This window comes from Lynx rufus, unplaced genomic scaffold (genome assembly GCF_022079265.1).
Source record: "Lynx rufus isolate CCGP_SWC_20201006 ecotype Redwood Valley unplaced genomic scaffold, mLynRuf1.p SCAF_6, whole genome shotgun sequence".
Lineage (NCBI taxonomy): Eukaryota > Metazoa > Chordata > Mammalia > Carnivora > Felidae > Lynx > Lynx rufus.
Window position 1 is genome coordinate 56999000 of NW_025814878.1, and position 121896 is coordinate 57120895.

General features: G+C 38.6%; 1 protein-coding gene across 3 annotated transcripts; it reads left to right on the forward strand.

Annotated features, from left to right (window-relative positions):
• Nucleotides 1–37115: 37115 nt before the first annotated feature.
• FBXL4 (F-box and leucine rich repeat protein 4) lies at nucleotides 37116–120481 on the forward strand. 3 transcript variants are annotated; one of them, XM_047101211.1, is made up of 9 exons: nucleotides 37116–37221; nucleotides 54610–54727; nucleotides 55381–55964; nucleotides 65104–65449; nucleotides 73470–73714; nucleotides 81294–81507; nucleotides 102311–102382; nucleotides 106406–106718; nucleotides 119931–120481. In XM_047101211.1, exons 3-9 carry the CDS (start codon nucleotides 55453–55455, stop codon nucleotides 120092–120094), a joined length of 1866 nt encoding a protein of 621 aa, XP_046957167.1. In that variant the 5' UTR covers nucleotides 37116–37221; nucleotides 54610–54727; nucleotides 55381–55452; the 3' UTR covers nucleotides 120095–120481. The 3 variants fall into 3 exon arrangements, with proteins under 3 accessions (XP_046957167.1, XP_046957169.1, XP_046957168.1); XM_047101213.1 differs by lacking the exon at nucleotides 119931–120481 and adding an exon at nucleotides 109008–109596; XM_047101212.1 differs by lacking the exon at nucleotides 119931–120481 and adding an exon at nucleotides 109012–109596.
• Nucleotides 120482–121896: the final 1415 nt, after the last annotated feature.

Genomic DNA, 121896 nt, shown 5'->3' on the forward strand with positions numbered 1-121896 from the left:
ATGAACTGATTTAACTATAGATATTATAACTGCAAATAAAACACATTTACAAAAAGCTGTTGTCTTTAGAATTGTAAATCTGGCAAGGTTTTTAGCAGTAGAGACTCAGATAAATAAAAAGTTGCATCTTTTTAAGCGGCGGGTGTTAATTGGGCTTTTCTTATCATCAAGAGGAGTAAAAGCAGATGTTGATCTGAAACAACCACTTATCATGTGTAGTGGTCCTAAGAGATGCCATTTTCTTTGATGCCCTTATTTGTTCTGATTTATTATCAGCCAGATTTACCTGCTGGTCACATACTTACTCTGACTTGGAAATACCGTCCCACGATAAGTAATTCAGGAGATAGCTATTACTAGAAAGGAAGTATCCAACAAGAATGTCACAAACGTGTTTTGTCAGTGGACTGTAGCTGTGTCAAGGTGAGATAAACTAATCGTTTCACCTTGACGTGCTAAATTAAGTAGTGTGAAGAAATCAGAAGACAATGGCGAATAAAATGAGCTGAGTGAATAACTTGCTATTTCCTTGCATAAATAAATTTTTTGTGATGATTAAAGCTTAGTGAATAAGTTCAGGGGTGGGGGTGGGAAAGGCAATTATTCCACGTAACAGGAGAAAGCATCTATAATTATTTCATGATAACTATTTAGAGTCAAATGGGAAAAGTTACTGGAACGGTTGTGGTGGTACATTTATCTAGTAAGTTAGGAAGGACAGAATCTGTCATTCCAACTCTGAAAACTTGGATTCATCCCTTTCAAAATGAAAAAAAATATGTATATATATATATTCAACATGGTCATTTAAGAGAGGTTCAAGTCAAAAAGAGTGAATAAATGCAAACACTGGAGGCTTTTGGGTTTGAGGGAAGTAGTTGGGGAAGGAGCCAGAATAAGAAAGCTTCCTCTCTTGATTTTACTCTTTCTTTCTCTCTCACTCAGTTCATTCCACTTCAAGAACAATATTTATTGGGGACCTTGAGTTCCATGTCCTGTGCCCATGGGCACTGAGGGTGCCATGGAGACAGTCCCTGCTCTCAGGGAGCTTCAGGGTAGGGAGCTAGTTGCAGTAGGTGAATTTCTTGATTTAGTTAAGTGCCACCCAATCAGAAGACTTTCCACATCAGATCAGATATGAAAAGCTGTCTCAAAGCAGCTAACAAGTGTTGAACAGGAAAAATACACCTTATTCGGGACAGCGTTAATGAGTGACAGCGCCCTTCTGGGACTGTCCAGTTTACTTCTGCCTTAAATGCATGGGCGCGTGTATGTGTGCAGGTGTGTAGGTGGGAGCATGTGAGTGTGCATATGTGTGTATGTAGTAGACCAGCAGTCAGCACGGTGTGGCATTTTGCAAGTCTGAGGGCCTAAGTCCAGGACTTTAACAATCCCACTTTTACACCACTATTTATTCTAATTCTCAAGTTGGTAATTTTCCATTGCATATGCGTTCTAACAACAGAACTTCACCACATTTCTCTCTAACTTATATTGTTCCCACTTACGGGGTGACAGATGTCTTGCTTTACAAAACCCTTTGGTTGCAACTTTTCTTGCCCACCCTAACTCTTTTTGCTTTATACTTTTTTGACCAGTCTTAAGAAAATGTTTCACCAAAGCTGGTAGAGGGCACATGTACCTGGAACTTTCTTGCTTTCCTTACAGAGATGCAAGTCAACCATGCCACTAAGATTTGTAACATAATGCACTTTTTCATTAAAATTGAGCAAGGGAAGGTCCTTGGCTGTTACTTACAAGAGTTAACTCAGGTTTACTGCTTAGGGCCAGGTGACAAGTGTTGGGATAGCTACTGAGCCCAAAGGAGGAGCACTGGACCAGGGCAGCACAGTGAAGGAAGTCTTCCTGGAGGAGGCGTCACCTAAGCCAAGGACTGAAGGATGAGTAAGGGTTTGGCAGGCAGAAGATGGGGAGGAAATTCGGCTCAGGTGGAGTGCTCCATAAGGGCTATTTTAGAGATAAGAGAAAGTTATACATTCAAAGAGCTGGTGTTCATTTGTTAGAGCTGCCATACCAAAATATCAAAGACCTGGTGGCTTAAACAACAGAAGCCTATCTTCTCACAGTTCTGGAGGCTGGTAGTCCAAGATCAAGGTGCTGGCAGGGCTGGTTCCCTCTGAAGCCTCTCTGTTTGACTTGCAGACGGCTGTTGCTCCCTCTTCGAGTGGTCTTTTCTCTGTGTGAGTGCACCTCTGGTCTATTTTCATGTCCAAATTTCCTCTTCTTATAAAGACACCCATCAGATTAGATTAGGGTCCATCCTAACCACCTCATTTTAACTTAATCACCTCTTTAAAGACCCTGTGTCCAAATACGATCATATTCTGAGATACTGGGTATTAGCTTCAATGTATGCATTTTGGGGGGGACACAATTCAGCCTGTAACAGAGCTTAGAGGAAAAGTTAATATTATCAGTGCATTGATGAAGGAGAGAACACTTGCATAAATTCTACAACCAAACCACAATGTCAAGTACATCAGTAATTTGGGACAATCCAAGAGACTGCATTAATTGTTTCAAAAGGAATCATGGGGACTTCTCTTCTCCCCTCCAAACGGAGCTGAAAACAGTACTCTTCCCATGTGAGTTGAAGATCTGGGCTCAAATATCTCAAAGACGTGATAGCAGCAGCCCCTGGAATATTTTCTTAAACAAACAAGCAAACAAAAATCCCTGCCTTTAAAAAGAACAGACATAGTCCCTTACTCTAATGGCACAATACCAGACAACTTTCTTTCAGATCACTGGGGAAGAAATGACAAACATCACCACAAATGATTCTTGTCCCCGCGACTAGAGCAACATCATCACGAAAAGACACCTTGACCAAGAGTAGCACTATGTGGAATCGTTTTTATTAACATGAAAGAAACCTCATGTATGTATAAGGCATGTGACTGTGTCAGCTTGTAATGAGAGAGGTCCTCACAAGTAAGGTTTGAGCCTCAGGGACTTATCACTATGGCCTAACTCCGAGAATGACCTCCGCCTTCGCTGTCAAGAGACCTGGATTCAAGTACAAGTTCTGCAGTTTACTGTGATCTTGATGTCGCTCCTGGCGCTAACGTTCTGTGAGTCTATATCCCTCGTATATCAAGTCATGCCTCATATATCATGTCATGTCACAGCTAACGAGTTAACGCTGCACTTCTTTGTTGCCCACATCTCCAATCACAAACAATGAGTCGATGTCAGAGAGCTGTCCTCACATGCCCTCAGCCCTAAGATCATGAGGATGGCACTATTAATGGTAGGATGCCCGCTTTTCTTTTCTGGGCCTCTGGGCACCAGGCAGTTGAAACCACGTAAAACTTGGAAGGCTCTTGCCTGCATGATTTATGGCTATAGCCGGTTCTTTATTCCCTCACTTTCATAAGCACCAAATTCCGTTAGAAAACTTAGGGGAAAATCTGCCAATCCTGGGCTATTTTGGGGTTTCTTCATCATCTCTTGACCTTTGATTTGACAAGCCAAATAACAAAATGAAAAATGGGCCCCGTGGTCTTGACCGTGATTACCAACTAGGGCAGGCAGCAAGAGGAATGGGAAACAAAAAAGCCACACCATTCCGCGTCGAAGGTTCTGAGCTAGCGGCAAAGGAGAAACTTGAGGATTTGGACACAAAGTCCCGATAAAGTAAAGTAAATTATTTTAAGTATGACAAATTATGTTTCTAGTTTGCATCTATCTTTGTGGGATAGAAATGGAAGCTTAAGGAATTGTATGCCATTTTAAGTGGCCGCCTATATCAAGCACATCTTCAGGGGTAATTTTGATATCTTTGACTTCTAGGAGATAGTGGCTTATAGAGTCCATAAAATCTACTTGGTATTATTAATATCCTTAAGCTATTCCTCAAAGTTAACACTTAAAAATTTTGCGTACCAACGATCACGATCTTCTTGCATCGTGTTGTAATTTTGTAGGAACATCAAGGTATTTCAGTATTGTTGACGGTTTTCCATTCTTGCTATATATAACATGTCTAAATTTGAAAGTGAAAGCAAAGTAATGAGGAAATTTGCAAAGCACAGAAATATATTCCATTCGTTCCCTCCCTGCATTTTTTCCTTGCAGGTAAGGAAGAAGGTGCAATGTGCAAGTTAATCTATTTAAATGAAACCATAGCTTTTTAAGCTTTGAGGGAAAATATTTTTCAGACATTTACATGCATAAACAATTGCACTATGAAAGCTAAACTTAGTCATACAATCTACCTAGATCTTTAGAACATGCGCATACATTAAACCAGCTCAAAATTAATAAAACTCTCTAAATTATGCATGGCGCAGAGGGTGAAAAAAGTTGATAACAGGAACTGTTGCCTGGCCTGGTGCTATGAATTTGGTAATGCAACCCTATGGCTATGCACTAGAGAAGATCGTAATAAGGTATAATTGTTGCTTGCTCATTTGTTTGAACTCCAAAACTATATCAAATAACACTTAATTATACACATAGAATACCATTACAGCGAAGAACTCGCACTTGAATAGCTTAGTATAAGTGAGGACATTTAATATTATTTGGCTCCAATAGGTGCAAAAAGATACAGAGTAGCAGCTGCTAATTAATCTGGAGTTCTAGGTTTGCAACCTCAAAAGAAAATCTAAAGAATATTTCCTGGAGTTTGAATATGTAAAGTTTTAACAGCTCCATCTGGTACATGCCCTCTGATTACCCAGAATGTTGGCTGGCAGTTTGAGGGACGCATTTGATAGCTCGCCAAGTTTAAAGGTCTATTGGAGGTAAAACAATGCCCACCCTTTAACAAGAGAGCCATTGTTCCTTAACAATGAAGCTCTCTGGCTTATTTGAATGTCAACAATTCAGAAAAGTTGATGTTTGGAGCCATCAAATAAAATGTTTTTGTGAAACAGTTTATTATTTCAGTGGTAATTATTTGAATCATTCATGGTAAAGGATGTTTGCTAATGAGAGCTTGGCTGCTGTAAATTCCAGAGAGACTGAATGCTCTTTGTGCTGACAAAAAGACCCAAATCACTGGAGAGCGACTGACTGGACAAATCATTCATCTATGCAAATGCCAGCCGAAATGGTCAGATGCATTTATTACCCTCCTCATTATAGTAAACAAGGCAGGAATCGTGACTGGCAGTTATCAACTTGCCCCGAAGTCTGATTTGGTCTCCTACCACTATTTAAATGAGAGGAAAAAAGGCATGCCGCTAGGGACTTTGTTGGTTTATAAAAGAGTAAATGTCACATAGCCCGGTGCTTAAAGACTTTTGATTGACAAATGTTTTATTTGACATATCAAACAATGATGGTTTTCATATCAAATAGTCCCTATTTGTTAGCAAAAATCTTAACCCCTTGAAGTTTGGCCAATGCTTTTAGCTCACTTCTGCCAATGCTGAGAAACTAGAACACAGATGGCAAGTTACATTAAAGGCAATACCAAATATCTCTACACATAATGTGCAAAGACCTAAAAATACTCTGCATTGGGTGACAGAAATGACACAGTGTTTTATCACAACACATATAGTGTAAAATGTTCTTCTGAACTGATAATGCAAATTAAAGTGATGTTGACCTACTTGCACTTACTAAGTATTCTTCTGCTGTTTAGTGCAAGATAAGCTAAACATTAAAGAATTTATACAGCATATGTCACAGTGAAATCTAAATTGTCTGGTGTAACTCTTCTTAAATGTCACAACAGTGTCACAACACGCTCAGGGTTTCAGGGCTCACAGTTAAAGCCACAGTACCCTCATATAACCTCTTGTTCTCATGTGCTCAAAACTTTTCCAGTCTTACTTCCTGGAGCTTAAGTTTTGTAGACTTCGTTTCTGCCAGATTGCCATCTACAAGTGTACCTCCAAATACAGAAGTGTGCCAGGCAGATACGTGAGCTTATGGAATTTGTAATCAAGGTATGACTTGCTAAATGCCACACAACAACTTGCCTTGGAGACGCTTAGGATGATGGGTTCCCACACGTGCTTGCCTTTTCCTATATTTTGGGCTGTCGGCATTGCTGCACTTTCAAGCCTCTTCTTTCTTAGGACCAAGGTGGAACTGGTCGTTGGGAAAAACTGGAAAAGTAATCGCTGGAAAAGGTTCTAAACAAACCCAAAGCTGTGGTATGTTTTCCTAGCACGGAATACAATGTGGAATTTTCATAACCCTCAACTAAGGGTTATCAGTCAATTGTGTTTCGTTCAGTTCAGCTGTCATACTTTTAGGCATGTATACTGTTACCCTCAACATAAAAATAAATGTAGTCAGGGCTGCTGGGTGGCTCAGTCGGTTAAGCATCTGACTCTTGGTCGGGGCTCAGGTCATGAGCTCACGGTTCATGAGATCGAGCCTTTCATCGGGCTCTGCACTGACAGCACGGAGCCTGCTTGGGATTCTCTCTCTCTCCTTCTCTCTGCTCCTTCCCTGCTCGTGCTCTCTCAAAATAGATAAATAAACTTAAAAAAAATAAATGTAGTCATTTTTTTTTATAGAATTTGAGCATCTGGAAGAGTGTTTTTTTTTTTTTTTCAACGTTTATTTATTTTTGGGACAGAGAGAGACAGAGCATGAACGGGGGAGGGGCAGAGAGAGAGGGAGACACAGAATCGGAAACAGGCTCCAGGCTCTGAGCCATCAGCCCAGAGCCTGACGCGGGGCTCGAACTCATGGACCGCGAGATCGTGACCTGGCTGAAGTCGGACGCTTAACCGACTGCGCCACCCAGGCGCCCCAAGAGTGTTTTTATCAGAAGAAATAGTAGTATTCCTCCTTTAAGTGCATGATTATGAAAGTGGTGGTTCTCAAGTAAAATCATATCATCTTGGATCTCAGCTTTCTCCACAGAAACATTTTCGTTTTCACAAGCTGCAGTCACTGGAGAGAATGTGAGATTAGAGAACACTGATGCCAGTACTGCTGTTTCATTCTATGTGGAGGGTCATCCGTTAGGGAGCTCTTAGCCTCTGTCACTCAGTGGCTTCTTTGGCTGGTGCACTTGAGAAAAGGCTGAGCCCTTTCCTCTGCCTGTCACTTAGAGATGTGTCTTCCTGACTGCCTGGAGTAAGTGTGGGCTCAGATCTGTCCCTGGAGTGGGAAGGTTAGATCTCCGCCCCCCCCCCCCCCCCCCCGAGACTGAATGAGTAAATCTGCCTAACTCTGGGTACAGCATTAGAGAGCCTGTTGTTGTTACACACGAATGTCATAGTATGATAGGAGAAGATAGGATTCAGTAAGCAGAGAGGGAAAGATTAGGGCCTGAGATCTCCTGGGTGGGGAAAACACCTCATTTTGCATCCACCTATTCATCCTTCAAAGCGGCAAGAACATGAATCCCGGATATTGCAGTAAAAAATCCTGCAATGATAGTCTTCATAGTTTTTTCAGAAGTTTGATCACTTTCCTCTTGACTCCTTTATTTGTCAGTTGGTTCAAAACTTGGGTGAGCAGGAGAAGTATATTAATATTAACATACAGTGAAATTTGTTTCATTGATAAGATTTTGGGAATACATTTCTTCTGAACAAAATAGCACAAACACGTTAAGAAAGCCTGGACTCTGACCTCAGCCATTCTTACTTGACACATCCCCAAAGGCAAGGGAATTAAAAGCAAAAATGAACTATTGGGACCTCATGAAGATAAAAAGCTTCTGCCCGGCAAAGGAAACAATCAACAAAACTAAAAGGCAACCGACGGAATGGGAAAAGATATTTGCAAATGACATATCAGACAAAGGGCTAGTATCCAAAATCTATAAAGAACTCACCAAACTTCTCTAAAGACACTTCTCCAAAGACACTTCTCTAAAGAAGGCATCCAGATGGCCAACAGGCACATGAAAAGATACTCAACGTCGCTCCTTATCAGGGAAATACAAATCAAAACCACACTCAGATGTCACCTCACGCCAGTCAGAGTGGCCAAAATGAACAAATCAGGAGACTATAGATGCTGGAGAGGATGTGGAGAAACGGGAACCCTCTTGCACTGTTGGTGGGAATGCAAATTGGTGCAGCCACTCTGGAAAACAGTGTGGAGGTTCCTCAGAAAATTAAAAATAGACCTACCCTATGACCCAGCAATAGCACTGCTAGGAATTTACCCAAGGGATACAGGAGTGCTGATGCATAGGGGCACTTGTACCCCAATGTTTATAGCAGCACTCTCAACAATAGCCAAATTATGGAAAGAGCCTAAATGTCCATCAACTGATGAATGGATAAAGAAATTGTGGTTTATATACACAATGGAGTACTAGGTGGCAATGAGAAAGAATGAAATATGGCCTTTTGTAGCCACGTGGATGGAACTGGAGAGTGTTATGCTAAGTGAAATAAGTCATAGAGAGAAAGACAGATACCATATGTTTTCACTCTTATGTGGATCCTGAGAAACTTAACGGAAGACCATGGGGGAGGGGAAGGGGAAAGAAAAGTTACAGAGAGGGAAGGAAGCAAACCATAAGAGACTCTTAAAAACTGAGAATAAACTAAGGGTTGATCGGGGGTGGGAGGGAGGGGAAAGTGGGTGATGGGCATTGAGGAGGGCACCTGTTGGGAGGAGCACTGGGTGTTGTATGGAAACCAATTTGACAATAAATTTATATTAAAAGAAAAAAAAAAGAAAAAGGAAAGCCTGGACTCGGGGGAAAAAAAGCAAAATTTAAAGAGGTGCCTGGGTCGTGCAGTTGGTCAAGTGCAGCGCCCGACTTTGGCTCAGGTCATGATCTCACTGTTAGTGGGTTCAAGCCACATGTCAAGGTCTGTGCTGACAGCTCGGAGCTTGGAGCCTGCTTCGGATTCTGTGTCTCCCTCTCTCCCCGCCCCTCCCCCGCTCACGCTCTGTCTGTCTCTCAAAAATAAATAAATGTTAAAAAAATAAAAAAAAAAAAAAAAAAGAAAGCCTGGACTGAGCTGGCCCTGGTAAGTACAGAGATGCCAAGGTTTAACAAAGCAGAGACAGGACCACAGTAACATACAACAAGCTTTACTGGGGAGTGCTTGGATAGGGCTGCGGGATAGGGTAAGCCCTTCCCAGCAACAGACCTTCCAGAAACAGCAGCAGGAGGCCACCACCCAGGAGGGGAATAGGGCAGATGAAATCCTAGAGAAATAGGGGGAAATCAGAGTGAGGGCGATGTGCTTAGGTGACGTGGCTCAGCAGTAAGGTGGGGAGTTTCTGGGTCAGAGAGCTCTGAAGGGCAACAGGGGTTTGGCTTCGTTTATAGCTACAGGCTTTGTCTTATCTATGGTGAGCAGATATTGGGTGGCTTTCACGGGGTATGTAAAGTAGTTAGGCTCCAAATAGGCTAAAAATATGTTTATTTGGAGTCTATTTAAAGCAATTGGATGTGTGAAAATTTGAGTTTGGTGCTGACAGGCTTTGGGCTAAAGGTCTTAGCCTGCTGTGAAGAAGTAAATAGCATGGGGGCCATTTTAGGCTACCAGGGGCTGTCTCTGGCTCATTTACATAACTCTAGCTCTGTTGAATTTTGTTTCTTTTAGATGTAAAAAATGTCTCTTTAGGACTAATGCACCAAGGTTTGTTCTCTTCCAGCACAGAAAAGTCTCTGGGAGTAGAAGTTTTGCCTTGAGGAGTATGGCCTATAAAAGGCCTGCAGTGAAGGCACTTTTCTGATCAAATGAAGAGTTCGTTCTGAAATCACTCTAAGCACATGGCTGCTCATTTCACTTCCCACAGGGGCTCTAAAGCCCCTTTTTTGATGGAAAGCTTCCTGAGGGCAGAGAAGCCTTAGGGACGTCTGGAACGGGTCTTTCCCCTTCAAAGCAACGACTTTTGCCTCGGCTTCAGCTTGTGGCATGGCAGTTTTTCTTTGGCGCTGAGATTATATGTGTGAATTTGTCTAGTCAAACCTGGGGTGGACCAGCCGTGTTTCTAACGCTGTCTGTGGCCAAACCCTACCTGTTGGTCTGCGGCCATAGCTGCTCCTTGCAAGAAATATCCGTCTTTGTCCCGGGGCTTTTGCTGAAAAAATTGTTCCTTCTTGCATGACAATTGCAGTCTACTACTGACAATAAATATATGTTGCTGTTGCAGGATTTTTTACCTCAATACCCGGGGTTCGTTGTCTCGCTGCTTTGAAGAATGAAGAGGTGGACACAAAATGAGCAGCAGGCAAAAGTTTATTAACGTATAAGATGGGAAAGGAAGAATAGTATGAAAGCTCTCTTTACAGAGAGGGGACATTAGAAAGTGAATGCCCTCACTATAGGCAAAGGGCTTTGTTTTATAAGGTTCTGCTCTTCCCTTCTCCCCCAGTTCCTTCTTGGGTCCTACCCTTAAAGGCTTGATAGCTCTAGGTGCTGGGTGGTCCATTCCTGATTGGCTTGCTTCCATTGTATGAGGGGTAGCCTATGGCCATGTCATTCCTTGTGAGTCATACCTTTTATGATCCAATACTTACCTTTAGTCAGTCTTTTGTCAAATTCCTGAGGGAAACCTGAGGGGGAGTGGGTGGTGTCTGTTACATTCTTAAGAGGAACCTTACACTTGAGGGGCTTTGCTGTGGTCAGACACTGCCAGCATTGTTCCAAAATATGTGTCCCCCCCCCCCCCCCGCCCCAGGTCATGAGATCAAGACCTGAGCCTAAGTCAGACACTTAATGGACTGAGCCACCCAGGCACCCTTAGGGTTACTTACTTCTTTAGCTTGTTTATGTTATCTTTTTGCTCTCCTTGTTTATTTTAAAATTAGGAAAAGATTATAAAGTTATAATTAGGAAAATAGATTCAAACAGTATCATCAGTTGCTCTCTGGTTTCTCTCTCTTTACTGCTTTGGGGTAATAGAAATAGATATATTGGTCTCTGCTTCTGGTTCCTGACACAGAGCCCTTAAAACTCTTATAAATTCCTAAGTGATAAGAGCACTAAGAACATCTTTTCTCCTATTGAGATCACTGTGGGTGGGCTTCTGGATGAGGACAGGTTACTGGAAAGACAAAACCTTGATTAGAAGTTGGGAAAAGTAGTGATTTTCATCCTTGCTCCTCATTCCCTAGAGAGAAGAGAGAGTCAATGATTGATCATACCCACATGAGAAGCATCCACAAATCCCAGTGGTAGTGGGTTCGAGAACTTCCAGGCTGGCAAATACACTCATATCAGAGAAGGTGATTCACCCCCATCTCCACAGGGATAGAAGCTCCTGTACTCAGGAGCCTCCCAGACCTGACCTCACTCCATGTATATCTCCATCTGGCTGTTTATTTGTATCCTCTATCATTATCTTTCAATAAACTGGTAGATGTAAGTAAGTGCTTCGCTGAGATTTGTGAACTGCTCTAGCAAATTAATTGCCCCCAAGGAGAGGGTTGTTGGAATCTGCAATCTGTTACCAGTTGGTCAGAAGCACAGGTGACATATGGACTTGCAATCAGTGTGTGAAGTTGGGGCAGGGAGGGAAGAGACTACAGTGTTGTGGGACTAAACTTTAACCTGTGGGATCTGGGATCTGATACTATCTCCAGGTAGATAGTGTTAGCACCGAGTAAAATTGTAGGATACCTGCTGGTGTCACGGAGAATTCCTTGCTGTTGTGGGGAAAAACCTCTGCACCTTTGATGACCAGAAGTGTCAGACGTGTTCTGAGTAGAAAAGGAGACTCACTAGGGAAGAAACTAGTAGTAGGGAGGAAGTAGATTTTTCCCCTACTTAAGGAGATGGAAACTGAGTTTTTCCTGTGCACTGCTGGACTGTGCTTTTTAACTCTGTTGATCTTATTCTTAGACTTGAACTCTTCTTGTGGTTGTGAGATGGCTGCCATTTGTCCTTGGGAAATAGCCTTCGTGGCTTATGCCCACCAGGGAAGCATGAGAATATTTTTTTCCAGTATTCTCATGAAAAGTCCTGACATTTAGTCTGATTGGACCAGGTGAAGTCATGAGCCCATCTTGGAACCAATCACTACAGTCATGAAATTTAACATATTGATTAGTGTAGGTCTGGGTTTACCCCCTTGGGCTAGCAGAGGTCTCATCTGACCTCTGATAATGAGAACTACTAGCGGAGGAGAGATGCATCACTAATCAAAAATTATCCAAGCAGTGTACAAATGTCTACTCTTTCTGGCTATCTTCATTTGAAATGACCAAGAGAATATACACCAAAGCCACAATGTTGATAGTCTTATGACTCTTGCGACATATGCCTGAATTACCTTTCCTGTGTTGGCCACAATTTTTGCCATGGAGAGTTTAAAATGTGATTTTATTTTCTAGAAATTTCATATTGCTTAGTGTGCAGCATCTCGAGTCCCAGTTGTAGTGTTTTTTTCTTATTTTTTTTCCTAAAAGCCTGTGAAGAGTATGAATATGTGTATGGTCAATCTAACTTTTTTTGGAGGGCTAATTAACAATGGTAATCAATGATGATAATAAACTCTTTACAATACAACTCATTACTTTTCTATCCTACATATGTCTTCTAATAAATCATGATGGAAATTTGGTCACATCTAGAATATTTAGATAAAAATTTTGACAAAAGAAGAAAATGACCAAATTATTAATATATCAAATTTAATGAGGTTAATGCTTAGGAAAGTTAGCACATGTCCTCTAGATGCTTCTAGAACTGCGTTTTAAAAAACAGCCACTCAGGGTACCTAGGTGACTCAGTCAGTTAAGCATCTGACTCTTGGTTTCAATTCAGGTCATGATCTCATGGTTCATGAGATGGAGCTCTGCGTCAGGCTCTGCACTGACAGCACAGAGCCTGCTTGGGATTCTCTCTCTCCTTCTCTCTGTTCCTCCACTGCTCTCACGCATGCTCTCTCTCTCTCTATACACATTAAAAAATATAAACAATCAAAAACAGCAATTCATTAAAGTGCACATAGAGTCCTGTAAAACATACAGGTCTGCTAACTCAACTTTCGATAGATCTACAGTGAGGGACTGAATGTGCAAACAGACAATGGCCAAGCCATAGATAAAAATAGAACTCTGATATGAATGCTAGAACGCTAGAAAATAGAACGCTAGAACTGGATATGCTCATAACTTTATATCTCCACTCAGGTATAAGCTTTATGAGTGAAACATCTTAGTTTTATTCACTGATGTATCCCAAATACCTGCGTATGTAGCGATCAGCCCAGGAAACAATACATTACCTACAGTAACTAGTCTAGGAAACCAAACTGCTATAAGTCAGACTTGTGGAAAGTCCAATCACTATCTCTAGCAACTAATCCCAGAAGCCAAACAATAACATCTGTAACAAAATGGTCAGGACTTGATTGATAACTGACAGCTTCCCTAATTCTTGTCTCTGCTCCCAACTAAGGACCAACCAGAGAAAACCAAATATACACCCTTAACCCCTCACTTAGGATGCCCCACTTCTCGCTAGTCTGTTGACAGCTTCCCCATGCCAACAGCCTCCAATCAGAGCACCCCTAAAAGGTCTCCTTTTTCTACTATAAAAATTTCCCACTCCTCTGCTTGCCTTTGGTCTCTGCTACAATGCAAGTGATGGTGGCTGACTCCCTTGCTACAGCAAGTTCTGAATAAATAGCCTCTGTTTGTTCTCATTTAGACTGTCTGCATTTTTTTCCACAACAGTTACTTGAGAAGTCACCTAATTGTCTAGTGCATGTATTCTCTGATGTTTTCTATGCATGCAATGAAGACTGCAATTTTGTTCACTTAGCTGGTATTTTCAGTTGCATAATATCAGATGTTCTTAAAATATTAATTAACTCTGCCAGGGTCCTCATGTTGGTATCTCCATTTTATAAATGGAGCGACCTGAAACCACTAAATTGAATAACCTGTAATAAATGAAAGGCAGAGTTAGAATTCAAACTTGACATTTTCGTTTCACAACTGATCTTTAAACAAACATATAATAGGAATTGTAAGAGAAAAATATAGCTAGAACTGGATTTCATGTTTTCTTTAAATCAAAGTCTGAGGAGAGACAAGATTGAAGTTTATAAAATAAAGAAAAGTATGTTTACCATGGGCATCCTCTGATATTTGAAAGGCAACATAAGGGCAAATGAAAGAAATCACTATTTTATTTGACTGATTTAAAACATATTTCTTAGTTGCTGTGTTCTTTGGACTGGTAAACGATAATAGGCAAGTGGAAAAGTTGTGTAGTTAAATGAAAATCAAAGGCCTAAATCCTGCCCCAGGACTGATCATACCTACCTGAGTAACCATGGTCAAGAAGCTCCACCTCTCTGGAGCTCAGTTTCCTCATCTTCTAAAGTGAAGTTTATAACCTCTATCTGCCGGACTCTTGTAGGAATTAAGCGAAATAACGTGTAGCATCTAGTACATATTGGTTCTTCTTTTCTTTCTGTTTAGAGTGCTGTCATTCTCAGAATCCTAGCTGTGTATCCATCCTGGAGTATCACTGTTATTGATTTGCCAGTCATTTTCTCTCCAGGTTGAACTCCTCCAGGATAGGGAGAGAGTCTTATTTATCTCTGTATAACCAGTTATATTTAACTGTGAAGGCTAGTTAAATATAGATGAAGCAATTTCGGACTTTAGGAAGCATAAACTCTATAAGAAAAGAATTACATGTGTGATGTAATAAAGGAATGATACAAGACAGCAAATATTTGAGGGATAAAATGTGTGGCACTGAGTGAATGAAAAAAAAATGGGTCAATACATTTAAGGAAAACATCACCAAGGATGGATGAACCATGAGGTAGACCTTAGCAAAGGAGAAGATTTTGCTACCAAGATAAAGGTACAAAATATGGTGCCATGAGGAATGTACAAAGGCATAGAGGTAGAAGTAGACGTGAATGGCTTGGAAGGGTGGTGAATACATGAGCTTAACAAGCAGAAAATGTGTTTGGGGAATGGAAGAATGAAGAAAAGGTTGCATAGTTATGGACAGATAAAAAGCCAGTTATGGCCTTGAGGTTGTCAACAGGCATGTCAGAGCACCTGTCCATGCTTATGCTTATGTCTATGCCATGCCTATGTCCTCTGTGACACCCCCCTCCACCCCCTGCCAAACCTCCCTACTTGCTGCTTCTGGAACATTCTATCTTTCTACTTCTATCTCACCTCCTCCACAAGGTCTACCTTGATCTCTATATTTAATATAGCAGTTTCTCCACCCCACCTCCTCTCCTAATTCCTCCCTAGCCTACTCTACAGTTTTCCTGTTCTCAGAGAACTAATCACCTCCTCATATACCACAGATAAACTTATTTATTATGCTCATAACTTTATATCTCCACTCAAGTATAAGCTTTATGAGTGAAACATCTTAGTTTTATTCACTGATGTATCCCAAATACCTGGTACACAGTATGCCTAAAAAGGAGTTATTGAATGAATAAATGGAAAAGAGGAAAATATTTGAAAACGAGACTGAGGTCTCAAATTTAAGTAAACCCTCTGCCAGCCAGTATTAGGATTATTGACATTTAAGACTCTGACCATTTTGGCAATACCTGCTAAAACCTAAACACAATCTGGACTTGTATTTATTCACCTGAAAGTCAGTTGAACTTTATAGAGGTCAGAGGAAAAAAGAGAAAGTAATGGATAAAGAGCGACAGATTTCACACTGACATTGGGTGAGGCTTAGGAGACAAATGGAGAACAGAAAGCTCTCAATCAATGAGTTTAGTTTCAAATGTGTATTAAGAAAGCCTGAAGTCTTAATTCCTTTTCTCAGAAATGTAGAAAGGTCAGGAACCTTTGTGACAGAACTGTGTGATCTCCCAGCTGAAGTTTCCAAATGTTTTGCAGATATTTAAATGTGGATAAAAGGTCAAACATCTCCAACCAGAAGTTACAATCAGGCTTTAAAATTTGGTGCATTAAATGGTTACACAAACTAAATCTCCATTCATCAGGGAGCAAGGGTAACTTAGAAACAAAAGCAAATGGCACTTAAACATCATCAGCACAAACAGGAATTTGGCAATCAGCTTAATTCTGGGCAAGAAAACTTCTTTCCCAATGGGGATAATGGTTGTAAATATAATGAGACTTTTGTGCCAAATGGAGAGAAATAATTTAGCCATACAGTCAAATTCAGATTGAAGTTTCTTATTAGAATGAATTAATATTTATCCATGGGACTCCAGTCATGTGACTTTGGTACTTAGCCAGGAATTAAAAGTTGGAAGTTTGACTCATTTTTCCCCCCTTCATACATTGTATTCTATTAATCAATCATCAGAATCTATGGACTTTCCTTTTGAAAGTTCACGAGTGCTTAGGCCTTCCCTATTCTGTCACATCCTACTTAGAGTACGTTGGGTTTTGGTTTCCCCTCTATCCAGGGCCTGTGACTTATTGCTTCCAGAATAATTTTCCTAAAATTCCTCCTCCAACATTCAACTTAATAAAGATTTATTAACCCCTCCTATGTGTAGTCTACCATGCATGCACGTGTTAGGTCTTCCTATGCATTCCCTACTGGAAACCCGGGACTGATGCATTCTCTGCCTTTCTCTCATCTAACCCAGAATGTGGCCATCATGCCAGATCCTTTCCAGCATGTCAGTTTTACTCTCTGAATATCTCTTATCCAAATTCCTCTCCACTCCTACGGTTACTGTCTTTGTTCAGTAGTTAGTTTTTGCCTTAATTAATGCAGCAACCTCCCAAATTGGCATCCATTCTTGTTTCCCTCAGTCCTCATTGTGTTCAGAGCAATATTTTAAAAATATAAACCTTAGTCTGCAGTGGCCCATGTAAATTCCTTCAATAACTTCTCATTAACTCCAGGATAAATCCAACTTCTTTAAAATGGCATGCACTATTTTTCTTGGTCTGGCCTTGCCTAACCTGAAATGTTGAGAGTGGGCCTTTTGGTGTCATTAAGATTGGCATCATTTTCATCTCCACCCTTCATGTCCCCAGACCAAAAATTCTGGTTATGAGGGAGATAGGGCATTGTCAATCCAGCGTATATGCTTTGTTTTGTAGGGTCAAAGCCCAGGCTTGCAAAAGATTGTGTCTAAAGTAGTCTAGTTAAAGGGGCACCTGGGTGGCTCAGTCTGTCCAGTGTCTGAGTCTTTTTTTTTTTTAATTTTTTTTAACGTTTATTTATTTTCGAGACAGGGATAGACAGCATGAACGGGGGAGGGTCAGAGAGAGAGGGAGACACAGAATCTGAAACAGGCTCCAGGCTCTGAGCCGTCAGCACAGAGCCTGACGCGGGTCTCGAACTCACAGACCACGAGATCGTGACCTGAGCCGAAGTTGGACGCTTAACCGACTGAGCCACCCAGGCGCCCCCCAGTGTCTGAGTCTTGATCTCAGCTCAGGACATGATCTCAAGGGTCGTGGGATGAAGCCCTGTGTTGGGCTCTGTGCTGCCAGCTCAACGGGATTCTCTCTCTCCCTCTCTGCTCCTTCCCTTTGCACTCTTTCTCTCTCTCTCTTTCACTCTATCTCTCAAAATAAATTAATAAACTAAAAAATACTACAGTAGTCTAGTTAAAGATTAATTTCTGCTTAGTGCCAAAGAAGAAGTTGAAAGCAGTTTCTTTTTTTCTAACCAAATGGATCTTTTCATGAGAAATCCAACTCACCAATTCCAAACCAAACCCAGGCAAGCTTCTTTCTAGCTTCCCCAGGCCCTGTGAATGAGGAGGAGGGGCTGCGTTTCTAGCCCGGAGCACAGTAGAGGGCTTCACTTCTTATCTTTTTAGGCAGGCTACTTTGCGAGCTAGAAGTAATGGTGACAAGAGGGAGTCAGAATGGCGTCACCCCAGGAATGATGAAAATACCTAATCTGAGCAGAGAAGGGTCAGCCACTGGGTGTTTCCTGTTACTTCAGACTTCCTGGGAGAAAGTCATGGTGCTCTTCCTCTTCTCATACTAATTGGGTGCAGACCAGGTACTTACTGATTGCAACTGGGTTCTCAAGACTTGGGCTATAGGGGCAGAAAAGGGTTAACTCAGCAGACCGCCGTAGCTCCAACTCAGTACATTTCGAAGACTTGTCTTCAGCCTGGCCCTTAGCTAACTGCTAGGAGAGAACTTCTGAAGCCTTGGAATATTCTGCCTAATCAGTGTTTTTGTGTGCCTCAAGCCTCGGGCCATGCCACACCTGTTTGACCAAGTAAGCTTGCTCTAAAGGTGTGATTTATAGGTGGAGGTACAGGAACTCTCATTCATTGCTGGTGGGAATACAAAATAAAACAGCCATTTTGGAAGACAGGCAGTTTCTTATAAAACTAAACATATTCTTACTGTGTTCTTACCAGCAACTGGGCTCCTTGGTATTTACGCAAAGGAGTGAAACATATTTCCACAGAAAAACCTATATGTGGCTGTTTATAACTGCTTTATTCATTATTGACAAAACTTTGATAGTTTTTTTAATGTTTATTTATTTGGGGGTGGGGAGGGGCAGAGAGAGGGAGAGAGAGAATCCGAAGCAGGCTCTGTGCTGTCAGCACAGAGCCCAATGTGGGGCTTGAACTCATAAACCGTGAGATCATGACCTAAGCTGAAACCAAGAGTCGGATGCTTAACTGACTGAGCCACCCTGGCGCCCCTATTGACAAAACTTTAAATTCACCAAAGTGTCCTTCCGTAAGTGAATGGATAAAATACTGTGGTAATCCAGACAATGGAATACTATTCAGTGCTAAAAGAGAAATGAACAAGCCATGAAAAGGTATAAAGGAAAGTTAAATGCCTATTACCAAGTGAAAGAAACCTATCTGGAAAGGATACATCCAAATGATTCCAACTATATGACATTCTGAAAAAGGCAGAACTATGGAGATGGTATAAAGATCAATGATTTCCAGGGGTTAGAGAGACAAAGGGATGAATAGGCTGGGCACAGAAAGTATTTAAGGCAATGAAATTATTCTGTATGATGCTATAATGGTGAACACTTGTTATTACAAATTTGTTCAAACCCATAGAATGTACAACACCAAGAATGCACCCTGATGTAAACTATGGACTTCTGGTGATAATGATGTGTCGACGTAGATTCATCAGTTGTAACAAATGTACCACTCTGGTAGGGGATATTGTGAATGTGTGGGGCAGGAAGTAGATGGGAAATATTTGTACCTTCTATTCAGTATTTCTGTGATTCTAAAATAGCTAAAAAAAAAAAAAGCCTATTTAAAAAAAAATGTGATTTGGAATACCTGGTTTTAGTCTGGGCAGGCAGTGGATACTGAGTAGCTGTGATCGTGCAGCCGTGCACGTCTACATGACTGACCTCCAGTAAAAATCCCTGGACACCAAAACTCGGTTGAGCTGTTTATTTGGGAACACTTTATATGTGCTGTCAAACATTGGTGCTGGGAGGAGTGCCTGGGTGGCTCAGTCCGTTAAGCATCCGACTTTGGCTTAGGTTGTGAGCTCACAGTTTGTGGGCTTGAGCCCCACGTTGGGCTCTGTGCTGACAGCTCAGAGCCTGGAGCCTGCTTCAGGTTCTGTGTCTCCCTCTCTCTCTCTCTCTGCCCCTCCCCTGATTGTGCTGTCTCTCTCTCTCTCTCTCAAAAATAAATAATAAACACTTAAAAAGTTAAACAAAACAAAACAAAACATTGTTGCTGAGAGTATGAAGTGCGTCCCTGTGCAGTCCCACTGGAAGGGGAGACTGGAAGCTTGTGCCTGGTATTTCTTGAACTTCACCCTGCATACCTTTACCCTTTGCTAATCTTCATCTATATCTTCTCACTACAATAAATCACTACAATAAGTTCTGTGGGTCCTTTCAACAAATCATTCAGCTTGACAGTGGTCTTGGGACTCTTGAAACAGCTGTCTGTACACGTAAACCACCCAAGTATATTTTTATGCTTAGATTTCAAACGTCATGTTTTCACTTAAATTTAAATTTTTTTAAGTTTATTTATTTCTTTTGGCGGGGGAGGGGCAGAGAGAGGCAAGAGAATCCCAAGCAGGCTCCGCACTGCCAGCGCAGAGCCTGATTTGGGGCTCGAACCTACGAATTGTGAGATCACGACCTGAGCCCAAATCCAGAGTCAGCCTCTTAACTGACGGAGCCACCTAGGCGCCCCTTAAATGTAAATTTATCGCATCATAAACAATTGTCATCATCTACTATTAGTTTAATGCCTACAGGCTCCACTATAAGGCTGCCGTCGCTTCACATACCAATCTCTTCCCCAGTCAGGAGTGGCTAGAGCGGCCCGTGGTTTTCACCTGAAGCTGGGGACACATCTCATCCCAGCTTTTGAAGAAAGAAAAAACAAAACCAAAGAAAGCAGTTCAGAAGACTCCCCTTAGAAAGTGGCAGGCCCTTAAGTCTTCATGGTGTTGTGCCACATGATCAGTATCTCCCTCTCTCTCTACCTTACACCTTGTATGATGAACTTAATTATAAATAAATATCAAAAACTATAGCACATACCCAGGATGGTTCCAGGTGTAGCTAAGGTAATGGTTTTTGTCCTGCCCTTGTTTGGATGCTTTTCTTGTATTGAGCTGGATCACTGGGTTTTTTCCGTTGCCCACTGTTTGGGTCCTCTATCACCTAAGTTAAAGCATCACCAGAGCTGTAGGGTCAGTTCCAGACAACGAACAGTGTTTGCAACGGCATTCGTTCCGTTAGTGGTATTTCTCCCTGACAACATGCTCATTACAATGCCTGCCATGGCTTTCTGCTTTCCTAGGCATGGGGTTTTTATCCGTGGGTCACGTTCTCTGCTCCCTGCATTGTCTCCCTGACTCTATGCCCACTCTGCCCAGGGCAGTGATATGGGTGGTGCTTTGCATTTCAGTCTCCATTTCTGGGAGGAGGGAGAGATAGAATTGGGTTGAAGCAGGCTGGTCCACTTTCAGAGTATCTGGAGTTTATGATACCTTGTGACATCTTGGGGTGTACTAACTATTTCATACCCATTTTAAATTTTTTTTTCAACGTTTTTTTTTATTTATTTTTGGGACAGAGAGAGACAGAGCATGAACGGGGGAGGGGCAGAGAGAGAGGGAGACACAGAATCGGAAACAGGCTCCAGGCTCTGAGCCATCAGCCCAGAGCCCGACGCGGGGCTCGAACTCACGGACCGCGAGATCGTGACCTGGCTGAAGTCGGACGCTTAACCGACTGCGCCACCCAGGCGCCCCTCATACCCATTTTAAGAGCAAGTTATAGTTATGCCAACCATGGAGTGTTTGTGCATCTTCCTAGTTCAAGTTTGTAAACATAAAGGCCTTTGGGGGCACCTGGGTGGCTCAGTCAGTTAAGCATCCAACTTTGGCTCAGGTCATGATCTCAGGGTTCATGGGTTTGAGCCCCATGTCTGTCCTGACAACCCAGAGTCTGGAGCCTGCTTCTGATTCTATGTCTTTCTCTCTCTCTCCCCCTCTCCTGCTTGCACTTGGTTTCTCTCTCTCTCAAAAATAAATAAACATTAAAAAATTTTAAAAAATGAAGGCCCTTTTTTTTCTTTGCAGGACAGGATAATAATACAATTTCCCTTTTTATCTCTTAATACATTTTACACTATTGAACTATCCTTGCATTTTTGAAATTACCTTTGCTGGGTCATTCTTTAACATTTAAAAGTATGCAAAGTAAATGGGTTGATCTTTTCCTTGGGAGTTTTGTGTCAGTTCTTTCAAGGGTGATTGGTCTGAAGTTTGCACTCTTCTTGTTAAATGGATGCTAACTTCGTATAAGGAAGAGAAACAGTTTCTTTCTTTATCTGTGTTCTGGACCAGTTTATATAACATAGAAACAATTTGTTCCTGGAAAGTTTGAAATAATTCATCTGTAAAACCATCTGGGTCCTGCACATTTTTAAGTAGTAGTTCTGTGACAACTTTATTTTTTCCATGAAAATTGATTTATTTAGATTTACTACCTCTTCAAGGGCCAATTTTGGAAATTTATATTTTCTTAGACTACTGTTCATTTCTTTAGATTTTATTATTATAGAGCTGTGCAAAGTATTTTCTTGGTGTTCTTTTAATATCCTCTTTGTTCTCTTTTTCATTTCTAACTTTGTGTATAGGGCACTTCTGACAGCATAATTGGTTCTTAAAGGATTGTTAGAAGTCGAGTCATTCTTAGACAAATTCTTTTCATCTTATAGATATAGTGTTATAAATCAGAGTTCTGGTCCTATTCATATTATAAAAATAGTAATGTTAATCATTGAAGTAAATGCCAGGAAAATACAAAATATTATTGTTAACTAGAAGCAAATATTTATAAATTTATGAAACAAATATTTAGAATAAAATATAGATTGCAAACACCTTTTTTGAGGATCCCCCCGCCCCCCCGGGAATTATACTAGATAAGCTTTCTTAAAAAGAATTCAGAAAGTTTTGATTGGGATAGTCTTTTTCTATTCCTTGAAGACGATAGAAATGGTCTTCGTTGATCACTTAAAATCTTCTGCCTTAAAAATTCCATTGTGCCAAGTTTTCGAATGGAAAGTTCTGCAAGGTGGGATTCTTTTTCATGATAAATCCATATGGCTGATCAGAGGGTCCAAGGGGTAGAGATGAATCTGGAGAAAGAAGTAGAGAGGCGATTACAATATGTCTCGTATGCTATGTACCATCTGTAGAATTTTGGGCTAGGTCCTATAGACCATGAAGAGCCACTGAAGATTCTTAACTATTCGTGCAGTAAATATAACTCTGGTAGCAATGGGTCAGAAGGGAGAAAGCATGAAGGCAGAGATACCAGTTATAAAGGCAGGGAAATGAGTTAGGAGGCAGGAGGACTGATTAAAATAATATTTACAGAGTAAAAATTCCTAGAAACCAATTAAATGTAAGGGGTAAGGTAAAGGGAGACATTTAGATTGCTTTCCAGATTACCCATGGCCTGAATGATTGGGTACATGATGATATCATTAGTTAAGGCAATTTGGAAAAGGAACAGGTGACAGTGGGAAGATGACAAATTGCTTGGCACACATTGAGTGTTCAATGAACGTTCTGTGGAACACTCAAGCTGTATCTGGGATCCAGCTGTGTGTCCTGAAGTTCAGCAGAGAGGTTTGAGCTGGATTATGAATTTCGGCACGATTAGAAAATGCTAACCTAAGCCATGAGATGAGTTTACACAGAGAGAATGTTTGGGGGAAGAAATGTAGAGGCCCCAGGACCAAATCCTGGTAAGTACCAACATTTCAAAACAATTATATTTAAATAAAGCATTTTAATTATTCCCTTCCCAAATTGAATACTTTCTTCTGACTTTTTTTTTCAAGTACTCAGGCTCAAAGTTGGGAGTTGGAGTCCTTGCTCTCCTTTTGTGTGCAATTTTCAGGTACCACGGAGTCTCCTTCTATCATGTCTCCCACTGCCCCTTACTTTCCATTCCCCCTGCCTCGCCGTAGAACCCTAGCATCACCCACCTGGCAAGAGCCCTCCAGACAGTGAAGAAGCTCTTGTCTCTGGTAATTGGGACCAATGGCTTGTCAGTGTTGTTTACAAGTATGTTTCAGCAAGGGATTATAAAAACAATACCTTGTGAACATATGAATGTTTCTTCACGCCCTTACGTTTTAGTGTAGCCATAGCTTCTTCCCTTTATTGGTGTTCTGCATTGTCCTTCTTTTAAAAGCCATATCTACAGTGCATAATAATGATTAATAATAATAATAGTAATAATAGCCTTCTTTAATACTGTCTAGCAGTACTCTTTTATGCACTTTATTAACTTTAACTCTATTAATCCTCACACAAACTGTGAGGTAGGCACTGTTAGTAACTTTTTTATAAATAAGGAAACTGAGGCACATAAAGGTTAAGTAAATTACCCCAAGTCACATAGATAGCAAATGGTAGAATTGGAACTAGTTTCATTAAATTTAGCTCTATGGGCTCTTAACCACTGTGCAACACCATAATGTCTATTCTGAAAGTGCAAAACAAAAATCTTTCCAGATTTTCATTCCCCCGCCCCCACTCCAATCTTTTACTTTTGCTCCACTCACCCTTAATCCTCCAGCAATTATTAAACCCCTTTTCAGTCTTTCCCAAGACAGGTAGTTTGATTTTCACAGAAACAACAACCCTCTTTCCTTTTACATCATCATTACTTTTGTCTTGAAATATTTAATTAAATTATGTAGTTGCCACTATGGCTCATAAACAGATTTGGGAACAAACATCCTGACTCTCCGTGAGCAAGCAACTCGTCTGGAAGGAATAGGAATACAAGGGAGTATTAGGGTGCACCTCACTGGTCTCAACATCCAGGGTGTCCGGCACATCAGTCCATGAATTTTGGAGACAACATTGAGAGCTGGGATTAATGAGGCATTTCTGTTCAAAGAATTTCTAGTGTAGTCCCCACAGTTTAATTTTGCTTTTGTTTCCCTTGCCAGAGGAGATATATCTAGAAAAGCGTTTCTATGGCCAATGTCAAACAAATAATTGCTTATGGTTTCTTCTAGGAGTTTCATGGTTTCAGGCCTCACATTTAGGTCTTTAGTCCATTTTGAGGTATTTTTTGTGTATGGTGTGAGAAAGTGGTCCAATTTCATTCTTCTGCATGTAGCTGTCCAATTTTTCTAATGAAGACATACAGATATCCAAAGACACGTGAAAAGATGCTCAATATCACTCATCATCAGGGAAATGCAAATCAAAACTGCAATGAAATATCACTTCACATCTCTCAGAATGGCTAAAATCAAATGCACAAGAAACAACAGGTGTTGGCAAGGAGAAAAAGGAACCCTCACACACTGTTGGTAGGAATGCAAACTGGTGCAGCCACTGTGGAACAGTATGGACTTTCCTCAAAAAGTTAAAAATAGGATTACCATATGTTCTAGTAATTCTACTGCTGGGTATTTATCCAAAGGAAATGAAACACTAATTTGAAAAGATCTATGCACCCCACCCACCCTGTGTTTACCACATTATTTACAATAGTCAAGATATGGAAGCAAACCAGTGTCCATCCATAGATGAAGGGATAAAAAAGATTTGGTGTGTGTAAAATGCAATATTGTCCAGCCATGAAAAAGAATGAAATCTTATCATTTGCAACAACGTGGATGGATCTAGAGAGCATAATACTAAGGGAAATAAGACAGAGAAAGACAACACTGAAAGATTTCATTCATATGTGGAATTTAAGAAATAAAATAAAGAAAAAAAGAGACAAACAAAACACCAGACTCTTAAGTATAAAGAACAAACTACTGTTTGTCAGAGGGGAGGTGGGTGGAGGGATTAGTGAAATTGGTGAAGGGGATTAAGAGTACACTTATGATGAACACTGAGTAATGTAGAGAATTGTTGAATCACTACCTTGTACACCTGAAATGAATATAGCATTAATTATATTAACACATTAGTACATTAATTATACTTGAATTAAAAAGGAGAGAACTTCTGTTTTCTCTCAGTTACCAATTTCTTGCCATCTGGCCCAGGGCTTTAGGAACGTGTCATTTTCTGGGGTGCCTCCACAGCTCAGTTGGTTGAACATCCAACTCTGGTTCAGGCCATGATCTCACCATTCATGAGTTCGAGTCCTGCATCAGGCTCATGGCTGTCAGCATCGAGCTCCACTTCGGACCCTCTGTCTTCCTCTCTCTCTGCTCCTCCCCTGCTTCTGCTCTCTCTCTCTCTCAATAATAAATAAAACATTAAAAAAAAATGTGTCACTTTCCAAAATGATTATGTCAGTCACCTGATTAAAACTGTGCAGCCATTTGTCCATTGCCACAAAACAAAGTCCCAAGTCCAGCATAAAACCTAAATTCTCAGCATGGCATTTAAAGTCCTCAATGATTTATCCCATGCTACCTCTTCAAATACTTTTATCCTTCCCACGCTCTAGGAATATGAATCTATACTGAGTTTGAATTTTGAAAACCCATAATAAGCTTTATTAATAATTCCCCTAAGCAGAGTCCAGGCTTCTTGTTAATCCTCTGTCTCTCTCTTCATTTAAGAAACCACAACAGTTACAAAAGGTACAGGAGAGGGAGGGAGAGGGGCAGTAAGAGTTTGTTCTACGAACTCTTTCGGGCCCTCTGGCAGACCTTATTTTCCAAATATGGTTATAGCAGTAATTCTGGTTCAGCCTGCCCTTCAGAACCTTGCCAATCCTCCTCCCAAGTGGTGGTGTCTCTGTTTTCTCACCTTCAATTTGGGCAGGAGCTTTAACCCCTTCCGCAGGCAATATATGACAGAACTGATGCCGTCTGACTTCTAAAGCTAGGGCACAGAAAGGACATGTGGCCACATGCGGCTCTATCCCTTTGCACTCCACCGCCATATTGTGATGAGGTCAGACAAGCTTTTTTTGCAGAGACATCACATGGAGAGGCCCAGGTGGAGAGGAACTCTGCAGCCAACAGCCAGGGTTAACTACAAGATACGTGAGAGAATGAACCTTCAGATGATCCAGTCCCCACTTTCAAGTCTTCAGGTGAGGCCCAGGCAGCCTAGAACAGACACCAGCTGATGCCACTGTGACGTCAAAAACTTGGCCCACAGAATCTATGAGTGTGATAGTTATTTTTCTCGATGAGGTTGGAGAATAATTTGTTAGGCAGTCACAGAAAATGGAACAGGCCCTTTGGGCAAATGAGTAAATAAATGGTATATCTGGGGGGTTCCCTTCCCAGAATTTTGAGTTAGAAATGGTGGAAGAAACCCGTCCATTTCAGGATTACTCGCTCGATCCATCCCAAACTCCCAGTGTCCTTCGCCATGGGGTTGTAACTGTAATACGAAATGATACTTGGTGCCCGGACTCACAGCCTCAGCTGACAGACTCTCACCCCTGGGCCTCTTAGGCTTTGCCGGCCATCTTCTCTGTGCACTGGGCCTAATCAGATGATTTTTTTTTCCCCCTTTGGGTACTTCCTAGCCCTCCGTGAGTGTTCACGGTGTTAGTTAATACCATCCTCAGTTGTCTTTGGCAGTTCACAGCAGTGAAATTATGGTGTAGGCTCTCCTTAGGAAATCACTCTCTGCTTTAGAATTTCTTCACATATCAATCTGTATTCAAAAACAATTTTTCACAGCACTGATGAGAAGGAGGTAAGATTATCACAAAGTGCTGAGGGTAGGAAAGAAGTAGGACATACTTTGCCAATCTTTGCAACTCTCTCTCATTACCGATCCCAAAACACTTTCTGCCTCTTTTTCCACCCCCCTGCAGGCTTTTTATCATGTTGTTGCCTTTGCCTGGAAATCCCTGAAATTGTTATCGTTTCAGCTCAGTTAAACATGCCAACTCCTTTAAGCGGCCATGCTTAGTGACGAGTTTGTCTAACTTTATGCTCACGCAGAATTTTGTTGAGAATGCTTTTAAACCCTCCTCTTGTGATTAAGATATTTGTACACATGGATATTTGTAGGCCTAGATGGTGAAGTCCTTGTTAGACCTTATTTCCTCTGCAACATTTAGCAGAGTGCCTTTCACACAACAGATCCTCAATATAAGATTGTGGAGTTAAATTTCTAAATGAAAGGGATGGTGAAATATTAGAATAAAGTTATATTATAATAAGGCATATATGTAGTGAAATGCTTTAGAAACTTAAAATTGATTAAAGGCCTCAACTTGAGTCAGGGGTGTGTGTGTGTGTACATTTATACATAAGTCTATATATATATGATGGAAATTGTGATATAAACTGGTATCTCATTTCCTTCAGCATTTCTATAAATTATTGTTGCCGCTATGGGCTTACCTTTGTATATAAACCCAGAAAAGGCTCTGAGAGACCTACCTGAAGGAAAACAGTTATGGCAAGTTATCACACATACCTAGTATTTTATCTGTATAGTTAGTGAAAATCCAGTTCTGATTAAGAGTTAATAAACCCTACAGTGACTATGAACATTTAGAGATTGAAATTAACAGAAAATATAAGAAAGGAACAAGGAAGAAATTTCAATGTTTCAACATAGCTTTTACTTTAAGTTAAAAATGTGTTAGCGTATTTCCATTTCAAAATATTTCCTAAATACATTGAATAGCTTGTACTTTAGAAGTAAGATAAACCACATAAAATAATTGTTTAGAACAAGTACACATGAATGGATTATTTCTTACTAACAATATGATATACATCTTCCATTCAAAGGTATTAATATCAATCCTTTCATTATGCAAGACTTTTTTCCAGCTGCAGCATTCCAATTAACATACCCATCTATTTCCATATGAACAGGGATCTGCGCTAATTTTACACTAATTCCTAAGATGAATAATTGAGATATTGGACGCAACACCTCAAAAAACAAAGTCTTGTTTGGTATTTGAAGTGACAAGTCTTGAGCCATGAGTTAATCAAGAAACCTATACATAGGTCTTCATTAACATACTAAGAATCAGCCTACCAATAAAGAAATCACTGAACATGCACATTTAACGGTGTAAAATTCAATCGCACTTAACTCAGCCTGAAAATATCAGTATCTTAATAATTCTTTGTATTTATGTAGACCAGAACCTTTCCTGTGGAGAGAGCAAAGTTCTTTTGCATATCTTCTTTGATTAAGCACATTTAAGAGGAGATGCCATTATCCACACTTGACAAACTATCAAAAAGGTGAAGTAGCTCAGCCAAGGTCACACTGCCAGAGAGAAATCTAACTCAGCTCTAGACGTCTTGGTTGCAATTAGCACTCTCCTGAATCCAGAAATAAACAGGACAAGATCTATTTCTATACTTGGACACTTCCAAGATATTATAAGATCTCAAATACTCTCACCAACCTCTGCCTGCCTCCCAGTGCTGGATGCAATGCATGAGGAAGTGTGAAGAGAGATAAAGGAAGCACCTGACAGCAGTTACTGATTCTGGAAAAGGAATTAAATGGAAACCAGAGATGTATCGATGTGTCCAACTGTTGTGAGCTGTGGCTTGGTTATAAACATTTTATAGTGTGGTTCAAGGGTTACTGTAATATGACCATACAGGCACAAAGCACTCACAGTAATATGGACCCCTGTGGAAATGCTAGAGCACAAAGGCCGTCATGGAAGTGGTTCTGGGGAGCCCCAGGTGCCGGTCAGTGATGGAATAAGTAGGAGAAGTTTGAAGGGGAGGTTAAATGGATAGGGTTGTCCTACGCTCTTGGTATGACCCTAATCCTTCCTGAGATGTAATTTTGAGGTCAGGTTGGTACTTGTATTTAGCTGGGGAGTTGTATTTTAGGTGGAGAGAAGAAAGAAAGATAGAAAAGAAAAAGGAAACAAAGAACAAGAGAAGGAAAGCATGGACTAGAAGTTAGGTTTGATACTAGACCTGGATTAGAAAATGAAAGGTACATCTGCCCTCATCCCTCCATCCTGTGGCACTAGAAATGAAATTCATTTGTCATCCTGGACAAGATGCTCTTTAGAAATGCTTCTAGTTATATCATTATCTTACCCTGCTTAAGTAAAGAGCTTTTACAAATTATAGACCAATACAATTTATTCCCCATATGCCCTCCCTGCATGCACCGAAGTGTGTTTTTTTTTTCCTTAAGAGATAGCTTAAGGCAAGTAAAGTACTACAAAGTCATCTCAACAGCAACAGGTAAAAGGGCAAGATGTCCTCTATTTAGATATGTCAACAGCAAAGCTCACAGAGAACGTGAACTGACTGATTCAACACGTTTCCAGAAGATGAAGGTATATTAGAATCCCGAAGAAAACAAGGCTAAGAAAACTTTGCCCATAAATCAGCAATTACTGGTAGTTAGTCAATATCACAGGTTTGATAAAGTGCCAGAGCCCACTAATGGTATGAGAACATTAAGTCTTTGGTCACAAAGTCACAGCAAGACCTTGCTCAGATTTACTTTGGAGCTGTCTGGGCCTGGAGCTGTTGCTGTGAATAACAAACCTGATGTTTTTCTTATGCCCTCGTTTCCTTGCTGCACTTCCGCTGGGTGAAAACAAAGGCGGGATGCAGCAGAACGGCGGCTGGAGATGTGACATTACTGGTGGATAACTTTGACATATAGAAAGTTAAATTGGTCAAGCCCATGCGGTGTTGGCATAGGCCAGAATTTTACCCCCAGACTGTTCTAATATTGGCTGCCGGCTCTCTCGATTACCTTGCAAGATGGGCCTGCCACAGTCTTCTGAGACTGAAGCGATGACCATTTGTGCCATCGCTTGACAGATTTTTCTCTTGTGCCTGCTTTTTCAGTAAAACAGAAAGAGACTATGGATTACCCGTCCCTATTCCCAAGGAAATCTAAAACTATTGAAAGGAGTCAATACAAATGTTTGACAAGACTCTATGCATTTACTTTATTCAAGTCTCCACTTGAAGTTGAGGTGTTGCTTTGTAATATTAGTACCTGTTCACTGTAAGTCTTCACAATTCAGACATAATACTCTGCTGGTGAAATGGCCTAAAGCTTTCCACTGAAAGTGTAGTTCAGAGGTCAGTAGCACCTGGATCATCTGGGAGCTTGTTATAAGTTCAGAACTCAGGCTTTACCCACAATCAGAATCGTATTTTAACATGATTCCCAGGAGGTTCATATACACATTAAAGGTTGTTTTTTTTTTAATTGGATAAATTGGATATGTGACATTGTGTGAGTTTAAAGTGCACAATGTATTGCCTTGACACATTCATATATTGTTTTTTAAAAAATGCTTATTTATTTATTGTGAGAGAAAGAGAGAGAAAGTGTGAGTGGGGAAGGGACAGAGAGAGAGAGAGAGAGAGAGAGAGAGAATCCTATGCAGGCTCCATGCTGTTGGTGTAGAGTATGATGCGAGCTTGATCTCGTGAACTGTGAGATTATGACCTGAGCCAAAATCAAGTCGGACACTTGGCTGATTGAGCACCCAGGTGTCCCCTTTTTGGGGACACATATATATATATTACATATAACATAATATTACATATTGTAATATGATTGCCAATGTAGCAATATTTATCACATTACATAATTATGCTACAACATTATCAATCTGTACTCATGATACTGTGCATTAGATCTCTATGGTTTATTTACTACTTGTTATAAGTTTGTACCCTTAAACACCAGCATTTTAATCCTTCCCGCCCAAACCCCTAGTAACCATCATTTTATTCTTTTTTTTTTTTTATAGTTTTAACTTTTTAAAATTCCACATAAGTGAGGTCTGCCTTATCTTACTTAGCATAATGTGCCCAGGGTCCTTTCATGTTGTCATAAATGAAAGAATATCTTCCTTTCTCACGACTGAATAACATTCCATTGCACATTGAAGTTTTAGAAGTATTGGCCTATAGGACTTTTACTATTTTTACCTAAATTGTATCCATCAATCATTCCATGTAAAAGAATACCTGCTTGGATTCTTGTCTGTAGTTGGAAGCACAGACAAAATTGGAATAGAAAAGACATCAAACACAATTTGTATGTGAACTCTTTTAGTCTAAATGAACATGAATTATTATTAGTGGAAGAATAAAATACTAATATTGTCCCTTAGAAATATTATGGTGGCTCCTCCTATCCTCAATATGACCTTCAAAGAAAGTAGCTCAAAGACCCACTCTTCTGAATTTCAAATACTTGCATTGCTTCTCTAAAGAGGTACTTTTGACTGATTGCATTAAGCTTGTTTTCCAGCTGCACTAAAGGCTATGGAAAAATATTCATTATTAGGGAAATAGGACATACAAATATGAAATTAGCCCAAGACATCTTATCCTATGAAATAGTCCAACACTATATGAATAGCAATCTACTTAGTAAATAGTAAAGAAAGTGCCCGGTTCCATAACAGATCGATCCCAAGTGCCCATCGTTAAATCTTGTCTGGCCCGTCTCCAAGTTGTTTGTGCCGTCCTGGCAGCCACAGGCGTTCTCAGAGGGCAGGGGGCCAGGAGGCGGGCGGAAGGGGGAACACAGCCAGCAGGCCATCCTGGCTTCTCACCCTCTTCTCTTACTGACTTGCTTTATGAGTCATTTGATTTGGAGGAAAAGACCCCTACTCGAAAGCACTCAAATCTCTCACCATTAAAGGCTGAAATGATACACAAAACAAAAGAATAGCTATAGAACAGTATATAATAGGGAGCTTTGTCTTCAATAATGTTCTGAGGAACCTATTAAAGAAAAGCCAATTTCTCCTCAAAATTCTGGAACTTCTACCAATTTAAAACCAGGAGGGAAGAAAAGCAAGCCTATTTGTAAATTTGTTTTCTGTCTTTTCTTTTTAAATGACTTTGAAATAGAGGGATTTTTCCCAATAAGGCATTGAGGAATCTAACCAAGAAACTCCAAACAGTTGGAGCATCTCAAAGATTGATATTTAAAAATGCACTTTTAGGGAGCTTTTGGTCAGATTACCACTGTCCTTTCACACACTATCGACGAGAGAGGCAGGGCTGCTGGATGAAAGAAACGCACTGGCAAAGAGTACTGGGTTTGAGGGAAGATTTATAATAAGGGTTCAACAATTGTGTTAAAGATTTCATTTTAAATTATGCTTAATAAATTATTCTTGAGTCATTTGTATTTACTATATACATTTTATTACTCATATTAACCAGATGGGGAAAATATTTATGGCTCAATAACACAAATAGGATACACTCGTTTATTTTCCAAAGGATTTAGGTTACCCAGAAAGTCATATTTTCAATTTTTTTTTAATAATTTAAATTTTAAATTTTTTTTAACGTTTTTTATTTATTTTTGAGACAGAGAGAGACAGAGCATGAACGGGGGAGGGGCAGAGAGAGAGGGAGACACAGAAGCAGAAGCAGGCTCCAGGCTCTGAGCCATCAGCCCAGAGCCCGACGCGGGGCTGGAACCCACGGACGGCGAGATGGTGACCTGAGCTGAAGTCGGATGCTTAACCGACTGAGCCACCCAGGTGCCCCTCAATTTTTTTGTTTTAAATACACAGATTATATTACAGTGGGGAAGGGACAGTCACAGTTGTGCAAGGGCACAAATAAATAGGTGAGTGATGAGTGTTTATCTGGGTAATCCAGTCCTCTCGAATCTTCCATTGAGGACAAAATAATACTGAGGGATTGCAGACTGAATTATGTGGAACATTAATATTGAAGCCCTCACGTATTTATTTTACCTGTATGGACAGAAAAACTTTGCTTTTTTCTATTGATTACCATATCACTCTATGAATAGACCACAGGGATCTTCCTCATGCAAACACACAGGAACTCTTTCAAAAACATATTCACTTAAAAAAAGAAAAAGGAGGAATAAGAGGGATTGTAGCCTCACTTGGCCTTAGCTGATGCCCTGGCCATGAACATCAGTTTCATGGCTGTGTTTTCCGTCCTCACAGAACCCTCGGCAGGAAGTTACCTCAGGAAGAGATCCACTTCCAGTGTTTTGTCCACTGTTTCCAGGTGGTTATTTCTCCTACATTATTCTCAACCATTGACAATGTTTTATTAATGTTAAGTTTTTAAGTAAATGATCCAAGCTATAGGAAAAGGAATAATACGAGTCAAAACAGCACAAATAGTATGAGTTAGATACATTTTTATTTTTTAAATATATTTTTTAAATACTTGTAAAAGCATTTCAAAATATCCCTTCTAAACTTGTATAAATTCAGTTTAAAGTTTAATCAGATTTGGGGCACCTGGATGGCTCATTCAGTTGAGTGTCATGATCTCGCAGTTTGTGAGTTTGAGCCTTGCATCCGGCTTGCTGCTGTCCGCACAGAGCCCGCTTCAGATCCCCTGTCCTCCTCTCTCTTTGCCCCTCCCCTGCTTGCACACACACACACACACACACACACACACACACAGTCTCTCTCTCTCTCTCTCTCTCTCTCAAAAATAAACATTTAAAGTTTTATCAGATCATTTTAAACCATCTTACTGGTTTGTAGTTAGTGTTCACTTATCAAACATATTAGAAGTTCATTGAAGTTGCAAGTTAGGAGACTTAATTCAAGTCCTGGCTTGCCAGCAACTTGCTATAAGTCTTTGGATAATTTATCCTGTCTTTTGAGGCTTTTCTCTCCTCTGGTGACAATTCAAAGGATTAGAGGAGAATGAACATGAAGGTTCTATTCTGACATTTTGTGCTGGAAAGATTCAACTTCTTATCTTCAACATGTTTTAATAAATATTAATAATATTCATACATTTGCATACTACTTCATAGCTTGCAAAGTGCTTTCACATATATGATCTCTTTAAATCTTTCCAGTGTGTGTGAGTTAGGCACATTTCATAGAAGTGAGAGCAAGCTCAGAGAAGTTGTAACTTATCCAAGATCACAGAGTTCTTATACAGCAGAACTGGATAGACAGGTCTTCCTACTCCCAAGGTCAATTTTCTTCTACTGTATGCAGGGTACTTGAAGGTGATGGTAATATGGATAGTTAAGTTTCTGTTTAATCATAAAGTAATGTGGTATTATTTTACAGAGGGTATTCTACCCTCTGGATGTAGAGTCAGAGAACTAGGTTTCTTTGACAGACAGTATGATTTGGGGAAGTCAACCTCTCTGAGCTTCAGTTTCCTCATTTGTAATAAAGGGATTTGGACTACGTGACTTTTGGGCTTACTTCTTGCTTAAAATTCTTTTTTCTTAAGGCTGTCACTATGCCTAGATTAAAATTGTGGTAGACTAACATTAAAATAAAACTTTTTATAGACTATAAGAGGTTGAAAAAAGTTCACCACAAGATCATTCCTACTGGCTATTATTCATGCTCTCTGGCCATTGGCCTATTAAAAACCTTGGACTGACTGATATTACTGACCAAATAATAGTTTTCAGTAGACTAGTTAACTGAAGATTTCATAAAGAGGTAAATTTTTCTGCCTGAGTTACATACTCCAATGCATGGAGTTGCATTTTCAGAGAGATCTTGACTCGACAGAAGACCTTACTTGGTAACCAGAGACAGAAAACCTCAGGGAGCACACTGTGAAGACATTTTTGGCCCTCCCTACAGTGTGCTGAATATATGCTATCTCTGCCTCTCTGATATAGTGTCTTGTTGTCATGCATATGCCTCACCCTGAAAGGTTACAGTTGGTAGGCATTTCGTTTTAAGATACAGACGAATCACTTGAAAACAGTCGAGGGTATGATGGTGTTTTAAGAGTTAGAGACAAAGAAGAGTTTTGAACCTGCTGCTTCTTTGCCCGCCTCCCCATCTGAGTCGAACATTGTAACTTTTGAAGCGAACATAGAATGGATCATAACTAGCTTGCTGAGCTGGTTCTTTATGCACAATTAAGCTTTGTTGGGACTTTCTTTATTTGTAATAGCGCTGTTACGGCGTGGGATGCTATTCAGCTCCAAACAACATTCCATTTAATAACTAGGCATTAGTTCACCCATTAAATCAGCGCCATCACTAACTGATAAGTATCGCCCTTTTCCTTGGCCCCACTTGGCTCTTCCGCTTAGAGAATGAAGCATGGCAATGTTATGGCACTTGAGAGGAGAAGGTTGGAGGGAGGACAGACTGAGCCATGATGACCCAAATTCCTCTAGTCACAGAAATGGGACTTTGCCCCAGTCTTTCCCTTTCCTTAAACATAAACTTATATACTTCCCAAGCAGCACTCTAAGTGCCTTTAAAAACAAAACTAAACCAAAGCACTAAGCAAAACAAATAATAGCACCAACTACTATATCTCTTATACACCAAAGAGACAAAACTGTATTGGGGGGTGTGCAAAAGATTTGCAACAAAAGATGTGAATAAAAATGTTCATAACAGCATCGTTTGAACATTGTTTGTCAAACCCAAAAAATAGCTCAATGTCCATTATGGTATATTTATACAGTGGAAACTCAAGAAACTACCACTATACTCAACATACTCAAAAACATGAATAGATCTCACAAACCTAATGTTGAGAGAAAGAAGCCACACTGAAAAGAGTATATAATGTATGAATCCAACTACATAAAGGCAAGAACCACTCTGGTATTAGAAGTCAGGAAAATGGCTACCTTTGGGGAGGAGTGAAGGATAGAGATTTAAGAAAACAAGGGGGTCTTCCCACTAACATCCTTTGCATGTTCTAGGATCCCATTCAAAATACCATGTTATGTGTAGTCAACCATAACGGTGCAAGTGTCCATCTGGTCTGTGACAACTTCTCAGTTTTTCCTTGTTATGTTTTTTTCCTATTAACTTGACAGTTTGTTCAGGTGTTTTGTAGGTTTTCCTGGTTTTTCTGATGTTTCAAGGTCAGACTGGGTTTATGACTTTTGAGGAAGAATATCATGGAGATGAAGTACCCCTTTCTCATCACAGCATATCAGGGTGCATGCTATAACTTGATTTATCACTGATGCTAATTTTCATCTGGCCAAGATAGTGTTTACCACGTTTCTCCACAATAAAGCTTTTTTCTCCCTTCCATATTCTTTGGAAGCAAGTCACTAAGCTGCCCACACTCAAAAGAGACTGAAAATTAAACTTCAATTCTTTTTTAAAATGTCCAGTTTTGCATACAAGTTTTACCACATATATCAGCTCAGTTCATATACTTTATAAATAAATATCTTTATTTTTCCTCTTTAGGAGCAATTAAATAGTAACGAGTAAGCATCTCTTCATTATTCAAGGTTTTTCCATCTTAATAAAACCTTGTAACGAGATCAATGTAATGCAAACTTTAAAATAGTGGTATTGTATCTACTGAAAATAAAAGTAACCGAGTAAGGGAGATGTGAGAGCCTCTCGTAATGGTCACAGTTTCCAAATGTTGTGAGGGAAATGAGTTTGCAGGACGGATTTGTATCTCGGGCAGAAGAGGTTTGCAGATTTGGTGAATTATGCCTCTAGAGCGCCTGTAATTTATTTTCCGCTTTTGCTCTGAGGACCTTACCACCCCTAGGCATCACCTGACCCACCAACTCTGGACTGCAAAAGCCCTAGCAGGAGTACACTACAGATGGCAGGCTGGCGCGAGGAAGGGATTACTCCTGCAGCGAATTTAAACCACTGCCTGCTGGGGAGTAACTGGACGATTTATAGGGCAAGACTGAGTCTGGGAAGTCTGTAGGAAGCTCCTCCCCTCAGCCTAGGACAGGGCGGTCCAGACTCAGCGCAGCGTCTCAGGCCAGAGCGGCGCCCCACCTCTCCCCTAGCTCCGCCCCTTCCCCGTCTCGGCCCCGCCCCTCCTCGTGGCCTTCGCGTCTTCCTTCCGGGTCGCGCTGGGCCGCGCTCGCCGCCGCCGCGCCGCAGCGCGGGACTCTGGGAGCCGCCCCCGCGCCGGCGTCTCCCGGTGCCGCCTGGGTCGCTGGTGAAGCCCACGGCGCGTACCTCTCCCGGACCCTACAGGGTACGGCCCTTCCTTTACTTCTTCCTCCTGCGGGTCTCCGTCTTCCTCCTTCGGCGCTGGGGCGGGGCCGGGCCAGGGCGGAGCGCCGCGCTTCGGGGAGCCTGGGCGCAGGGCAGAGGTCCCCACCGATCGCCCCTCCCCCGAAGCCCGCGTCGCGCTGCGGAGCTTGCTGGGCACCTGTGAATGGCTTACGTGCCTTGGGTGCTGCTTCTCTGTCCCGCTCTGTCTGCAAGGCGTGAGGCGTGCCGGCGTTCACCCTGCCTAGGGTTGTTTACACCGCGGTGTCCCTGGGCCGTGCTGACCCAGCAGCCACCCCGTCGGCCACCTGCCCGGCTGTGTACTTGTTGCTCTTGTGCGTGTTGCCTTGATTTCCCTCTGGCATCGATGGTTTTTGACTAATCAGGCCCATGTCTTCAGGGCTGCCACCAGATACCGGCAGTTTCTATGTTTAGGGGTGTCCTTAGAGTGTCGTGTTGACTTTAACCACCCACTGGGCTTCCTTGTCAACCTGTTTACAATGGGAGTGATTTTGGATTGCCTTGATGGTTCCCAAATGCTTATTGTCACATAGCCTCAAGAGGCCATCACTGATTGAAATATATACGGATAAATAGAAAGTTAAGGTGATATAAACCTGTGGTCAGGTAGTGGCGTTGACAGGATACCGTGTTTGGCGTTATGCCGTGGAGGACTGACTCTACGCCAGGGGCTGTGATCTTGCTTGTTCCAATTTGGTTGAGGACACAAGCTGCCTTTACTGCTGCCTGGCCTGTACTCCTCGGTATCAGGCACATTTTATCCTTAAAAAGCTCACCTAATGGGTCTGTAGATCTATACTGCATATTGTAGCTGTTGGTTAAGTAAAGGGACATTTTCCTAATACATCGTCAACTATCCTATAGTCCTTTATTAGATACTAAGTTATTGGGAGAAAGAGACGGTGTACTGGTCTTCCTAGTGGCAGTGTGCATCACCCTATGGTAGGAACTCTCTAATTTCTCATTGAATTGGATTCTTCTTTTCATGCTTTTCTGAGTACCAACTTCTTACACTGTCTCAAATTTTGGCTTTTCTGAACCTTCAATTTCCTGCGCTTCTCTTCTGTTACTGACTTGAAAAGCAGAGAGGTCAACTCAATGTAAAATGGTTAATTTCTTCTCTATAATGCTGTGATCTAGTGATGCAGTTATAGTACTCTGTACGTGGCATCTTAAAATATTGCTAACTGCTTATCTTTTACTTTGAACATGGTCAGTTATCAAAAACTGCCCCTTTGTTCTTTGCTTTCTTAGTCTCTGCCTTAATTTTCCTAGGATCAACATTCTGTCTTAACTTAAGGAGTTAACTTTGCTGTCCTCTTAGACCTTTTGCCACATGAGGTGTGTGTGTATGTATGTATGTATTCACCTCTGTTTTTTTTCTAGTACTTTTTTAATGTTTGTTTATTTTTGAGAGAGCACCTACAGGTTCTTGTGTAGGAGGGATAGAGAGAGGGAGAGAGAGAATCCCAAGCAGGCTCCTGTGTTATCGGCGCAGAGCCAAAGGCCAGGCTTTATCTTACAAATTGTGAGATCACATCCTGAGCTGAAATGAAGAGCAGGCGCTTGACTGAGCCAAGCAGGTGCCCCTCTTTAAGTACCTTTAATGATCTTATTCTTCCCATCTATAAATCTTTAACCTACCTCAAGAATATTTTCACGTGAGAAAGGAAGTAGGGCGCTTCCCCCCACCCAAAATTGTTAGGCAGTGATCCCATCTTTATTTGTTGGATTCTGTTTTTTCCTACTGATAACAAATACTCCATTTATCCAAGGCCTTAATTCTTGTGTATTCTTAGGATGTTTTCTGAACTGTTGTTCAGTGATCTCTGGCTTCTTGTGCTGATACCGTGCTGCTTTTCTTATTCTAGCTTTATAATGTGTTTAATATCTAGTGATTAAAATAGTGTCTGGTATGTTGTAGGCCACTAAATATTTTTGGAATGATGACACTTGGTAGGGGTAACTTGATTTCCTTGTTACTCCTCCCCGCCCCCCCCCCCTTAAAGTCTCTTGTCTATTCTTGAAATTATTTTTTAACTAGACTTTTTCATGGTGAGTTGAATCATTAGCCATTGTTAGATAATAAATCCCTTTTCTTCGTACCTCAGAACTCGCCATGTAGAGTTGCTCCTCAGAGTTGTAGGTAGAAAAGCAGCTGTTCAAAATCCTCCTGTCTCTAGACTTTGCATTATGTTATTTACCAGTAAGTGTAGTGTGTCTCGTCAGCTATGACTCAGGACTTTCTCTACCTGGTTTCAGCAGCTCTGAGGGATAAGTGCCGATAAAAGTGATACCCAGGACAGCCCCATGTCCATTTGTATTTTACCATCCCAACTGGACATCTTAAATGTAATGAATTTTCAAGTGCTGCTGTAATAGATCCTTAGAAACTTTATTAGATTATAAAATAAATATATACACTGTTCAAAAAAAGTCAAGTAATACAGAAGTAGCCAGAGGAGAAAGTGAAAGTGTTGTGTGCCCACCTACCCCATAACTCCATTTCCCAGAGATCATCATTATTTAATCATTTGTTCTCTCTCCTTCCAGACGTTAAAAATACATATGTATAAGTCTACATTTATTTCATAAATGACACTGTACTATATATATATATATATATATATATAATTTTCTATAATTTCCAGCTAGTAATAATTGATGAGCATCTTTCTATGTCACTGCATTTAACATTATCTTTTTAAAGTCTTTTTGGTATTTCAGTGTAGGAATAACCTAAAATTTATTTAACTGATCCCCCTCTTGATATTTAAGCTATTGCAAATTTATTTCTATCAGAGACAAACTGCAGGGATCGTTTTTTGTATGTATATATTTATTTGCACTTTTGTTTATTTCCTTCATGTAAATGCTTAGATAAGCAACTGCTGGGTCAAAGGCTGTATACATTTTAAATTATGATTGATTGTCATATTGCTCTTCAAAAGGTATTGGAAGAGTAAATTTATATACTTTATAAGAATGCTGCTGCTACCATATCATTGCCAAGATTTGTCACAGATCTGAGATTTTACCCTACTTGCAAGCCAACAGTTTCATGGATACTGGCAGAAGACATGAGACTCCTGGGCCAGAGACAAAGCACAGCAACAGCAGTAACCAGAGTATCACCGTTTTCTTGTGCTTCTTCCTTGAACCCCAGTTTCTGTGGGGTGATGTGATAAGGACTAGGTGACTCTAGCACACACAATAGATTGCATTATAGGACAGGAAGCCTGAGTGTAGGAAACCTGAATCTTTCATTATGGGTTGCAGGTAAACTTGCTTAACCTTTGCCCTACAGAGAGGCATTATATTTATTTTGCTGGTTAATAAACAAACCTGCCCTCTGCTCCAAAGGGAAACCTCTCTTTACCATGGACGTTTGCTAGGTAGACATCCTTGAAAAAATAATCTGGAACAGAGGCCATCAGTGCCTCTGCTTATAAGACCTACAGAAACATGAGAGACCTGTGAAGAATTGTCTCAAAACATAGCTGCTAAGATGATACTATCATTTTTACTTTTTTTTTACATTTTAGTAATTTTATGGATGAAAAATGCTATTTTTTTTACTCTCAATTTTTATATTTCTTTGCTTATTGGTGGAGTTAAATATCTATAAATGTTTACTGGTCATTTGTATTCTTTTGTAACTTACATGTTCTTCCTCTTTGCTTAGTTTTCTGTTGAAGTATTTCTGTTTTTCTTAGTGGTTTGTAATAGTTCTTTACATGTTGTGGCTCTTAGTGACTTGGTATACCATTTGATAATATTTTTTTTTCATAGTCTATATTCTTTTAATGTTTCTGGGAACTTTTGTTATATATACATTTTTATAGTATTTATGTTGTCAGTTCTATTATTCTCTTTATGACCTCTGAATTTCTACCCCAAGATTATTAAGATACTTTGTACATATTCTCTTAATTGGATATTTTGTATCATAAATTTAGATTAAGAAATAGTTGCTATGTTAATATCCTAAAGTTACTTTTCTAAATATCTGGATATTTTTCTAAAACATTTATTTTCATAAGCCATCCTTTCCCTGTTGTTTTCATTTGACACATTTATTATGCTATATTATTTTTTCTTCAAAATTGACAAATTAGTAAGTAAAATATGTTGGTTTCCTACTGTGACTACGAATGTGGTTGAATTCGTCCTATGTGTAATCGCTTGGATTTTAATCTTACAAAATACAAAATACCCTTTTTTCCTTGTTTAATGATTTTTTTTGCCTTGAAGTCTATACTGTCTGATATTACTGTTGGCATCTCTGTCAGTTTTGTGTGTGCCAGATCTATATTGCCCATGTTTAATTTTAATCAGCCTACATCATTTTGCTTTACTTGCCTCTCTTGTAAACCTCAGACATCATATAGCTGGACGTTTCTTTCTCCAGTCTTTCCCCTGTCTTAAACTGAAAGTCTGTAAGAGAATAATTATAGATTCACATGCAATGATAAGAAACAATATAGAGAAATGCCTATGTACACTTCACCTAGTTTCCTTCTGTGGTGCATCTTGCATAACTAAAGTATAATATTACACCTAGGAAATTGACATTGGTACAATCTACAGACCTCATCTAGATTTCATAACTTTCACGTGCTCTCTTGGGTGTGTTTGCATTTAATTCTCTGTAGTTTCATATAGATCTTGTGACCACCACCATAGTCAAAATACAGAACAGTTCCATTACAGAGATTCCTTGTGCAAAAGGCTTTATCTTTTCATAGGAAAATTTAACCTATTCATATTTATCTTTTTTCTTCTCCCTTGCAAGTTTGGAAATTATAAAACCATCTATATAATTGTTTCCCTTATACTTCCTTTTAATAATATGAGACTGTACTCCTTGCCTTCCCTACATTCTTAGTTTTATTGACTTGATTTCTTTTTTATATTACTTGTTTTTCCCCAACCATCCTTTTCACCTTCACCAGTACTGTGTCTGTAATGATTCAAATTTGACTATAAAGTCACTAGTGACTTGAATATTATGTCTTTCCCTTTTAAAAATATTTATTTTGGGGCGCCTGGGTGGCTCAGTCGGTTAAGCGTCCGACTTCGGCTCAGGTCATGATCTCACAGTTTGTGAGTTTGAGCCCCGCGTCGGGCTCTGTGCTGACAGCTCAGAGCCTGGAGCCTGCTTCACATTCTGTGTCTCCCTCTCTCTCTGCCCCTTCCCTGCTCATGCTGTGTCTCTCTCTGTCTCAAAAATAAATAAACATTAAAAAAATAATAAAAAAAAATAAAAATATTTATTTTAACTCTTGTTTTTTGATTGGAATACTTTTTAAAGACTGTTTTTAAGGAGAGTTATGGGAAGTATGTTTGCATGTCAAGAAATATTTTTCATTTTGTTGTTTGTTTTTCTGTGAATAAGAGTTTAAGTGCATTTTTTCTTCTGTAGAATTTCTGAAATATTACATTATATTCTAGCATGTACTTGAATTTTCATCAGCTTCAGTCTCTTGAATCCATTTTATATAGGCATTAGGTTTCTTGCATTTGTATTCCAAGTCACTTATCATTTTTTCATTTAAATTTTTAACTTTAGCCACCATGTTTTTAATTTCAAAGACCTTAACATTTTTAAAAAATTAGTTCTACTTGTTTTATGAATCCCATACTCTATTAATCCACACGAAAGATAACAACTGTTATTTGACAGTGCTCTTCTATCATTTAACTTTTACTGGAGATCATTTGTTCTAACTGCCCAACTTGTTTCCTGGTCTTTAAGATGGCTAATTCTGCTCATATCTATAAATGCAGATCTATGTTGACTGATTTGTACCTGGTTGGGAATCTCTGTGGTCATGAAGGTCACTGTTCACTCTTCTAGACAGGTAGTTTCCTAAAGCCAGGTGAGTGGTAGGGCTCTGTGATGCCGCTTTGTGCTAGACATGAATGGGCAGGACATGCCAACTAATAGGTATCTTTCAGGGTATGCTGGTCAAGAAGAGGCCAATAAAGTAGGGCTCCCATAAACAAGCCGGTATGGGGATATTAAATCTCCAGTTTGACTTTGTTTTGGTCCAAAACAAAGACTGAAATCGAAAGCACACAGAACAGTTCCATTACCCTACGAATTCCTTTGTGAGGGCCGTTTGTAATCATTGGAGTCAACCCCTGTCTTTTCCCCTAACTCTCTGGCAACCACTGACCTGTTTGTCTTCCCTATGGTTTTGCTTTTTCCTAGAGTCTTATAAATGAGGTTATACAATATGTAGCCTTTCAGTGTGGCTTCTTTCACTTACAAAATCATTTTAAGATTCATCTGTGCTATTGGCTGAATCAATGGTTCATTCCTTTTTATTACTGAGTAATATTTCATTGTATGGATAGTTGCTTAATCTTTCATCTGTTGAGCGATATCTTGGAGTGATTATGAATAAATATATAAACATTTGTGTATAGATTTTTGTCTGAAAATAGGTTTTAATACACTTGAATAAATAAAGTAGGAGTGAGGTTGCTAGATGTTTTGGTGAGGGTATGTTGAACTGTATTATAAACTGCCAAAGTTTTCCAAAGTGGCTATACCACTTTGCATTCCCGCCGGCAATGTTTGCAGCATCCAATTTGGTATCATCTTAAAATTTCATTAATCTATAATTAACTGTTCCCAGGTTTAAGATATTAAATACTATCTGTCCCAGGGTTTACCTTTTTGAAATTATGCTTGACATTGCTCTTAAGTAAAATGTTTGCTAGGATACACAAAAATATGCAATAAAAGAAGAAAATGATAAATTGGACTTAATAAAAATGGAAAACTTTTCTCTTTAAAAGATATTATCAAATAGATGAAAAGCCAGGCACAGACTGGGAGAAAGTGTTTGCAAAACATATCTGATAAAAAAACTTGTATCTAGAATGTATAAAGAACTCTTACAACTCAATAATGTGAAACCAAGAAAACCTGATTTTAAAAATGGACAAATTAGACATCTCACTAAAGAAGATACAAATGGCAAATAAAGATATAAAAAAATGTTCCACGTCATTAAAACAAGATGTTTCCACCCACCCACTGGAATGGCTACAGACTGACAGCAGTAACTACTGATGAAGGTGTGGAACAACTAGAATTGTCACACACTGCTGGTGGAAATGTAAACTGCTGCAGCCATTTTAGAAACATTTTGGCACAACAAAACGAAATGTTTATCAGCAGGTGACAGGATATGTCCACATAATGGGTATGATTCAGCAATAAAAGGGAACAAACTGCTGATACACATAATAACAGGGATAAATCTTAAAGATAGGCTGTGCGAGATAAACTAAACAGAATACAGATATATTATTTCACTTATGTAATTCTAGAATAAAGGACAATCTGACTTACAGTGATAGGAAGCAGATTATTTTTTATCTGGTGCAGGAAGTGGATGGGACGGGACACCTGAGTGGCTCACTCAGTTAAGCATCTGACTCTTGATTTTGGCTCAGGTCATGATCTCGCGATTTGTTAGTTCAAGCCCTGCATCGGGCTCTGTGCTGACAGTGCACAACCTGCTTGGGATTCTCTCTCCCTCTCTCTCTGCCCCTCTCCTACTCGTGTGCGTGTACATGTACTTGCACCCTTTCGCACTCTCTCTCAAAATAAATAAGTAAACTTAAAAAAAAAAAAAGGAAGTGGATGGATGATTGGAAGGGGGCACCAAGGAAACTTTTGTGCTGAATGGAAACATTCTATATTTCAGTTCTGGAAATGATTACATTGGTATGTGTCTTTGTCAAAACTCATTAAACTATACTCTGAGCCTGGGTGGCTCAGTTGGTTAAGCGTCCGACTTCGGCTCAGGTCATTTTCTCAAAGTTCGTGAGTTTGAGCCCTGCATTGGGCTCTGTGCTGACAGCTCAGAACCTGGAGCCTGCTTGGGATTCTGGGTCTCCCTCTCTCTCTTCCCCTCCCCCATTCGTGCTCTGTCTCTGTGTCTCTCTCTCTCCCTCTCTCAAAAATAAATAAACATTAAAAAAATTAAAAACAAAAACTATACACTTAAAGTGGAGTACTTTTTTTGGAATGTAAATTGCACACCAAAGTTAATTTAACAGTACTATATACCATTTTAGTTAGTTGCTCTTTTTGCAAGAATGGCTAGAAGTGACATATCTATGATCTTGTAGTTGGATTTTTGTTAGGGAGGCTAAGTATAAATGTAATATATTTCTGTTAGGTAAAATGCTCTTTGTTTTACTGTACAAAAATGTACAGTTAGTATTTGGCTAAAGTAAATTCAATATAATGTATGGTTTTAAGAGCTAGAAAGATTTTTTCTGGCTTCAGTGAGTCTATTAAAATTGCCCTTAACCAGATATTCCTAATATTTTAGACTTTAGTTAAATGTACATTGTGTATCTGCCAAAGGTTTAGGGTTATTTTCCCACTCAGATGGCTTATTCTTACCCATTATTAACAATGAAGAAAACGGTAAAATATAGATAATATAACATGGTGGTATCTGTACCTAAGGTACTTTATATATTGTATCTGTGTTTTTAGGAACATGTCCTTCCTTGTCACTTTTTTTTTTTTTAACTTTAACTCAGTTTATTGACACAGTAACACAGCACACTTGCCTCCCTGACACCCCCACTCCCCTCACCCAATCTAGAGCTTTCCCCCTTCCTTCCCTGTTAGAATGAACTGTTCAGTGAAGACAGAAAAGGGCAGGCCACTTCTACACCCCCAGTCCCACCTTTAAGCTCTACGGGGCAGGGTCTCAGGCACTACTTACTCAGAATCTGTTGAGAGAGAGGAGGGGCAGTCAGCACCATGCAGGGCCGGGCAGAGGCATCCAGCGCCTAAGAGCAGATTCCCACACAACCCCCAGGTTCCTCTTCCTCTCTGCTCTTTGTGACCCTAGGAAGGGGACATGTTGGGGCCTGGGCCTGCAGCCGGGAGCAAGAACTCCTGACTCTGATTTGCAAATTGGGAGTTTGGCTAATGTTTTAAGGCCTAGGGCCCTGGCACCCTAAAGAAAGCCCTGGTGGTGGGAGTGAACTTCAGTGCCCCTGTTTAAAATGTATTGATAACATTAAACAGATTAAGCCGGCTTAACCAAATGCCAGAATAACCCTAAACTGTGAAGAAGGAGGGGATCAGACCTGGTTTCTCCAGGCCAGACACAAAACTTTTGTTTCCTTTTTTTTTTTTTTTTAAACAAAACAAAACATTGACTCCTTAATTCCTTTCTCTTGCTACTAAAGAATGGTCATGAAGTATTTCATAAATTGAGATTTGGTTGTTAAAGTATAGGAAAGAAAGAGAGAGAAAACATTCTGCAAAACTAACCATGATCAATTTCTAGTTTAAATTGATTCTAAATCTTATCCCTTGTTTTCTGCAAGTTTATTTGTAATTTGACTTCCTCTGTACTTCTTGCTTAGTCCTCACCGATCATTCATCACCTCAGCAGAAGTTTTGAAATGCTACTTTTTGTAGTTTTGAGTGCTACTTTGATTCCCAGAAGAGAAAGAAGTACTGTTTGTCTTTGGTTTTCAGGATTTTTCCTCCACCTTTAGATTTTTCTTTCTCAGTGGTTCCCCTGCCTTCTTTTGCTCTAGATTTTCAAGAATCTTTGAAGCTGGATAGGAGGCTCTATTTTCCCAGTTCCTACGCTTGGTTCAGTTAAGAACTCTACACATTTATTCTATATTGGGGCCTTGTTGGATAAAAACTAATCAGAGTAAAAGTGTTTTAACTGGAGGAAGATTTACTTAGAGGAAGAGAGAGGCACATCAAGTAGTAATATTCCGTCTCTGGTAGTCTCCTTACTGACAGTGTTACATTATTTTAATATAGTACATTGTAATGTAAATAATTATGGTGAAGTCAGAGGGCTGCTTTGCCTAGGTCTGTGCTCCTTCGTAGCTCATCTAATACCAGAACTGTATCAACTTGTCTTTTTACCCTTGCTCTTTTTTATTATTGCCTTTCTCAGCTTGTCTGTGCCCTCTTGCTCCTAGGTTATCACTTTTTCTAAGAATTTACTTTTCATTCATAGTTTTTCCAGTTCTTAATCATCCTCCAGTCTTTAACATAGATTTGGAGTGCTAAAAAAAAAAAAAAAAAAACTTCATTGTATTTGAGAAAATAGTTTCCTTTTACCTTTCCAATCATCTCTTTCATGAATCTTTCTTTAATTTCAATCAGTTTCTTTGTAGCCAAGGTCAAGTCTCTTTTATGGGTTCTGGGGCTGCTTTTGTACTAACAGAGGTTACTACTTTTTTACATTCTCTTTGAAAAGTAAAATTTCAATATGTATACTATTCCTTATTGGATGGCTTCAAAGAAGGTCCTACATTTGATTCTTACCTATTGTGTTTCGGTTTTTATTATCCATTTTTTCCCCTCTTTTGCTCTGTATCAAGGTATGGAGCTCCTTTTGCTTCATTTTTCCATCTACGTGTTCTTACCTTGAAGAGTCTCTGGCTTTATTTCTGTGTTTATTTTAATTCTGTCCAGCCATGTCCTCTGCCGGTCTTCAAAAAACAGAACGAGTGCTTCTTGAGCATGTTTTGGCATGTGCTAGGCCCTAACAGTGTAGTTACCATTCAGTGACATCTCAGAACTTGAGGAATTCATTGTCTGGGAGGGCAGAAAAAATGTCTCACCATGTAAGGAATGACCCAGAAAATGTAAGAGCAGAGAAACAGTGAGTGAGCTGACGGACCCTAACAGATGAATAAGGGGGTGCCAAGTGGGGGAAGAACAGGGGCATTCCAGAGCAGCCCAGCCTCAGTGGAAGACTTGAAGACGCTGAGGTGTGCAAGCCCACGTGTGGTGAGGGCCAGGCGGATGTTCTACGGCAAGAGTGGTGAGTGTGTAGAAGCGGAAGGGAGGGGGAGAAGACTGGTGCCCAGGTAGGTGGAGCATTCTGGAGTATTTTATCAGAAAGTCAGCCTTCGTTCAGTGGTACCTCTGTGTATTTGAGGATGAAGAGGAAGAAGCCCCAGGGAGAAGTGCTCCAACAAGAGGAGGAGATATAAGAGCACGTGATGGCAGAGAAGCCTGGAGGGGGCAGGCCAGGAAAGAGGGCTGCTTCGGAGGGGCAGCTGCTGCCCTGAATTCAAATCTGATTCCATCCACTCTTCTTGACCGATGTGTTCCTGCATGATTGCAAGACACCTCTCCTCAAAAGCGTGTCTCTTGGTCCGTTTCAGCAGGATTCAGAAATGATACCATTTCACGTTTGGCCTTTCTTCTTGATACCTTACCGCATTATGCACTCTTACATTTTGGTATGATGCTGCGGAGCGGCCCCGACCCTCCTTTTCCCCCAGCTCTTCTCGGGCGCGTCTCCGCGGGCCGCTCTGCGGAGGTACCGTGATGGGAATTGCCTTCAGTGTCTGGCCGTGCCTTGTTGCCCGTCCTCTTTCCTTTTCCCGGATCTTTTCACTTGACGCGGAGAATCCTCCTTGAGTTTTCAACTTGTCTCTAGCTTCTTGCCTCCCACTGTGAACCTAGCCTTGGCGTGGTCCTGGCTGCGGTTCCTTCTGATTGCCTCCTTTTGTTTATTGTATGAAAAGCCCTTTCCATCCCTCCTCTTCCCCGTGCCGGAGCTCTAGCCGCCTTCTCTGCAGCGCCTGCCATCCTGCTTCTCTCCGCCTCATCGACTCCCCATCTCACTTCAAATCTCAGTAGAAAACATATGTTCTCCCTTGTCTACACCTCTTAATTTCTCTTCTCCACTGTTACTGCTTTCTCTGCAATTGTATTATTTAACTTTGTTAAGCATTTTAGAATATGAAAGATGTAGTTGAAAATAAAGTTGTATTATAATAAAATCATGTCGTGTAAAGCACGTTGTTTCCCAAGGAGTCTGAGAGTCTCAGGATAGAAGTTCAAATGGCTGTCGTTCTGTATTCCTTGATTGTGCTAGTAGAAAAGTTCCATGTGTTGTGGAGAATTTCTCACCTCCTAGCCATTGTTGGCGAGTAATTGGATTAAATGACTAACAAGATAACAATCACCCTATTTCTAATTCTGACTTGTTAAGTGGAAAATAATATTTGTATATGTTGTAAGAGTTTTCAAAATTAAAGGTGCATTTTGAATGAACCAGAAAAGAAAATGCCTCTCCAAAGGTATATTTTATAATCATCCTTTTGGACCAGTTTAGTGTAACAGACTAATATTTATTTATTTGAACCAGGTGGGAAAAGTCATTTTGCCTTTGAATCCCATTCTCCCCATAAAATAGAGTTATTGTATCTTTTACATTTGGTTCATTGCCCATTGGGATATTCATTGGTTATCACAAATTGCCTCCATGCCTTGGCTAAAGTCCAGACAGTACGTAGACGATTTGGACTTAAGCATTGGCCATTGCCGCCCACATGAGTCCTGAGACTATGGCTCCAATCCCCTTTTCAGCTTCATTTGCCAGGGAAAAGTAGAGTGAGCTAGCCTTTCTTCTCCATATGTTCTTCCCCAGCCGCCCCAAACATTTTGATGTGTCATCTGAGTGATTGGAAAGGAGTTTAGAATCAATGAAGGGTGTTAACAATGGGTTTGCACATTTCCTTTTTTATTTCTATGCCTTGTTTATTTTCAAAACGCAGGTTTTAACTTTATTACATTTTTCTGAATAGTACTGCTGGAAAAGAATAAATATATTTGCTTTTTCCGTGTACTATACACTGCTTTTCCTTCTTTCAAAAATTTCTTTTGTCATTTTTAGCTTTATCTTAAAAAATAACAATTATTGTTATTCGTGGTTGGAAAAAATAAAGCATCCATTTACATTTCTCTTCTACTCTGCAGAAGTTTGAATACATAATACATATATTTACAGTTTATAACTCACTTTTACATATGTTGCTTCAATGTAAAATTTTACTGTAACACAGCTTTAAAATGATATTGCTCATATGGCACTCTTGCTGCTTTTGATATTATCCCATATTCTGTAGTAGTAAAAGCTAGCTGGGAAACAAAGTTTGTGGCTTAGTATGTCAAATAGAATTTGGCTATCCCAATTTGTCTCCATCTTTTTGCCCAGAATGATTGTGAAAGTTCACATGAATGATGATATCTTATTTTGCAGATGTATCTTTGGTTTTATGAAATTTTTACTTTCTGATAAATGCAGTTTTACAAAGAAAGTGAAAGAAGCTTATTCGAAGCAGTTTACAGACTGTGGAGTGAGAAGTGATGTCCAAAGATTATAAAGCCAGACCCATCCGTCCACCTTGCAGGTGGCCTACCTGTCACGCTCATGAAGATTTCCAGGAGTAAAACTTGCAGTCTTCCAGTTGTCTGTCACTTGAGTTGGATACTTATAAGTTGTTCTTTATTTCCTAAATTTCATTTTGCAGTTTATTTTATTCTTTTCCTTTTAAGAGACAGAAGGACCAAATAAATTCTTTGGGAAATTACCCCTGTTGATTTACCTGGGAGCCTATTTTGGAATGAAGTGTGTATGATCAAAGAGCTGTATCATTTTAAATTTTGGCATTAAATATTTGAGATTTGTGCATTTGTAAATTTTTTCTTTGCAACAGATTTATACTTGTGGTAGGTGAAATATTTGAATAAAGAGGTGCGTACTAACTAGATAATTATTTTTTCCCACACTGATAACATGACCTATACTTTAGCACTTGGTGTTACATTTTCTGAGGTGAATCCAAATTGTCAATTCCTGGTACATCAACTCTAGGAACATGTGCTGCAGACCCACCTTATTTATTTTAATACGTGTTTTGTTACTCTTCTCCAGAAATTGTCTTGTTCAGATTGTTCTATTATTTCTTGTTCTTGGAGTGCAAGTTCCTCCACTTAGTGAGTCTGCCTACTGACTGTCCTTCATCATGGTTCATTTTCTCTTGTAGTCTGTGAGTTTTTACTGTGCCGTATCTTTTGTAAGGGTTTAGTCTGTCCTGTGTCGTGGAAGCATCCCCGCAGAGAGGTTTCCCATCTACCCCTATCAGCTTCTAAAGTTTTACCAGCTCAGGACTACTTTTTTGGGGTTTTTTGGGGGGGCTTAGGGATGGGGTAGCGTGAATTTAGGCCCATGCTTTTTGGCTTACGGATGATGGTAGTGTGAATTTAGGCCCATGCTCTTTATGAGGCATGATATATGCCTAATAGGGTCTGATTTCCCTCTAGCAACTTTTCTCCATTGCCTAAATTGGTGTCCTATCTTCTTAGGCTTCTTGGCCATTGAGCTAAGTTTTTATATCCCTGGTTTCACAGATAGGATGATCTTTCCTAATGTTTGGCTTTATGAAGATCTTCCAGAGGTCACCTCTGGCTTGAAATAACCTTTCTGCATGGGTGTTAGAAGGTCCCCTAATAGCCCTTAAGGCCTGTAACTGGTTCCGAGAGTTGTATCAGCTTCAGCTCCTGCTCTGTGCTGTTTGTTTCTCACAGCTGTGGATTTTCCTCACTTGTTTCAAGCTCAGTTCTTTCATTACTATTTTACTGGTTATATTTCAGTGTGTTTGCATCTGGCTGGGATTAAGAGGCACAAGAATTCTGTTACATAATTTTAAATTATTTTAGACTTTTATAGTGTTTTTTGTTTGCCCATCACCTTTCTGTCAACATGACAATATTTTGTACCTACCATGTTCTTCGTACTTTGAGAAATGAAGATCTTTGGCTGGATTCCCTCCTTCAAGAAACTTAGTTTTAGTGTAAACCCTTGTGGAGCTAAGGTATATATCTGATACCAAGGTGGTGTCAGAGACTAAACATAGTGAGTAAAGTGGCTAGAAAAGGAATGATAGAGGCAGACAGACCTAGAGTAATACAGTGTTTAGAGGTTGACTGAGTTTACTGGGTTAGACAAATAGATGTGGGTCTAGCTTGAGGAGAACCTTGGAAGGTCAAACTAAAGAACTTAGATTATGTCTTATAGGTAAGAAAAAAATTATTGAAGGCTATTGAGTGGCAGGGACATTTAAGGTATTAGTCTTAGTGTTAAAGTTTTGAAAGGCTCACCCATCACTCTACTAAAGAAAAGTTATATTTTCTTAGGAGAAGTTAAACTTCTGTTAAACTTCTAAACCTTAGGCACAGGCATGAGTATATTTGAATTCCTTGTTTGTGTAGACCAGAGGTACCTACTCAACATGGACAGAGGTTAAGCCTGTGTTACAAACTAATGAAGTTGGCTGGGAATAATGGCAGCTGCCTGGAGAGTATAGAGCTCTTCTAACAGGGGGTCCTCTTGATTTTTTAAGGGTTGCAACCTAGTCAGACTTTTAAAAAGTACTATTTGAGTATGGTATTGGCACAAATATAGACATATAGATCAATGGAAACAGAAAAGAGATCCCAGAATAGACAGCCCATGCTTATATGATCAATTAATCTATGACAAAAGAGACAAGACTCTACAATGGGGAGTAAACAGTCTCTTCAATAAATGCTGCTGGGAAAACTGGACATCTACATGTAAAGGAATGAAACTGGACCACTTTCTAACAGCATACACAAAATGGATTAAAGACCTAAATGTGAGACCTGAAACCATAAAAATCCTAGAAGTGAACCTAGATAGTAGTTTCTTTGACATTGGTTAGAGCAACATTTTTCTACATGTGTCTCCAAAAGCAAAAATAAACCATTGGAGCTACATCAAAATAAAAAGCTTTTGCACAGTGAAGGAAATAGTCGACAAGACAAAAAGGCATCCTACTGAATGGAAGAAAATATTTCAAATCATATATCCAGTAAGGGGTTAATATCCAAAATATATAAAGAACTCATGCAACTCAATACCAAAAAAAAAAACAAAAAAAAAACAAAAAAACCAGTCTGATTAAAAAATGGGCAGAGGACCTGAATAGTCATTTTTTCAAAGAAGACATACAGATGGCCAACAGACACATGAAAAGATGCTCAGCATCACTAATCATGAGGGAAATGCAAATCAAAACCACAATGAGATATCACCTTACACCTGTCAGAATGGCTAAAATCAAAAAGACAAGAAATAACAAGTGTTGGTGAGGATAGGAGAAAAAGGAACCCTCATGCACTGTTGGTGGGAATCTAATTGGTATAGCCGCTGTGGAAAACAGTATGGAGTTTCCTCATAAAATAAAAAATAGAAATACTGTATGATCCAATAATTCTACTACTGGCTATTTACCTAATGAAAATAGAAACACTAACACAAAAAGATACATTCACCTCTATGTTCTTTGCAGCATTATTTATAATAGCCAATATATGGAAGCAACTTAAGTGTCCATTGATAGATGAATAGATAAAGAAGATGTGGTGTGTGTGTGTGTGTGTGTGTGTGTGTGTGTGTATGCACACACACACAGGAATATTATATGGCCATAAAAAAAGGATGAGATCTTGTCATATGTGACAACACGGATGGACCTAGATGGTATTACACTTTTGAAATAAGTGAGACAGAGAAAGACAAATACCATGTGACTTCACTTATATGTGGAACCTAAAAACACAAATGAATAACCAGAATCAGACCTATAAATACAGAGAACACTGTAAGTTGTCAGAGGGAAAGGGGTTGATGGATGGGCTAAATAGGTGAAGGGGAGTGGGAGATACAGGCTTGCAGTTATGGTATGAATAAGTGATGGGAATAAAAGGCACAGCATAGGGAATATAGTCAGTGATATTGTTATAGCATTATATGGTGACAGATGGTAGCTACACTTGGGGTGAGCACAGTATAAGTGTATATAGTATAGTGTAGAGATGCTGAATCACTATGTTTTACATATGAGCCTAATGTAACATTGTGTATCAATTATAATCAGAATTTTTAAAAAACAAAAATAAACAATGAGATAAAAAGTACTGTTTGGTCCCCATAACACATGTCTGCCCACGTACTTTGACCCGTAAGCTATAGGTTTGTAGTGTTTATACAGAAAGGGGTCATTATATTTTTACTACGTTCTGTCATGAAATTTTGTTTTTTCATTAAAATTTTTTTTAATGTTTATTTATTTTTGAGAGGCAGAGCATGAGCAGGGAAGACTAGAGAGAGGGAAACCAAGAATTCGAAGCAGGCTCCAGGCTCTGAACTGTCAGCACAGAGCCTGTCTTGGGGCTCAAACCCATGAACCACAAGATCATGACCTGAACTGAAGTCGGACACCTAACCGACTGAGCCACCCAGGTGCTCTTGTCATGAAATTTTAAATAAATTATTCAGAATTGTCCACAAGATTCAGAAACATGTAACCTGTTCAGTTAGAAAGTTCTATATCAAATAAATAGCTGTTTATGTTTATCTGTCTAAAAGATGATCTATAATCTTTTTGGGTTATTTGACTTCCTAAATTGGAAATAAAAGTATCTTCTAAAACTCTTATCTTATAGGTAAAAGAATGTGACGTTTCAACATTTGAACCTGAAATCAGCATGCAGTTTTCAAGGCACATGGATGAATGCCAACTTTTACATTTCCTGTGTGTATCCTGTGACCATTCTCTCTGGGGTGAGTGATTTCCAAGAGTATCTGGCAGCTAACCAGATGCCAGCCAGCCATGGACTGCCCTAACAAATACTGCTAAGAGTTATAAATTAAACACTGTCTGGTGATCTGTGATGTGTAAGGCAGTTAATTTAGTTGGTCTGGATTAACTGTCAGCTCCAGAAAACTATATTCCCATAATGTGAAATCTGTACTTAGCATGTTTGGAGGTAAGTAATAATTAACAATAGGGAATCATTTGTTAAAATGTAAAATTAAAAAATGCCTTAAGGTTCTTTCAGATTCACAGCAGTGTTTTAGTTGTTCACCATATATTTTAAATAATTTTAATTTTAAAAGTTCAAGGATTTTAGTATTTTTTGAAAGATAGAACTTTGTATGAAATGGAGTTTTTTGGATCATATATACCTTCCATTGCCTTATAATATCAGTTTTGCTTCCCACATAGCATAGAATTATATACATTTTCAATATTTAGGTTTCTTAAAAATATATTTGATAAGTTATGCCAGAGATTTCACATTTACAGTGAGTTTGCTTTTTCAGTTTCATTCTGGGAAATTATATTGGGGGGAAAACCTAATTATTACCTTATCCATGCATTTTTCTGCTTATTTAAATTATTTTACTTTACCAAGCCATTCATTTTTTTTTAGAACATCCTTCAAAGAGTTCATGCGTCTTACTGAGGACACCTGACCTTTTGAAGCTTCATAATTCACACCTAGATGTCACCAGTCTTTCCCATGTTAACCGTTCTGACTATGTTTTATTATATATGCCTTCGGCGCCGAGCCAGGACAGCTACAAGAGGAGAAATGATGAACAGCCATAGAACTATAGAATCAAACAGCCGGACTTCCCCTCTCCACGCAGAGGTGGTCCAGTATGCCAGAGAAGTAGTGGATTTCAGTTCCCATTATGGAAGTGAGAACAGTATGTCCTATACCATGTGGAATTTGGCAGGTGTACCAAATGTATTTCCAAGTTCTGGTGACTTCACTCAGACAGCCGTATTTCGAACTTACGGAACATGGTGGGATCAGTGTCCTAGTGCTTCCTTGCCATTCAAGAGGACGCCACCTAATTTTCAAAGCCAAGACTATGTGGAACTTACTTTTGAACAACAGGTGTATCCTACAGCCGTTCATGTTCTGGAAACCTATCATCCTGGAGCAGTCATTAGAATTCTGGCTTGTTCTGCAAATCCCTATTCCCCAATTCCACCGGCTGAAGTAAGGTAAGACTCAGTTTTTAATGACCAGATTTTATGGCTGGAAGGTTTTGGATGTTTTAATATTGGAGGTCTTTTTTTATTCTCAACTAATTTAGACAAATTGGATTAAAAAAATTTTTTTTAATGTTTATTTATTTTTGAGAGAGAGAGAGAGAGAGAGAGAGAGACAGAGCTTGAGAGGGGAAGGGCCAGAGAGAGAGGGAGACACAGAATCTGAAGCAGGTTCCAGGCTCCGAGCTGTCAGCACAAAGCCCGATGCGAGGCTCGAACTCACGAACCACGAGATCATGACCTGAGCCGAAATCTGACGCTTAACAGACTGAGCCACCCAGGAGCCCCTAAACAAATTGGATTTTTAAAATTTTCCTTAGTTTTCTAATAGGGAAAGAAAGATCACACATTTTAAGATATGATGAATTCTTTATACCTATAAAACCTTACACTATAGCATTCATATGTCATGAGATTTGTGTGTCAATTTACTATAAACAAAAAAAGCATGATTTGAACTAATTGGGATGTGGGCCAATCTGAGAAGTTAGTAGGATATATGACCTGTAACATATTTAAGAAAAGTATCATATGATTGCTTTTACATACAGTGAGTAACTCAAAGTAGGCCTATAGAGTAATACTTAAGGTGGGGTATTTGGGGGATTAGCTTTAATATTAGGGGGATGTTTTTGTAACAAGCATATTCATTAAAAACATGTTGCTTTAAGAAATTCATGCATTCTTTCTAAAAGCCTATTTATATCAATTTGCATACCAGTGCCTCTCTTTTGTAGTTCAGCCTCCTGTGTTCTAAAAATATAATTATTTGGGGCGCCTGGGTGGCTCAGTCTGTTAAGCATCCGACTTCAGCTCGGGTCATGATCTCATGGATCATGAGTTCCAGCCCTGCATCAGGCTCTGCGCTGATAGCAGGGAGCCTGGAGCCTGGTTCGGATTCGGTGTCTTCCTCTGTCTCTCTTCTCTTCCTCGGCTTGCACTCTATCTCTCTCTCTCCCCTCTCTCTTACTCTCTCAAAAATAAACATTAAAATTTTTTTTAAATAAAAAATAAAATAAAAATATAATTATTTGACTAGGTAATATATTCGTATGGTTCAAGAATCTAAAAAGTACATAATGCAGTCTTGCATATATCCTGTTCTCCATGTGCCTAAGACCCATCCCTCCTCAAAGAAACCACTTTTATCCGCTTACTTTTTTCCAGAGTTTATGTGGATATAAGCAAAAACAAATATTTTACTTTATTTACACACAAAATAAGCATACTATTCACATTGTCTTATACCATGTTTCATTTAATACTACATATTGTGTCTTTTCATATAAGTACGAAGAGAGAGAGGTTCCTTATTCTTTTCTATAGTTGCAAGTAATGCACAGTGTATATGTATCCCAACTTATTAACCAAACGCCTATTGATGGGAACTTAATTTTTCCATGCTTTTGCTATTTTGAGAATTAATGCAATGAATAACCTTGTCATGAATCACCTCACGTGTGCAAGTATGTCTGTGGGTTAAGTTCCCAAAAGAATTGCTGAGCCAAAGGTCTGTGTATTTGTAATTTTGATATATAGTGCCAAAATCTCTTCAAAGAGTCTATTTATATTCGTATTAGCAGTGTATGTGCATACATGTTTGGCCAAAGCCTCACCTACAGAGTATGTTAATTTTAATATTTTTGCTTGTTTGGTAGGTGAAAATGTTATATAAACCTTAAGTTGGAATACTTTTATTATCTTCAAGCTTGAATATGTTTTCATGTTTAAAAGCCATTTAAATTTCCTTCTCCTTGAACCGTCTGATCATCTTATTTGCTCATTTTTCTATTACTTGTTGTTATCAGTTTTAAGATCTTTATATCACTATTAATTTGTTCATTAAACATTTGTGTGTGTCTACCATGTGCTAAGCATTGTTTTGGGTATCGGGGATACCTCAGTGAACAATGAGCAAAATAGACAAAAAGCCCTGCCCTTTTGAGTGTATTCTAACTCCAGAGCAGTTTGTGGGCACCTGTTAAACAGTAAGACTCTAGCTGCCAGTGGAGGAGGAGTGGGGACAAGGATCAGTTACCACCTGCCACATTGCTTCCTTGAAGACCCTTGCCCCCTCAACTCTAAGGGAGTACCTCCCCAGTGTCAGGAAATAAATACAGCTCGAGCTGGAAACTGCTGGAATAATCTCTATTTGTTCTTTTCAGAATGAACTCGAAAATTCATTGTGAATAATACTACTGATGAATCTGTTTTTTTTTTTTTTAAACACAAAACCAGCATCGTTTAATATACAGGTTTGATTTTTTTTTCCCCCCTGAGGGAGAAGTCCTTTGGGAAGGATCCTTTCTTACATGAGAATTGTTTAATTGGACTCTATCATTCTTTGTCTTTTTCCCACAAAGTTATCCCCCTTTTTCCTGAAAAGCTAAACAAATTTGGGAATGAGATCTATGAAACATGCAGTATCTTTAATCTAAAACATAATGTCTGCATAACTGATTTTGAGTGTAAATCATGCTCTTGGATTCCTAGCTGAGAGTTGGAGTGTGTGGTTGAGATTAAAGTGACGACTTTATTTATAGATACATCTCTAATTTGTTTAACTGAATTTTATCTTTATTCCACAGACAATACCCTTACATTTTAAGAGAAAAATAATTTAGCCAATATATATTATTGCGGAATAAAAAAGGACCTTTAAAATTTTACTGATTATGAAATCAATAGTTGTTTCATTGTTTAAAAAAACTTGTTACAAAATATCAAGAAAGAAAATATATAGGAAACAAGACCTCCACAATTCTCCCCAGACTCAGTAACTGTTAACATTTTGGTGAATTTCTTTAAACAGTCAGAAACATTGAACACCTTCTCTGCCAGTTCCCTGCTGCAAACAAAACAAAGAACCAGACAAACATGGCTCTTGTTCTTTGAGTTGTTGTAGGTCAGTCTGGAAGAAGACCATAAGATCACAGGGAGCGTGTGTTGGTGGTGGGAAGACCTCAGCTGTGGGGCTCAGAGAAGTCTTCCCTGAGGAAGTAACTTAACCGAGAGCCGAAGGTTGAGTGAGGCTTTAGTTTGGATGGGAGAGGTACAGAGAGAACCACACATGCAAAGGCGAAATCATGACATGAGATCTGGGTGTTTGAAGAACTTTCTGACAAAGGTTCAAGAGTGCAGAGAATAAGCTAGTGAGGGGCCACAAGCGTGTAAGTGCCATTCTTAAGATCTAGCCCAGTGGTTACCACGCTTTGGGAATCGCAGGGCTCTTGGATCCAGTTTTCCAGAAGCAGACCTTCAAGACTGCTGTTATGCAATTGCTTTGCTCTGGAAGTGCTCCTGGAGAAGCCAGGAGAACTAGGGAGAGGAAGAAGTCAGGCAAGGAGGCGCTTTCACATGAAGTCTCAGTCTGCCTGGAGGAAAAGTTATTAGGGAGGTGGGCTCTTATACTCCCGCACCTGTCTTGGGCTGTGGCCAGGGGAGTGGGAAGGGGAATGGAAGTCTCTTAGGCACATGCTACCCTCTGGATGGAGAGACTGTACTTTGAAGAAGGATGCGGGTGGAGGCCCTTAGGAGCAAAGCAAGGAGATGTGGAAGGTGGGCACACAGAACTGACCAGGAGGTCTAAGTGGAATACAGGGAGAGAAAGCTGGCGGTCTTAAACTAGTAAACATAATAAAAATGATCATAAAAACTGATACAGGTTGTCACATTATTTACTTTGCTAAGTAAGTATGCGTTAAAAACACAAACAAATGGAATACATCATTTGTCATCACCATCATGTCATAAAAGAAACCTCAGTTTATACTGAGAAATTAGCATGATCAGAATCTTAAAGAATGGTTGGCATTTTACATGTATATTTGTGCATATTTTTTAAATATGAAATTTATTGTCAAATTGGTTTCCATACAACACCCAGTGCTCATCCCAACAGGTGCCCTTAATGCTCACCACCCACTTTCCCCTCCCTCCCACCCCCCATCAACCCTCAGTTTATTCTCAGTTTTTAAGAGTCTCTTATGGTTTGACTCCTTCCCTGTCTAACTTTTTACCAATACATTCCTTATTTTTCACATTTATTCATGGAAATCTCCATCACGCGCTGTTATTTGGGAACCACTGGACTCTACTACCTAATATTTTAATTGAGTACATGGTTTTATGCCTATCTTAAGAGTTAGCAAACAAGGGAGTGTGTTGGAGTCGTTCAGGAATTTGTTTGCAGGAAATGGACTTGTAGTCCCGGAACATTCAAAATTCAAAAGCGGTCTTTCCCCATTTCGTCTGGTTGATTTCTTTGTTCAGTGAATGAAGTAGATAAGTTACAGGTAGTTCTGTAAGATCTCAGAGTCTTCTGACTTCTTGCCTACTGCCCTATTAAGAGAAAAGAAAATAGGTACTACACGGTGTCCTGGTCCTGGGGATAAGATCTTACTGGATGCTTGTGTAAGAGTCAGAAAAAGGCTAGTACAGGGTTACACATTGGAAGAGAGAGACAGAAAAAGAGGAGAAAGAAAATGACAAATTGAGGTCCTGTTAAAGAAACTGACTGGAATAAAGTTATTTGGGGATAAAATTTAGTGGTGTGGATTTTTTTTTTTTTGAGCGTTAAAAGAAAGCATTTAATTATATAATACTGAAGTTAAGAAAGGAGAGGAAAAGAAAGTGGCTGTCACATAGAGAATTTGCTGCCAAAGGAAGTTGCTTAAGTAACAGTTTCCCAAATTGGTCATAGTCTAGTCCTGATTTTGTAGGCCAAGAAGCATGATTTTGTCATGGAAGTCGCCAGGCCCTAAAGTGGTTGGTTCTTAAAGCAGATGCTAGTTAGTTCCAATTAGAGATAGGCTGGGAGGCAGGGAATGAGTAGGTATACTATCGGAATCCTTTTCTTTTATTCTTGTTGGTTTTCCTCTTCTATCCATTTACTTTCAGCTGGTGAAATGGAGCAGTGTTGCCAAGAGAACTGTCTTTGTGCTGACTACTACATATGCTTACTAACCAGGAGAAATTTTGGTTATAGGAAAGCTTTTTGCATCTGTGTGCTTGACTTCCAACCTAAATATGTTGGAAAACTTGCTTTCTCTGGTTTCCATTGGTGAACATCTCTCTCTCTCTTTTGGTTTACCTGTTGCTTCCTGGGAGCCTTGGAGGGCCTTTCTCAATGGGGAAACGAGATCAACAGCAGAGAAGGAGTGGTTTGTTTCTTTGTTTCTAAGAACTGGACACATGGTAGGCGTTCAGTACCATCAACAGAAAGGGAAATAAGTGGGCTGGTGAAGTGAATGTTATTGGTTACCATCCCAGAATTAAGTGTTCTAAAGTGCAGCCAGAATGGGATTCAGAGCTGAATCCTGCATACGCGATAGTGTAGATTTAAAATACTTACATAGGGCATTTAGAGTTGGTCAGACTTGTCTGGTAGATATATACAGTGTGTGAGCATATATAGTAAACACTTAAATATGTGGACTATGGAGCACAATTTAAAGCGGTTTAATTTTGTTAATGCTGTCCTAAGTCTAGAGGATTAAAGGAGTTGGGGCTATCTCACAGAATAGTGTGTGTGTGTGTGTGTGTGTGTGTGTGTGTGTGTGTACGTACACCCACACGTGTGCACATGTACATTTGTTTGTATTTGCTTGTTTTCATGGACTAGGTTTTAAGATTCTGGTTTTAGTTTTCCAGAATAAAATAATACTGGCATATTTTCTTGTTGGATAAAATAGATACCTTTCTCTTGCTAACTTTGAAATAATACATTCTAGTTCTATTAAGAAATTTTAAATAAAAATTCACTTTAATGCACACACCTCAGGATCAATTTGATTGATCTCATAGTTAATGTTAACTTAATTCAGTTGGCCACAGACCTATAAAATAATTTTTCTTTTCATAATTTTTTGTTACTTTTTAGGTTATCAAGACAAAAGTGAAATATAAATAACCAATTTAGATACTTGAAAGTTTTTATATTTAGACATATTTTTAAATATTTCTAAACACTGATAAGATGATGATGATGTTCTCCTTTAAGTATACTGTCACATTTACAACTTAAGTTATATGTATAGGTAAATATATAATATTCATGCTATATGGAAAAGCGAAAGTGATGCTAAAATAGCATTAATCCTGATATACCACAAAAGTTAAGGAAGTCAATTTGAAGCATCATCTAGCCTTGTCCATTCTGCAGAGTAGGTAAGGAAGACTTTGGTAGATTAATACCTTATTAACATAGAATATTGCTGCTCTAGTCAATGCTTTTCTTTAAGCTTATATTTGTACATTTATAATGTAATTTACATTATAGCGCAGTTCAAACTGCACATGAAGAGCATGTATTAGCTGTATTTATTTATTGCAAAGGATCTGGCACAGATGATTTATATGTCACATTTTCAGTGTTTCCTGTTAAGCTTCATAAAAGCTCCTCATTGAAGCTAAATAATAAAACAGACTGGGTTTAAGATCACATGTGTTGTGAACCAGTACAGGCAGTTATTTCAAAGGGTCCTGACTGGTCCTTCTTTCCTAGACATGAGACATTTCTCTAACATCATCTGATGTCATTTTGCCATAGCAACAAAAGAATGAATAAAACTGTTTACCTCCTGATTCGTGGAAATATACTGTTCAAAATTAGGAATGCATTTTCCTACCAGCATGGTTTTAAATGATTCATACGTCAGTTCCTTTACATGCATTTATGTAAATGCATAAGTTTATGTGAGATTGTTCAAATCAGAACTGTTAGGAACCCTCAAGAGTTTTGCGATTAATCTGTAGGGGTGCCCAGGTCTAGGCTGGCATTCCAAGTGTGCTTGACTGCCATGTCACAGGAAGAGGAAGATGCCCAGCCTGCTTTCCTTTCCTTTTATACCCGCCACAACCTGCTCTACTCCTTAGAATAGAACTCTTCCCCAGTTTGTCAAGGTGGGTCATAGAGTGGGACCTGTCTCTCCACTCTTAACTCTCATGTTGTCTCCAGATACGGGACTCACAGGCTCTTTGTGTTTGATGAGTTTTATTTCTAATTTTCAGGAAAGAACCAGCAAAAGTAGCAACTATGAGGTGATTTTAAAGCTTCTAGTAAGTGCGAAAGTTCCTACTATAGTGGGTAGTGATCCGTTTACTATGATCCCTGTGAGCTTCTGCTGTGTGCTTTTATTCCCACAGGTAGATATGATCATGCTTCCTTTCTCCATTCCCCGTATGCCCTTCTTGCTGCCATCTTGGCTTAAAGACCATGAGGGTACCTACATGTTGATGACTCACACTTTTTTGTCTATTTCAGTTTCCTAAATGTCTTACCGTAATCAGTTTCTACTTAAATCTTAATAGGTCACTGGGCCAAGGAAATGAACTGGCAATATATTAGAGGAAGAAAACCCTCATATGATTAATAAGTTTATGAAAATATTTTAAGTATTCTTAGTAATCAGGGAATTATAAATTGTCATGTGGAGATATGGCTTACCATGAAATTAGAGATTGTTTTTAAAAATAAATAATACTGGGCGCCTGGGTGGCTCAGTCAGTTAAGTGGCCAACTTCAGCTCAGGTCATGATCTCGCGGTCCGTGAGTTCGAGCCCCGCATCGGGCTCTGTGCTGACAGCTCAGAGCCTGGAGCCTGTTTCGGATTCTGTGTCTCCCTCTCTCTGACCCTCTCCTGTTCATGCTCTGTCTCTCCCTGTCTCAAAAATAAATAAAACGTTTAAAAAAAAAAAAGAGAAAAAAAATAAATAATACTTTCAGTAGTCATTCTTGTATACTATTAGCATAAGCTTCTTTGAAAGCAGTTTGTAGTATGTATTCAGATTTAAAAATATTCTTAGTCTTGACATAAAATCTGTATTAAAAAAATTCTGTAGGGGCGCCTGGGTGGCTCAGTCGGTTGAGTGTCCGACTTTGGCTCAGGTCATGATCTCACGGTCCGTGAGTTCAAGCCCCATGTCGGGCTCTGTGCTGACAGCTCAGAGCCTGGAGCCTGTTTCAGATTCTGTGTCTCCCTCTCTCTCTCTCTGACCCTCCCCCGTTCATGCTCTGTCTATGTCTCAAAAAAAAAAAATTATTAAAAAAAAATTCTGTAGCTAAAGTCAATAATTAGAAATGGAAAGATTTTTATTGAAGTATTTTTTTTATCTGTGTTTCTAATTGTTTTCTGATGTATTTGGAAAGAGTATTAGAGAAATGGTTACTTGTGACACATGTGGAAGAATATTACATATCTGATGATCCTAGGTTATAAAGAATCTTTACATAATTTGGGAGATTAGTTTTATTAGGAGACTTCTATGAAGAGATGGAATCTGAGTTGGGCCTTGAAGAAGAGATGGGCAGATAATTGCAAACTGGGCATTTCTTTGTGGGGAGACAACATGAGCAAAGACACAAAAGCAGAAATAAGTTTATTATCTGGAAGGTAATGATTAATCTGGCTGGAAAGTAGAGTTCGTTTTGGAGGAGTAGAGAAGATATTATTTATCTGTTATGTGTTAGGTACTTGCCAGATAGAGACCACACTCAGATGACTAAAAGAGGAGAACAATGAGAATTTAGAAGAAGAGCATAGAAAAAGGATGCTTTCATGAAAAATTTGACAAAACTTAATGACTCGATAATAGAAAATCAAAGATAATGGAAGTGTTGAGTTTGTGTGACGCCAGTAACAGAAATGGAGAAGCTGGAAAAGGAGAGCTTGGGGTGACAAGATGATCATTTTTGTTTCCACTGTTGGTTTTAGGACATGTACACAACAGAGCTTAATTCCTCCTGTGTGCCTCATTCTGACTTCAGGTATCCTTTTCCTTTAAAACTGAGTGGTGTTCTTCATGTAACGCTAGCTCTTCCAGTTTCTGACTGACTGATACGGAATTTGCAAAAAAGTACTTTCTAGGACGTTAGGAAAATAATTCAAGTAGTACAAATATTTCAAGGTCTGTGACATTTAGTTTATAAATTTGTTTACATCCGGGAAACAACACTTGTGTTTGATTCTGTTCACCTTATTTAATACCTTTGTGTGTCACACTATAACGTTTTGGGCGTGGGGCCATAACCTTAAGGTAACAGTAAATCTCATTCTAAAGTGTATTATAGGTAAGTTTCTTTCTTTGGCAGATGGGAGATTCTTTGGTCAGAGAGACCGACGAAGGTGAATGCTTCCCAGGCTCGCCAGTTTAAACCTTGTATTAAGCAGATAAATTTTCCCACAAACCTTATACGGCTGGAAGTAAATAGTTCTCTTCTGGATTATTACACCGAATTAGATGCAGTCGTGTTACATGGTACGAAGGACAAGCCAGTGCTTTCTCTCAAGACTTCACTTATTGACATGAATGATCTAGAAGATGATGACTATGAAGAAAAGGACGGTTGTGGAATGGACAGTCTTAACAAAAAGTTTAGCAGTACTGCCCTCAGGGAAGGGCCAAATAATGGATATTTTGATAAACTGCCTTATGAGGTAAGCCAAAGATAATCAGTAGCAATATTGGACATAACACTATAATTTTTAAATGTTTAGGTATTAATGTTTATTTTGCTAGATATCAGAAAAATAGAAACATTGGTATGGTGTACATAATCTCATGTATCATATACAGCCAACCTGTGAACAACACAGGTTTGGACTATGTGGGTACACTTAGATATAGGTTTTTTTATAGTATAGTATGATACATGTGTTTTTCTCAGGAGTTTCTTAACAATTTCTTTAGCTTACGTCACTTTAAGAATATAGTACATACTATGTTTAACATACAGAATGTGTTGCTTGACTGTTTATGTTATCTGTAAGGCTTCAAGTCAACAGTAGGCTATTAGTAGTTGACTTTTGGGGAAGTCAGAAGTATATATGGATTTTCGACTGGTGGAGGGGAGGTTGACACTCTTAACCCTTGCTGTAGTTCAAGGGTCACCTGTATTTTGACTTTGAAAAAGCTGGACAAAATTGTGTTAAGTAATTTTACCGCTTTGTTGTGCATTAGAGTATTAATAAGACCATGAGAAGGATGCCTGTTCTCTTTGATAGTCCACAGTTTCTCCAAGTCTCCTTTATGCTTCTATACCAATTCTCTTTTATATCCTTCTGGCTAGCTGAAATTTTTGGTCTAGGCAGGTGCAGAGTGCCTTTACTTAAAGTCTTGTTTTCAGTGTGTCTTTGCAGGCACCTTTCTGCAGTATGTTTAGCGTCCCTGGCCCCGAGGCATCATATGCCAGAAGCACACCCCCTGGTGGTGGGGGATCCTACCAGGCATTTCTATCCCCTGCTGACAAACTGCTGTGTGTGGCTAAAAATAATGTAACCAAAACTTTTTAAGAAAAATGGTGTTTTTTGTGTTTATTGTGTTTATAATGCAAATTTTAGCCAATTTAAACTGGCCGCCTTCCAAATTGGTGGGTATTTCAGCTTTCACGGTAGTAACACAAGTAGCTTAACTTGCATAGAACAGCAAGATAGTCTCTTGAAAGCCTAATGGTTACTACAATGCCTGTGCACCATTCTGCGGTTAAAATGCTGTCGTGTCCTGCGAAGTAGCTAGAGTTGCCACATAAAGATGAAGCGAAGGATCCAAGGTAATTGAGTCAGTAAGCCACGAACAGGACCCCACCCAGGCCGTCTAGGTCAAGTCTTGTGTTACAGAAAGAAAGCTTCACGGATCGGACAAGACCCTCTGGCCCTTAATGGGAGGACTGGGGAAAGGTGAAGGAAGAGTTGAGCTGGGGAAAGAGAGGAGGGTAGGGTGCTGACAGTGTTGTTCCCCAGGGCTTCAAGGAGCAGCTGTCCTCACAGCAGTGGGAACAGTTCATCAGGAAGAAACAAAAGCACTTATTTGATTCTCACCCATTTCCTAAAACTACAAAATAGAAACTTAAATTTGGCCAATACATTTGAACAGTGTTTGTTTGAATTTTATCCAGACCTGATAAAATGCTGACACGTAGCATTCAAATGAACACCTGAGGGGAACTTCCAGCAGAGGGAAGAGAATGTACAGAGGGGAGAGGAAGTATAACTTTGTAACCCGTTTGGGAACAAGATGGCTGCAGAGGATGAAATTGGATGGAGGCTTAGGACTGCCTCGGTGCCTGACTCCCCAGGACACCATTCGTGTAGATGACAGTGATTGGGACAGTCTAGCATTGGCAGTATGCGGCCTGCATCACTGCTGCATCAGTTTACTTTTGATGAAAAATTAGAGCAGATCCAAGATTATACCTGTAATAGTTTCACACTCACTTTCTTGTGTTGTCTTGTATTCATAATGCTTTTCTGAATGGGAGAGAATGGTGTGGAATAGCTAACATTCCAGGAATCATCCACGATATGTAGGCATTTTTGCACACCCATTTGGCCCACAATTAGAATAATTGCCCAGGTGTTTGGCCTTCATGTAAATTTCATCTTTCATATGTGTCATGTTATAAACAAGAGAGTGAACCTTTTCTGTGGTCATTAGGGAAACATTGAAGGTTTTATTTTATTTATTTTAAAAATGAGAATAACAAAATGAGATTTCTATCTTAGATAACTGTGTTGGTAAATGAAGAATAGGGCAAGAGGAGGTCAGGGTGAGGAAGCAGGGACACCAGTTAGGAAACTACTGCCGTAATTTTGGCAAAAAATGATGAAGCCTGGATATTGGAAGATTTGGAAGGGAGATGAGTAGGAGAAATAGTCCGGAGATCAGGAGGTAGGAATTGAAAGTAGTAAACGTTTATCTACAGACGAAGCAGAACATCAGAGACCCTTTTAGGTTTCTGGTTGAAATGACTAAGTGGATGGACATGCCATTAATCATAAAACAGTGGGTGAAGGTGGGAAGGATATACTGACTTTGAGGTGCCTGTGATTCATCAAAGCATCTCCGCTGTCTGGTTGAGGACAGTAGGCAGTTAGTGTTTCAGTTTGAAATGCAGGAGGGAGGTCTGAGTTTACATTTGAGTGAGTCCACTTGAAAGAGGAGAGGGGCATCATGGTAGATAAAATTAACTGGTGACATTCTGTAGAGTGGGAATCAAGGGCCAAGGGCAGAATTCTGGGAATACTAACATCTAAGAATCTCATAGAGAAGACCTGTCAGAAAAGGCGCTTGGGATAACAATGAGAGAGTCTTAAAAGCAAAGCAACAGGAGGCCTAAAAAACACAAAAAGGACCTAGTCAGCCACATGGCTGCAGAGAGCTAAGTTACAAGTGCCCACAGGTTTTGGTTATTGGGACATCTTTGATAATCCTTTACTGTTATCGGTTCAGTGGAGCCATGAACATAGGTGAGGGATGAGAAAACCTTGCCATATTTGGTTAAGGCATAAAGGAGGGAGAAAGAAGCAGAGACAAAAACTGTTTACTCTGAGTATAAGCAGAAAAATACTTCTGTTAATATACTTTGGGGGCTGTAACATGGATAAGACTGTCCGCCAATAATGAATAATATTGTCATCTTGACTAACACTCCACCCCTTTGTATGGCACTCAAAAAAGGCATATCAAAATGAAGGAGAGTATGAATTAGAGGTATTATCTGTTCTAACTTGCCTTCTAAAAGGAAAAAGACAAATGGTGGAGGAAGCAGCAGATTAAGAAGTTTTCTGTTTGTGATGCAGTTTGGGAGAGGTTTCAGCATGTTTCTAGGCTGAAGGAAAGGAGGCAGTAGAGAGGGAAAGCTTCCAATGCAGGCAAGGGGTTTGGTCAATACAACAAGGGCACGTGGGAGAAGGTGAGGGACAGAATCTGTAGTCCTGAGAACATTAACCAGCCATGATGAAAGCAGAGTACATTGCATAGAGAGTTAATGCTGCAGAACACTGAACGATCTCACGGTGACTAAAAGGAGAAATTAAAAAAAAAAAATTACCCAAATTATTTTTAAGATAATCTAAATTTTTTAAAGTGAAAAAAACCCCAACATTTAAATATATCAAGTGAGTGTTTCCACAGTTGAAAATAAGGGCACAATTGAGCCCTTGCCAACATCACATCCTGCACTCACTGTGGTAGCAAATGGTACTTCATGCTGGGATACCCCTGTATGAAAACATGTTTTTATAGACACTAGACAAATAATGATTAATGGGTATTCTCCTGTAGGCCTGAAACCAGTTATCTCTCATTTAATCAAAATCCCAAAGTGCATTTTCACATGTCAGTGTCATGGTCTCAGTGACTTTTCATTATTCTTTTTCTATTTGGATATTTGCTTAAAATGTAATATTAAGTTACCATAGAATGTTTTCACACAAAATATACATCTTTTCATATTGGTGACTTTTGTTTGGAACAATGCCAGAAATTGCTGGGTATTATTTAAATTACAAATCATCTGGAAAAAGTAAATTATTGATCCTCTGATACAGAGATATACTTAATTTTTAATGCCTTTTTGCACTAACTGCCTTTACAAATTCTCTTGAAATAACTTTTAATATTATAGTTAAACCAATGGATTTTTAATTCATTCTACAAATATTTAAGGTCCTACTATTGCCAAGTCCAGGTGGCTCATAGGTTCTTTCAAACATTTAAGAAACAGATAAATCCTATATTATTTAAATTATTTCATGGCATAAAGAAAAAGAAAAGTTTTCAACTTTTTAATGAAGCCAGTATAACATTATAGTACCTAAAAATACCACAGACCAATTGTACTTCAGCAAACAAATAAAATAAATAGACTTATTTTGAAAGATAATACAATAAAATCATTCAGCATGTATTCCTGGAATTCAAGAGTGTTTTGGTATCAGAGAATTATATAATAATACCATAGTACTAGGTCAAAGGAGAAAAATCCTATATCATCTTAGTGGATATACAAAATTGGTTGACAAATGACAGCTGGACAGATATCCACATTTTTAATCCATCTCTGTTAAAAAAATAAATACCTTGTTAAGCTATATGGTAGTAATTGTCTACTACCAAATATCATTAACCAAAAGCTAACATACTTAATTATCGAACACTAGAAATGCATTATCCAATATGGTAGCCACTAGCCACATGTACTATTGAGCACTTGAAATATGGCTGGTCTGAATTGAGATGTGCTGAAAATGTAAAATACAAGATTTCAAAGACTTCATACAAAAAAAAAGAATAAAATATCTCAGTAATTTTATATTGATTTACATGTTGAAATGATCGTTTTTAATATGTTATTAAATATATTTAATGTTACCTGTTCCTTTGCCTTTATTCTTAACTTCATTAAGGAATAATTGGCTAATATAATTGTATATATGTAAAGTGTACAACATGATGATTTCATATACATATACATTGTAGAACGATTACCAAGATCGAGATAAGTAACACATATATCACCTCACATCGTTATTTCTCGTTTTTTGTTTGTGTTGAAAATGCTTAAGATCTACTCTCAGCAACCTTCAAGTATACAATAGAGTATTATTTTTTTTTTTTAATTTTTTTTTTCAACGTTTATTTATTTTTGGGACAGAGAGAGACAGAGCATGAACGGGGGAGGGGCAGAGAGAGAGGGAGACACAGAATCTGAAACAGGCTCCAGGCTCTGAGCCATCAGCCCAGAGCCCGACGCGGGGCTCGAACTCACGGACCGCGAGATCGTGACCTGGCTGAAGTCGGATGCTTAACCGACTGCGCCACCCAGGCGCCCCTACAATAGAGTATTATTAACTATAGTCTTTTGACTTAAAAAAATATATTTACTAAAAATTTGAAATTATATATGTGTATCACATTTGTGGCTCACATTTAAATTAAAGCCAGGAACAAGACAACAATGTTACTTAACATTGTTCTGGAAGTACTAGCCAATGCTGGAAGATGTGAGAAAGAAAAGGCATAATTTTTGGAAAGGAGGCTTTAAAATCATCATCATTTTTTAGATGATAGGATTCTGTACTAGAATACTTCAGAGACTAGACTAAAAACTATTAAGAACAATAAGTAAAGTTGGCAGGTTACAAAGTTAATAGACAAAAGTCAATAGCTTTAGAAACTCAAGGAACATAAAAGATCATTAAATGATAAATCATCCCATGCCCTTGAATAAGAAGATACAATGAAGTAAAGATGTCAGTTTTCCTTCATGTATTCAATGAAGTCCCAATTAAAACACAAACAGAATTTTTGTTCTTTAATTGAAAAGTTCACCTGAAAAAAAACATGAAAATACTCAGGAAAATTCTGGAAGAGAAGAGTGCTAGAGGGGGGCACTAGTCCCACCAGATAACAGAGCATATTATGAAGCTATAGGACTGATATTTGTGGGTCAACAAAGAAGAAGATAGAGTCTCATTTGCAACCAAACAATCCAATGCACTCCCACAGATAAACTTAAAAAATTAGAACAAAACTCATTTGACTCACAGGGCTATTGATAAGAGAGAAATAATGAATAAATAAATGGAACAATAGAATCCAGAAACAGATCAGAAGAAAAGAAAGAAACTTTGGCAACTCCCTTGGCAAAGGGTTACATTTCTGTAGTAAAAACAAAAAAAGGACAGCAATAAAAAACAACAGTGTCACACTATTTTGTTCTTGTTTCTTCCTTTTTTGCTTTCAGAATGGCAAAATTTAAAGCATTGACACCAGTACTGTCTAGGACATCCGTGAATGGGTACTTTTTTACACTGTTTGTAGTAAATTGATGCTCTGAAGGGCAATTACCCTGAGGTATTTTTGCAAATTTTGCCAAATATGCACACACACAATGATACTGCAGTATCATTTGCGATGGGGAAAAACCCAGGAACTCCGTAAGTGAGAAATTAGTTGAATAGTATGCCACATCTTTAAAAAGGAATGGGGTGGATTTCTATGTGCAGATAAAAAGATGCCTACAAGATAAATTATTAAATGAAAAAAGCAAGGTATAGCTTTTAGTGCAAATCCAAAATAGGATTTCATACATATTTTATACATATTCATACATAGGATTTTATACATATTCATGCATACTTGTCTGGAAGAGATCAGAAAAATGAACAGTGCTTACCAATGGGGAGAGGGTTTGTTAGATTTGAGGATAGATAGGGAGAAACTTCTCATATACTACCCTTCTTCAGTGTTTGGTTTTTCTAATGTTTTACCCGAATTTTCTTTTTGTTTGTATAATATTTTACATGTCAGCAGTTTACCTGTTATCAGGGTGATGAGATTTTAGACTAATTTTTAATTTCCTTATATTTCCCTGTTTTTTTTTATAACACATACTCTTAATATTTTTAAAGTCTAATTCAGTCTTAGAAATAAATAGTAAAAACCCTCCAAGCCTCACGGAGCACAATATTTATGTTAGTTAGCAGTGTTCATACTTTATGCACTCTTTATGCTTATTTTAAATATTATGTTGTCACTATTTTGTAATCTTTTGGCCTAAAACAGTGAAATTATGACCTGAAACTAGTATTGGGTTTACGTAGTCAAATAAATAGAAGAACATCATTTGGGTTAAGGGGCATATTTGCAAAACAAAAATGTAGCTAGATAAACATACTGCGTTAAGCAAGAAACTCAATATTCTCTCTCATCTAAAGATTTTTACCATTTAGCAAATATTTGGTCTTTTTTTTCTTTGTGTTTCTTGGTTCAGAATAGGCTATTCAACAGTATTAGTTTAGAAACCCCAAATTGTGCACCGTCAAGAAAAAACAAATCTTGAACTAGTTCGAGGAAAACGATTTTAATTAGAGGTAAAAATCCCTTGGATTTCTCCCCTTTAATACTTTTTGTATCCGTGTGCTACTCCATCATCACTGCTAGCAGGCCCGTGGTTTCTCTTTCCTCTGGGAATTCTGTAATCGCTCCTTGACCGGTTTCTCTGCCTCCCTGCCTCCCTGCCTCCCTGCCTCCAGTAGTACCCTCTGCAATGGGCTTTCCAAACACAAATCTGACCCTGTCACTCTGCAGTTTATATCCCTTCAAGACTCCTTCTGGCTTTCAGAATAAATTCAAGTTCTTAGTAACCCAGACCCTACCACTAACTAGTCTCTCACCTCGTTTGCCTCTCGCCCTTTAAAGCTGAGCCTTCCTCGTGCAAATACACTCTTCCTTCGAGGTTAGGCCTTATCTTCCATAGCAGCCTGTGCTCCTCTTTTTTGAAGCTATTAAAACATCTTATTGCACTAACCAGTTCCCACTGGGCCCTGCAAAACTCTGGAAGTCGGAGCTCTCTTCTGTAATCATGCTTGTTGGGCTGTAGATGTTCAGTAAATGTTGAGTCCATGAAAAATTGATTACCAAATTGTTTATACTGGAAAAAAATGAGTAGTCAATCTGAACTTGAAGTACCTTGTAAACAATTTTGAAATGTCATATAGTCTTATGCATGAATGCTTTCTTCTAATTTGGATAATTCGGATGAATCTTGGTTTATCTAGTATGTGAAGACGCTGTCATCAAATTTGATACGATTGTTCTTTATTAGACCATGTGATGTACTTACGTGATACTGTTTCTCCGTCCTGATGGTCTTGGTTTCTCTGTTTGATGTAGCTCATTCAACTGATTCTGAACCATCTTACACTGCCAGACCTGTGTAGACTAGCACAGACTTGCAAACTACTGAACCAGCACTGCTGTGATCCTCTACAGTACATCCACCTCAATCTGCAGCCGTACTGGGCAAAACTAAATGACACCTCTCTGGAATTTCTGCAGGCTCGCTGCACCCTTGTTCAGTGGCTCAACTTGTCTTGGACTGGGAACAGGGGCTTCATCTCTGTTGCAGGATTCAGCAGGTTAGTGCCAAGCCTTGTTGCGGTCGTTACTACGTGGTCTTTTCCGTAACCAAAGTCCGAAAGTATCTACCATATACCATACGGAAATAAAAAGGAGATCCATTCTGTGTATCGTCGTGTTCTGCTTATAAACGTAAGTTTCTTCATCCCCTTCAGCGAAACTTTATAATGAGATAAAAGGAAAGTCTTCCCTTTACCTCATATGTTTTAAATCCCAAGTAACTTTGAACAGAGCCCCCCTCCTTTTTTTTTCTTTCTCATATTTTCGGCATAGATGATTAACACATTTTAAAAACTATTTCCAAATCAAAATCCACCTCTCTAATGTGATTTGTCAGAAATGGAAAACAATTTATTATAGAACATTTTTAATTAAATCTTAATTACATGTGCAATACATCACCCAAATTTAGAAGCTCATTTAAACTAATTATGTTGAAAATGCAATTGCATGCTAAGTAGGCGACCACACTTGCAGACCTGCCCAGGTGTTTCTGCTCCTTTCTATTGAAGCATTTCGTTTCCTTACTATTAAATGTCACCTGTTAAACATTTGAAAGCTTGCACAAGTGCATATTCATTTAGTAATGCCATATTAATTTTTCTTATGATACAAACAGGTGTTTTTCTCTTAACCTTGCTGAGAGTTATTCTCATTGTATGTTACACTCTAATCCCATCATTTCATTAAGTTAAATAATGAAGGAGTAGAAACTTTGGGGAAATTACCTGTGATTTTTGATTAATGAATAATTTTCTGTCCCGTTTTTAGAATTTAAAAATGAACAACAGCTCTCCCTTCACGCATCCTCAGTGGATACATTCTTAAACAGAGGTTTATGAATTAGAAATTTGTATATTGAGCCTTGTTTTCCCTTGACTAGACTATAAAAATAAAGATGCAGTTCCAAAAATAAATATTTGATAGCATAAGATTCAGATGAGATAACTAATGTCACAATGTGTTCAAAGTGCTAATATTGATAGTTTATGCATCAAAGTAAAAAATAAACACAAGCAGTGATGGCTTATGGCACATGTTGAAACCATGGATGCACCGAGTTCCTTTCTTTTCCTCCAAAAATAGAGCCAGGGAAAGGAGTTCTTCGATAAAACATTATGGTGTGGTGGGTCAGAGGGTATAACGATTTTATAACATGCTATGTATACAAAATGGTTTCCATTATGTGAATTTTCTTAAGAGAAGATGTCTATGGTAGAAAAATGGGCATTTCTTTTTTGGCAGTGTGATTCTGGTGAATTTTTGTAGAATCCACATTTTAAAAATTGCTAGACATTTGACAGCAATCCAGTGGAACACAGCTTAATCCTTTCTACTTCCCCTTGGCCCGGATACATACGCTTCATTTGAAAATTGTGCTCTCTGCTAATAGGACCAAGAACTGAGCTTAATGATAACTGTGGGTATTTAGAGCAGGCCCTAAGGTCAGAAATCAAGGCTAACTGACTCTTAGAATAACTGTGTCAGTAAGCATTATTTTACATTCTTAGGACCTTTCAGGTATTTTCATTCCTCTTGTAGCTCTTTCCTTAATGTTTCCCACTACTGGGAATTTATTGTTTGTTTTCACCCTTTGTGTATAAGGAATTATAGTGAGTGTTGTTGGCCACATCAAGAGATGTTGAACACAGTCCTACATTAGGCTACAGAAATGATAAAGATATAAAGATAAACATGTAAACATCCTATATTTTTATTAATAAAATTAATAAAATAACAGTATGACAACTAATGAGTGTAGACATTAAAGAAAATATTGATGGTGAACAGCTGAAGCCCAGCTTCTTTGGCAAAATGTTGCATATGACCGTGATATACTGAGTAAAATGTAGCAGTAATATTAAATCATTGTTTTAAAACTCCCTTTATGTAGCTCATTCTGATGCATGAGTAGAGACATAAGTTGTAAGAAGAAAGTTTAGTAATGCTACTTTTTAATTTTAGACTCATAAGGGATAAAGATCTGCAAGACTAAATCTCCAATCTACTCTCTCTCTAGCAATTTCTCTTCCATTTTCAGTTCAGCCATGTTAGTTGCTGTGGGGCTGTTTAAATAATCACGAAGGTATATACATACATTTAAGTTTTCCATATTTTACTGTAGTATTTCAGATAGTAAAACTATAAATCTTGATAGCATTCCTTTAAGCATAGTCCTTGTTCCCATTAAGAAAGTAAAAAGTTTAAATACCAGGGAGAGAAGAGAGAATTCTTTTTCTGGGTGGGAGATATTGGAGTTTTGCCTACTGATTGCTGTTGGCCCCCTTGACTTGACTGCCGAATTGATAGTCATTATGCCTTGTAGGCAGCATTCCCAGAATAAACAATAAATATTCATGGCTTGATTATTAATGAATAATCTATGAATAAGTATGGTCTATTTATGCTCATTACTGTGAAGAAGACTTATTTATAATACTTTAAAGAAAAAAAGTACATTTTTAAACCAGAGACCAGTGATGATGAGTAAGTCTTTGGGAAAAGTTTGATACCATTTATTTTTGTTGCCAAAAAACCTTATCCTCACAAGTTGGAACTGTTTAACTGGATTTCAAAGAACTTTTTAGGAATTTATATTATTCAGAAGAGCAGGAAAATAGGTTGAATCGGAATAACAAGAACTTAAAAGTTTTAATCAGTTATTAAAATCCTATTCTATCCCCAGATTTGTGATTTGCAACTTCAAGTACTGCTCATGCATATCATTACTCATTAAAATCACATCTTTTATAATTCCACTTTTCTTTTATAATACAGTTCCCTAAAGTCTTGGATATTTCTTTGCCCCCCTGCCTGTTTGTGCTCTGAGGCTTAATCATATCACTCTGATGCTCAAAAAGCCTTAGGTTTATTTTTCCACTACTATTTTTCTTCGGATAGTTGCCCAAATTAATCACCTTGATCTCCACCTCAGCTATGCAGAGATTTTTACCCCTGACTCCTCTCATTGTTTCCTTTAGAAAACATTCTTGGATACTTTCTAGTTTCTAGAACTTTATTAGATGTTTTGACACAGAGCTACAATTTTATGGGATAAAGAGCTCATTGCCTGTTTATTTGTTTACTCAGTTACCTACCTATGCTTTATACAGTTGTCTTTTAGAATGTCAAATTCCCAGAGATTGGAGACAACTTTAAGACTTCTTTCCCCTGCCAACAAGTTTTGTTTTTAACGGCTTTATTTTGGATCAGATGTATTAAATAATGTTCCAAATTACATGGGATTAAAGATTATCTTAAATATGCTATTTTATAAAACTCAGTGAGAGTCAGCTAACAAAATGTACAATTAGGAATCAGAAGCCATAGATATTTGTGTTTAATTCTCCCCTTACCTTTATACATCAGGCAAGTGTGAGGATTAGTGTCTTTTATTTTGATGAGTAAACTCAAATCATTCATTCATATGATTTTATTATTTTAGGCTGCAAGTTACCATTTAGTAAGTTACTTCTTATGTACTTACATTACTCTGGACAAATTAATTCACCACATAAGGATAAGCCATTTATTTCTTTTCTCATAGCAGGAGACCTAGTTTGGGATTGTTCGTGTGAAATTAAGTCTTCTCATAATACCCCCAATATCAAGAAATACTTTATGAGAATTCACACCGTGGAATGAATAGGCTGTAGGAAATAAAGAAACTTAGTTCTCATTTTGAGTGACCAGTGTCACGATTGAGATGAATGAATACATGACCAAGACAAAAACATACATGTAATTATGCATTAAAATAAAATTTAAATGAGGAGCATTAAGGAAAGAAACGAGAGTTGTGTTCCGCTAATTAACTGACTCTGCTGCTACTTCTCCCTTCTTGAACTGGAGAGATCATGAAAAATTAGGTAGTGTAGATCCTGTAAGTTCAGGAAAACAGAGTATAGGGATATTGACTAATCTGCTCACACTGAAAATATGCAATATAAAAGAGATGGGGAAAGTCAGAAAGGTAGTACAGGCATGATCATTATCTTCATTGTGCTTTCAAATTCTACCATTCATTAAATCAATTTGGGAAGTTTTCTAGTCTGTTAACCGGTTGGTTTTCTGCTGATTGGCCTGTAAATTCTTTAGAGGAGAAAAGTTCAATAATGGGAGTAAGGAGAAAAGGGATGTCCAAGTATTCCAAGTCCAATTTGGGAAAGAATTACAGAACAAAGTACTTTGCCAAATAATGAAGACCTTCAAGAGATAAGATGCCAAAAGATTTTAAGAGTTAATATGCTCATTTAACTTTTATAATCTTCAAATATTTGTAGAGGTATCAAATCAAGATAGGTTCTCTGAAACCCTACATCCATTTCTAGGTTGCTAGTTTATAAAAATACGAAGAACCACCTATAACTGTTATTTATACCCAAAGCTAGGTAGAACTGTTAATTTTGTCCCATTTCTTAGGAATAGTTTAACCTACAGGAAAAATACCCTGAGTCCATAGAATTTAGTCTGTTTAAGAATAGAGGAAACGTAAATTCTTCAAGTAAATTTTCGTAAGTGGAATTTGAGGCAGCTTATAAAGCTCAATATAAATAAGTTAGTAAGGGAGGAAATTGTGGTTAAGAGAAAAAAAAAGGGGGGGCACCTGGGTGGCTCAGTCGGTTGAGCATCCGACTTCGGCTCAGGTCATGATCTCATGGTTTGAGGGTTCGAGCCCCACATCGGGCTCTGTGCTGACAGCTCGGAGCCTGGAGCCTGCTTCGGATTTTGTGTCTCCCTCTCTCTCTGCTCCTTCCCTGCTCACATTCTGTCTCTCTCTCAAAAATAAACAAAGATTAAAAAAAAAAAGCGAGAGAGAAAAAAAAAGTAGTAGTTGAGGAATAGATGAGCCTGAGTTCAATTCAGTGAATAGAGGTATGTCATTATTTATTTATTTCAAAAAAATGTTTTAATGTTTATTCGTTTTTGAGGGAGAGAGAGAGAGAGACAGTGAGAGAGAGGGGTAGGGGAGGGAGGGGCAGAGAGCGAGGGAGACACAGAATCCGAAGCAGGCTCCAGGCTCTGAGCTGTCAGCACAGAGCCCGACGCGAGGCTGGAACTCACAAGCCGTGAGATCATGACCTGAGCCGAAGTCAGATACTTAACCTCCTGAGCCACCCAGGCTCCCCTGTCATAATTAGTATACATTGCCTACCTTTGAGGTAGATCAGAACCTGAATATTGAGCACCACATTCACTGCTACCACCTGGATCTCGTGCACCATCTTCTCTTTCCTGAATATTGTGACCTGACTGCCCCCGTTTTCACTCCTCTTCCCCTTGAGTCTCTCCTCTACCTAGAAGCGAGAGTGATCCTGCTAAAACACAAGGAGTTTGTGTCACTCCTCTGCTCAAGACCCTCTGATGGTTGAGAAGGCCATCCCCCTCAAAGTAAAACGTAGACACTATATGAACTGCCTCTTATCTCTCTGACCTGCGCCTCATCTCCCCCTCACTTTGTACCTCCCGCATTAGTCTCTTCACATTTCCTCAGTCTGTGTGGTATCCTGCCCCCGAGCCATTGTGCTTGCCTTTCCCTCAGCCTGGAAAGTTCTTTCCCAGATACCTGCTTTGGTTATACTGCTACTTCCTTTGGGTCTTGATTCATCTCAGTGAGGTGTCTCCGACCACCCTATCTACCCTTGATACTTCCTGTTGCCCTTCCTTCCTTTTATTTCCTCCTTGACACTTTTCATTTTTTTTTTAAAGTTTATTTACTTATTTTGAGAGAGAGAGAGAGAGAGGGAGAGAGAGAATCCCAAGCACTGTCAGTGCAGAGCCCAGTGCAGGGCTCGAACTCACGAACCGTGAGATCATGACCTGAGCTGAAGTTGGATGCTTAACCTACTGAGCCACCTAGGCGCCCCGACACTTTTCACTTATTATTTGTTTTACTCATTTACTTGTTTATAGCCTGCCTCCTACCAAAATGTAGTAAGCCGCCCGAGAGCAGGGACTTTGTTTTGTCCACTGCTAACTCCCCAGTGCCCAGAGAAATGCCTAGATCATACTAGGAGCTCAATAAATATTTAATGAATTAATGAACATGATTGATGCAAATTGCAGTTTACCTAATTCAACTTAGCAAAGGTAACAGTAGTGGGATGGGTTTGAAGAAATCTGGGAGAGGGAGTAGCTTGAGGAGTGTCAGGGAATCTTAAGGAAGGGATGGGCAGTTGTGCAAAATGCCACAATAAGTCAAGTAATTCAAACACTGAAAAGAAAGGGCACTGAATTTGGCATTTAAAAGGAAAGGGCGAATTTAGGGAGAACAGAACATATATTGCATTGGATTGAGAATAAATGGCGTTCAGGTGTAAATAAGATACTTGGGCAATAGTTATTTTCAACATTTAAAATAAATTGGTAGCAACTGAATTTTTTTATTGTTGTTTGAATGTGAGTTGGCCACGATTTAACTTTTATTTTAATGTTTGTGGGGTGCTTTGACCTTTACCAACTGCTTTCACATATTGTTTGATGTTCAAAACCATGAGGCAGTGTGGTGAGTGCTGTTATGTAATTCTCGTCTGCCTTTTACAGCTGAGAAAATGCTAAGACTTGGGTAAATGCCTTTTCCAAGGTCACATGCTTGGAAGTAGTGGAACAGGGCCAAAAATTAATCCTTTAGTGTTATTTCTTTTATTTTGGTGATTTAGTCAGTTTTATTTTATATGTGTATTTGAAAGCTAATGAGGAAAAAAGATGTGGCATAAATAAACTAACAGTATGTCACTGATGTGACATTGTCATAGGCAAGAAAATGTCGAGAGACCTGGACAGGGATGATTTGGTACACTTAAGGGTTCAATTTGCTTAGGTGATAAAGTTTCATGGATTCAGATACTCTTAGACTCACATCTCCTTTTATATTATTTTCAGATGATGATTATGGACAGGACTGTTCCCCCCCCCATCTGTAATGCAACTAAGATAAATATTGTTATTACCAATCTGATACGGAATTTTATGTCCACCATGTTGAATAATTTCTGTGTACTTTACGCGAAGCTGCAATTGAATATCTTGTAATTATTTCAGCATCAGTATGGTAAATAGTAACAAACATAAGGAACATTACGATAGTATGGTTAAACCAATTCCACATTTCCTTAGTTAAGAGGAGGTTAGTCTGATGTATTTTGAAGTCATTTAATTAAAGCTTTCACTTTGTGTGTCATATTCAAAGTAAATTATCCAGCACTGAATGGATATTGTTTAGGGGGGAATATCTTCTAAGAGTTTTGTTATGTTTTTGGATTTTGGCTCTACAAACTCAGGTGTGAATTTTAGATAGATAGGAGAAATGCATTCTTTGCTTTCTTAATTTTTCACTTAGCATTGGCTGACTTTTTCTATGATGTGAATACATCTTATCATATCAGGTTGATTTATTTTAGCCTAATCATGCCTATTTCGGTAAGCAGTAAATGAGAATTTAAGTGAAACGAGCTTTACATTTTCCCTAGTAGAAATCCATTCTTCTGAAGGTGCCTATTAAGAGTTGAGGTAATTCCAGTGTACTTGTAAAAGTATCATTTAGTTTTACAAAATTCACATGGAACGTTGTTTTTACAGGTTTCTAAAGGTCTGTGGATCTGAATTAGTGCGCCTGGAATTATCCTGTAGCCACTTTCTTAATGAAACTTGCTTGGAGATTATTTCCGAGATGTGTCCAAATTTACAGGACTTAAATCTCTCATCCTGTGATAAATTACCACCTCAAGCTTTCAACCACATTGCCAAATTATGCGGTCTTAGACGACTTGTTCTCTATAGAACAAAAATAGAGGTAAGAATAACCATCCTTTTTTTTTTTTAATTTTTTTTTTCAACGTTTATTTATTTTTGGGACAGAGAGAGACAGAGCATGAACGGGCGAGGGGCAGAGAGAGAGGGAGACACAGAATCGGAAACAGGCTCCAGGCTCTGAGCCATCAGCCCAGAGCCCGACGCGGGGCTCGAACTCACGGACCGCGAGATCGTGACCTGGCTGAAGTCGGACGCTTAACCGACTGCGCCACCCAGGCGCCCCAAGAATAACCATCCTTTATGTCTTTGCTACTGTGATAGCCAACCGAATACTTAGTTGCCTGTAATTGCTCATGATAATGTGCTTTCTGATTTTTAAATAGATTATGATGCCACCTGACTATTCTAAAATCAATAGAACTGATTCAGTCATTTCAAAATTATTTCAAGTGTATTGTGTTGTTTTTATAATTATAGGAAGAGGTTCTTCTCTGTGTTCTTAAAATTTTTGTAATACTGTTCATGTAATAAGCAATGGGCTGAGATGAGCTGAAATGCTGGCAGGGAATGAATTAGAAAAAGAGGCAGAATGATAGTATGCAGGAGGGCTAAGAAGCAAAGTGGAATTTAGCCAGGGCCAGACTTAGGAGTTAAAATTCTTGATACCATATTTTAGGAGGCTCATTAATGAAAAATGGAATCTTGTCATGTATATTGACCTACTTTCTTTTTTCATGTAACATCTCTAGGACTTTTTTCCAGATCTCTACATATACCACCTGACACTTTCCACTAACTGTGTAGTGTAGGTGATACCATAATCTGTCTATTCAGCCATTTCCCAAGTGATCAACATTCAGGTTTTTCCAGTTGTTTTCCTTTTATAAACTATCTAGCAATAACATTGTCTTGTGCAGAAATTTGCATTTACATGCTGTTATTGCTGTAGGATAGAATCCTGTAAGTGGTATTACTGGATCAAAGAGTATGTGGCTGGGACCTACTAGGGGCCACTTACTGTCATATACTTGTTTACTTTTCTTCAGTCATGTTGGCCTTCTTTCTGTTACTTGAACATTCTGATCTGGTCCCAGCCCTTCTGCCTGTCTAGAATGTTTTCTAGCTTATTACATGGCTGCCCTTTTCTTAGCTCAGTGTTCAACTCAAGTATTTTTTTTTTTTTCAGAGATCACTTCTTGGACATTGATAAAAAGGTAGCCCCTTTCTGGCTCATTCCTTTCATTTTATCCAGTATTATTTCCTTTCTAGCATCTGTATCACTCTGAAATGATTTTGTTTTCTTGCTATTATCTGTCTCCTTACACTGGGATATAAATTTTACGAAAGTTAGGAGCCTTGTCTGTCTTTTTCATTGCCGTGTTTCCAACATCTAGAATAGTACTTGGTAAAGATTGGCTCTTTGATAAATATTTATTAAATGAATGAATACAATAACCAAATTACTTTTCCAAAATGGGATACCGGTAGTTTTCCCACGATAGCGAACTCTTGCCTGTCTTGAGTGTTACCTTGGTCAGCCTCTGGTATTTAACCTCTGGCATTTCCGTTTCCTTTTCTCTAAAATGGAGAGACTAAAAATACAGATATTAGGGTCATTGTGAGAATTAAATTACATGTAAAGCGCTTAAAGGGTGCCTAGAACATAGTAAACTCTCAATAAACATTAGCTGCACGTAACAGTAGTAGTGATAATAGTACCATCATGGTAGTTTTGTAGCATGTTTTACTCTATGGTGGGGGAAGTCTCATTTCTAAGCTTTCAAACCTTTTTTTTAATCCTTGTATATTCTTCTGCCACTTACAGCTTTTGGCAAGGGATTTTATCAGAAGTGTATTCGTTTTATTTCATTTTGCTTTTTAATAAGGCTTCCTGTCTGTCACTTAAGCCTTGCTTTATGTCCCAGAAAGAGCATATTGTTGTTTTCTTCACTTAGGTTTTGTATCTTTCTAGTTAAAAGGTTTATCTTTTGCATTTTGTAGTCTCAGGTACTGTTTTCTATTTAATTTTAATAGGTTATTGTTAAAGTTCATTGTTTTTGTATCATTATCTTGTATCTGCTCACTTTCCTGAATGCTTATAATTGTTCTAATTTTTATTTATGTCTTTTGGATTTTCTAATGATACGATTACATAATCTCAAAATTACTATACCTTGTCTTTTTTAATATTTAAACTGTTGCTTTATTAGATAGAAAGTAATAAATAATGTGCAGCAATAGAGTCATAACAGGTGTACCGGTATTATTTTTAATGTGGTGAGAATGTCATTAATGTTTCATTTTAAAAACATCTATACAACAAACGTTTGACTATTATGTGCTAGGTACTGTTTTAGGCACGGGAACTTTAGTATCGAACTAAATAGGCAACTCCTCATGCAGCTTACTGAGTTTATATGTTGTTTGATATTGCTTTCTGATAAATAGTCTTTATAATTTTTGTTTGCTTAAGAATATTTTATCAAAAATGTATATTAAGCCTCCATTGATATATTCATCTTTTTTCTTTCATCTGAATATAATGACTTATGTCGAATAGTCCTTGCCTCCCTACATGTTTTTAATTTAATACAAAGCTGGGTTAATATTTTGGAGCCAAATTAACCTGAATTTGAATTCTAGCTTTATCACTTATGAATTGTTACCTTGAGGAAGTTTCTTGACCTCCTGTACTTCAGCTTTCCCTTCTGTAAAATGGAGATAATAATAGTATGCACCACAGAGAGTTTTTGTGAAGATTAAATGATTTACTATACATGAAGTTCTATAGCAGTGCCTGGTTCATAGTTAGTATCTTTTAAGGATTTATACTTATAAATAATTTTTACATCTGCTTTATTAAGTGAGATTGAGCCGTAGTTCTCCTTTTCCTGCTGTTTTATCAGGTTTGAGGCTAGGATTATGACAACACAGCAAAATGATATGGGAAACTCCCATTTTTTTCTTTGATCTGGAATAGCTTCGATAGATGGGAATTATCTGTTCTAGAATTGACCTATACAACCATCTGGGTATATAGCCTTTTTTATTGGTAGATCAGAGTATATACCCTTGTATAGACATGGCGTTTTTTCTAATCTATGGAAGCCTGAAAGTCTGTGAGTATAAGAGCGTCTGTTTAATACAGTATTTTCAGTTTGGGGCACAATGTTTAGCCAGAGTTTAACCGATAACCTGGTATAGTGGAAAGAAGACTTATTCTGGTTCTGGCCCAGTGACAAGCTTCATGATCTAGGTTGAGTCACACAGTCTCTCATATTCCCAGATTCTTCTTTTGTGAAACAAAAGGACCGTTATCCCTGAATGCGTGTTAAAGTATAGTGTTAGCCCATGTTTTAATTGGTCTGTCGTGAAATGACTTACCATTTGTGAGTGTAAAATTGTCAGCTATCTTTTCTTGGGTAGGTCTGTCCATTCTTAAATTATGCCATACCTTATTTTTATTGATATATTAACTCTTTTATTGGCCTATGTACTATAAAGTCTGAGGTTCTCTGAGCAAGATAATGCCTCATTTAAAAATTTTCCGGTGAAATTTAACTTTAAGAAGAAATATAGCACAGTTAATTATTCAGTGAATCTTCAGGAAGAAAAATAGGATAAAAACAAGAAATTATACTAACTTGCTAGGCACCTTACATCTATGGTGATTTTTAAGAATCACTGGGTTCTACTCCTGAAGCCAAGACTGCACTGTGTGTTAACTAACTTGAGAATAAAAATTAATTAATTGATTAATTTAAAAAATAAATTAGATACCTTAAAAAATGTATAGCCTGTGGGATGCTTTTGAAATGTTCTATACCAACAACATCTAAGTGTCAGGAAATCATGAAGTAATCCAGTTTTCTTTAATTTACCTCAAGAAACTGATAGAATATAACTATATATTGTTAAAATCATTTTCTTTTTTTAGTTTCAGGGATGCAATATAATGATTCATCAATTCTATACATTAGTGCTCATTGTGTTAAGTGTACTTTTGATCCCCTTTTTCTGTTTTACAAACATCCTCCCCTCTACCGTTCCTCTGGCAACCACCAGTTTGTTCTTTGTATTTAAGAGTGTGTTTTTTTTGTTTGTCTCTTTTTTCTTTTGTTCCTTTGTTTCATTTCTTAAATTCCACATACGAGTATATTTTTTAAGAAGTGTGATTTGTAAAAGCCTGAGAAGATTTCCTATCTCCAGAGCGGAGATCTATACATATCTAACTCTAGATGGCAAGCATCATCTCCAGCTTCCCTCGGTTACTTAAACACAGATGTAAAGTCATTGTAGGAATGCATTAAATAAAATTTGTGTTGTAGGTCCATCTGCTAAAATATTATAAAAATAATTTATACATTTATTTTATACAATTTATACAATTTCTCAATTACATTGAGTGTATAAAAAATTTCTAAAGTTACATTTTAATGATTTACAATTAACTTACAGTAAAACAAAAATAATGCCATTTGAGTGCTGTAAATGGGAAAATTCAAAATTGGGAAAAATTTACCCAGGCAGTGTTTACTTTTATTGCTTCTCGAGTCTACATTCAGTGCTCTCTACCTATACTTAGTATTCACTTCTAGTGTCTTCTCATCCTTGGGATCTGTATCAGATGCTGACGTGGGCACTCAGTAGGTCACAGGAATAAAGGGAGAAGGCAGCACAGTCCTCTGGTCTCTTAAAACAAGTAGAAGCTACAACACTGGCATTCATATCAATCTGCAAACACCTCCCTTGTCACTTAGGCACGGCGTTATGTCACCCCCTTCTTTCTTCCATGAACGTACACTTCTGTCCTACACTCAGTGATGTTGGTGGATGGAGAACAAACAGGGAATAAGACAAGATTCAGGGGCTTGGCTTCTCTCTGAACCTCCCGTGTAATCACTGGCAGTACATTCAGATGTTATGAACTGTTTTGAAAAAAAGGAACAGCAATTAATTTTAAATGCCTCTGTCTGCTCCGAGGAAATATATGAGAAGAAAAAAAATAAAACAAAACAAATTTGAACTTCCTGGGAGAGTTTTGTTTTTTTTTTCTTAACAAGCAATACAAATTATCCAGTGCCACTTTTGCCTGTTTTTCTAAATTCTACAAATTTTTTAAATAAGCCAAAATTAGTATTATTAAATGTTGAGTCTGTTAATAGCATTTAACTTCAGAGAGATGAGATTGATGGTGTCGTAGAGTTATACTTTACAGGCCTATATATAATTTACACTAATAAACATAATACATCTGTGCCATTTTATAAGACTTAAGTCTGTGTGTCTAGTGAGCAAAGCTTTAGAGGATGTTGGAGACCTGGGTTTTAGCCCCAATGTTTGGGAAAGCTTACTGAATGTACTCTGTTTGCTGTACTAGACATTTTGCGTATTATTTAATTCTTTGCACTAGTCCGGTGAAAGTAGGTGTCATTCTCATCTTACAGATGATCAAATGAAGGTTCCAAAAGATTAGTAACCTTCCCAGTGACACAGAGCAATATGTTAGAGTCAGGATTTGAACCCAAGTTTGGTGGTCTCAGTGTCATAGTTAAAATTGTATGCTATGTAAAAGCACAGAATGGTGGTTATTCTAAGAACTTGACTGCCTCTATTTAAACTAGAGATTTTCCTTACTACCTATTAGAAAAGATTTGCAATTGGTAAGGAAATATAACATTGTAACTAACATACACAACATCGTGATCCAGTGTAAAATGCAAACTAGTAAGTTATATTCTATATATATTTTGTAGTTGAAACTTCTACAAGGAAGTGGAATTCTTGTCTTTTATTTTTATTATAAACAAACTTACTTTGAAGTCTTAATTGCTCTGCATTTATAAATAACAATTATTTAAATTACATTTAGAAAATTTAAGTAATAGTTTGTGGAATCAATACATAATAATGCTTTAAGCAAATGGGTTACATAGGCCACTTCTCAATGTTATACCCTAGTGGACAGTAGCATTGGGACACATAATCCCCCACATAATTTTAGCAGGTAAAACTCTGTGTTGTTGATGTCTAGGTGGTATGTTCCTAAGTTGTTAGGCATAGCCAGGCATGTTGCAGTTCTGATTACTCAATAAGACTGAGAACCCAGGAGAATGAAAGTATAATCGGGTCAGAATTGCCTGATATGCCGGTGGATAGATCCTGACATGCTGACGTGGCCCCTTGTGAGCCAGTGGTGAAACAGGTCGTGAGCCCAGGGTAGTGGGCTTCTCTCTCCCCGACATATTTCACCATCAAGGCTGCTTTAGCCTCATGAACCTCATGGGTAACTTTGTCAGGAGCTGGGGTTGTATTGTGGTTCATATCCTTCATATTGCTTGATTGCTGCTTTGGTAGTAAACTGAGAGCAACCTTAAAATAAGTCCCAGTGCCATTGTCACCAATTTTTGAGCCCAACCTTTACCTGGCCTAGTTCATTAAAAAAGTCAAACCCATAAATAGATGAAACAGAATAAAATGGTAGTTACCAGGGGATAGAGGGTGGGGGGAGGGTAAGATTGACGGTGTTTAAGAGATCTAATGCACAGTATAATGAGTATAGACAATAATACTGTAATGATACAATACAAATATTGTTTCAATTGTAATTGTATTTCAATATATAAAAGTATTAAAGTAACTCACTGTACACCTTAGATTTACAAATTACAATGAATCAAGTTTATCAAATTAAAAAAAAAAAAAAGATTTTCTGCCCAGTTCCACTGCTTTGGCTGACTATGGCCAGTACCCTGCAGTGAGAGAAGGCAGCAGTAGGATCTTGTTGAGACTTTAGCTATGATTAAAACTTTTGCTTAGCAGTAGGATTCAAGTATCTGATTCACACACTATTTGATAATTTAAAAACTGAAAAGATATTTGTTATTTAGTCTATATCATAGACCCAAGTCATACAACTCAGTCCTTATCTTGGCTTTTCCACTTAAAAGATTTATGTGTTTGGGTAAGCCACTTGTACTAAGCTAAAAGTTTATTTATCTATTAAAAAAAAAGCCAAACTTACCCTATCACATAAACTATTGAAAAGACCAAATTAGGTCATACGTATTTCAAAAACAAACAAACAAACAAACAAACAAACCCACACTTTATAAATTAGATGGACCTGTATAGTTGTGGAAATGATACTATAGATTTACCCAGCATAGTCCTACACAAATATTCCCACCTTCGTCAAGTATTCTTGTGTATCTTCCTAAATAGAAGTATCTTTTCCATCATGTGTGAAGGGAGATTGAGGCTGAATTATCTCTTTTACCCTTTTGATTTATTTCTGGTGAAAGGAATGTTCATTCCTAAATTAAAAAACTCCTTGACGGGAAGGACCATGTTTTTGACTGTTTACTTTACTGTTTACTTTTTTTCACGACTAGTGCATAGAACAGCGTTCATTATAGTGAATGTACATAGTAGGTATTTAGTAAACTTCTGTTGAATGAATGAGTGATAGCTATCTCTTATCAATTCATTTTTTCATTAGTAGATAAGCATATCTATTGAACAGATGGACAGTTAGGTCTGCAACTTGAAAAATGTAGAAGAAAATATTTGAACAGATCTGTATTTGTTCAGAAGTTTTAGCCCTAAAAGATAACGCAGTATAGTTCAACCTGTTTTGTTCATTTGTTTCATGAGATCTTTTTCATTTTTTAGATGTGTTTAGGGTTGAGATGGGAACTGGTTTCATCAGAGAAATAACAAATGTCTTCTTAAAACATCAACCAAAAAACATCACTAAATAAGCTATTTGCAGAGTCAGTGGTATACACTTGTTGGAATTCAGTAGATGCAAAGAGCAGTAAACATATGCCTAGTAAAGAACAACTAGTGAAGTGGGTTGGTAAATAGGGTAATTTTCTTTGTAATGAATTTGGTGGATCTTTTAGGTGGATCTTTTAGACAAAAGGTGGGAACTTAGAACAGACAGGAAGGAAGCTTTGTTGTACTTAGGATCTTCTGCTATCCATGGCGAAAGGGTAGCTATAATGTATAATGATGTATATACTATAGCTATATTATAGTATATATTTAGTATATTATATATACTAAAGCTATAGATGTATAAAGATGGGACGTACTTTGTTTCAGTCCCTTTGGTCCTTTTCTTCTCTGTTCACTAGATTCTTTTTACGTTTGATAAACACTGATTGCAAACATTTCTCCTGCCATATACGATGATGTCTTTTCGTGAGAGGAGGGCTGTAAAAATTTAACTCATTAAATAGACCTTGGAATACTTAAAAGGAAACCTTTAATTTCAAACTAATTTTAGACTTAAAGAAATGTAGCATAAAAAGTAGATTCCCTTACCATATGCATAATTTTTTTCCTGAACCATTTGAAAATAAATTAGAAGATACAATTCTTTACTTCTAAAGGGACATGTATCTGTAACCTACTGTTAAATACTTGTGTTATGAGCTGAATTGTATCTCCCTAAAATTCATATGTTGCAGTCCTACTCCCAGTACCTCATAATGTGAGTGTGTTTGGAGCAAGGGTTTTTCAAGAGGTAATTGAGGTTATATGAATATGAGGTCATCAGGGTGGGGCCTAATCCAATATGACAGGTGTCCTTATAAGAAGAGGAGATTAGGATACAAAGAAGCACAGAGGGAAGAGCATGTGAAAACAAGGGAAGAATATGGCCAGTTTCAAGCCAAGAAGAGAGTCTTGAGAAGAAGCTAACCCTTCTGACACCTCAATTTCAGACTTTTAGCCTTCGGAATTGTGCAAAAATAAATCTCTGTTGTTAAAACTACCTAGTGCATGGTACGTTGTTGTAGCAGCCTTAATAAACTAATGCAGTTTGTAAAGGATGGCATAACAACAACTTTTTCACATATTGCATAAAAAGTGTCTTGGAGAGAGGTCATGTGCATTTACTAAAACAATGTGGATTAGCGGTGGAAGTTTGGACCTGTTTACCTTTTCTTTGTTTGTAGAAAAAAAAAAAATATCTGGAATGGGTGTGAGATGGGGCATGATAGTAGCTCAGTAAGAATGTCATTCTGTTGCTTAGCAGCAGACAAGAAAACCAAGTGTGTTTTTTAAAAGTTGGAGTTATAAATGGAACACCTGCATCCAGTTTTGATTGCCTCACTTCAAGAATGATAGAGCATAAATTGAAAGAATCTGAAGAAGTGAAAAAACTGATTATAGGTATTGTGGGGGACTAGTGTATGACAGTAATCCGAAAGTATGGTTCAGCAACTGTTTACTTGGCCTACTAGGCAGGGACGACAGTTTCAAGGACCCCACTGGCTTCATCTTCATCAACTACAAGACGACAAAAGTAGTTGATCTTTACTTCTCTTGGATATCAGCACTCTCCTTGTATTTTCTGCTTTCTGTACCAGTTCATTTGGCAGAGTAGATATGTAGGTAAAAATGCAACCGACCCCGTCTATTGATGAAAGCGCCTGGGCTTTCCCACTAAAGATACATAAACTGTCTTTTGAAAACTGTTTGGCTTGATTTAATGACATGAATTTGCTTCTTGACACAGAGATAATGGTGGCCTCCTTACTGCATTCTTACCTGACTTAAAGAGCACATTTTTTATACTGGGAAGTAGAAGCAGGGATGGCCTTTCCTTTAATGGAACCAGTGCAGCTAATAAACTCAAATGAAAGGGATGGCCTCTCACTTAACAGAGTCAGTGTAGACAACCAAGACCAAGAGGAGAAACTGAAATAGAAAAAACCTATGCTGGTCATGTAAATTGACTAATGCAGGGCACCATTAGCTAACTGCCACCTAAAATGCAGTCCACTTCAGACAGATTAATTTGGCTAGATAACACATAAAACAAAAAGATTAATAATTACTTTGTTCTTAAATAGCTTAAAAGTTAAGATTTTTAATAACTTCTATATAACTTAACTATCATATACTAAAGTTAACAATTTTTAAAGCCTTTAATATATTATGTCTCCAGGCAAGAATATATCTATGCTTTTCTTTATCCTGATAGGCTTTATAGAAGTTCCAGTGGGAATATGAGGCTTTTGGTGGGGTTGAGTATATGTGGCCTGAGAGAATAGGCTGCGGTTCATTCAGGGTCAAGAAGCCTAACTTGTCCGTGCAGTGAGGTGGGATATAGAGAGAGTGTCATCTCTTGGGGGTCAGACTTGTTATCATCCACCAGTAAATCGGGTAGAAGAAATCTACCTGGAAAGGACATCATTCATTAGAAATAGCTGATCAGCATATTCTCTCACTGTTGGCATGCCACTAGGGAAACTATAGTTACAAGACTTACTGGGTGAGTTTAGAATGAGAACACTGAGAATTAGTTATGTGACTTAAATGATTAAAGGCATCAGCACAGAACAGGTTGACACTTTCATCTCAACAGGAAGGAAAGAAGATAAATAAAGTCTTTGCACTAGTACACTCTCTTTAGACGAACAGTGTCACCCAGCATATGCCTCAGACTCCTCTTACATGCTTCTTTGACAGTCCAGCCCTTCTACCCCTCTGATTGAAACATTCTTTTTTTATATACTCAGTAAGGTTACTGTCAAGTCCAGCTGGTGTGGAAACTGCCCTGACTTTGTGACTGTAGATATCTGCCATCACCCATTATGGATTGATACGGAAATTGATCAGCCTAGTCATCTATGAGCAAAGATGCATTCAACTGTATGATTATAGGAGAGATCCACTACAATAGTAAAATGGTTCTGAAATGAGACTACAGAGCAAGGCAAACGTGTGTGGTTTAGTCTTAGATTTTGTTCTGTCACACAGATGGGCTTTTGGAATTTAAATTATTTGAACCTTATTTTGAAACTTGTACCATATAGCCAAATTTCTGAGTCTTTGGTCTAGGGTAGCTTTAACCCTAGTTAGTTTTAGAAAGCTTTCCTTTTTTTTCCTCGAAGGTAGGTGTAAGAGCTTTATTAATTTATGTCATTTATGGTCTTTAACCTTTTCTTTTTAGAAATCAATGAGAAGTCTAACTTCTCCACCACAATGTTGATCTTAAAGGTATAAAAGACAAAATTATTTTCAAGTTGTCATTATGTATCATTGTATAACCTATACTGTATTGTATATTTGGACTGTATAAAAGAGAACAATTTGCAGTAGATGGTTTATAGCAAATCTCTATAAAGTAATTGAACTGAAATACTCTGGAACGATGATTGTTTCTGCATATAGTTAGTTTCAAGTGCTTTAAATAGTTCTCAAAATGCTTCAACTTTGATTCCATATTCCCCTTCCTCAAATTTATTAAGATTGGGATACTGGGGCAAAAAAAAAATTAAATTGAAGAAAGATTCATATATACAGTGTATACTTTTTTTTTAAAGTAACGTCCATGCCCAATGTGGGGCTTGAACTCATGACCCAGAGTTCAAGGGTCACATGCTCTACTGAGTCAGCCAGTCAGTCACCCATACATACATGTGTATTTTAAATTCTACTAATTGATTGTGTTCTTTGGATTTCTTTGGTGATATTTGTTATGCAAATTTATGAATACTCATGCAGGGAATATACTTGTATAAAATCCCATCTCGTTACTCTGTTGTGTTTGAAATATATCACGGTCAGTGAATGTACATTTGTTTGTGATCAGGTGATGTCACTAGTCTCTATATTTTAGCTAATATATACCTGTAATACATAAACTTATTTTAATGTTGCTTCAATTTTTTTTTTAATGTTCATTCACTTTTGAGATAGAGCACGAGTAGGGGAGAGGCAGAGAGGGAGACGGAGACACAGAATCCGAAGCAGGCTCCAGGCTCTGAGCTGTCAGCACAGAGCCCGATGCAGGGCTTGATCCCACAGACCACAAGATCATGTCCTGAGAGGAAGTCAGATGCTTAATCGACTGAGCCACCCAAGTGTCCCTATAATGTTCCTTTAGAATGCTTTCTAGGAGTCATTTTCTTAGAGAATACTGATTTGGAATCCTATCTTCCTATAGTAAGAGTGTTATAATTAAGGGTTAAATTCTTTACTGAAGATAAGCAACAGTTAATTTTAACTGAGCAACAAAGGTCATAAACTAGTTATAACAACTATAAACCTGTATTAATGTAAAATGGTAAACACAGTACTGCAAACATTGATTAACCAATGTCTCACTGTATTATGAAATGTACATGGTATGCATAAGTAGAACTCTACTAAGCCATAAACCTGGACTGTCTAAAACTTATATGTGAGTATAATAAACATCAGTTACCATCTTACTAAGTATTTTTGCTTAGTACTTTCAAAGTCTGGAGGATAGAAGGTTATGTAGTGTGTGGGTAGCATTTCTTAAAAAAAAATGTGAATGAAAATTTGAACTTCCTTCTTTTACCTCTTACTAAATTGCCTTATAGCAAGGAGAGGCATTAATAATAATTCTCTGTGACTAATAGTTATCTGTTGGATTTTGGAGCTTTTGAACAGGGTTAGTAGGTAGATTATAGGTGGAATGCAAAGGGATTCTTTTTTTAGGAACATATACTCTACTACTAGATGCCAGCATTCACTTAGGGTATGTTTTGATAATTCTGTAGGAGAAATTAACATGGATCCAGTCACTCCTTAGTGGATTCCTTTCCGTGGCAATTTAAATAAGGTTGGCCTTTGTTTAAAAATGACAAACTCATTTGAAAACGCATCTCCTGCCTTGCATTATTAAAGCTGATAACTATTTAAATAAATTGTATTTTGATTTTATAGAGCTACTCTTGTGTTCCTATTGAATTTTACTGAACTAACCAGCAGAATTTGTGGACTTTAGGACCTAATAGATATCTTAAGTCTTAAATCAGAGGTTCATACGATTTTTTCACTTTTTTATTTCTGAATGCCTTTTTCACGGCATACTTGCTAATGTAGCCTTAATCCATCCACTTGTGTGTTCTAGAAGTGCAAGTACTCAGTGTGATAGAATTGTTCTCTTAAGTAGGGGTGGGCAAACTTTTTCTGTGAAGGCCCAGATAGTAAATGTGTTAGGCCTTGCAGGTCATATGTGTAAGTGTCGATGCATTCAACCTGCTGTTGTAGTGTAAAAATAGCCATAGACAATACATAAATGATAGGGTGTGTCATTGTTCCAGTAAAACTTTATTTACAGAAGCAGGCAGTGGGCTGGATTTGGCGTTGGGGCAGTAGTTTGTCAACTCCTGCTCTAAGTCATTGAGTTTGTGGTCTCTCCCAAATCAGGCCCTTTTATATTTGGAAACAAAGAATTTCTTCTCTTTGCTTCATCATCAATAGCAGAACTTTAATTCTGAATACTAACAGCATAGAGAGAGAAGATCCTAAACATTTTCTAGGAGGAAATTGGTTAAATGGATTTAGAGAGACTGCAAACTATTGTTGTGTTTTCTAAACCTGGGTACTCCCACAGTCTCGGGCTTCTCATGAGCTCTGCTGGAGAAAGTCATGGAACTGTAAACTTGTGCTTGTTCACCTCAGTGCTTCCTGTCGGCCCTTTTATTGATCTCTGTTGACTCCTTGTTATATTCCTCACAGCATCTCTTCCTAGGCCATCCTTGTTCCCCCTAGCCATCACCTCCATCCCCTCGTGTGGTGGTCTCAGCATGTCTCACAGCTCTTAGCAAAGATGTGTGATGTCATTCAACATGAATCTTTTATCCTATATTAGCTCCTTCTTTAAGGTGGGAATGAAAATAATAGTTCTGTCTACCATTAAATGAATTTTTAATTCCCAATTCAATGTGCAGACTGTAAGTTATTGTACAATATTTGCATGAGTAAGTATAGTATGCCATGAATTCCTCTTCCACGGCTTGTAATTCCTCTAGAATGCATCTACCTTTACACAAGATGTTTCGTAGTTACGTAATTATGAGAATTTGAATTCAGAAGTGTATTGTCTGTGCCTCAAAATTATAATTGGTAAGCTAGGCAGTAAGGAATACGCGTGGCTCCTCAAAGGAATAGTCAAGACAGATTAATACGGCGTTCTTGGCAATACATTTTTTTGTCTTACTCTTACCTTTAATTAGAAGAACTGATTTAACAGGAGTTCATCTCTTGATAAAAGAGAATCTTACTGTCCCAACACGGGGGTAGTCAGAGTCAGGGGACTGTGTTACGTGACTGTCCAAGCAACCCCAGGGGTTGGATGGAAATCTTAGAGAAAGGAGGGATTTGGGCCTGGGCACATACAACAAAAAGTATATAGTGACCTGGCATTGGCTGTACCTCATTGTCAGAACTGAGCCAAGCCTCTCCTGGTTCTGCAGTATCTCCGGTACCACTGGAGAGCAGGACCACTGCACTTTCAGTAGAAGTCCTGGTTCTGGGGACACCTGGGTGGCTCAGTGGGATGAGTATCTGACTCTTGATTTCAGCTCAGGTCATGATCCCAGGGTCATGGGATCGAGCCCTGCATCAGGCTCTGCTCTGAGCATGGAGCAGCCCCTGTCTCCTGCTCATGCTCACTCACTGTCTCTCTCTCCCTCTAAAAAAAGAAAAAAAAAGGATAAGTCCTGGTTCCAGACAGAGGCAGTCTGCAAGACCATTAGACAGGGAAGAATACAAAGAGTGAAGTCAGGGGATGCGAGTTCAAAGAAGTAAATGAAAGCATCCTTTAAAATGGAACAAGAAATTACGGAACATAGAGTGAAACAGCAAGAGCAAGTAGTTGTGGTAAAGAGCTAGTTAGAAATCTAGGAAATAAATGATAGTCATTATAATAAAAAATTGATTAAGTTCTAAATTGGACACAAAGATATTGCTAAATTAGAAAGGTTTGAGGAATGCACTTAAACTTGTAAAATCTTTGGATGTCAAGCACTATTATATGTAGTTTGTATGCATTAAATATATATATGTATATACACACACACGCATATACACACACATACACATACATATGTACATGCACACATACACCTCACTTAATCCTCATAGTAATCCTGTTCATTGCCGTAATAAATATAATAAATATATATATACTGTGTCTACTCTATGTGCTAGTCACTGTATTATTTATTTATTGTTATCTATAGGCTACCCCAAAACTGAGTGGCTTGGAAAGGCTGACATTCATCATCTAACATAACTTCTCAGGAATCTGGGAGCTGTTTGGCTGGATAGTTTGGGCTCAGGGTGTCCAACAAGGTTGCACTCATCTCAGAGCTTAACTGCAGCTGGAAGACCAGCTTCCAAACTCACACCCATGGCTATTAGCAGACTTCCTCTTTAGCTGTTGGCCAGAGACCTCTGTTTCTCTCTACACGAGCCTCTCCACAGGCCTCATGAGTGTCCTTCTGACATGGCAGCTGGCTTTTCCTGACTGAGAGATGGGAACCAAGAGGAGCAATAGCCTTTTATAACAGTATTAGTCAGGGTTCTCCAAAGACATAGAAATAAGAGGGTGTGTGTGTGTGTGTGTGTGTGTGTGTGTATAGCTTTATTCTAAGGAACTGGCCTACATGATTATGGAAGCTGGCAAGTCAAAAAGCCCACAGGATAAGTCAGCAAGCTGGAGACTCAGAGAGCCAATGGTGTAGTTCAGTCCAAGTTCAATGGCCTGAAAACCAGGAGAGTCAGTGTTTCTGGTCTGAAGGCTGGCAGACTTGAGACCCAGGAAGAGTCGATGTTTCAGTTTCAGTCTGAATTCAGGAATAAGCTGATGTCCCAGGTTGAAGGATACCAGGCAGGAAAAATTCTCTCAACTTGGAAGAGAGTCAGCTTTTTGTTCTATTCTAATCTTTGACGGCTAGATGAGGCCCATCCACATTAGGGAGTAATCTGCTTTCAGTCTGCTGATTTATCTGTAGATGAATGTTCATCTCATTCAAAAACTCCCTCTCAGAAACACCCAGAATAATGCTTGACCAAATATCTGGGCACCCTGTGACCCAGGCACATTGACGAATAAATTAATCATCACAATAACCTAACATACCATCACTCTGCTATGTTCTTTTTGTTAGAAACAAATCACTAGATCCAGCCCCCACTCAAAGGGAGAGGAACTAAGTAAGCTCCATCTCTGAAAGGAAGGAGTATAGAATAAACTGTGAACATATTTTTTAAGCTACTCTGGGCACTGGTTCTTGGGAGACTCCAATGTTTATGTAATAGGAGTTCCAGAAGAAAAGAAACTGGACCAAATGATAGAGAAGCAATATTTGAAAAAAAGGATTGTTAAGAATCTTCATCTTTCTTTCTTTCTTTCTTTTTAATATTTATTTATTTTTGAGAGACAGAGCATGAGTGGGGGAGGGGCAGAGAGAGAGAAGGAGACACAGAATCTGAAGCAGGCTGCACTGCAGTCTCTGAGCAAGCTGTCAGCACAGAGCCTGATGCGGGGCTCGAACCCACAAACTGTGAGATCATGACCTGAGCCAAAGTCGGATGCTCAACCGACTGAGCTACCCAAGCGCCCCAAGAATCTTCATCTCTCATGATGACAGTTGGAGGTCTTCCAGTCAAATGTTCACTCAGGATACCAAACAGAATAAGTGAAAATAAATCTTTGGACACATGGTGATGAAATTGCAGAATATGAGATAAATGGATAAGAGCCCCCAGAGAGAAAAAATATATTACTTACAGAGGAAGACAATTAGACTGCCTAAAATTTTAAGCCTGGCTAAATTTTCACTCAGGACAGAGCGAAAATTAAAGACTAACTATGGTATTTAACTTTTTGTGACTCAGATTCCTAATTTATAAATGAGAATAACAGTATCTACCTTATAGGTTATTATCTGCTGTGTTTACTGATATATCCCAAGTGTAAACAATGCCTAACACAGAGTAGACATTCAATAAATATTTATTAAACAAGTGTGTAGGGTTGTTGTGAGGACTAAACAATGTATATAATTTACAGCAGTACCTGACATGTTGGTAACTACTCTATAAATATGTGTTGTTAAGGTTTTACCACTCACAGACACTCGCTAAAAGAACTCTTAAAAATATTCTTCAACAAGAAGAAAAATTCAGTGAGAAGGTATCAGATATAATAGACAGTTAATGACACAGAAATTGATAAAATGCCAGTAAAGTAAATACAGTTGACCCTTGAAGAACTTGGGTTTAAACTGCATGGGTCTACTTATGTGCAGATTTTTTTTTTCCAATAAATGTAGTTCAGTACTGTACGTGTATTTTCTCGTCCTTATGATTTTCTTAAATTTTTTTTAATGTTCATTTTTGAGAGAGACAGAGACAGAGCTTGAGCGGGGGAGGGGCAGAGAGAGAGGGAGACACAGAATCTGAAGCAGGCTCCAGGCTGAGCTGTCAGCACAGATCCCAACACGGGGCTCGTGAGATCATGATCTGAGCCGAAGTTGGAGGCCCAACTGACTGAGCCACCCAGACGCCCCGACATCCTTATGATTTTCTTAATGACACTTTACTATCTCTAGCTGTACTGTAAAAATACAGTATATAATATACACAGCATACAAAATATGTGTTAATTAACTATTTATGTTACTGGTAAGGCTTCCCGTCAACAGTAGGCTAGTAGTAGTTAGGATATAGGGGGTCAAAAATTATACCTGCAGAGTTTTCACTGTGCAGAGGTCGGCATCCCTAACCCTGATGTTGTTCAGGGACCAACTGTATTGACCATGGGGTAAGAAAGAAAGAAAAACTGATCTTTTTGTATTACTTTTAAAAAGGTAAACTAAAATCCTCAAGGTGTTTCTAAAATTCATATCAAAGAGCAAAGGATCAAGAACAGCTAAGAGTTTTGAAGAATGAGGAAAAGGTGTTTGCCTTACCACATATATAGACTCATTCCAGATTATAATAGGAAAGACTGAAGTGTTGGTACAGGGGAAGGGCAAATAGACAAGTGAAACAAAATACCCAGAAATAGACTCATACACATATGGAAACTTGAAATATAACAGAAGACACCGCAAATAAGTGGATAAGGTGGAATCTTCAATAAATTGAACCAGGACAACTGGTTATTCTTAAGGAAAAAATGAAATTTGATATGCTCCCATGTATAAAAATCAGTCACCACCGGGCTAAAAACCCGTGTAAAAAAGAAAAACTTTAATGGTGTCATTTAAAAAAAAAAAGAAGAAAAAAAGAATATTCTCCCTTGGGTAAAGAGGGACCTTTTGGAGAAGACAACAGAATACAAACATAAAGGAAAGATTGATGTGACTATATTAAAATTTGAAGTTTCATGTTGCAGAAGATTCTATAAATAAAGCAAAAGACAAGTGTTGGATTTAGAGAAGATATTTGTAATGGATAAAACTGACAATGATTGGTATCCAGCATGGAAAAGAATTCCTACAAGTCAGGAAGGAAGAAACAATCTAATGGAAATAATCAGTAAAGGATATGATTAAGCAGTGTATGGAGCAGGAGATATGAGTGGCCCATAAACATATGAGAAGATCTTCAATCTCACTAGTAATCATACTAATAAATATTCTAACATTCCATGCTCATCAGATAGGCAGGCATTAAAAAGGATGAAAAGATTATATGTTGGCAAAGATGTGGGGACCCAGCGCTCTTGCATTGCTAGTGGGCACGTCAATTGACGCAGGCACTCAGGAGAGCTGTTTTGCAAAATCTGATAAAGTTTAAGCATACCTAAACACCTAGAAATTCTTCCTCTGGCATGTGCTCTAGAGAAATACTCTTCTATAAAATGCACAAGGTAGCACATATAAGAATGGTTATTTTAACATTCTTTGTTATGGTAAAAGTTATAAGCAAACTAAATATTCACCAAATGGGAATATATGTTGCATAATGTAATAATATATACTACAGTTAACAGGTCAGTGAGCTAAAGCTGTGAGTGTCAACACGGACAAATCTCTCACAAACATTGTCGAGGAAGAAGCAAAAGTATGTGCACATTTATATAAAACCCCTGTTTTTATATAAAACCTCCCTGCAGAGGGAAAGAGAGAGAGAGACAGACAGACAGACAGACTGAGAATCTTAAGCAAGCTCAGTGCCCAGAGCAGAGCCTGACATGGGGCTCAGTCTCATGACCATGAGATCATGACCTGAGCCGAAAGCAAGAGTCAAACCCTCAACCAACTGAGGCACCCAAGTGCCCCAAATTATATAATTTTCAAGCATGTTTTTAAGCACTGAGTGATGATAAAGGTTACCTCTAAGGAAATATATAAATGGATGGAGGGATTCACAAATAAATAAGGATAAGCAAAGCAGTATGCTAAGATTTCATAAATCTGAGTTGCAGCTACCTGGGTATTCATTTCATTGGGTTCTGTACTTGTTCGTATACCTGAGGTTTGCCATTGTAAATAGTTTAAAAATAAATTATCAGCAAGTTCTTGAATGGAGTGTGCGTATAGGGGTGGGGGAAGGGGAGCCATTTATAATTTTGAATTGACAAGAATATATGGAATTCTCTATAAAAGTTCTCTAATATGTCCTGGATCTTGCTCATGGGAAAGTCTTATCAAGCAACCTTGTCATAAGGATCTGGTATTTTAATAAAAACAAACCTGATGTCATTTTCCTATCTGTTAGTAAGTTAAAATAGCTAAGTATTATGGAGAAGCAGAAAATTAATTTATCTTGATAGATCTCTTCTAATGTCAACATTCTGAGAGCTAGATGGGATTGTCTTATAAATGTGATAAGTTGTGTTGAAACTTAGGTATAAAGTCATAAAATGAATATAAACTTTTTTTTAAATTTTGCTTAAAGAAATGCCCAACAGTGAAACAATTAGTCTTAAGTCTAGTTTTGTTCTAGGACCGCTTGTAACTATTATTTTATTTTTGCCTTAACTAAGTTTATTTTATCTGATATAGTTCATTATTTTCTCTGGGAAAATCTTACCTGGGTTCGAACTAATGTTTTGTATCGTCATCGACACATTCTTTGTCTTTTCTCCAGCTAATACTGTTCAGGTTTTGAACACTTGGAGCAGATTAAACAAGTTGTACAGTGTCATCGTCATTTTTTTTAGATACGATTTAGTTGAAATGTTTAGAAAGAAATTTTGCCATATTAGTTTGAGTAGTTTTTTGTCCTAATAGAAAAAAGAAAACTAGAAATGTGAATGTTTTGCTGCTTTTTTTTTTTTTTGGTAATTTTTCATGGCAGGCATTTCATCAAATGAAGTTATGACTAGAGATATTTTAGGTACCATGATTATGTAGCAGTCTAGCATATCTTTGGGTTTCTTCAGTGGTGAGACCGTTTTCATTGCACAGAGTAGATGGGCTTAAATGGCAGGAACATGACTAGAAAGTGCACGTTATATATGTTTCAGTCAGCATGTTGCTAGTGACAGGTGCTCAATGGTTGTTGGTATCCTTGTCAGCAAAGAGAATCCTTTGACATTAACGTCACCAGCTCAATCCTGATTTGGGGTGACTCTATTGGCAGCTCCATCAGGCGGCAGCTGATCAGTGAATGTCAGAGCTGCCGCTGTTCTTCAAAGTGTCACCAGGCCTCTCTGGGTTTTTGTTTTCTTACTTTTTTTTTTTTCTTTTTTTTGAGGGAGGGGTTGTTAAGCTTGTCTTGCTGTTCAGTCTTAACCAGACTTTCAAATTGCTTACCTTTGGGAGATGAGCTGAGAGGTCACAGGGAATATAGGTGTCTGTGGGGCCCACGAAACCATCTACGAAGTGGCGACTTACATGGAAACTAGTAATGATTACCTTGACTTCAAGCCAATCAATGGTGGGAGCACCTGGGGACTCATTAAATGGCATTTGTGGTGTCTGTAACCTCGGGTTTGAGCTCTATTTCAAGAAAAGCGGTGACAGCCTTTAATGTCTAATTGACCTCTCCTCTTTGTTTCACTTTCTTTCGCTTTCCATATTTGCCGCCAATGTGGTCCCCGATGGCAGCAAACAGCACTGCTCAGCATTTTGAACTTCTGTTCAGAGCTTCAGCACCTTAGTTTGGGCAGTTGTGTAATGGTAAGTATTTGAAAATTCTTTACCTATACTCCATCGCTTGTTCTCTTTTTCTTCCCATGGGTGAATTTTATTCTGACCCAGCCACTCCACACTCACCCACAGCTTTTCAGATTTACGGCGAACTACCGTGTACCCTACTTTCAAACATTTTTCTTAAATTCGAGAGGATGTCTTTGAAACATCAACATGATTTATCCAGGAGAGCAAGGAAAGTAATGTGTTGTGGTAAAAAGAGTTTGGTTCTGCCTCGAGCCAGATAAGCTTCAGACAAGCTATGTACCTCTCTGGATTTTTTCTTTTTTTTTTTTTTTTACAAAATAAGATATCAGTCATACCCAAATGCTGGTAGTTCAGTACGTTTGCCACAAAGTTAATTTTAGTTTTTAAGTTCTGAAATTATTTCCTGGAAATGTTGCTGATAGTAGGTAGGTTTATCTTTGTTTGTTTTGTTGTTGTTGTTTTCGGTGTGCGTTTGTTTTACTGTCCTTACTGGTTAAGGTAAATGGACACCCTATGTTAGAACTCAGATTTTTTTTGAAATGTTACTGGTCCATTAAATCCAAATGCCTAGGGACTGTTGAACTAGATAATCTTTAAAGTCCTTCCAGATTTAAAATTTTAGCTTTATGGTGCCATTGAAAGAGTTCATGGGATGAGTTAAATTCTTTTCATCTAAATTATGTGGCTTATAAGTAATACTGAGACTCCAGGGACAGGAGAACTCTTGGTATTTGTATGTGCATGTGTGTGTGCATACATGTACACACACTCAGAGGAAATGCATCTCCCAATATACTGACTGTAGGGCAATCCATCCCTCTTTTCTTTCTTACCTTCCCCTCGCAAAACAGATTCAGGAGATCCCAAACCATTCCGATTTTGTTTTGTTTTGTTTTTAATTTTTTTTAATGTTTATTTATTTTTGAGGGAGAGACAGACAGAGCATGAGCGGGGGAGGATCAGAGAGAGGGAGACACAGAATCCAAAACAGGTTCCAGGCTCTGAGCTGTCAGCACAGAGCCTGACGTGGGGCTTGAACTCACAAACCATGAGATCATGACCTGAGCCGAAGCTGGACGCTTAACCAACTGAGCCACCCGGGTGCCCCCCCAAACCATTCCAATTTTGTATCCACTTACTAGGAAGACCTGAATAAGCAGGATGGTTGCAAGATGAGAGAAGTTCTCCTGGCGTCCTAAGCTTGGATTCAACCTAAAAGAAATTCCATGTGAACACCTTTTAGAGTTCAATGATGGCTTCTGAGATGCTCCACGATTTGGCAATGTAGGCTAGAGAGACCTGTTACGACCACTTGTTTATCTCCATATCCCCATATAAAAACCATCCTGGTGGTTAGGCCTGATTAAACCACCAGGTGTGGGCTCAGACCAACCCCGGTCTTTAGAAACAATCTTGGGGGCCCATTAACTCAGCATTAGACTTTCCTTACTTTTGATCAAATTCTTATCTTCGTAAGCCATTTCATGGGCTTCTGTTGGGTCCCTCTGATGACTTTTCTGGATGGGCCCAGTTACATTTGATGGGACTTTCTTGATGACAGACCAGCCAGTTACTGCCGCTTGGATTGTTGCTTATTGCTAGCTCGCCCTCTTTAGATTGGTAAGGCCGCTGTTTAACCTTGGCCAGAGGTACCTTTTTCTGCCTGTTACTTACCTCCCTTTAAACTGGAACAACATCTTCTAGAAAAGCAGGACTCTGGTCACACATACTTGAGATTTGGAATCACATATATGTTTGTAGTTGGAATTAGTATGTTTTAAGTCAACATTTTCAAGTTGACTCATGCAACATTAGTCCTAAAAGATATTCAATTAAGAAAAGATGTGTATTGGGGGGCAGTGGGGTAGGGATTCCTGATTAAGATTAGGAAATAATGCTACCCTGCTTTCCTCCTAGAGTTTTCAACGGTATATCCTACAACAAAGAAACTGTGTGCCTTTGTGTATGCCAGTGTTTTGCAGCTTTACCTGACTCCTGAACCCATTTTCTCCTTGTACTTCTGTTAATATATGATACACTGTAAGAAATGCTACTTAAGATGAGTAGGCTATTTTTAAATTAAAGTATGTAGTTGCCAGTAAAATATTGTTGTTTTTGATATTTGTCAGGAAATTAAGTTTTAAGGACTTGACATTGAAGTTCAGAAATATTCGTGATATTGCTGGTACTATTATTTATGTGGTAGAAACGTTCCACGCTTGTCATAGAAATACTGTTCCCATTTCACAGCAGGTCCAGGGTTCACCAGAACAGTAACACAGACAGATCTTTGTTGATATTTTAATACCATGTTTATTTCAGCTTCTTTTCTATCAGTTGACCAAAAGGCAGGATGATTCGTTTGATTTTATTTTTGACTATCAAAACAATAGCAAGTAAGCATCACGAGTGTTGGAAAGCTTGACAATTCTTTGTAAAGGAGTTGATTGGCTGCACTAATTTTCAGAGTTAAACTGTATTTGGGTACACTCACTTAAGTAGTTGTATTCCCCTCAAATCGTTTCTCATGGTCTTCTGCTTGATTCTACCATAACAGTTCCTGAAGACCGAAGAAATCCCCATGACTTCATCTAAGCCATCAGCCCTTAGTTCTGACTCAAAATATAGCTCTATAGTTCCAAATGTGTCCATTTCTCGTTTCACTGCTTGCAAACTCATTGCAAGCCCCTGCCTCTCTCCACTAAGCTAATGTAGGCCTCTTTGCTGGGCTTCCTCCCTCCAGTCTTACCGACCATAGACCATCCTCCACACAGAAACCAGAGGGGGGGTTTTGTTTTTGTTTAAGTGTAAGTTGTATTTGTTTCAAACCCTCCATTGATTTCCTTGGTACTCAAAATAAAAATCCAAACTCTTTCATGGCATAACAGCCTGGCCCCTGCATATCTCTCTGCCCTCATGGCCTCTCTCCTCACTCCCCTTGGGCCATACCTGATCCTACTTCTGTTCCCTGAATACACCAGGTTCATTCCTGGAAATCCCAACAATCAGCCCTCTCTCCCCTGCTCCCTTCCTCCACCGCATGTGACCCTCTGCACACCTGGCAGTCTGATCACCCTATTTTATTATTCTAACACCACTTACCACTCACTGGATTTATTTTGCTCGTTTGTTTGTCTTTCCCAAAAATATGAACAAAGTCTTTGTTTTGGGGTTCACTGTTGTTCCTGGCCTCTGGAGCGGTCCTGGCACATGGTAGTTGAAGATATGAATAAACAAATGAACACAAGGAAATGATACCTGGAAGTGTTAGCTATTTTATTTCCTTTTGACTTCTGGTGATAATTTTGATACCTGATTAAAAAATAATCAAACTGTAAAGAAACCTGTTCAGAAAAACATTATTAAAGCATATAAAGCCCATGAACTGAAATGTTTAATCCCTGTTTAGTAGAGAATTATCTTGTGATCATGAAGCAAATCGTCGGACACTTCCAGTAACTGAGACAACATATCACAATCTAAATTATTTTTGTGTTGTATGTTCAGTCCCTAAAGGCCTCATTTAACCCCAAACTAGTATCATTATTAGGACTCTCAACATATTCACATACCATTTTAGAGTGTGGTGAAGTGCCCACCTCTATCAGGGGGCTCTTACATACCTACCACAGTTGATGAATTATATATAAAATAGAAGAAACGAGGACCCGTGAACCGAACGAGTAGCAGCAGCAAGGTCAAAATGGAAGGCGTGCAAGAACAACACAAAATCCTCAAATTCTTTGTGAGGGACTGAAGATTTCATACTGCTCTGGGATTTAATTCATGAAGCCCTCTGTCTAGAGTTCTGTTAGGTGGATTTTTAAGTAAGTGATTATTCTTGCTGTTTTAGGAAACAGTGGCAGATCTGTGAGATGAGTGGGTAGATCTATATTAACAAGAATGTGGGTCTGTTTACATGGAAGCAAACAATAGGAGATGATTATGAATGTTTTAACTTGCTCTATGCAGTCTGTATTTCTGAGCATAATATGTAAGAGACTGGAATGATTTGATTTCCAGATTGAAGACTATGATGTGATAGCCAGCATGATAGGAGCCAAGTGTAAAAAACTCCGAACTCTGGATCTGTGGAGGTGTAAGAATATTACTGAGAACGGGATAGCAGAACTGGCTTCTGGGTGTCCGCTTCTGGAGGAACTCGACCTTGGCTGGTGCCCTACACTGCAGAGCAGCACCGGGTGTTTCGCCAGACTGGCACGCCAGCTCCCAAACTTGCAAAAACTCTTTCTTACAGCTAACAGATCTGTGTGTGACACAGACATTGAAGAACTGGCATGTAATTGTACCCGATTACGGCAACTGGACATACTAGGTAAGGATACAGTATATATATTTGTTTATTTGTTTTATTTTTTATTTTTGCTTTTTTTTTTTTAATTTTTTTTTTTCAACGTTTATTTATTTTTGGGACAGAGAGAGACAGAGCATGAACGGGGGAGGGGCAGAGAGAGAGGGAGACACAGAATCGGAAACAGGCTCCAGGCTCTGAGCCATCAGCCCAGAGCCTGACGCGGGGCTCGAACTCCCGGACCGCGAGATCGTGACCTGGCTGAAGTCGGACGCTTAACCGACTGCGCCACCCAGGCGCCCCTGCTTTTTTTTTTTTAAGATTTTTTTTTTTTTTTTTTATTTCTGGGAGAGCGCAAGTGGGGGAGGGGCAAAGAGAGGGAGACAGAGGATCCAAACCAGGTTCTGTGCTGACAGGCTGACCGCAGTAAGCCCGATGCAGGGCTCAAACTCATGAACCGCAATATCATGACTTGAGCCGAAGTTGGATGCTCAACTGCCAGAGCCACCAAGGTGCCCCATGTATAAACTCATTTTAAAGCCTTGATGTGAAAGCCAATCTCAGACTTTTTGCAAGGGGGGAAAAAAAACTTAGGTACAATAAAATTTTGTCCTGATAAGCCTGCTTGGTTTGAAGAAGTGCAAGATAGGCCAGTTGATACAGAGAGTAATTATATCTGTACTTAAGTAAAAGAGTGAGGACAATAACAGAATTTTATAGTTGAGCCTATCAGAAAGCTCTAAATAAACATTAATTCTTGGTCTAGTAAGAAGAGTGAGAATTTATATAAGCTGTGTTCTCCATTTTAAAGACAGAGAAGAAATTAATCCATTTGTATAATGAGTTATACATATGTGTGTGTATGTGTGTGTGTGTGTGTGTATGAATGCTTCTTGATGTTAAACTCGTGATTAAGGAATATTGTCAAATCTTCATTTCCAATAATTCTAGATTTTAGGAGTAGTTCTACCCCAGGGCAGGTCTATTGAAAATCCTTTCCAGTTCTGGGATTCCTTGTGTCCTTCTTGCAGTTTATCAGCTGGGAGCCCTGTGAGGCTTCGTTACTTCTTACTTTAGCCGGAAGTGCTGGCAGCACCATAGTTAAAATTGCCCACAAAGGGGCGCCTGGGTGGCGCAGTCGGTTAAGCGTCCGACTTCAGCCAGGTCACGATCTCGCGGTCCGTGAGTTCAAGCCCCGCGTCAGGCTCTGGGCTGATGGCTCAGAGCCTGGAGCCTGTTTCTGATTCTGTGTCTCCCTCTCTCTCTCTACCCCTCCCCCGTTCATGCTCTGTCTCTCTCTGTCCCAAAAATAAATAAATGTTGAAAAAAAAAATTAAAAAAAAAAATTGCCCACACAGTTGGTACTTTGTGAATTCATATAGCACTTGTACTGTGTTCTCTGGTAATCTGTTAGTGTTGATAGGTTAGTCCATGGAGTGGACTCTATCCTTTCCTGTCTATTAAACATTCAACCACAGGGAAATGTGAAGATTTTCAGCATCTGAATTTGTGGTTTCCTTGAAAATCTCTGCACAGTCCAGGTTTATGATACATTTGTGGATGTTGCTCATATGGTTGCATATTACTTATTCAAGCTACTTTTATCAGAAACTCTTGCCTAAACATTTAGGGAGAAATTCTTGCCCGTTACAGGTACACTTTTGGCTAGATACCTCATCTGTGTTATATTTTCTTTATTCTTCATAGCTCAGGGAATTGGATATCATTGTGTTTTCATAGCAGAGGGACTAGAGCCCAACAATTAATATATGGCAGAGCCAAGGGTTCAAATGCAAGGTTTTGGGCCCCAACATAGTCAGTACTGATTTTTTATAACACTACGACTGCTTTCCTTGCTTATTTCTTTTCCTTTCTGCCTACCTACCACTTTGAATTAGTGTAGACCTTTTATAGGAGAAATATTTTGGAAAGTTTAAGAAAATGAGAGAGAATGAGGAAAGGTAGCTGAGGCCTTTAAAATTGGATCACTGATTACATTAGGCTTCACTTCAGAGGATAGGGGCTGGCGTTGGTTAATATCTGTTTTACAGTCACCGCCCCCCCCCCCCCCCCCCCCGCCCGAACCTCATACAGGAGAGATGAGGAGTAGCCAGTGTCTTAAAGAGATGCTACAGAACTACAAAGAAGTTGGTAACGCTGATTCTCAGACAAAAGCACATTTGTGAGCACTGGGGTTGGTTTTCAGGTGGCCTAACGGCCTACAAACATATGAATTACTTGACAGAGACATGAAAGACAAATAGGTAAGAAGTATAATGGCTTCTTTTTGAAAACATTTGTAACTTTCCCAAGCAAGAGCAAGGAAATATGGAGAGTTCCAGTCCGACATGGCAACATAGGAAGACTCTGAACTCAGCTCCACGGAACACAGCAGTTTATACCTGCTTATAGAGCAGTTCCTCCTGAAAGAACTGAGGGATGACTAAACAGCTTCTGCAAAACCATAGAATGGCAAGAGAACAGCAAGAAAAACTGAAACACAGTAACAAAGGGAACCTCCACCTCTGACAAGGCCAACAGCAGTTGGGGGGGGGATGAGGGGGGGATAGCACTGAGGGACCAGGAACAGATCTCTGTCCTTGGGCACAGGATAAAAGCCTCAGTGGAGAAGAGCAACTAACACATAAAAGAGACAACAGTAGAACTCTACCAAATTGCAGAGGGACTGTGGGTTCACTCTCCAGGTCAGAGGGACTGGAGGACAACACAGTTTGTGTTCCCACCCCACCTTAAAAGCCTAGACCCCACAAGGATCTAGACACCAGCAGGTCTGGTCATCAGAGTGTACCTGTAACCTCAGCAAGACCAGAGTCCACAGCCCATGCCAGCCTTGGGGGCAGTGGCACTGGGGCATAGAAAATAAACTGGATTTTTTTGTGCATGTGGTTTTGGTTTTGTCTTGTTTCGTTTTTGTTTTCCTTTTTTTCCCTTTTTATCCCTTTTTTTCTTTTATTTTTCTATTATCATCATCATCATCATCATCACCTTTCTCTAAAAGCCATGGTTTAAAAGAGCAACTAGCATATAAAGGAGTCAACTCTAGAACTCCACCAAACAGTGGGGAGAGCTGCTAGAATGCTCTCTGGGTGGGAGGAGCTTATGTACATGGTCTGCACTCTCCCTCCACCTTGAAAGCACAGACCAGTGCACAGTCTGGCACCCTAACTGGCCTCCTACCTCAGTGAACCTGAGCCCTTAGCCCACACCAGCCCCAGCTGTCCTACCTAGGCAGCCACAAAGTCGTACACACCAGGACACCCCTGGTTAGTGCTCACTCCAGCCCCAGTCTTCACATCAAGGTGACACAGGTGCAGACATCCCAGAACACTCTAGGCGCACACCACTTTGGCTTCCAGTGACTTGCTAGGGCACCCACAGTGCAGAGTGCTTCAGACCATCTTTGGCTGACATCTGCTTCAGTTCCTGCCAGGGCACACCTGTGTGGAGCACCCCAGAACACTTCCACCCATGCCAACCTCAGTTCCAGCCACCCAGCCAGGGCGCCTCCATTGGACAGCCTGACTTGCTCCCAATTCAGTTTCAGCTGTCCTACCGGGGCATGTTGTGTGTGGAGAGCCCAGGGACCACATCTTTGCTTTAGTTGTCCTGCCAAGACGACCCCTGCATGGAACACCCCAGGACCTCCCAACCTATACCCCACACCAACTACAGCCATTATTCAGGGCACCCTCTGTGTGGAAATTCCAGAACCACCCAAGTTTATATCCATTTCTGCTTCAGCTGTCTTTCCAAGGTGCCTCTGTGTGGAGAGCCCCTTGTCCCCCCAGCTTGGACCCACTTTAGTTTCAACTCTCCTGCTAGGGTACCTTCTGCCTAGAGAGCTCAGGGATCTCCTGGCCTGTACACTGCATCAGCTCCAGCCATTCCGCCAAGGTACCCCCTGCACAGAGCACCCTGGGACACTCTGACTTGCACCCATTTCAGCTTCAGCTGTCCTGCTAGTGTGCTCTCCACACACAGAACCCTGGGACATCCTGACCTGAATCTGCTTCAGTTTTAGCTGTCCTGACAAGGGACTCACTATGTGGAAAGTACCAGGTTCCCTTAACCCATGCCAGCCACATGTCCAGCTTGCCAGCCAGCAAAAGTCACCAAGCATATAGTCTACATAGGGGATGACCAAACACAAGATCATTCCTTCAAGTTCAGGAGAATTAGCTGCACCTCCTAATCCATAGAAATAAATGCAGAAAGTCAAGCAAAATGAGGAGACAGAGGAATATGCTTCAAAAGGAAGAACAAGAGAAGGACCAAGTGAAATAAAAACAAACAGCATGCCTGAGAAGGAATCTAAAGTAGTGATCATTAAAATACCAGGCTGGAGAGAACAGTGGAAGAACCCAGTGACACCTTCAGTAAAGAGATAGAAAATATAAGCAAGAACCGATCAGAGTTGAAGAATACAATAACTGAAGTAAAAAACACACTAGAGGGAATCAACAGATTAGCAGATGCAGAAGAGATCTGGAAGACAGGGTAATGGAAAGCACCCAAGATGAACATCAAAAAGAGAAAAGACTTTTTAAAAACGAAGATAGATTAAGAGAACCCTTGGACAACATCAAGCAAACAAACATTCACATTCGGGAGTCCCATAAGAAGAAGAGAAAGGGGTGAAAAACTTATTTAAAGAAACAGTAGCTGAAAACTTCCCTAATGTAGGGAAAGAATCAGACATCCACATCAAAGAAGAGAATTCCAAACAAGATGAACCCGAGGAGGTCCACACTACAACATGTAATAAGTAAAGTTTTAAAGGTTAAAGATAGAATCTTAAAAGCAAGAGAGAAACAAAAAGTTACCTACAAGGAAAAACCTGTAAGATTATCAGCTGATTCTTCAACAGAAACTTTGCAGGCCGGAAGGGAATGACACGATACATTCAAAATGCTGCAAGGAAAACACCTACAACCAAGGATAATCTACTCATCAAGGGTGTCATTCAGACTTAAAGGAGAGAGAGTTTCCCAAACAAAAACTAAAGGAGTTTATCACCACTAAGCCAGACTTAGAAGAAATGTTAAAGAGACTTCTGTAAGTCCTAAAGGAAATGGCCATAATTAGACATAAAAAAATTATAAGTAAAAAGATATAAAATAGGACCACATATTCATAAAACATGAAGGGGAAAAAGAAAAAGAAGGTTTTATTTTTTTCTTTTTTGTTTTTAGAATGCCTTTGAAGTTCATCAAATTAATATAGACTGCTGTATACTTAGGATGCTATATTTGAACCTCATGAGGTACACAAAAAATAAGGAGAAAGAAAGCCAAACATAACACTATAGAAACTCATCACTCATAAGGAAAGAGAGCAAGAGGAGGAAGGAAGGAACAGGAGAGAACTACAAAAACAACTAGAAAACAAATAATAAAATGGCAGTAAGTACATACCTATCAACAATTACTTAAATGTAAATGGCCAAAATGCTCCAATCAAAACACATAGGGTGGCAGAATGGATTAAAAAAAAACAAAAAGCAAGACTCATCTTTATACTGACTATAGGAGACTCACCTCAGACCTAAAGATATGTACACTGAAAGTGAATGGATGGAGAAATATTCACCATGCAAATGGAAGTGGAAAAACAAGAAAACAAAAACAAAGTAGCAATACTTATATCAGACAAAATAGATTTTAAAACAAAGACTATAACAAGAGACAAAGCATTGCATAATGATAAAGGGATCAATCCAGTAAGAGGGTGTAACAGTTGTAAATATCTGTGCACCCAGCACTGGAGCACATACCTACAAAGAGCAAATATTAATGGACATAAAGAGAAATTGATGATAATACAGTAATACTAGTGGACTTTAACATTTTACTTAACATCAGTGGATCATCCAGGTAGAAAATCAACAAGGAAATAATGTCTTTGAATGACATATTGGACTAGAGGGAAATAACAGATATATAGAGAACATTCCATCTGAAAACAACAAAATACACATTCTTTTTTATTGTGCATGGAACATTCTCCCGAATAGATCATGTATTAGGCCACAAAACAAGCCTCAATAAATTTGAGAAGATTGAAGTCATACCATGTGTCTTTTCTGATTACAACAGTATGAAACTAGAAATAAATCACAAGAAAAAAATAGAAAAGACACAAAAACCTGGAGATTAAACAACATGATACTGAACAAGCAATGAAGGGGTCAATGAAGAAATCAAACAAATGAACAAAATTAATGGAGACAAATGGAAATGAAAATATAATGGTCCAAAATCTTTGGGACACGGCAAAAGCAGTTCTAAGGGAAATATGCAGTGATATAGGTCTACATCAAGAAACAATAAAAAGCTCAAATAAACAGTCTACACCTAAAGGAACTAGAAAAAGAACAAACAAAATCCAAGGTGAATAGAAGAAAGGAAATAATAAAGATCAGAGCAGAAATAAATGATATAGAGACTAAAGCAAAAAGCAATAGAAAAAAAAATCAATGAAACTGAAAGCTGATTCTTTGAAAAGATAAATAAATCAATAAACCCATAGCTGGAGTCATCAAAAATAAAAGAGAAAGGGCTCAAATCAGAAATAAGAGAGAAGTAACAAACTGACACAACAGAATACAAAGAATTATAAGACAATAATGTGAAAATTTACATGCCAACAAACTGGACAACCTAGGAGAAGTGGATAAATTACTAGAAACATTCAATCTTCCAAAACTGACCTAGGAAAAAATAGAAAATCTGAATACGCTGATTACAAATAATTAAATTGAATTGGTAATCAAAAAAGTACCAAAAATGAAAGTTCAGAACCAGATGATTTACAGCTGAATACTACAAACATTTAAAGAAGAGAACACTGGTTTACCTGGGTGGCTCAGTTGGTTAAGCATCCAACTTTACCTCAGGTCATGATCTCGCGGTTTGTGAGTTCGAGCCCCACATCAGGCTCTGTGCTGACAGCTCAGAGCCTGGAGCCGGCTTCAGATTCTGTGTCTCCCTTTCTCTCTCTGCCCCTCCCCTGCTCATGTGCTGTCTCTCTCTCTCTCTCTCTCTTTCTCAAAAATAAATGTTAAATAAATTAAATAAATAAATAAATAAATAAATAGAGTTAGTACCTATTCACCTTTATCTGTTCCAAAAATAGAGGAGGTAGGAAGGTTTCCAAATATATTCTATGAGGCCAGCATTACCCTGATACCAAAACCAGACAAACAGACCACAAAAAATGAAAACTATGGGCCAAAATACTACAAATCTCATACAACAATACATTAAAAAGATCATTCACCATGACCAAGTGGAATTTATTCCAGGGGTGCAAGGATGGTTCAGTATTTGTAAATCAATCAGTGTGATACACCACATCAACAAAATGAAGGATAAAAATCATATGATCATCTCAGTAGATGCAGAAAAAGCATTTGATAAAATTCAGCATCCATTCATGATAAAAAAAAAAAAAACTCAACAAAGTAGAATGAACTTACCTCAACATAATAGTAATAATAAAGTGGACAACATACCTCAATGTAATAAAGGCCATATATGAACAACCCACAGTTAACATCACACTCAGCGGTGAAAAACTGAGAGCTTTCCCTCTAAGATTGGGAATAAGACAAGGGTGTCCACTCTCACTGTGTTTATTCAAGATAGTACTGGAAGTCCTAGGCATAGCAGTCAGACAAGAAAAAGAAACAGTCATCCATATTGATAAAGAAGTCAAACTCTCACTATTTGCAGATGACTGGTTATGATACATGGAAAGTCCTAAAGATTCCACAAAAACTGCTAGAAGACATGAATTCAGTAAAGCTACAGGATATAAGATTAGTATCCAGAAATCAGTAGCATTTCTATACACCAATAATGAAGTAGGAGAAAGAGAAAAAAAGAAAACAACACCATTTACAGTTGCACGAAAAAGAATAAAACACCTATGAATAAACTTAACCAAAATGGTGAAAGAACTTTTCTTGAAAACTATAAAGCACTGATGAAAGAAATTGAAGATGATTCAAACAAATGGAAAGATATTCCATGCTCATGAATTGGAAGAATTAGGATTGTTAAAATGTCCCAAATATTTCCCCAATCAATCTATAGATTCAGTGCAATCCCTATCAAAATACAAACAGCATTTTTCACAAAACTAGAACCAACAGTACTAAAATTTTTATGGAATCACAAAAAACCTCAAATAGCTAAAGCAGTCTTGAGAAAGAACAAAGCTGGAGGTATCACAATCCCAGATTTCAAGATACACTACAAAGCTGTAGTAATCAAAATAATATGGTACTGGTATAAAAATAGACACATAGATCGATGGATCAGAATAGAGAGCCCAGAAATAAAGGAGGCAAGATTATATAATGGGGAAAAGACAATCTCTTCAGTAGATGGTGCTAGGAAAACTGGATAGCTATGTGTAGAAGAATAAAACTGGACTACCTTTTAATACCCTACCGCAAAATAAACTTAAATGGATTAAACACCTAAATGTGAAACCTGAAATCACATAAATTTTAGAAGAGACCACAGGCAGTAATTGCTCTAACATCAGCTGTAGCAACATTTTTCTAGATATGTCTCCTAAGGCAAGGGAAACAAAAGCAAAAAGAAACTACTGGGAGTACATCAAAATAAAAAAAAAAAATGCACCATGAACAAAGCAAAAACACAACCTACTGAAGGGGAGAAGATATTTGCAAATGATGATCTGATAAGGGGTTAATATCCTAAATATATAAAGAACTTAAAAACTCAATATGAAAAAACAATGCGATAAAAGAATGGGTAGAGGATCTGAATAGATATTTCTCCAGAGATGACACACAGATGGTGAACAGACACATGAAAAGATGTTCAACATCACCATTCATCAGGGAACTGCAAATCAAAACCACAGTGAGATATCACCCTTACGCTTATTAGAATGGCTAAAATCAAAAACACAAGAAATAAATGTTGGTGAGGATGTGGAGATAAAGGAACCCTTGTGCACTGTAGATGGGCATGTAAACCGGTACAGCCACTATGGAGAACAGAATGGAAGTACCTCAAAAAATTAAAAATAGAATTACCGTATGTTCTAGTAATTCCACTATTGGGTATTTACTCAAAACAACACAAATTCAAAAAGGTATATGCACCCTTATGTTTGTTGGAGTATTATTTACAGTAGCCAAGATATGAAGTCAGCCTAAGTGTCTATCAATAAAAAATGGATAAGGAAAATGTGGTATATAGTTATGCAGTGAAATATTACATGGCCATAAAAAAGGATGAGATTGTGATAACATGGAGGGTATTTTGTTAAGTGAAATAAGTCACACTGAGAAAGATAAATAATACATGATTTCACTTGTAAGTGGAATCTTTAGGAAAAAAAGCAACAAATGAATAAACAAAAAGAATCAAATCTATAAATATAGAGAACAAACTGATGGTTGCCAGAGGAAAGGGGGGTGGAGGGATGGGCAAGATGTGTGAGGAGGAGTGGGAGATACAGGCTTCCAGTTATGGAATGAATAAGTCCTAGGAAAAGAAGACACAGCATATGGAATATAGCCAGTGATATTGTAGTAGCATTGCATGGTAACAGATGGTAGCTACACTTGTGAACATAGCATAATGTATAAACCTGTTGAATCACTACCTTGTATATCTAAAACTAATATAACATTGTGTGTCAACTATACTAAAAAAAAAAAATAGAAGAGAGAGCAAGGAAGTATTATTATGGCAAAATAAATTATAGGAAGAGGACCATCATGCAAATATATTAGAACATCTTATTTCAAATATAAAGAACAAAGTAAAATAATGTTAACAGCAATGTGACTGTATGCTTTATATTGTTCCGAGCATATACTAACCGATTTAACCCTCACAGTGTTTGAGATAGCTGTTATTATAGCCACAGAAGTGGAAACAGGCTGAAAGAAGTTACGTGATTTGACAGAGTCTCATGTCTAATGAGGAATCTGAATTTTTTTTTTACAATTTTTTTAAAGTTTATTTGTTTAATTGAAAGAGAGTCAGCGTGAATGGGGGAGGGGAGAGAGAAGGAGAAAGAGAGAATCCCAAGCAAGCTCGTGCTGGCAGCACAGAGCCCAATGTGGGGCTCGAACTCATGAAACCACAAGACCATGACCTGAGCCGAAACCAAGAGGTGGATGCTTAACCAACTGAGCCACCCAGGTGCCACAGGAATCTGAATTTGAATCAGAATCTATGCTCCTAAACCACTATGCTAAATTTTCATTTTTATTGTTGTTTATGGTTTCCTTAAGTGTTTGAATCCATTTTGAAAAAAAGATTCTTAGTTAAACCAAGCTTATAGTCATTATTTTGTCATTTTGTGATTGGTGCATATTAATGTTAAGTGGCATTCCTTCTTCATACTGAAAATGCTTACTGACCAGTACAAAGCTGAGTAAGATACAGTCCCTACCTTCAGAGAGTTTATGACCTGGCCAAAAAAACCCAAAAAAAACGCAGTAAAACAATGATAAGTAACTTTAATGCAAGCCAGAAGCAAGTTCACTTGGGGGCTCAAAGAAAAGAGAGTATATATGATTAAAGAAATATGAAAAAGTTTACTTGAAAAGGTTAATAGGGGGCACCTGGGTGGCTCAGTCAGTTGAGCGTCCGGCTCTTGATTTCAGTTCAGGTCATGATCCCAGGGTGGTGGGATTGAGCCCTGTGTTTGTGTCTGTGCTGAGCCTGAAGCCTGCTTAGGATTCTCTCTGTGTCTCTCTCTCCCTCTGCCCCTCTCCCCTGCTCGTGCATGCTCTCTCTCTAAAATTAAAAAAAAATTTTTTTTAAGGTTAATAGGTATTTGAAAGGTATCCTTGAAAAGGGAATAGAAAATAGGAGGAGGAGAGCATTTTAAGCAGAATGAAGAGCATGAAACATGGCATAGGAGTTAAAAATACAGAATACCTTCAGAGAATTGGCAATCTAATTTGACTTAGAACGTTAGTATAATGCAGGCTTTCGTGGAGAGTTTTGAACACAAGGATGAGGAATCTGCACAAAATTAAACAAGGAAGAGCTATTACAGGGTTTTAATTTGGAGCATGAGTGATATATTTAGAGCTGTGTTAGGGATATTAATCTAGAAACAAGTGGTAGGTGAATTGGGAGAACGAGGAAATCAAAATCGGGGAGATTAGCCATGGTAATCCATCTAATACGGGTCCAAACCAGGGTAATGGTATTGTGAAATTAAACACCATCCCTTCATTCTTTCATTTATTACACACTTACTGAGCATACACTGTGTCAGGCATTGTTTCCAACACTGGAGATAGGTCAGATAGACAGATGTGGCCCCTGCCCTGAGGGAGCAAACTGACTGAGAACATAGTTGTGTTCTAGGTGGATAAGAAAACAAAAGCACACAGTCCTCTGGAAGCATAAGACAGGACACCTTAGCCTTGTTAAATTTTCAGTCTTCCAACTTCCTTCCCTGACATTCTATTCTCTTAGGCTTTTAGGAATTTCTAACTTACTAGGAAACTCAGATGCTAATGACCAAGTCTGGCAAATAGAGAACAGTCACAACCCTAGGTGAAGAACACCAACCACATAGCCAAGTGTCCCAGCTGAGGTTCTCTGATCTTGTACAACAGAAGCCCACTCACACTAACTTCCACATAAGAGAAGGAACATTATTGTGAAGGTACAGGTGTCTCTCTGGGATCCATAGGTAGGAGTTATGGTCAGACCTCAGCAGAGACTGGAAAACTATCAAAAGGCAAGAACGTTGTTTTCTCTTTTTTCTGCCTTTTCCTGTCCTTCATGCTCAGGCGCCTGCCCCACCTCCACTGCCCTTGTACACTCACCAATAACTTTTACATCTGCTTTTCCCTTTGTTTTTGCCTTACTCTTTTCTTGTCATGCTGGCCATCTCTGTCTTCCTATGTACATGTGGCTATATGATACAACAGTCCCAACCCAGTTTTTTGTGTCTTTAGTTGAAGGGATCTATGGACACTGAAGGCTTTAGTGAGTTCCCAGGAGAATCTGTATGGGTTTGGCACGGGGCTAGCCGCAGTCAAGGTAGCAGTATACTGCTTCTGGAGCCCATGGCAAGGAGGGGAGCAGAAAGGATTTCTCAGGGGAAAAGGCATAGGTTAACATCTCAGAAACTCCAGTTCCATCACATTAGATGTATTTATGTGATATGATAGTGATTTTTTTTCCTCCCTAGAAAACCCACAGTTAAAGCATGCATGCGTGTTTTACAATAGATGATATCTTCAAGCCTAATGATATTTGTTATTTATTGAGTGCTGACTTTAAGCAGGTGCTTTTCATAACGTATATAATGTGGCTTCTATCTGGAAAGCCAGTAGTCTCTTCAGATTTAACGTGGGCTAAATGGAGTACTGCTCAGCCATTATCTATCTGACTTCTGATAATGCCATTTTATAACCACCACTTATCGAGTTGTATTGTAACTATTTGTTTTCAACTCTGGTCAAGGAGTTCCTTAGGGCAGACACATGTCTTATTCATCTTTGTATCTCCAGTGCCTGAAACAGAAGTTTCTGCAGTGGTAGTTGCTCAGTAATTGCACTGCATGGAATATGAGGTTGAATCACTGTAAGCATTGCTGTATGATTTGACCCATGGGTTGAGGAAAACGAGATGTGTAGACAGTTTTGAACTTGGGTGACAGAAATAGGAAAAGTCTGGAGGAGCTGATTGGAATGGCCAGGAGGTAGGAATGAAGATAGTGAGTAGACTATTGACAAAATCCAGGTCCTAGATGCCAAATTGGATGGAACAATTCAGTTTGTATTTTTTTTACAAGACTATTTCAATATGTCTTTTGTTTAAAGAAATGCTTTTAATTTTTAAAAGGCAGTTTATCTTAAATGCATTTTATTATTTATTTATTTATTTATTTATTTTTTCAACGTTTATTTATTTTTGGGACAGAGAGAGACAGAGCACGAATGGGGGAGGGGCAGAGAGAGAGGGAGACACAGAATCGGAAACAGGCTCCAGGCTCTGAGCCATCAGCCCAGAGCCTGACGCGGGGCTCGAACTCACGGACCGCGAGACCGTGACCTGGCTGAAGTCGGACGCTTAACCGACTGCGCCACCCAGGCGCCCCTTAAATGCATTTTAAATAATAAATAATAAAGGGGTTCTTTATCCGGACATTATATAAATATGATACTTAAGGTGTTTTGTTTTATTTTAACAGGAACAAGAATGGTAAGTCCAGCATCTTTAAGAAAACTTCTGGAATCTTGTAAAGATCTTTGCTTGCTTGATGTGTCCTTCTGTTCACAGATTGATAACAGAGCTGTGCTGGAACTCAATGTGAGCTTTCCAAATGTATTCATAAAAAAGAGCTTTACGCAGTGACTTCGTATATGTTCTATAATAAAATCCATGTGCTTTCGTAGGGTTTTATTTTGGCGTTGGTTTTGTTTGGTTTTATAATGGTGGGAATGTCTTACTGCTCCATTAAGGCATTTGTAGATTGTAAAGAAAGATATGAAATTGTCCATTAAATCAAGTAAAAATGTAAAGAAGTGTTTTCATAAAATATTGTAAGCGCTTTTCTTCAAGAATATGTGAGTGGGTCACATTATTTTTACCTTATGTTCATCAGTAATATTATTCTTTAGTCAATAATTACATGTGTAATAAAAGAGTAATATGGAAACCTTTTAACTTATTTTTAAAGGAACACATTGAGCCAGAAAGTATCATGATGTTTAAAAATAAAATTAATTTTTCACACCCTCATGTAAAGATGTCTTATTATAATAAGCCTTATGACCTGGCCAGTGTTTTGTTTGATGTATACAGAATTTTCAGAGTTAGTTGGAGGAAGAGCCTTATTTTTTCATGTTGTAATTATTTTTTAAGCTGATACATTAACTCTTCAATTTGACGGTTTTAGTTTTTCCATTTTTCTTCTGACTTATTTATTTTACTACTAGATAATACCAGTGTAGAAATGTGGGCGTAATCAAGAACAAGAGGTAAACTACTAAACAAAATAACTTTCCAACTATTAGCAGATGCCTTAAAAATTTGCCTGAGGGAGAGGCTTAAGACTTCTGAAATATACGTGGATTATATCTATTTTTTTCTGTGTCCCAGCACCTTAAATCATTAGAAATCAGTTACAGTGGAGGAAAAACAAACATTGTTTTGTTAAAATAGTGAATTGATTTAGTTCTGTTGCTAAGAAAGTAAACAAAATATTTTGTGGCATGAAAAGACAGGGCTGTTTTGAGTAGCAAACTAGTATTAAGTGTATAGTATAACCAAATTTACTTTCCCACATAGGACAAACTGCTAAATTCCAACATCTGCACATCCCAGAATAATCCTGTAGAACTCTACTGTCCTATCTGGCAGCCACTAGCCATATATGGCTGTTTTATTTAATTGTAGTTAAGTGTAATTAAAAATTCCATACCTCAGTTGTGCTAGCCACATTTCAGTTATTCAGTAGTCACCTGAGGCTAGTGGTTATCATATTGGACATCATTACTCTAGAATTTCTTGTAGCCATTTAAGAAGAAGCACACTTAGTTAAAAAATTACAATGCTTAATATGTATCTCTGGGCAGTTTTTGAGGGCATTCTCAAAAGTACATATATGAAAGCATTTTTCCCCCAAAGTGCATAAGCTAGTGAATTTATGTATATGACAAATATTAGGCAGTCAATAAATATTTATTGAATGAGCAAGAATATATTATTGAGCTAAGCCATATAATATGTCAAACCTTAAAAACGTAAAGGCTATAGGGGCTCCTGGGTGGCTCAGTCAGTTGAGCATCAGACTTTGGCTCAGGTCATGATCTCGTGGTTTGTGAGTTCGAGCCCCACATCGAGCTCGCTGCTGTCAGCATGGAGTCTGCTTTGGACCCTCTGTTCCCTCTCTCTTTGTCCCATCCCCCACTTAGGCTCCCAAAAAATAAATAAAACATTAAGAACAATTTTTAATGTAAATGTTATAAACTAGTACTATGCTTACTCTTTTCTAGAATATAAAGAATGCAATACTGTGACATTTGAAATATTAAAATAGCAGTACAGTCTCTTCCATATAAGAAACCGTCTATATGAAGATTGCTGTCATGGGGCAGGACCCACCCTATCTTCTGTTTTCATGGCAGAAGCAAGGGCCAGTTGGGAGAGGGCTG

What these genes read in the sequence shown, in the direction of transcription:
- FBXL4 (XM_047101211.1), top strand. Translation starts at nt 55,453, where the DNA reads ATGTCACCAGTCTTTCCCATGTTAACCGTTCTGACTATGTTTTATTAT. An exon ending in TTGATAAACTGCCTTATGAG is followed by an intron (nt 65,450 to 73,469) that starts GTAAGCCAAAGA and finishes TGTTTGATGTAG; the next exon opens with CTCATTCAACTGATTCTGAA. An exon ending in ACGGCAACTGGACATACTAG is followed by an intron (nt 106,719 to 119,930) that starts GTAAGGATACAG and finishes TTATTTTAACAG; the next exon opens with GAACAAGAATGGTAAGTCCA.